The 138042-nt window shown below is 35.6% G+C and overlaps 6 protein-coding genes and 1 long non-coding RNA gene across 7 annotated transcripts in view; 4 read left to right on the top strand and 3 right to left on the bottom strand.

Annotated features, from left to right (window-relative positions):
• Positions 1-23990, top strand: part of LOC125660300 (mucin-2-like) — a gene marked incomplete at its 3' end in the record, with an annotated part of 35530 nt that extends 11540 nt beyond the window's left edge. The window contains exons 3-8 of the mRNA XM_056150692.1: positions 9255-9459; positions 13404-13416; positions 13943-15479; positions 15552-16007; positions 16233-17885; positions 18111-23990. Of these exons, the coding sequence (XP_056006667.1) occupies positions 9255-9459; positions 13404-13416; positions 13943-15479; positions 15552-16007; positions 16233-17885; positions 18111-23990 (9744 nt within the window). The remainder of the gene's footprint in view (positions 1-9254; positions 9460-13403; positions 13417-13942; positions 15480-15551; positions 16008-16232; positions 17886-18110) is intronic.
• A 231-nt stretch (positions 23991-24221) lies between these two features.
• On the top strand, positions 24222-37181 carry LOC130050496 (mucin-2-like; the record flags this gene model as incomplete). Its single annotated transcript, XM_056150691.1, has 3 exons — positions 24222-24974; positions 25194-26704; positions 27521-37181. Coding segments are annotated over 3 exons (11793 nt in total), but the record flags the coding sequence as incomplete, so codon positions are not given.
• Positions 37182-47843: 10662 nt separating this feature from the next.
• Positions 47844-60252, top strand: LOC125660299 (mucin-2-like). Its single transcript, XM_056149983.1, has 7 exons — positions 47844-47906; positions 47994-48180; positions 51472-51664; positions 51881-51898; positions 52527-52630; positions 55127-55194; positions 55316-60252. Exons 2-7 carry the CDS (start codon positions 48016-48018, stop codon positions 58056-58058), a joined length of 3291 nt encoding a protein of 1096 aa, XP_056005958.1. The 5' UTR covers positions 47844-47906; positions 47994-48015; the 3' UTR covers positions 58059-60252.
• Positions 60253-66326: 6074 nt separating this feature from the next.
• On the top strand, positions 66327-78979 carry LOC125660297 (uncharacterized). Its single transcript, XM_056150689.1, has 3 exons — positions 66327-66693; positions 70425-71022; positions 78952-78979. Exons 1-3 carry the CDS (start codon positions 66327-66329, stop codon positions 78977-78979), a joined length of 993 nt encoding a protein of 330 aa, XP_056006664.1.
• A 106-nt stretch (positions 78980-79085) lies between these two features.
• Positions 79086-110219, bottom strand: LOC125678007 (serine-rich adhesin for platelets-like). The gene is made up of 21 exons (XM_056150688.1): positions 109856-110219; positions 106113-106302; positions 104046-104075; positions 102380-102483; positions 99648-99721; positions 97687-98699; positions 96642-97001; positions 95179-95505; positions 93652-93981; positions 92718-93131; positions 92385-92588; positions 91911-91952; positions 91073-91411; positions 88516-88839; positions 85881-86198; positions 85172-85603; positions 84005-84208; positions 82906-82962; positions 82322-82636; positions 80324-80674; positions 79086-79699 (listed from the first exon to the last, which is right to left on the bottom strand). Exons 1-21 carry the CDS (start codon positions 109901-109903, stop codon positions 79545-79547), a joined length of 5631 nt encoding a protein of 1876 aa, XP_056006663.1. The 5' UTR covers positions 109904-110219; the 3' UTR covers positions 79086-79544.
• A 5990-nt stretch (positions 110220-116209) lies between these two features.
• Positions 116210-117603, bottom strand: LOC130050305 (uncharacterized). Its single transcript, XR_008798743.1, has 2 exons — positions 116664-117603; positions 116210-116579 (listed from the first exon to the last, which is right to left on the bottom strand). It is a non-coding gene; the product is annotated as an uncharacterized LOC130050305 (long non-coding RNA).
• A 3770-nt stretch (positions 117604-121373) lies between these two features.
• LOC130050303 (uncharacterized) lies at positions 121374-133305 on the bottom strand. Its single transcript, XM_056149984.1, has 7 exons — positions 132985-133305; positions 132051-132464; positions 131718-131921; positions 131244-131285; positions 129461-129799; positions 126898-127221; positions 121374-123742 (listed from the first exon to the last, which is right to left on the bottom strand). The coding sequence occupies exons 1-7, from the start codon at positions 133181-133183 to the stop codon at positions 123690-123692; spliced, it is 1575 nt and encodes a 524-aa protein (XP_056005959.1). The 5' UTR covers positions 133184-133305; the 3' UTR covers positions 121374-123689.
• Positions 133306-138042: the final 4737 nt, after the last annotated feature.

Below are 138042 nucleotides of genomic sequence, written 5' to 3'. Positions count from 1 at the left end.
CTTCTTGGTGTCCAGGAGTAAAGAAGAAGATTTTTTAAAATTACACTCATTTTGATGGTTTTTGCCCCACCCCTCAGGCCCCAGGGGGGCAGGGACCACGAATTTCACAATTTTTGTTCCCCTCCACCCACAGATGCTATATGCCAAAATTGGTTGAAATTGGTTCAGGGGTTTCAGAGAAGAAGCTGAAAATGTTCAAATGTTAACGCACGACGAACGACGACGGACAAAAACAGATAGCAATAGGTCACCTGAATGATTCAGGTGACATAAAAATCACTTAGCGTGAAATACACGGCGCTATCAAACTTTTACCTGAGCGATCGATAAATGTGTCGTGACGTGAGTTATCGCTCGTAGTTATGACGTCATCTGAGACAACTTTCGATTGTATTGATAGGGTTTTGTAGTGTTTACATAGAAAAGTCCTATACTATGGTACAATGCGCTGCTTTGAACTGCAATGTGAAATCGGGACAGGGATTAAGTATGTTTCTTTTCCCAAAAGGCCCTAAATTTCGAAGAATTTGGACATTGAAACTGAAAAGAGACACTGAGATTTGTGACAAGCCACGAGGATCAGTGAGTTATGGCACGCCAAATTCACAAAAATGAGCTAAACATAGTTTCACAGTTGATAAACTAGGTTTATCGACTGTAAACTATAGTTTACGAACTGTAAACTATAGTTAACGATTCGTTAACTATAGTTTTCATCCGTAAAACTATATTTAACGGTTGTAAACTATAGTTTACAAATGCTAATCCAAGTTTATCTGTCTTTAAATAAACGTTAACAATAGATTTTGCTGATAAATACAGATTCATGTTTGTAAACTTTAATTTACATTCGTTAACTATAGTTCACAATTGTTAATCCTAGTTTCACAAATTGTGATACTATATTTATTAGATAAACTATGACTTGTAATCCGTAGTTTACAATCGTGAAACCGTATTTATCAGATAAACAATGTTTTGCAATCGCTAATGATTGTTTTCATTGTTAATTATAGTTTACGCTTGTGAAACATAGATTATCTGTTAACTATGGTTTACAGATGTGAAATATAGATTAACGTCGTTAACTATAGTTTACGGTCCGTAAACTATAGTTTACAGTCGATAAACCTAGTTTATCAACTGTGAAACTATGTTTAGCTCATTTTTGTGAATTTGGCGTGCCATAGTGAGTGACACTTTAATATTCACGAGGATCAGGTTTCTATCAACCCCGACACATCATCCTGTTTGACGCCAAACAAAGTGCAAAGTGATGATTAACTGGGCATCCTACAAAACAAGTGGAGGGATGTATTTTAATTATAAAAAGTTCAACCCAAAAAGGGGGGATGCAATCCACCCCTCTCTACATCCACCACTGAATGCTTTAATGCGACATTGTATTCAATGGGTTTGCGATTGCACATAAAAATTAATGTCAACCATTACCTAGTTCAAATTGATTTTATTTCTTTTATTAAATGATTCTTCAAAAAGGGGGGGGGGGGTACAAATAACGTTGTGCACAATAAGTTTTTTTCTTTTGTCTTTTGTTGTTCTTTTTTCAAAAAGGCATTTTTCAATTAAATATATATCTAGCTAAACGCATCATAATCTGAATCTGATCAATCTCATACTAGTAAATTCAATTTAAAAAAAATACAAACGTGAGATTCAATCTAGTTAAATACGCTCACAATCGCTACAATAGAGTAAACGGCGAGTATCTATGAAGTCTGATTTTGATTAGCCTAGATTGTGTAAAATACAAAGGTTATCTTTTGATAGAACATTTTTTTCCAATATCATTCCCAATTTTCTATGGACTGGCCCGGTAAATAATTTCTAACTGAGATTCCTGAGATATTTAGCGAACATAGACATATAACTATCGGATGGTTTCGAAATGGGTGCAGGTACAAACATAAAAGGTTGAATCCCTAAACTCAAGTGTATCTATACGGTATTTCACCGTCAATATCCACGGTGTTGCTAAAACTGGCAATTTCTCACGGAAATTAAAACGATGATATACAGGCGTAAACAACTACAACTGTCTCAGATGACGTCATAAGAAAGGGCGATAATTCCTTCATTCGTTTCTATAAACAACGATTTTGGAATAGGTATTTTGCGCATTTATCTGGATTAAAAAAAAAAATAAACACATCAATAAACTTTTCAAAACGGGTTTTAATGAATTATAAACTTTATTTTCAAATTTATTTTTATTACACTTGACCTTTAAATCAAAATGAAGATTAATGGATTAGTGGAATACTCACTTACATGTAACAATAGAACTAAGATGTTTTCTTTCTATAGCAGATCTTTTGTCAGTTAACAAATTTTGTTTCGCTGGACAAATGTCTAAGAATATATTCTGTAACCCATGTGTTGTTACTTTAATGGGTTTTGTTTTAAAGATATCTGTTTTTACCGCACATGCCTATTGTTGAAGATTTTCCCGTATAAATACTTGGGGAAAAAACATCGTAAATTAATCAATCTATTATAATTAGCATTTCGAACAAAAAAATATACTGTACGCTTCCTTACAGTTATATATGTTAGAAACAAATAAAAACAAATAATTCCTTTCAAACTGAAAGCTAAATAGATTTCTATAGATAAAATAAATACAATTTACCGTACAGAATGTAATTCATTCTCATGATCTCTCAATTAAGTCCAAAACAGAGAGGAATATTGTATAGAATTATATAGGGAGGGATACAAGTAATATATTTCAACGATTAAACATTATAGAAAATTTACGAGTCCCCCTGTTTTGTTTTAGGAATGTTATATTTTTTCTTATTACATCCAAACTACGCCAAGTGTCCCTAATTGAATATTATCAAAGGAATAAAAACCATGTGTGTTTTTTATCAAGCTGTATAAGTTATACAAAATCATGCAATTTAATTCGATCAGATTACAAAGAAATCAAGTTAATTTTCTATTTATTTATCTATTTATCCTTTGAGACAGATAATGAAAAATAATCATGATCACGTGACGTCGTAATGTAAACATTACCATGGGGATTACCTTTGACCTTATTGACAATCTTCTTCTCCAATATAATTATGATACTTTTCCCGCGCGTTTGCACACTTCTAATATTGTCACTCTCTCCTTCATAAAATCCCCGTTCCTTGCAATGCATAGACTTGTGCTCCGTTGATTTAAACATACATTTTATTGATAAACTCAAAAGGCATACACATTTATCATGGAAGTAGATAATTCTTTTCCTTTTTATTTCATTTTTGGGGTGGGTGGGTTGTTTTGTTATGCTAATATTTTGTTTTCTTAATATCAGTATTTATATTATTGATATTCATGCCACTTTATTGCACAAATGCATTTCATACCAATATTAAAGCTTCCTATCTATATTGATACATACGTGAGAGAAAAACAATGAGGAATAAAGAGAGAATAAGACGGGTGGAGATAGAAAAAGAGGTACGGTTAAAGAGAAAGAGGGGTGGGTACATATTGCAATCTCATTAAAATCAGACTTCTCAGATCCGCGCCGTATACTCTGCGTAAGTAGCGATTGTGAGCGTATTCTAGGATCTGATTTTAATTAGATTGGTACTTATTGCTAAATGAAATATATTAAAGGTTGGTTGTATCTTGTTTAACGTCCCATTCGAGAATCTTTCACTCATACAGAGACGTCACCATTGCCGGTGAAGGGTTGCAAAATATAGGTCTATGCTCGGCGCTTACGGCCTTTGAGCAGGGAGGGATCTCTATCGTGCCCCACCTGCTGTGACACGGCGCCTCGGTTTTTGTGGTCTCATCCGAAGGACCGCCCCATTTAGTCGCCTCTTACGACAAGCTAGGGCTTTTGAGGACTTATTCTGACCTGGAGCTCCACGGGGCTAAACAGAGTAAAGGAGAGGGGGATATGGAGAGGTAGAAAGTAAACAAAGTTTGCGTTCAAAACTAAAAGCATGTGCATATTTATGGAAAGGTGAAATTGATGAAGAGGTATATTTACATCAGATTTGCCGCCCAAGCTCCGGTCAGTTCAGTATATTCCGTTACGCTATAACTCCAATATCATCATGTGTAGGGGAAAGTAATCCCGAGAATTAACACTGTACAGAGTTTGTATGCCGCCATGTTGTTAAAATGAAAACCAAATAGGATTTGACAAAATTGTTTCCGAAATATTCGAATAAAATATTCAGAGACAAATTGTCGGCATATTATGAAGTATGAGGATTTTTTGGAGACATATAATTACATAGACAGAAATTTGCGTTTATGGAATATTTACAGAAAGTTTAGTTAGTGTCATGTTTTTAAAAAGTTATACAAACACTGATAACAACACTACAAAGAACAGCCGATTTCAAAATCACTTTTCGTTCTCGCTTAAATCATCCAGTTTGTTCACAATTTCACACACAAGGTTTTCCGATAGAGAGACAAACTGGGCCGATGTGAGAGTCGCCTAAAGGCGTCCACCTTTTTACTACAATCACAACATTAAAAATCAATTGTCTTGAAAATATCTCAATAGCCGCCGCCTAATCTCGACTGAGATTCGGCTTGGACTGACGCCTTCACCGAATCTCGGAGCAGTCCTTCATAATATCATGTCTGGAAATTTACTTTCAGCTTCAGCCGGTTCTAGAAATTAATGTGCACTTACGTGACACTGCTGTTTGCTTCAAATAAGTGATTTGACTGTTAAACTAACTCTATATCACTATTAATGATATATTACTTACCGTCTAAATATGTAATTCCATAAAATAAACCATCACTAATTTTCCCGTTCAAATGAAGACTTCTATGGCGCAATATTTTATCTCCCAAAATTGAAGAGTTCCTATAGTTTTTTTTTTAATTAGCGAAATACAAGTAGATGTGTAGAGATACGATGTATCAGTAACTAGATAAAGCAGACTATAGGAACTCTTCAATTCCAGGAGATAAAGTATTGTGCCATGGAAATATTCATTTGAACGGAAAATGTAGTGCCTGTTTTCATTTTGGGATTTTTATACCTAAACGGTAAGTAATACAGCATTAATAGTGATAGAGAGTTAGTTTAACTGTCAAATCATTTATAAGTGCACTTTAATTGCTAGAACTGGCCGAAGCTGAAAGTAAATTTCCAGACATGAATTATAAAGGACTGCTCCGAGATTCGGTGAAGGCGTCAGTCCAAATATTCAGCCAAGCCGAATCTCAACCGAGATTAGCCGCCGCCCTGCTCCGTGTTCTCGGTCGTTGTGGTAATTTTCAATGATTTTACCGTTTTGATCATGGAGCCCGTATACAAAATTTTGCTATCATTACTAGCAAGATACGATCATTTAAAACTTTTATAAAAGTTATGTTCATCCTCAAACATTCGGAACCATCCTTTTACATACATGTCCAAGACCGAGTGTAATGTCGATATCGACGACATCGACAATGTCATGTCGATATCGTTTCGATATCAACCATTTGGAGTTTTTGAATTGACTGAGATTTGTGAAATAATTAATATTGAAAATTTACCACAGACTAACTATCATGTCGATATCGACAATATCGGTTCGATATCGTATCGATATCGATAGTTATATGGATTTTGTTGTTGAAGTCAATCATCATAAATGACGCTGGGTGATTTGTCGATATCGTCGATATCGACAAAACTGTTCCGATATTGTAGCGATATCGATCGTGTTTCGTGAATTTATTAAGAATTCTGCCCGTGGTTCATGCAGATTTTTAGATTTAACTCCAAACAATGTATTCATTGTCCTAAACTTTTAAAAAAAAAAAATCAAATCAACATATTGAAATGTTATAGCAAAAATTTCCACTGTATTTCCCTTACATTGTTTTCATGAAATTAATCAGGCACGTATCCATGAATTTTTATCAAGGGGGGGGGGGGGTCTTCCCCAGTCACAATAAAAATAATACAATTGTGACTGGGGAAGACAACCCCCCTGGATACAAATTCATGGATACGCGCCTAATACAGACTAACTACCAATCCTGATTCGATATCGACATGATATCGTCGATATCGACAGTAATAGAAACTTAATCAATTCAGAATGCTTAAACACATGCACATCTATAAAAAAAAAAAAAAAAACAGTGGCAAGGATGGTCACAAAACCTGGTTCGATATCGACATGATATCGTCGATATCGACAGCAAGGGATACTTTGTTAATGCAAATTACCTAAACATCTGCACAATTAGCAGAATGATGCAGGCAAAGACATGCACAACCATTTGTTTTACAATCATGATTCAATATCGACACGATATCGTCGATATCGACAACAAGGGAATCTCAGTCAGTGTTAAATTTATAAACAGACAAACAACAATGAAGAAATATAGTTGGTAGAATGTCACAACAAAATCTTGAAACGGTAACGAATCGATATCGAAACGATATCGTCGATATCGACAGTAAGGGGAGCTCATTTAGTGCAACATAGCGAAATTTATACACAAGTGTAAAGAAATATAGTAGCTATGACAGTCATAACGAATTGTTTAACAATATTGATTCGATATCGATGATATCGACATAACACCATGTCTTGGACATAACTCTCCTTTTACACCTGGTCTGTCGAGGCAGCGAAAATATCATCCAGCGATTCGGACTCCTCAGGGGAGATTTGCAACGTCCGCTCTGGAACTGAGGGGAACCTCCTCCACATACGTTGCACCGTTTTGTCATAATTATGCGATTTCTTTGAACCTTTGCATTTATATTCTGATTGCGTAGAGAATCCGCTTCATCATAAAGTTTATTTCGAACAGAATTTAGAAATGGTGGATTATGAGGGTAATAAAGAAAGACGAAGTATTTTAGCATTGGAAATTTCCATTGAGCATCTTGACAGTGATGGTGACTGGCCCGTTATTATGCTGCGGGCGGATCCTGTTTCTTACATGTATATATGTATGTGTAGTAATTAGGGCTATACGTACCGTGGATATCGGCCTGGGTAGCTCATTGGTTAGAACACCTGACTAGTAATGCAGGAGTCCCGGGTCCGATTCCCGGTTCTCCTCTCATCTATACTACATATGCGTATAAATTGGACATGGACACCCAGAGATTGTTTTATGATTTTAGGCATAATATGAGCGAGGTCCTCACCAGGAATGAAAAGATAGTAATGAATGAGACTATCATTTCTTATAGATCTGGTAGGAAAATATGTTATATGCCCATTCTGTTTACTACAGGCCGTAGTAGGCCCAGCTCCCGTCTAAGTTGAGCATTTCCCGCACGCAGAGCTGTGAGTTTGATACTACAGGCCGTGGTAGGCCCAGCTCCCGTCTAAGTTGAGCATTTCCCGCACGCAGAGCTGTGAGTTTGATATATTCTATTTACTACAGGCCGTAGTAGGCCCAGCTCCCGTCTAAGTTGAGCATTTCCCGCACACAGAGCTGTGAATTTGATACTACAGGCCGTGGTAGGCCCAGCTCCCGTCTAAGTTGAGCATTTCCCGCACGCAGAGCTGTGAGTTTGATATATTCTATTTACTACAGGCCGTGGTAGGCCCAGCTCCCGTCTAAGTTGAGCATTTCCCGCACGCAGAGCTGTGAGTTTGATACTACAGGCCGTGGTAGGCCCAGCTCCCGTCTAAGTTGAGCATTTCCCGTACGCAGAGCTGTGAGTTTGATACTACAGGCCGTGGTAGGCCCAGCTCCCGTCTAAGTTGAGCATTTCCCGCGAGCAGAGCTGTGAGTTTGATATAGTTGCAATCAGATTTTTTATACCACTTTTAAGTGGGCAGTTAGAGAAGTGAGGTCGAGCGCCTATGGGTTCGTGATGAGCTGTTTTTGCGAACACTTGTCAGAATTATTTCCTTTGTTTCTAGAAAAGTAAATAATTCATTGCGTACATAATGTTTATAAAATTTGATTTGAGGTTGCTTTTGCACTCTCATTGCTTGCTCTTATGGTATCAGTCCAAAACGGAAGTCGTTTTATGCCATCTGAGAATAAGTCCGGGCACCACTCTCCTGTGATCAGCCCGGAGAGTAATTCTGTTTGGCGCCAAAACTATATATATATATATATATATATATATATATATATATATATATATATATATATATATATATACATACATACATACATACATATATATATATATAAAACGACTTCCGTTTTGGACTGATACCATGAGAGCAAGCAATGACACCATGTCTGGTGCTAATCCCATATGTCTCAGAATTAGAGTTTTCTCCGGGCTGATCCCAGGAGAGCGGACATCGTGGCTGATCCCAGCAGACATTAAAACGATATCTACCCCGGGCTGATCCCAGGAGAGCGGACACCGTGGCTGATCCCAGCAGACATTAAAACGACATCTACCCCGGGCTGAACCCAGGAGGGCAGGCAATGACACCATGCCCGGGACTAATCCCGACAGTCATCAAAACAAGCAAACATTCCGGGGCGATCCTCAGAACGATTGTCAAACTTCTCAATCCCGATTTACTATGTCGGCCAGGCTATTCTACACTGCTAAAAGAATGTAGACATTGCACGAAAACTAAACTACCTGTCATCATAAAACAAAGAATATCTATAATATATAACAAGTCTTTGGGGCAAATTCCATCAGGAAAATGCCAAATGAACGAATAGTTAAGAGAAGCCATGTTGTGTAAATTGTTTACTCTTATGTATGTTATGTGTGGTTTGTTAACATGGATCTGTACATACTTATATACCAATCCAATACTGACAGATAATGATAAAACAAGTTAAGCTAACCACTAAGACAATATGATACTCTTTTCTGCAGAGCCACTTTTCTTTTGGTACAATATGTTCTTATACAATTGATAAAAACAGTCAGAGGACCATGCATCATCCAAGATTTTTCGACAGAACACGATATCCTTCATACTAGTACTCAAAGACTAAACAATGCCAACACTCCCTCTAGGCATCACTGCCCCCATCCTCGAATTTCATTAGTCAATCAATTATAGTCTTTATCCCAATTGAATCAATCGTGAATAGAACATACAGAATGAAATAAAAGTAGCAATACTGAAGAAAATAGTTCAATAATTACATGTAGATGTATAAAAAAAAAATATCATGGTGTGTAAATTTTAAGTATAAATGAACCAAACTGGAAACATTGTTGGGATTTGTAAATAATTATTTCCAAAAGCATACACAATAAATTATCCACAATCAAAATAGTTGTATCTTCTTTGTTTTAGGCGGCGTTACGACACAACACACGAACTGAGTCGCCTGGTGCACAGCTAGGTCATCTGTCTTCGGAATATGAAGATTCTTTACAGACAGCAAAACCCACCAAATACAAACGACGGATTATCACGGCCATTATCGTCAGCTGTCTAGTCGTTCTGGGAGCAGCAACGGCAGTTATCGTTATTTTTGTAAACAAATCAAGTAGTACAGGTATTGAATTAGAGAAAGGCATTTCCACACTTTTAATTTTTTTTTATCAGGGATTGAGTACTATATTTCCAGTTGTGACGACCAAAAATACAAATCTGTCGACCGATGACCCTAGGTACAGCTCAGGAAAAAAATACATACTTTAGGCTTTTGTCAGACATCGGAAAATTTAATGAAGTCGGACTGTTCAGAGAACTTACAATTTAGAGTCTCGTTGTTTTCCCTAAATAATCGTTATCAGGTTATGGTAAATCCAGTTTGTATTCCTAATTCAATTACTGTGGACTCATTTTAATTCGTGGGGGGGGGGGGGGGGGGGGGGGGGGGCAATATTCGTGGGTAAGAAAAGTTTTGCTGGTTCGTGGGGATGTAATTTCGTGGGTAAGCAATACGATGTCACTCTACTTAGTTTTTAAAAAATGTTCGAGGACACGTAAATTCGTGTGTATAAGAGTGACCCACGAAATCCACGAACATCAATCCCCCACGAACAATGACGATTCCACAGTATTTCATTTCATTACTTGCGTGGGAAAAGGTTTGATATCAACGTGTCTAAATAAATTTCCTTTGCGCAGTTGTGCAAATACAGTGGACTGATTGACAAATTGTATCTAGACACTCTGAGGTTTGTAAATTCTGTTGCTACATGTATGATGAATAAGTATGATTTAAAGAGCTGATAACGCTATCTGAAAGAGAAGATAATCTGTATATTTTATTTCCTATGCGACAATGAACTATATCCAAACATGTACGAAATTCTGTAATCCTAACCCTGGCGTCCTTTTGTAATCTTGTAGCAAGTGATGATGGATCTCTTAGCTGCAGAACTTTCGCTTTCTGGGAGAATAAATTGGATATACCAGAAACCTACAAATCCACCATTAATATAAAACTTTAATTTGCGATTTGTTCTGTGCTTGATTCAAGCTATCAATTTCACTTCCTTAACTAAAATATTTTGATAAAAGAAAATTTTCCAAAATGTTTCCCCACTTAATATGTATGTATCAATATGTATTCAAACATCTATTAAAACTCCATTCAAACCGAGAGATTAGTTTCTCTAAAATTCGGCTGTTTACGTTACATAGTCGGTTTAGATAGCCGGACAATGAAGTCTTCGTTTGTTAATGCATATTTTTATGTTTCGAATGGAGATACTTCATTTGTCGATGAATGGGAAAATGAGAAAAATCATAAAAGTTCCTCTAGACCTAAAATAAGTTATCAAAGACTGGAAAATAATTCTAGCATCGATTAAATATCTAAATACCGTGTAAAACGTAATCAAACCTCTTCAAAGTATTTATTTTGACCAAGGTAGAATAATTTCATCTAAAACATTTCACTGAATACATAGCTGACATAGGCATTTTTGAGCGTGCATGAAGATGCATAGTGAAAATATTGAAACAAACAAATCTGGACAGATTGGTAACCTAACATGACAACATAAACAGGTAAATGTCTTGATTTTTCAGTTGAAACGGGGCTTTTACTAATGTTTAAAGGTATGCCTCGATACGCACATAGTAGAGAAATATGTCGGGAATTCTTTGGTATTGAAATCTAGAGTCGAAGGTGTAGGTGACTCTCAACACGTAAACCAATTTCCAAAAGTTCCTGTTAATATATTGAGCAATGAAAAGACACTTTTAGTCCTTACTATTTTAATCAATATGAAATATCAAACATGTTATTTTCTCTCTTTCAGAAACATTAAGCAAAATCAGTAAGTATTATTGAAATGACTCCGTTTTCTTGTATCATGAAAAAGTGAATTCTGGGTGACTTCAGTACATTAAACCTATCAGGTGTTTATAGCCACTGCAATATGGCTATGTCTTAATATGACACTGTGTATTACTACACCATATGACGTTTCCTTATAACCATTATTATCCAGAAATGTTATGGATATGGCATTACCAGATTTAATTTATCTACCGGTATTTATTCTCGAGTTTAAATATGTCACTAAATGAAACTGCACTTTTATGGATACACTAACCACTTTATACAGCAGCGTATTTGTTGTCTACCAAAGGGGATTAAACATGGCGTGAATCATCATTTAAAAAAACAACAAAGAAAGCAAAATAAAATAAAAACAATATTATATCAATATAATCTATTTGTTTTGATCTGAATAATTATTTTGCAATGTGCAAATACACATTCAAGACCCAGGTAGATTTTAATGTCATAATATGTGTCCTTGAATTTATCTTATTCACGTAACATAAATCTTTATTGAACGTGTTGCAGTCATAATAACCATTGAATGTATTACATGGAAATGATTAATTAAGTTGTCAGAACTTATTTCCAATCCTTGTGCATATGTAATACTATAACATAAGTCCATACAATAGATTTTCCTATTATTCGGTATTGGATATAATTCTATTTTCTATCTCATGGGCAAGGTGCGAGGGATTGATTGCAATCAAATCGGTGAAAAAAGTCAAACCCAAACTATAAATTACACCCAGACTAAATGCTACACACAATCTGAAAATTACACTGAAAATTACACCCATCACAAATTTACACTCAAACTGAAAATTACACCCAATCACAAAATTACAAGCAAACTGAAAATTCCACCCAACCAGAATTTTACACAAATCGAAAATAACACCTAATGTAAACAGTACACTCAGTCTGAAAATTACACCCAATTTGAACGCATGGATGAGCCTTTTTGTTTTCAGATCCACTCGTAATCCACATATCTTATTTTTAAAGATTAAAATCCTATTCAATGATTACTACACCAATAGTTAATATTTACACAACTATTCGAGTCTTTTCTTGTCAGTGTTTTCTTCTTTACGAAAAGATGGTTAAACAATGCAGTCATTTGTTAATTGTAAAATTGATTTATCATAGCACAAGTATCCGCTGAAGTGGCAATCAACGAACCATTTAAATCCGAACTTAAGAATTTGTCATCACCGAGGAGTCAAGAATTCATCCACAAGTTCACCCACAGCGTAAGAATTGCTCTTGATAGAATACATATATCAATGTTGTCATTTTTCAAAAACTGTTTTACAGTAATTTTGTACAATCCATTCTTAATTTTTTTTTATATATATAATTCTTACCTCTATTTTCTAAACTCTGTTTGGCAGTTCATATCGTTGCCCGTTCATTCATGAGTTTTGGTCCCTATGTAAAGGATTACAGACTCCGTATCTAAATATTACTGTTTGTATATTATTTTACATTTCTTTCTAAAAAGATAAATCACGCATGTATTTCACTCTATACGAAAGATCCAGTGGAATATCATACTTAGCTCAACGGTTGCTTAGAAGCCTGTCTGATGTTAAGGTGGCTCAGTACACCATGAAAGAGTTTCTTAAATTAGCACGAAATGGTTTAATTATAAACGATATGATGATGTGTATTATGTACATATGTTAAAAAGGCAGAAATATTTAATTTTGTTTTTAAAAACCCATTACATGTATTTTAAAAAATTATTTCAGTAAATATCAACTAAAAACTCAGATTTGAACTCGGGATTTGCAGGTCACTAACCCGATACTTTATCCACTAAGCTTCGATTATAGACAAAGAAATCAATCGATACGAATAATGTCAAAGAGCATTTAAATCGGCATCTTGTGACATAGTGTCATATAAAGCCATGGTGTGATGAGCTAGCTAAAGGACACCTGACCAGGGTCAATGTCAACAGTAAAAGAAAATTGGACTAACTGTTTTTATAGTATTTAGTTAAAAGAATGTATGACAGTTACATATATTTTGAAATATTTGACACGTAGGGAAAAGTTTATTCTAATTGCAAAATATGAAAATGCTACATGAGATACTAGTTTTCTGTTTATGGAAACAATTATTTCATTAGATGAAGTCAGAAGTTATTGATCGCAAAAAAATGGAAAACTTTCGTGATTGTACAGTCCTAAATCTTCGGTGAGTAAAGACAAAATTAAGTTAAAGATTATTTTGGCTGGAAATATTGTTTCTCTGTATAGCTTGAAATCTATAAGAAGTTTTAAAATATTTTTTCTTCTTCTAGAAATGGAAGCATTATTGTGACATTTGTTCTCTCTTTCAACACACCTCTAAACCAAAACGCATCGAAAGCTTCGTATTTTCTTGGAAAGCTCAGCAGGGAAAATGGTCCTCTAAAACTGCAAGGATTTCAAATTCAGACAAACAGTTTAAAAATTACAAGTGTTATTATCACTACCACACCAACAGTAAATACATCTCAAACAACAAGCACTGCAACTCAAACAACGACTACAACACCAAAAGCTACCACAACTCCAACAACTACTACAATTCCAACAACTACTACAACTCCAACAACTACTGCAACTCCAACAACTACTACAACTCCAACCACTAATACAACTCCAAAAACTACTACAACTCCAACAACTACTACAACTCCAACAACTACTAAAACACCAACCACAACTCCAACAACTAGTACAATTTCAACCACTACTACAACTCCAACCACTACTACAACTCCAACCACAACTCGAACAACTAGTACAACTCCAACCACTAGTACAACTCCAACAACTACTACAACAACAACCACAACTCGAACAAATAGTACAACTACAACCACTACTACAACTCCAACCACAACTACAACTCCAACAACTACTACAACTCCAACAACTACTACAACTCCAACCACTACTACAACTCCAACAACTACTACAACTCCAACAACTACTACAACTCCAACAACTACTACAACTCCAACCACAACTACAACTCCAACAACTAGTACAACTCCAACAACTACTACAACTACTACAACTCCAACTACTACTACAACTCCAACAACTACTACAACTCCAACATCTAGTACAACTCCAACAACTACTACAACTACTACAACTCCAACAACAACTACAACTCCAACTACTAGTACAACTCCAAACACTACTACAACTCCAACAACTACTACAACACCAACAACTACTACAACTCCAACAACAACTACAACACCAAATACTACTATACCTCAAACAACTACTACAACTCCAACAACAACTACAACTCCAACCACTACTACAACACCAACCACTACTACAACTCCAACAACAACTACAACACCAACCACTACTACAACCCGAACAACTAGTACAACACCAACCACTACTACAACTCCAACCACAACTACAACTCCAACAACTACTACAACACCAACCACTACTACAACTCCAAAAACTACAACTCCAACCACTACTACAACTCCAACAACTACTACAACTCCAACAACAACAACAACTCCAACAACTACTGCAACTTCAACCACTACTACAACTCCCTCGACTACTAGAACTCCAACCACTACTACAAATCCAACCACTACTACAACACCAACAACTACTACAACACCAACCACTACTACAACTCCAACCACTACTACAACTCCAACAACAACTACAACTCCAACAACTACTACAACCCCAACCACTACTACAACTCCAACCACAACTACAACTCCAACCACTGCTACAAATCCAACAACTACTACAACTCCAACAACAACTGCAAATCCGACAACTACTACAACTCCAACCGCTACTACAACTCCAACCACTACTACAACTCCAACCACTACTACAACTCCATCAACTACTACAACTCCAACCACTACTACAACTCCAACCACTACTACAACTCCAACTACAACTCCAACCACTACAATAACCCCAACCACTACTTCAACTCCAACCACTACTACAACTCCAACCACAACTACAACCCCAACAACTACTACAACTCCAACGACTACTACAACTCCAACCACTACTACAACCCCAACAACTACTACAACTCCAACCACAACTACAACTCCAACAACTAGTACAACTCCAACCACTACTATAACTCCAACCACTACTACAACACCAACCACAACTACAACTCCTACCACTACTACAACTCCAACCATTACTACAACTCCAACAAAAACTACAACTCCAACCACTACTACAACTCCAACAACAACTACAACTACAACCACTACTACAACTCCAACCACTAGTACAACTCCAACCACTACTACAACTCCAACAACAACTACAACACCAACCACTACTACAACTCCAACCACTACTACAACCCCAACAACTACTACAACTCCAACCACAACTCTAACTCCAATCACTAGTACAACTCCAACCACTACTACAACTCCAACAACAACTACAACTCCAACAAAAACTAAAACTCCAACCACTAGTACAACTGCAACCACTACTACAACTCCAACAACAACTACAACTCTAACAACTACTACAACCCCAACAACTACTACAACTCCAACAACAACTACAACTCCAACAACTAGTACAACTCCAACCACAACTACAACTCCAACAACAACTACAACTCCAACCACAACTACAACTCCAACAACAGCTACAACACCAACCACTACTACAACCCCAACAACTAGTACAACACCAACCACTACTACAACTCCAACCACAACTACAACTCCAACAACTACTACAACACCAACCACTACTACAACTCCAAAAACTACAACTCCAACCACTACTACAACTCCAACAACTACTACAACTCCAACAACAACAACAACTCCAACAACTACTGCAACTTCAACCACTACTACAACTCCCTCGACTACTAGAACTCCAACCACTACCACAAATCCAACCACTACTACAACACCAACAACTACTACAACACCAACCACTACTACAACTCCAACCACTACTACAACTCCAACAACAACTACAACTCCAACAACTACTACAACCCCAACCACTACTACAACTCCAACCACAACTACAACTCCAACCACTGCTACAAATCCAACAACTACTACAACTCCAACAACAACTGCAAATCCGACAACTACTACAACTCCAACCGCTACTACAACTCCAACCACTACTACAACTCCAACCACTACTACAACTCCATCAACTACTACAACTCCAACCACTACTACAACTCCAACCACTACTACAACTCCAACTACAACTCCAACCACTACAATAACCCCAACCACTACTTCAACTCCAACCACTACTACAACTCCAACCACAACTACAACACCAACAACTACTACAACTCCAACGACTACTACAACTCCAACCACTACTACAACCCCAACAACTACTACAACTCCAACCACAACTACAACTCCAACAACTACTACAACTCCAACCACTACTATAACTCCAACCACTACTACAACTCCAACCACTACTACAACTCCAACAACAACTACAACTCCAACAACTACTACAACCCCAACCACTACTACAACTCCAACCACAACTACAACTCCAACCACTGCTACAAATCCAACAACTACTACAACTCCAACAACAACTGCAACTCCGACAACTACTACAACTCCAACCGCTACTACAACTCCAACTACTACTACAACTCCAACCACTACTACAACTCCAACCACTACTACAACTCCAACGACAACTACAACTCCAACCACTACTGCAACTTCAACCACTACTACAACACCTACCACTACTGCAACTTCAACCACTACTACAACTCCAACCACAACTACAACACCAACCACTACTACAACTCCAACCACTACTACAACTCCAACCACTACTACAATTCCAACCACAACTACAACTCCAACCATTACTACAACCCCAACCACTACTACAACTCCAACCACAACTACAACTCCAACCACTAGTAGAACTCCAACCACTACTACAACTCCAACCACTACTACAACACCAACCACTACTACAACTCCAACCACTACTACAACTCCAACCACTACTACAATTCCAACCACTACTGCAACTCCAACCACTACTACAACACCAACCACTACTACAACTCCAACAACAACTACAACTCCGACCACTACTACAACCCCAACCACTACTACAACTCCAACAACAACTACAACCCCAACAACTACTATAACTCGAACCACAACTACAACTCCAACCACTAGTACAACTCCAACCACTACTACAAATCCAACCACTAGTACAACTCCAATCACTACTACAATTCCAACAACAACTACAACACCAACCACTATTACAATTTCAACCACTACTACAACTCCAACAACTACTACAACTCCAACCATTACTACAACTCCAACCACTACTACAACACCAACCACTACTACAACTCCAACCACTACTACAACACCAACCACTACTACAACTCCAACCACTACTACAACACCAACCACTACTACAACTCCAACCACTACTACAACTCCCTCGACTACTAGAACTTCAACCACTACTACAACTCCAACCACTACTACAACACCAACCACTACTACAACTTCAACCACTACTACAACTCCAACAACTACTACAACTCCAACAACAACTGCAACTCCGACCACTACTACAACTCCAACCGCTACTACAACACCAACCACTACTACAACTCCAACCACTACTACAACTCCCTCGACTACTAGAACTTCAACCACTACTACAAATCCAACCACTACTACAACACCAACCACTACTACAACTCCAACCACTACTACAACTCCAACAACTACTACAACTCCAACAACAACTGCAACTCCGACCACTACTACAACTCCAACCGCTACTACAACTCCAACTACTACTACAACTCCAACCACTACTACAACTCCAACTACAACTACAACTCCAACAACTATAATAACCCCAACCACTACTACAACTCCAACCACAACTACAACACCAACAACTACTACAACTCCAACGACTACTACAACTCCAACCACTACTACAATCCAAACGACTACTAGAACTCCAACCACAACTCCAACTCCAACAAGTACTACAACTCCAACAACAACTCCAACTCCAACAACTAGTACAACTCCAACCACAACTACAACTCCAACAACAACTACAACACCAACCACTACTACAACTCCAACAAGTACTACAACTCCAACAACAACTCCAACACCAACCACTATTACAATTTCAACCACTACTACAACTCCAACAACTACTACGACTCCAACCATTACTACAACTCCAACCACTAATACAACACCAACCACTACTACAACTCCAACCACTACTACAACACCAACCACTACTACAACTCCAACCACTACTACAACTCCCTCGACTACTAGAACTTCAACCACTACTACAAATCCAACCACTACTACAACACCAACCACTACTACAACACCAACCACTACTACAACTCCAACCACTACTACAACTCCAACCACAACTACAACTCCAACCACTACTACAACTCCAAGAACTACTACAACTCCAACAACAACTGCAACTCCGACAACTACTACAACTCTAACCGCTACTACAACTCCAACTACTACTACAACTCCAACCACTACTACAACTCCAACCACTACTACAACACCAACCACTACTACAACTCCAACCACTACTACAACTCCCTCGACTACTAGAACTTCAACCACTACTACAAATCCAACCACTACTACAACACCAACCACTACTACAACACCAACCACTACCACAACTCCAACAACTACTACAACACCAACCACTACTACAACTCCAAAAACTACAACTCCAACCACTACTACAACTCCAACAACTACTACAACTCCAACAACAACAACAACTCCAACAACTACTGCAACTTCAACCACTACTACAACTCCCTCGACTACTAGAACTCCAACCACTACGACAAATCCAACCACTACTACAACACCAACAACTACTACAACACCAACCACTACTACAACTCCAACCACTACTACAACTCCAACAACAACTACAACTCCAACAACTACTACAACCCCAACCACCACTACAACTCCAACCACAACTACAACTCCAACCACTGCTACAAATCCAACAACTACTACAACTCCAACAACAACTGCAAATCCGACAACTACTACAACTCCAACCGCTACTACAACTCCAACCACTACTACAACTCCAACCACTACTACAACTCCATCAACTACTACAACTCCAACCACTACTACAACTCCAACCACTACTACAACTCCAACTACAACTCCAACCACTACAATAACCCCAACCACTACTTCAACTCCAACCACTACTACAACTCCAACCACAACTACAACACCAACAACTACTACAACTCCAACGACTACTACAACTCCAACCACTACTACAACCCCAACAACTACTACAACTCCAACCACAACTACAACTCCAAAAACTAGTACAACTCCAACCAGTACTATAACTCCAACCACTACTACAACTCCAACCACTACTACAACTCCAACAACAACTACAACTCCAACAACTACTACAACCCCAACCACTACTACAACTCCAACCACAACTACAACTCCAACCACTGCTACAAATCCAACAACTACTACAACTCCAACAACAACTGCAAATCCGACAACTACTACAACTCCAACCGCTACTACAACTCCAACCACTACTACAACTCCAACCACTACTACAACTCCATCAACTACTACAACTCCAACCACTACTACAACTCCAACCACTACTACAACTCCAACTACAACTCCAACCACTACAATAACCCCAACCACTACTTCAACTCCAACCACTACTACAACTCCAACCACAACTACAACACCAACAACTACTACAACTCCAACGACTACTACAACTCCAACCACTACTACAACCCCAACAACTACTACAACTCCAACCATAAATACAACTCCAACAACTAGTACAACTCCAACCACTACTATAACTCCAACCACTACTACAACACCAACCACAACTACAACTCCTACCACTACTACAACTCCAACCATTACTACAACTCCAACAAAAACTACAACTCCAACCACTACTACAACTCCAACAACAACTACAACTACAACCACTACTACAACTCCAACCACTAGTACAACTCCAACCACTACTACAACTCCAACAACAACTACAACACCAACCACTACTACAACTCCAACCACTACTACAACTCCAACCACTACTACAACTCCCTCGACTACTAGAACTTCAACCACTACTACAAATCCAACCACTACTACAACACTAACCACTACTACAACTCCAACCACTACTACAACTCCAACTACTACTACAACTCCAACCACTACTACAACTCCAACTACAACTACAACTCCAACCACTATAATAACCCCAACCACTACTACAACTCCAACCACAACTACAACACCAACAACTACTACAACTCCAACGACTACTACAACTCCAACCGCTACTACAACTCCAACTACTACTACAACTCCAACCACTACTACAACTCCAACTACAACTACAACTCCAACCACTATAATAACCCCAACCACTACTACAACTCCAACCACAACTACAACACCAACAACTACTACAACTCCAACGACTACTACAACTCCAACCACTACCACAATCCAAACGACTACTAGAACTCCAACCACAACTACAACTCCAACAAGTACTACAACTCCAACAACAACTCCAACTCCAACAACTAGTACAACTCCAACCACAACTACAACTCCAACAACAACAACAACACCAACCACTACTACAACTCCAACAAGTACTACAACTCCAACAACAACTCCAACACCAACCACTATTACAATTTCAACCACTACTACAACTCCAACAACTACTACGACTCCAACCATTACTACAACTCCAACCACTAATACAACACCAACCACTACTACAACTCCAACAACAACTGCAACTCCGACAACTACTACAACTCCAACCGCTACTACAACTCCAACTACTACTACAACTCCAACCACTACTACAACTCCAACCACTACTACAACACCAACCACTACTACAACTCCAACCACTACTACAACTCCCTCGACTACTAGAACTTCAACCACTACTACAAATCCAACCACTACTACAACACCAACCACTACTACAACACCAACCACTACTACAACTCCAACCACTACTACAACTCCAACCACAAATACAACTCCAACCACTACTACAACTCCAAGAACTACTACAACTCCAACAACAACTGCAACTCCGACAACTACTACAACTCCAACCGCTACTACAACTCCCTCGACTACTAGAACTTCAACCACTACTACAAATCCAACCACTACTACAACACCAACCACTACTACAACACCAACCACTACTACAACTCCAACCACTACTACAACTCCAACCACAACTACAACTCCAACCACTACTACAACTCCAAGAACTACTACAACTCCAACAACAACTGCAACTCCGACAACTACTACAACTCCAACCGCTACTACAATTCCAACCACTACTGCAACTCCAACCACTACTACAACACCAACAACTACAACAACTCCAACAACAACTACAACTCCGACCACTACTACAACACCAACCACTACTACAACTCCAACAACAACTACAACTCCGACCACTACTACAACCCCAACCACTACTACAACTCCAACAACAACTACAACCCCAACAACTACTATAACTCGAACCACAACTACAACTCCAACCACTAGTACAACTCCAACCACTACTACAAATCCAACCACTAGTACAACTCCAATCACTACTACAATTCCAACAACAACTACAACACCAACCACTATTACAATTTCAACCACTACTACAACTCCAACAACTACTACAACTCCAACCATTACTACAACTCCAACCACTACTACAACACCAACCACTACTACAACTCCAACCACTACTACAACACCAACCACTACTACAAATCCAACCACTACTACAACACCAACCACTACCACAACTCAAACCACTACTACAACTCCAACAACTACTACAACTCCAACAACAACTGCAACTCCGACCACTACTACAACTCCAACCGCTACTACAACTCCAACTACTACTACAACTCCAACCACTACTACAACTCCAACTACAACTCCAACCACTATAATAACCCCAACCACTACTACAACTCCAACCACAACTACAACACCAACAACTACTACAACTCCAACGACTACTACAACTCCAACCACTACTACAATCCAAACGACTACTAGAACTCCAACCACAACTACAACTCCAACAAGTACTACAACTCCAACAACAACTGCAACTCCAACAACTAGTATAACTCCAACCACTACTACAACTCCAACCACTACTACAACACCAACCACTACTACAACTCCAACCACTACTACAACTCCAACCACAACTACAACTCCTACCACTACTACAACTCCAACCACTACTACAACTCGTACAACTAGTACAACTCCAACCACAACTACAACTCCAACCACTACTACAACTCCAACGACTACTACAACACCAACCACTACTACAACTCCAACAACTACTACAAATCCAACAACAACTACAACTCCAACAACAACTACAACTCCAACCACTACTACAACTCCAACAACTAGTACAACTCCAACCACTACTACAACTCCAACAACAAGTACAACTCCAACCACTACTACAACCCCAACCACTACTACAACTCCAACCACTACTACAACTCCAACCACTACTACATCACCAACCACTACTACAACTCCAACCACTACTGCAACTCCAACCACTACTACAACACCAACCACTACTACAACTCCAACAACAACTACAACTCCGACCACTACTACAACACCAACCACTACTACAACTCCAACAACAACTACAACTCCTACCACTACTACAACTCCAACCACTACTACAACTCGTACAACTAGTACAACTCCAACCACAACTACAACTCCAACCACTACTACAACTCCAACCACTACTACAACTCCAACCACAACTACAACTCCTACCACTACTACAACTCCAACCACTACTACAACTCGTACAACTAGTACAACTCCAACCACAACTACAACTCCAACCACTACTACAACTCCAACGACTACTACAACACCAACCACTACTACAACTCCAACAACTACTACAAATCCAACAACAACTACAACTCCAACAACAACTACAACTCCAACCACTACTACAACTCCAACAACTAGTACAACTCCAACCACTACTACAACTCCAACAACAAGTACAACTCCAACCACTACTACAACCCCAACCACTACTACAACTCCAACCACTACTACAACTCCAACCACTACTACATCACCAACCACTACTACAACTCCAACCACTACTGCAACTCAAACCACTACTACAACACCAACCACTACTACAACTCCAACAACAACTACAACTCCGACCACTACTACAACACCAACCACTACTACAACTCCAACAACAACTACAACTCCAACAACTAGTACAACTCCAACCACTACTACAACTCCAACAACAAGTACAACTCCAACCACTACTACAACCCCAACCACTACTACAACTCCAACCACTACTACAACTCCAACCACTACTACATCACCAACCACTACTACAACTCCAACCACTACTGCAACTCCAACCACTACTACAACACCAACCACTACTACAACTCCAACCACTACTACAACTCCAACCACTACTACAACACCAACCACTACTACAACTCGTACAACTAGTACAACTCCAACCACAACTACAACTCCAACCACTAGTACAACTCCAACCACTACTACAAATCCAACCACTACTACAACTCCAACAACAACTACAACACCAACCACTATTACAATTTCAACCACTACTACAACTCCAACAATTACTACAACTCCAACCACTACTACAACTCCAACCACTACTACAACACCAACCACTACTACAACACCAACCACTACTACAACTCCAACCACTACTACAACTCCAACAACAACTACAACTCCAACCACTACTACAACCCCAACAACTACTATAACTCTAACCACAACTACAACTCCAACCACTGCTATAACTCCAACAACTACTACAACTCCATCAACAACTGCAACTCCGACAACTACTACAAGTCCAACCGCTACTACAACTCCAACTACTACTACAACTCCAACCACTACTACAACTCCAACCACTACTACAACTCAAACCACTACTACAACTCCAACCACTACTACAACTCCAACCACTACTACAACTCCAACTACAACTACAACACCAACCACTACAATAACCCCAACCACTACTTCATCTCCAACCACTACTACAACTCCAACCACAACTACAACACCAACATCTACTGCACCTCCAACGACTACTACAACTCCAACCACTACTACAACCCCAACAACTACTACAACTCCAACCACAACTACAACTCCAACCACAACTACAACTCCAACCACTACTATAACTCCAACCACTACTACAACACCAACCACAACTACAACTCCAACCACTACTACAACCCCAACAACTACTACAACTCCAACCACTACTACAACTCCAACAACAAGTACAACTCCAACCACTACTACAACCCCAACCACTACTACAACTCCAACCACTACTACAACTCCAACCACTACTACATCACCAACCACTACTACAACTCCAACCACTACTGCAACTCCAACCACTACTACAACACCAACCACTACTACAACTCCAACCACTACTACAACTCCAACCACTACTACAACACCAACCACTACTACAACTCGTACAACTAGTACAACTCCAACCATAACTACAACTCCAACCACTAGTACAACTCCAACCACTACTACAAATCCAACCACTACTACAACTCCAACAACAACTACAACACCAACCACTATTACAATTTCAACCACTACTACAACTCCAACAATTACTACAACTCCAACCACTACTACAACTCCAACCACTACTACAACACCAACCACTACTACAACACCAACCACTACTACAACTCCAACCACTACTACAACTCCAACAACAACTACAACTCCAACCACTACTACAACCCCAACAACTACTATAACTCTAACCACAACTACAACTCCAACCACTGCTATAACTCCAACAACTACTACAACTCCATCAACAACTGCAACTCCGACAACTACTACAAGTCCAACCGCTACTACAACTCCAACTACTACTACAACTCCAACCACTACTACAACTCCAACCACTACTACAACTCAAACCACTACTACAACTCCAACCACTACTACAACTCCAACCACTACTACAACTCCAACTACAACTACAACACCAACCACTACAATAACCCAAACCACTACTTCATCTCCAACCACTACTACAACTCCAACCACAACTACAACACCAACATCTACTGCACCTCCAACGACTACTACAACTCCAACCACTACTACAACCCCAACAACTACTACAACTCCAACCACAACTACAACTCCAACCACAACTACAACTCCAACCACTACTATAACTCCAACCACTACTACAACACTAACCACAACTACAACTCCAACCACTACTACAACCCCAACAACTACTACAACTCCAACCACTACTACAACTCCAACCACTAGTACAACTCCAACCACTACTACAACTCCAACCACAACTACAACTTCAACCACAACTACAACTCCAACCACTAGTACAACTCCAACCACTACTACAACTCCAACAACAACTACAACACCAACCACTACTACAACTCCAACAACTACTACAACTCCAACAACAACTACAACTCCAACCACTACTGCAACTTCAACCACTACTACAACACCAACCACTACTTCAACTCCAACCACTACTACAACTCCAACCACAACTACAACACCAACTACTACTACAACTCCAACCACTACTACAACTCCAACAACAACTACAACTCCAACCACTACTACAATCCCAAACACTACTACAACTCCAACCACAACTACAACTCCAAGCACTAGTAGAACTCCAACCACTACTACAACTCCAACCACTACTACAACACCAACCACTACTACAACTCCAACCACTACTACAACTCCAACCACTACTACAACACCAACCACTACTACAACTCCAACCACTACTGCAACTCCAACCACTACTACAATCCCAAACACTACTACAACTCCAACCACAACTACAACTCCAACCACTAGTAGAACTCCAACCACTACTACAACTCCAACCACTACTACAACACCAACCACTAATACAACTCCAACCACTACTACAACTCCAACCACTACTACAACACCAACCACTACTACAACTCCAACCACTACTGCAACTCCAACCACTACTACAACACCAACCACTACTACAACTCCAACAACAACTACAACTCCGACCACTACTACAACACCAACCACTACTACAACTCCAACAACAACTACAACTCCAACAACTACTACAACCCCAACCACAACTACAACTCCAACCACTAGTACAACTCCAACCACTACTACAAATCCAACCACTAGTACAACTCCAACCACTACTACAATTCCAACAACAACTACAACACCAACCACTATTACAATTTCAACCACTACTACAACTCCAACAACTACTACGACTCCAACCATTACTACAACTCCAACCACTACTACAATTCCAACCACTACTACAACTCCAACCACTACTACAACACCAACCACTACTACAACTCCAACAACAACTACAACTCCAACAACTACTACAACCCCAACCACAACTACAACTCCAACCACTAGTACAACTCCAACCACTACTACAAATCCAAACACTAGTACAACTCCAACCACTACTACAATTCCAACAACAACTACAACACCAACCACTATTACAATTTCAACCACTACTACAACTCCAACAACTACTACGACTCCAACCATTACTACAACTCCAACCACTAATACAACACCAACCACTACTACAACTCCAACCACTACTACAACACCAACCACTGCTACAACTCCAACCACTACTACAACTCCCTCGACTACTAAAACTTCAACCACTACTACAAATCCAACCACTACTACAACACCAACCACTACTACAACACCAACCACTACTACAACCCCAACCACTACTACAACTCCAACCACAACTACAACTCCAACAACTACTACAACTCCAAGAACTACTACAACTCCAACAACAACTGCAACTCCAACTACTACTACAACTCCAACCACTATAATAACCCCAACCACTACTTCAACTCCAACCACTACTACAACTCCAACCACTACTACAATCCCAACGACTACTAGAACTCCAATCACAACTACAACTCCAACAAGTACTACAACTCCAACTCCAACAACTAGTACAACTCCAACCACTACTACAACTCCAACAAAAATTACAACTCCAACAACTAGTACAACTCCAACCACTACTACAACTCCAACCACAACTACAACTCTAACCACAACTACAACTCCAACCACTAGTACAACTCCAACCACTACTGCAACTCCAACAACAACTACAACTCCAACCACAACTACAACACCAACAACTACTACACCTCCAACGACTACTACAACTCCAACCACTACTACAACCCCAACCACTACTACAACTCCAACCACAACTACAACTCCAACCACTAGTACAACTCCAACCACTACTATAACTCCAACCACTACTACAACACCAACCACTAGTACAACTCCAACCACTACTACAACTCCAACCACAACTACAACTTCAACCACAACTACAACTCCAACAACAACTACAACAACAACCACTACTACAACTCCAACAAAAACTACAACTCCAACCACTACTACAACTCCAACTATAACTACAACTCCAACCACTACTACAACCCCAACAACTACTACAACTCCAACCACTATTACAACTCCAACCACTAGTACAACTCCAACCACTACTACAACTCCAACAACAACTACAACACCAACCACTACTACAACTCCAACAACTACTACAACTCCAACAACAACTACAACTCCAACCACTTCTGCAACTTCAACCACTACTACAACACCAACCACTACTTCAACTCCAACCACTACTATAACTCCAACCACAATTACAACACCAACCACTACAACAACTCCAACCACTACTACAACTCCAACCACTACTACAACTCCAACCACTACTACAACACCAACCACTACTACAACTCCAACCACTACTACAACTCCAACCACTACTACAACTCCAACCACTACTACAACTCCAACAACAACTGCAACTCCGACAACTACTACAACTCCAACCGCTACTACAACTCCAACTACTACTACAACTCCAACCACTACTACAACTCCAACCACTACTACAACTCCAACAACAACTGCAACTCCGACAACTACTACAACTCCAACCGCTACTACAACTCCAACTACAACTACAACTCCAACCACTATAATAACCCCAACCACTACTACAACTCCAACCACTACTACAATCCCAACAACTACTAGAACTCCAACCACAACTACAACTCCAACAAGTACTACAACTCCAACAACAACTCCAACTCCAACAACTAGTACAACTCCAACCACAACTACAACTCCAACAACAACTACAACACCAACCACTACTACAACTCCAACAAGTACTACAACTCCAACAACAACTCCAACTCCAACCACTACTGCAACTTCAACAACAACTACAACTCCAACAACTACTACAACACCAACAACTACTACAACTCCAACCACTACTACAACTCCAACCACTACTACAACTCCAACCACAACTGCAACTCCAACAACTAGTACAACTCCAACCACTACTACAACTCCAACCACTACTACAACAGCAACCACTGCTACAACTCCAACCACTACTACAACTCCAACCACAACTACAACTCCTACCACTACTACAACTCCAACCACTACTACAACTCGTACAACTAGTACAACTCCAACCACAACTACAACTCCAACCACTACTACAACTCCAACAACTACTACAACACCAACCACTACTACAACTCCAACAACTACTACAAATCCAACAACAACTACAACTCCAACAACAACTACAACTCCAACCACTACTACAACTCCAACAACAAGTACAACTCCAACCACTACTACAACTCCAACAACAAGTACAACTCCAACCACTACTACAACCCCAACCACTACTACAACTCCAACCACTACTACAACTCCAACCACTACTACATCACCAACCACTACTACAACTCCAACCACTACTGCAACTCCAACCACTACTACAACACCAACCACTACTACAACTCCAAAAACAACTACAACTCATACCACTACTACAAGACCAACCACTACTACAACTCCAACAACAACTACAACTCCAACAACTACTACAACCCCAACAACTACTACAACTCCAACCACAACTACAACTCCAACCACAACTACAACACCAACAACTACTGAACCTCCAACAACTACTACAACTCCAACCACTATTACAACCCCAACAACTACTACAACTCCAACCACAACTACAACTCCAACAACTACTACAACTCCAACCACTACTATAACTCCAACCACTACTACAACACCAACCACAACTACAACTCCTACCACTACTACAACTCCAACCACTACTACAACTCCAACAAAAACTACAACTCCAACCACTACTACAACACCAACTACAACTACAACTCCAACCACTACTACAACTCCAACAACAACTACAACACCAACCACTACTACAACTCCAACAACTACTACAACTCCAACAACAACTACAACTCCAACCACTACTGCAACTTCAACCACTACTACAACACCAACCACTACTTCAACTCCAACCACTACTGCAACTCCAACCACAACTACAACACCAACTACTACTACAACTCCAACCACTACTACAACTCCAACCACTACTACAACTCCAACCACTACTACAATCCCAACAACTACTACAACTCCAACCACAACTACAACTCCAACCACTAGTAGAACTCCAACCACTACTACAACTCCAACCACTAGTACAATTCCAACCACTACTACAAATCCAACCACTAGTACAACTCCAACCACTACTACAATTCCAAAAAAAACTACAACACCAACCACTATTACAATTTCAACAACTACTACAACTCCAACAACTACTACGACTCCAACCATTACTACAACTCCAACCACTAATACAACACCAACCACTACTACAACTCCAACCACTACTACAACACCAACCACTACTACAACTCCAACCACTACTACAACTCCCTCGACTACTAGAACTTCAACCACTACTACAAATCCAACCACTACTACAACACCAACCACTACTACAACACCAACCACTTCTACAACTCCAACCACTACTACAACTCCAACAACAACTACAACTCCAACCACTACTACAACCCCAACCACTACTACAACTCCAACCACAACTACAACTCCAACCACTACTACAACTCCAAGAACTACTACAACTCCAACAACAACTGCAACTCCGACAACTACTACAACTCCAACCGCTACTACAACTCCAACTACTACTACAACTCCAACCACTACTACAACTCCAACCACTACTACAACTCCAACGACAACTACAACTCCAACCACTACTGCAACTTCAACCACTACTACAACTCCAACCACAACTACAACACCAACCACTACTACAACTCCAACCACTACTACAACTCCAACCACTACTACAACTCCAACCACAACTACAACTCCAACCATTACTACAACCCCAACCACTACTACAACTCCAACCACAACTACAACTCCAACCACTAGTAGAACTCCAACCACTACTACAACTCCAACCACTACTACAACACCAACCACTACTACAACTCCAACCACTACTACAACTCCAACCACTACTACAACACCAACCACTACTACAATTCCAACCACTACTGCAACTCCAACCACTACTACAACACCAACCACTACTACAACTCCAACAACAACTACAACTCCGACCACTACTACAACACCAACCACTACTACAACTCCAACAACAACTACAACTCCGACCACTACTACAACCCCAACCACTAATACAACTCCAACAACAACTACAACCCCAACAACTACTATAACTCGAACCACAACTACAACTCCAACCACTAGTACAACTCCAACCACTACTACAAATCCAACCACTAGTACAACTCCAATCACTACTACAATTCCAACAACAACTACAACACCAACCACTATTACAATTTCAACCACTACTACAACTCCAACAACTACTACAACTCCAACCATTACTACAACTCCAACCACTACTACAACACCAACCACTACTACAACTCCAACCACTACTACAACACCAACCACTACTACAACTCCAACCACTACTACAACTCCAACAACTACTACAACCCCAACAACTACTACAACTCCAACCACAACTACAACTCCAACCACTAGTACAACTCCAACCACTATTACAAATCCAACCACTAGTACAACTCCAACCACTTCTACAATTCCAACAACAACTACAACACCAACCACTATTACAATTTCAACCACTACTACAACTCCAACCACTACTTCGACTCCAACCATTACTACAACTCCAACCACTAATACAACACCAACCACTACTACAACTCCAACCACTACAACACCAACCACTACTACAACTCCAACCACTACTACAACTCCCTCGACTACTAGAACTTCAACCACTACTACAACACCAACCACTACTACAACACCAACCACTACTACAACACCAACCACTACTACAACTCCAACCACTACTACAACTCCAACAACAACTACAACTCCAACAACTACTACAACCCCAACCACTACTACAACTCCAACCACTACTACAACTCCAACAACAACTACAACACCAACAACTACTACAACTCCAACGACTACTACAACTCCAACCACTACTACAATCCCAACGACTACTAGAACTCCAACCACAACTACAACTCCAACAAGTACTACAACTCCAACAACAACTCCAACTCCAACCACTAGTACAACTCCAACCACAACTACAACTCCAAAAACAACTACAACACCAACCATTACTACAACTCCAACAAGTACTACAACTCCAACCACAACTACAACTCCAACCACTAGTACAACTCCAACCACTACTACAACTCCAACAACAACTACAACACCAACCACTACTACAACTCCAACAACTACTACAACTCCAACAACAACTACAACTCCAACCACTACTGCAACTTCAACCACTACTAAAACTCCAACTACTACTACAACTCCAACAACAACTACAACACCAACCACTATTACAATTTCAACCACTACTACAACTCCAACCACTACTACAACACCAACCACTACTACAACTCCAACCACTACTACAACACCAACCACTACTACAACTCCAACCACTACTACAACTCCCTCGACTACTAGAACTTCAACCACTACTACAACACCAACCACTACTACAACACCAACCACTACTACAACACCAACCACTACTACAACACCAACCACTACTACAACTCCAACCACTACTACAACTCCAACAACAACTACAACTCCAACAACTACTACAACACCAACCACTACTACAACTCCAACCACTACTACAACTCCAACAACAACTACAACACCAACAACTACTACAACTCCAACGACTACTACAACTCCAACCACTACTACAATCCCAACGACTACTAGAACTCCAACCACAACTACAACTCCAACAAGTACTACAACTCCAACAACAACTCCAACTCCAACCACTAGTACAACTCCAACCACAACTACAACTCCAACAACAACTACAACACCAACCATTACTACAACTCCAACAAGTACTACAACTCCAACCACAACTACAACTCCAACCACTAGTACAACTCCAACCACTACTACAACTCCAACAACAACTACAACACCAACCACTACTACAACTCCAACAACTACTACAACTCCAACAACAACTACAACTCCAACCACTACTGCAACTTCAACCACTACTAAAACTCCAACTACTACTACAACTCCAACAACAACTACAACACCAACCACTATTACAATTTCAACCACTAATACAACTCCAACAACTACTACAACTCTAACCACTACTACAACACCAACCACTACTACAACTCCTATCACTACTACAACTCCAACCACTACTACAATTCCAACAACAACTACAACTCCAACCACTACTACAACTCCAACAACTACTACAACTCCAACCACAACTACAACTCCAACAACTAGTACAACTCCAACCACTACTACAACTCCAACAACTAGTAGAACACCAACCACTACTACAACTCCAACAACAACTACAACTCCAACAACTACTACAACTCCAACCACTACTATAACTACAACTACTACTACAACTCCAACAACTACTACAACTACTACAACTCCAACAAGAACTACAAATCCAACAACTACTACAACTTCAACCACAACTACAACTCCAACAACTAGTACAATTCCAACAACTACTACAACTCCAGCAACTATTACAACTCCAACCACTACTACAACTCCAAAAACAACTACAACTCCAACCACTACTACAACTCCAACCACTACTACAACACCGACCACTACTACAACTCCAACCACTACTACAACTCCAACGACTACTACAACTCCAACCACTACTACAATCCCAACGACTACTAGAACTCCAACCACAACTACAACTCCAAATAGTACTACAACTCCAACAACAACTCCAACTCCAACCACTAGTACAAATCCAACCACAACTACAACTCCAACCACAACTACAACTCCAACCACTAGTACAACTCCAACCACTACTACAACTCCAACAACAACTACAACACCAACCACTACTACAACTCCAACAAGTACTACAACTCCAACCACAACTACAACTCCAACCACTAGTACAACTCCAACCACTACTACAACTCCAACAACAACTACAACACCAACCACTACTACAACTCCAACAACTACTACAACTCCAACAACAACTACAACTCCAACCACTACTGCAACTTCAACCACTACTAAAACTCCAACTACTACTACAACTCCAACAACAACTACAACACCAACCACTATTACAATTTCAACCACTACTACAACTCCAACAACTACTACAACTCTAACCACTACTACAACTCCAACCACAACTACAACTCCGACAACTACTACAACACCAACCACTACTACAACTCCTATCACTACTACAACTCCAACCACTACTACAATTCCAACAACAACTACAACTCCAACCACTACTACAACTCCAACAACTACTACAACTCCAACCACAACTACAACTCCAACAACTAGTACAACTCCAACCACTACTACAACTCCAACAACTACTAGAACACCAACCACTACTACAACTCCAACAACAACTACAACTCCAACAACTACTACAACTCCAACCACTACTATAACTACAACTACTACTACAACTCCAACAACTACTACAACTACTACAACTCCAACAAGAACTACAAATCCAACAACTACTACAACTTCAACCACAACTACAACTCCAACAACTAGTACAATTCCAACAACTACTACAACTCCAGCAACTACTACAACTCCAACCACTACTACAACTCCAAAAACAACTACAACTCCAACCACTACTACAACTCCAACCACTACTACAACACCGACCACTACTACAACTCCAACCACTACTACAACTCCAACAACAACTACAACTCCAACAACTACTACAACTCCAACCACTACTACAACTCCAACAGCTACTAAAACTCCAACCACTACTAGAACACAAATTATTACTACAACTCCAACCACTACTACAATTCCAACAACTACTACAACTCCAACAACAACTACAACACCAACCACTACTACAACACTAACCACTACTACAACTCCAACAACTACTGCAACTCCAACAATGACTACAACGCCAAACACTACTATAACACCAATCACTACTACAACCCCAACCACTACTACATCTCGGAGAAGTAGTGCAACTCCAACAACTACTACAACACCAACAACTGCTGCAACTCCAACAATGACTACAACGCCAACCACTACTGCACCTCCTACAACTGATAAAACACCAAGAACTACTACAATTCCAACCAGTAATACATCTCCAACAACTACTTCAACTCCTACTACTACTGCAATTCCAACAACTATTACAACTCCAATAACTACTACAACTCCAACAACTACTATAACTCCAACCACTACAGCAAGTCCCACAACTACTACAACTCCAACCACTACTAGAACTCCTACAACGACAACAACTCCAACCACTACTACAACTCCAACAACTACTGGAACACCAACCACTACTACAACTCCAACAACAACTACAACTCCAACAACTACTACAACTCCAACCACTACTATAACTACAACTACTACTACAACTCCAACAACTACTACAACTACTACAACTCCAACAAGAACTACAAATCCAACAACTACTACAACTTCAACCACAACTACAACTCCAACAACTAGTACAATTCCAACAACTACTACAACTCCAGCAACTACTACAACTCCAACCACTACTACAACTCCAAAAACAACTACAACTCCAACCACTACTACAACTCCAACCACTACTACAACACCGACCACTACTACAACTCCAACCACTACTACAACTCCAACAACAACTACAACTCCAACAACTACTACAACTCCAACCACTACTACAACTCCAACAGCTACTAAAACTCCAACCACTACTAGAACACAAATTATTACTACAACTCCAACCACTACTACAATTCCAACAACTACTACAACTCCAACAACAACTACAACACCAACCACTACTACAACACTAACCACTACTACAACTCCAACAACTACTGCAACTCCAACAATGACTACAACGCCAAACACTACTATAACACCAATCACTACTACAACCCCAACCACTACTACATCTCGGAGAAGTAGTGCAACTCCAACAACTACTACAACACCAACAACTGCTGCAACTCCAACAATGACTACAACGCCAACCACTACTGCACCTCCTACAACTGATAAAACACCAAGAACTACTACAATTCCAACCAGTAATACATCTCCAACAACTACTTCAACTCCTACTACTACTGCAATTCCAACAACTATTACAACTCCAATAACTACTACAACTCCAACAACTACTATGACTCCAACCACTACAGCAAGTCCCACAACTACTACAACTCCAACCACTACTAGAACTCCTACAACGACAACAACTCCTACCACTACTACAACTCTAACAACTACTAGAAGTCCAACAACTACTACAACTCTGACATCTACAGCTACATCAACAACGACTACAACTGCAACCACTACTACAATTCCAACAACTACTGCACCTCCTACAACTACTAAAACACAAACACTAACAACTTCACAAGATCCTACAGTTCCAAATGGTTTAACAAATGCAAGCACAACTACATCATTAACGTCAGTTGAAACTCAAACTACTTCTACAACACCAACTAAAACTACAAACCCAACAACTATTACAACTTCAACAACAACTCCTACAACTTCAGGCCTAACTACCCTTCAAAGCACTACCACAATTCAAAACACACATACAACATCATCCACAACTTCAACTCAATACACTGCTACTACGCCAACTAGTACTTCAAATCCAACATTTACTACAACTCCCACAACTCCTACAATTCCAAGCAAAATGACAAATCCAATTACAACAACAAATCCAAGCATGACAACAGCTCAAACAACATCAACAACTCCAACCATGACTACAGCTCAAGAACATCAACAACTCCAACCATGACTACATCTCAAACAACATCAACAACTCCAACCATGACTACAGCTCAAACAACATCAACAACTCCAACCATGACTACAACTTTAAACAAGATCCAAACTCTGACCTCGACTGAACCATCAATCAATAGTACAACTCCAGCAACTACTACAATTCCAAGCAGTGCTTCAACTCCAACATCTACTACAACTGAAATAACTACAAAGATTTCACCTTTAACCACTGCTTCTACTCAAACCACTATAAAGTCTCCAATAACAGCTTCTACAACAATTCCCAGTACAATACTAACATTAACCACCACTAAAACTCCAACCACTTCTAGTACTCCAATTCCTACTACAACCAAAACCACTACAACAACACCAACTACTCCTACAACCAAAACCACTACAACAACACCAACTACTCCTACAACTTCAGAAGCTTCTTCAGTTTCAAGCACTACAATAATTGATGCTGACTAATATCTGAATTTGAACTGCAAACTTTATCCCTCCATCCTATACTTTATCACTTTACAACTGTAAAAAGAAATTAACAAGAAGAATCATCTTTTCATTGCAACAGCCTTTTATCACAACTGGGCGTGGACAAGGGAAATTATTTCTATAATCTACATCATGTCTGAAACAAGTTTGATATAAATGTCATTCTAATTAGATCAGAAGTATTTATATTATTGTATATGGTGTAGCAGCAACTGAAATTCAACTGTCTCCCTATTGTATTTGATAGAAAACCTCTTTATTTGATACAATTTTTTTTACCCCAACTTCGGAATATTTGGAATATGAACTTATCTGTATTTGTGTGATTCCAATGTCATTGATATCAGTTATCCTTATCTTGTGTGCATATAGGGGCAACTGTAAATAAGCTGCCGTTTGTAATGATTGAGTTTTTTAATTTACAGTTTTTAAAATTTGTATGTTACTAAATGCAACAAGATACACGATTAGCAGCATTATCCCTTAATATAATGCATTTCATAAGAAATATTAGCATTTAGTCTTCAATCAAAAACTACACATAACTTCTTTCAATGTGTTTGTAATATTGATGTTCCCAGGAAATTGTAGATTGCACCTGTATCAAAAATGTGTACTACGTCGGAAACGCGTGCTGGTTCTTTGCTGTCTTATCGGTAACAAACTATCTCAAAATGTTCACAACTCTGGTTTGGCTGGTATTTTCAAAGCTGTGCATCTGATGGGATGTTTTAATTGAAGCAACACTTAAACATCGTGCTTTCCTCTTTTTGTTCAGGTCATTGACATTGTGCCAAATAATGTAGTTGTGATATGACACTTAGTGTGTGGGGGTGGGGTGGATGGGTGCGTGAGTTTGTGCATGTGTGTGTGTTACATAAGCTATTTTTATTTCATCTTTCTTCATATCTTTATATACTTTTTTTTACTAATTGTGTGTCTTTTGCCGTTCTTTCTCTTTCCTTTTATATCGTGTATACATATTTAGATACTAATTTTAGATGTTAATTTTATGTTTGTGTATATGTTTTAATGCAGGATCACAATGGAAACTAGCTACATGTATATGCTAATTTGTGTCATCCTGGATAAATAAAAGCTATCATTATCATTATCAATTGGTCTTTAGCTGTATTCAAATCATGTCGTTGTATTCAAATAGTGTCAGCAAACTGTCGATCGGCATAAAATACTGGCGAATCACATGTGTACTAAATAAAGATATAATTTAATCACTATAGTGTAAGATGATCACTTGTAATGTGAATGTGAATATCCTTATTGATGTGCATGTACATTATGTAAACATATATTCAAAATGATAATCATTTTATATATTATTATGCTTGATATATTATACCAAGCATGTGTGATACAATGGTGTACATTGGTGCACATATTCGATTTCGTTATGGCGGTAATAATAATATCTTGTCGAAAATAAATTTACATGTGTAATCGTCTGTTTATTTGTTCTTTGATTGGCTTCTAGTACAAGCTTTATGCTACATTTCTTATCGGATTTTTATCACATTTACAAGAATGTTACCTCTTATACAGAAGTTAGTTACAATTTGTTTTCAAGGTTGGTGGTGGAAGTTCAAGGTCACTGAAAGGGAGATTATGAAAGGTTTGTATACTAGATACACCTCAGTAAGCTAAGGAATCGCTTTCAATATTGTTGCACGTCAATGAAGTTTAGTTTTAACATGGAAATCATTGGTTTTGCATTTGGGGTGAAAAATCTATATATGTATACTTGACCAAAAGTTTAAAGGTTGAGGATATCAGAAAGTTTACATTTGATGTATATTTAACATTTATCACCAGCGTAAATCGTAACATAGCTTACCTGTGAATAGAATAGAATAGAATATGATTTATTTCCCATTTAGGGCCCTCTCGGGCATACAGCATACATGATTGTTAACATTTCAATGTGCAACGACGATAAAAAGAAAAGAACAAAACAAGAGTAAAATATGCGCTATTAGTATGAGCAATGTTCATACATGAGACATTTTGAACATGATAACATGATAATACTTATTTGTATTATATGTAAGTACCACCGTGTATCCTAATGCAAAACAGTCAGAAATACACATAGGGAATATATATATATATATATATATATATATATATATATATATATATATATATACATGTACATAACATCTCTACATGTAATAATAGTAAAGGTAGTATAAGTACATATGATTAACTCCACTGTAATGCAAAAGATACCACGGGACGGTGCATTGGTACTAGATCAACATGTCATGTTTATAATGAGTGCATATGTGCAATATGGTTTCATATGGTTCACACATGTAAAAGGAATGAATTGTATATACTTTAGAACCTGCATTCAATAAATTTTGAAATTGTTGACATTGCCTGCACTACCACTTTGATGTTTCATACATGTATAACTTTCACGTGCTATGTACATTTACGTGATGTGAGTATTGGCCAGCGGAGGTATATATTGTGTGCTGAATTATAAAGTCATTGACATAAAGGTCATGGACATTTAGTACACTTGTGAATTCATAGGGGATAGGACCATACTTTTGTTTCAAATATTGTGTATACTATCACACAGTTTTCATTTTATGAAATTCAAGCAGTTTATCCAGAATTTTTTCTCGGAAAGTTATGGTTTATAAACATGTATTTCTGCGTATATAAAGTGAAAGTAGGATAACAAAATGATTGCCATTTCGCATCTGAAATCATTTTTATCGAGTTGATTTCTGACTTGGGTTTCTATATAGAATTCGTCTGGGCAATAATGTCAAACAATTCAAATATAGATTCAAAAAATACAGTCAACATGTATTTTCTGATAATTGATTTTTTTTTATCAGTATGAGTGAAATATGCATGAAGAGTGAAACAAAATTCAGTCTCTCTGAGGATTTCGAACGATATGTCATCTGGTCCCTTGGGAATTGTATTAACTTCTTGCAATTGTTGTTAGTTAAGATCATGACAATTCTACGGACGTCGTCCATAGTCGTGTACTAACACTTGCATTCCGGACGTTTATAACCGATTAACCGATTCACGTTCCATCAATTAAAACAAACACCCGCCTAGATCGATATGGAGACAGATCTATGATAAACCCTACATTTATAATGAAAGGACGATTAAATGAGGGTTTTTTTTAAAGTAAGCCCAAGAGGATGCTGTTTGTTTTATTGCTTTCTCTATGTGTATTTCAAACTACATATAATCATATTGATGTGCGTTAATATATGTATTCAATTAAGGATTTTTGTTGTCAGAGATGTGGGTAGTGTATATACAAGTACATGTATAGCTCTTTAGGGATAATATTATATACAGTGTAGTTATGTCATGTCCAACTCTAAATAAAGATCATTTGATTTGATTTGATTTGGAATGCTATTTTAACCCAGACACACGGTGATTGTGACAGAGTAACGACTGATTGTATAAAGGTTGTACATCGATTAATCACAAAGTTTATTACTTATTTCTAAAATCGATTGCAATATGAAGTCTCTAATGAAATCAATTCCTTGTTTCACTTCCCTAAATTTGGAATTTCCTGAGGTATTCACATAACATCCACGATATGCTGACATTGTACACACTGAAAGGCCCTTATCTTAGTTCACTCGGAAGGAAATCTAATGTTTAGAAACCTTCCCAATGTGATTTGTCAAGTAAACAAACAAACTTTAAGGTGTGTTCTGAACTATCTTCTTGCCTATTGAGATGTTTATAAAGCCCTTAGTCAATCAGACAGGTGTCAACAGAATTATCTAGTCTATTTCAAGCAATATCAATAAACAGTAAATTGCTAGTATTGAGATGTGGAGTATTTCGGTTTCCTTTAATTGATCTAATGGAGTTAGAACTCCATTTAAGATGCCAACAGAGTGATGATATTACTTTGATAACATTACTTTCATAACGGCTTGGTATTTCCATGGGCATGTCCATTGCTGGAGAACGGAGGATAATTACATTTATATCTTTCACGTGTGAAGGTAGATAACTCACGTCACATATTTCTCTTGCATACAGGATTATTCAATAGACAACATGTATGTAATCATGATATCCAGACCTTATTAGCACATTAAAGGTATTAATAGAATTGGCTACATGAACATGACCTGGCCTCAGGCATCTTAAATTATACACTAAAAATTGTAATAGATACATGTATACAGCACAACCAACCGTGAGACATTTGACGTACTGTCTGTACAATTGAATAGTTGACCTTGACACAAAATGTTGAAAATTTTGCAGCAGAATGATGGGATAGTTCGAACCAAGTTTGTTTCTGATACCGTTTCGGAAACTACCATGACGTCACAGTGACGTAATTCGCAGCTATGTAGGAAAACGATCGGCTGTTTATCTCTGAGCTGTAGTAGAATAGAAATAAAGTTTTTGTTTTCGTGTATGTTGCAGGATGACCTCTTTGGTCTCGAAATGATGTTTGAAATATAAAAGCCTCGGCTTTTATATTTCAAAATAACATTTCTCGAACTCGGAGGTTATCCTGCAATATCCACGAAAGCAAGAACACGCTACAAGAACATGCTACCAGCATGCCCCAAGATGCTAGCTCTATACCATATATTGCGTTATCATTCACATGTGTAGCGGCCATCAAGACCAAAATACATTTGCCTTCACATGATTTTATTTTATTTTTTAACAAGACCATTTCATAAATTGCCACAAAGTTGATTTTCATGAAACTGTTTTCATGTTGAACAATCTCACGTTAAGCAATAACTGACGACAAAATCGAATCTCTGATGTTTTATTCCCAACTGAATTAGTACTAGTATAAAGTATTACAAACGTATCGAACGGTGTTAATTACACAATTACAATGATGCATTGTCATTTCCAATAAATTATTTCTTTTCGGGAATGAGGGAGTTGAAATAATTAATGTATATTCTGATACAAAACGGCATTCAAATGAAATTGTCGAATGGCCAATTTTTTCAGAATATTATTTTAGGCATGCTTAAATTTTTTATTTTCCCCTGCAGACTCTGAGTGGGGTTGTTTATAATATATTCAGAAATATTGAGATTTTAATTATAAGTTAACCATTCAAATAAGATAAAAGGGATTAAAGTCATTAACTTACAACCAAATACAGTCTCCATTGAGACAAAGGTTGTTGGTTTTGTTTCTAAATATACGATGTGGGCCAAGTGTGTAAATACTGTACGTCACAAAATCAATACAATACATGGAGACTGAGTTTACTTTTTATTTTTAAAAAATAAATCAGTTACTCAGAAATCACCTACCTTTTAGTATAAGATTTTGTGAAATCAAGCTACCGATAATGCGGGTTTCCCGAATGCATATTTCACCTTAAAACAAACATACCTAATCTATGTAAACTAGAAATTGTCTGTTCTCAGGAGGTGTGATTTTGCACCTTGATAAATATTGTCGGGTGTGTTATCACTCCGCAGAAGGGGATAACCCCCGTCTACCGTTCCTACTCCCTTTTCGGCGCTTCCAATTCTTTCCCACACATATTAAAGGAGCAAACTACCTCGTTGAAACCCTGATCTTGTAGCCTAAACAAAATTAATGACCTTACAGGTGACGATGAAATTTTATCGTTATACCTTTCACAAATCTCCAGTATCTGTCACCTCACAATTTCTGGAGAGAAATACCGTTACAGAACCACCCCGAACCACACTGACCATATGGAGCTACACGTTTCTGGAATGCGTATAGATGATTGATATATATTACATACGGGGCTTGGTTTGTTTGAAGTGGGCAACAGTAATAATGACAAACCACGGAAGACAGGAGGAAATACAAGCCTGAAAATAATTCCCTGTTGTCATTTTCACTTGCAATACGCGCCGTCAGTCTGATTAAAACCAGCCCCCCTTCTCTTAAACCAGCCCCCTTCTCCTATATCGTCGTTAAGACGACGATATGAGAAGGGGGGGGGGGGGGGCTGGTTTTAATCCGACTGTACTTGCCGTTTAATTGTAGTATCTACTAATTTCTTTAATCACCACGTCCTCGATTGTAAGATTTATCCCATGCTGATAACGCAATGTCTTGAAGAAGAAAAACTGTTGTTACTTTTTCTTAATAATGGATAAAGGGGTTCATACTTTTAGAATGCACATGTACCCATGTACAACTGAAGTCATGCCAGTCAATATACTCTATAAAACCCATCTCGAATAACGATTTTAAAAAGCCTCATAAACCTGCATGTATTTCCGGTTTGTACATCCAGCTAATGTTGTCATATTGAAACTAAAATTATAAATTCCAGACTTTGTTACATGTACCGTAATGTGGAGTAGTCAATAATGAACAATAAGTCCATATAATACTTTCCTTTTTAGCTCACCTGAACCGAAGGTTCAAGTGAGCTTTTCTGATCACATTTTATCCGTCGTCCGTCTGTCCGTCTCTCTGTCTGTAAACTCTTCTTCTCCAGAACCACTGGGCCAATTTCAACCAAACTTGGCCAAAAGCATCCTTGGGTGAAGGGCTTTCAAGTTTGTTCAAATGAAGGGCCATGTAAAAAAGGGGAGATAATCACAAAAATGCAAAAATAGGGTGTGGTCATTTAAAAATCTTCTTCTCAAGAACCACTGGGCCAGAAGAGCTGAAATTTACATGAAAGCTTTCTGACGTAATGCAGATTCAAGTTTGTTCAAATCATGGGCCCCGGAGGTAGGATGGGGCCACAATAGGGGATCAAAGTTTTACATACAAATATATAGGAAGAATCTTTAAAAATCTTCTTCTCAAGAACCACTCAGCCAGAAAAGCTGATTTTTACATGAAAATTTTCTAACATAGTGCAGATTCAAGTTTGTTCAAATCTTGGCCCCCGGAGGTAGGATGGGGCCACAAGGGGGATCAAAGTTTTACATACAAATATATAGGGAAAAACTTTAAAAATCTTCTTCTCAAGAACCACTAAGGCAGGAAAGCTGAGATTTACATGACAGCTTCCTGATATAATGCAGATTCAAGTTTGTTCAAATCATGGGCCCCGGGGGTTGGATGGGGCCACAATAGGGGATCAAAGTTTTACATACAAATATATAGGAAAATCTTTTCAAGAACCACTAAGCCAGAAAAGCTGATTTTTACATGAAAACTTTCTGACATAGTGCAGATTCAAGTTTGTTCAAATCATGGCCCCCGGGGGTAGGATGGGGCCACGAGGGGGATCAAAGTTTTACATACAAATATATAGTTAAAATCTTCTCAATAACCACTGAGTCAGAAAAGCTGAGATTTACAAGAAAATTTTCTGACATAGTGCAGATTCAAGTTTGTTCAAATCATGCCCCCCCCCCCCCCCCGGGGGGGGGGGGGGTAGGATGGGGCCACAAGTGGAGGGGGTCAACGTTTTACATCCAAATATAGGGAAAATCTTTAAAAATCTTCTTCTCAACAACCATTGGGCCAAAGAAGTTGACATTCACATGAAAGCTTTCTGACGTAGTGTAGTTTCAAGTTTGCAAAAATCGTGGCCTCCAGGGGTAGTTGGGGCCATAATAGGGACTAAGGTTTTACATGCAAATATATATGGAAAGTCTTCAGATATGGGCCAAGGTGACTCAGGTGAGCGATGTGGCCCATGGGCCTCTTGTTTAAGTTAATGAAGTATATTTTAGTTCATCTTCACTAGCCAAGGGTGACGATCCACGGTGTTTGCGTCACCCTTGGCTAGCGAAGATTATTTCAATTGATTTAATTCAAAATATTTGGCGGCATAAGAATGTCTCATCTACGCTAATGTACATCTTTCATGCTTTTGTTTTCTCACTCTGTATCAGCTCTTTCAAACGACTGTGAGGTTTATGAATAACCTTGATAATAGTGCATGAAAGGTGAAGATATCGAACAGTGATCAATCTCATAACTCCTATAAGCAATACAAAATAGAGAGTTGGGCACACACGGGCCCCTGGACACACTAGAGGTGGGATCAGGTGACTAGGAGGAGTAAATATCCCCTGTCGACCGGTCACACCCGCCGTGATCCCTATATCCTGATCAGTTAAACAGAGTTATCCGTAGTCAAAATCAGTCAGACAGCATTTGACCCAATGATAGGTTGTATTGGCAAACTAGATCATTATACCAACCATAGAATTTGCGAAATGCTTACTTCAATCGAGACTGTTGAAACCCCTGTACCATTAACTTGTTTGTCAGTAGCTTGCCTCGATTTAAAACCTGATTATACGCAGAACAAGCACTTGTGTATCGAATCAGTTGAGAAATATAAATACCATATGCAGGTGATAGTGGAATGTTGTATATCTTTAGACTACGTCTAGGAAAATGGAGCAAATAAAACAACCAGAAGTAGAAACAAAAGACAGGAAGAACGAGACGGCGACACAGAATTATCCCATACCATAAAAACACTTCTTTCAAAGGAGCGACTGAACCCTAATGCACCGGATATATATACCGAAATAGACGACATGGATATTAAACTAATGAATTGAATCAAGTAATGCAAAAATAATAATGAATTTTATCGAAATGAAGCCTATTTTTGATTGTGGAACTTGTCCAAAACCGAGGAAGAAATTACTTTAAATGAAGAGTTTAGTTTTTACCGATTCTTATGCCTTTCTTTTCATACCATGTTTGACTACATATTACTCCGTTTACCTGATTAAGACGGAGGGCTCACGGTGGGTATGACTGGTCAAAAGGGGATGCTTACTCCTCCCGAACAGCTAATTCCACTTCTGGTGTTAACAGTAGTCCATGTTTGCCCTGTTGGTCAATTTTGTATTCATTATAGTATTTTCATGCATATGATCACTATTATCCTCAGTCCTCACTTTTTTGTACCACTCTTCCGAGCACTTTAACTGAATCTTTGCATATCTTTGAGAAGGTATGGCATACATTGAGAATGCAGAGGGGGATACGTAAAATTATAAATAATAGTTATTATATAACATACATTGTTCAAGAGAATGCAGAGGTGGATAGGTAAAATTATAATATTTTGACATTGAAAACTTTGTCAAGTATCTTTTTAGTGAATATATGCAGATTGAGTAGAAAGTAATCTGGCAAAATTTAAAACCACCTGCTAGATTCGAGCTCACAATCTAGAGATCGACAGTCTTACACATTAAACACTGTGCTAACTAACTACTGAATTAGAATTATTATGGGTTTAATTATAGGGATGATAGACTTTAATTCCCTTACAAATACATGTATGTGTCAATACGTGTATGCCATCCACTTATATCGATAAGAAAACAAATTCAACAGTCATTGTGAATTTAGATATCATGAAGGATCCCGATCCTTTGTTAAATAAAAATTCAGCTTCTGTTTAAGTAACGACATTAATGGTTTCTTGTGAGGGCGGGAGTGTTGTTTTCTTTCCTTTTTCTTCCACATGAAAGGTAAAGATAACGAACAGTCATCAATCTCATAACTCCTAAAACCAATACAAAATAGATAGTTGGGCAAACACGGACCCCTGGATATACCAGAGGTGGGATCAGGTATCTAGGAGGAGTAAGCATCCCCTGTCGGCCGGTCACATCCGCCGTGATCCCTATATCCTTCCAATAAAAAGATACACACTAGTGATCATCTGGAACAAAATATGATATCTGGAAACATCAACTGTAATAGTATATCAATACAGCATGTCTTATGCGTATTGAAATATACACAAATATCCAGGTATTTAATTAAAGATGATTAAATCTGAGTTTAGTAGCATTGTTAATTATTTTGTAGAGACGCTGAGGGAAATAGTTTTCCTCTCTCTGGGAGGCCATGGCTTTGCTATTTCCCTTATTCTCGGTCTTTAGCTGTATGCAATTGACTTCTTATCAAAATGCCGTAACGAATTGAAGATGGTATATCGGTATATTTATTAATCGATATAATTTTGCTTGGAACTTGACTGATATCAAAATATGCTTGCTGATGATATATCCATATAATATCAAATATTAAACATGCTGTGTGAAATATTGCGGTTTAAAAATCTTCTGTTTTAATATTTTAATATTTACATATACAAAACACAAATGACGTTGATAAACAATACGCAATAACACATTGATAGAAAGCAGTAGTTGCCTTTATGAACATTTAAAACGTTCAGAGATTAGATGAAATAAATTACATGCTTGATTTTCTCCCTTCGTCGAAAATAAATACAAAGCAAGTGGAAATTTTTAAATTTCAAAGTACCGAGATAATATCTTCACTGCGCAGGTGCATACAAAAGTTTTCAACATCGATTCGATAGCCTACCAAGGACACACATTTACTACAAATCTGTCAAGAAAAGGTAAGTTTCTTATTTGTAAATCTGTTAAATGTTCTTACTAGTGATGGTGTCTCCAATTACCATGAATTTGAATATTTTTTTTATTAGCAAAATTGACATAAAAAAGCCTATGGATGGAGGGAAGTACAATAGATTTGGCCGGGACACCTCCACCTCGGTAAATACAAATGTGGATTTCGAGGATGTTACAGAGAACATTGACTGCAAAAGCGACTGTATGAACAAGGTTACCAGCGAGGAATTTCGCAAGCAGTATACCGATTGTCCCCTGAAGGTAAGTGAACATAATATATTTATTCGTATTTGCTTGTAATATTCAACTACATTTTGGTTAGAGAAAGACACATAATAAACACTGCTCTTTTAAATTTCAAAGAAATATATATATATATATATATATATATATATATATATATATATATATATATATAAAAGTGAAGACAAGGAACAGTTTTAGCATAAAATGCTTCTCAGATCAACAACGTTAATCTGTTGAAGCACAATATTAAAACCAGTTTATTTTTTTCACAGAGTATACTTTGTGAACCGGTGGTATATACATGTATAGACCTTTCAATATTCATTCTATTCTTCTTCGATGATAACTTCTGGATTACAACATTAATATTTTCCATTGCATATTACTTTGATTTTGTGTTCTAGATATATTCTGAATTTTTTTAAATTGTACTTGAAATAAGCACAGTTTAATAATAATGATTATTGTCTAAAACAAGTCGGAATTTGATTTAGTTAAATCAGTATGAACTTGGTATAAATGATTATTTCTTCCTTAAACTTTGCCTTGGTCCCGATTCACTAGCATATTCATGTAACCGGTTGTTAATCAATTCGTGAATGGAACTTCCTTTGTCAAAGTTATGAGTTTTGTTGCTAAGCTTAATATTTCCTGTTAAAGATAATGGAGTGCATACCCACATATCCAAATACAGGTTAAGAATTCATATTTCCCTGTTCAAATGTTCTCATTTATTTTTGTTTTTAAAACATGGACAGAAAACTATTTTTGATTGATATAATTTCACAAGATCGACGTTTCATAGATATGATATTAATCACTGTTCGTTATCGCATGTCAAACTTTCATATGACAAACTTTCACATGACAAACGCTGGGAGTTACTTATATTTCCTATCTATAATTAGTATTAAACAGAATATCCTGATGGGATTTTCGTCATCATTACGGTACATTGTAGAATGCACATATTTGATCTGTATCAAAACTTTCCGCCCAACCTTAGAAGTTAGTATGATATTTTAAATCAAAATGAGAATGGGTGATTGCGTTAGATATTGGATTAGATATATCCAATTATCTAACAAATAAAAGGCATCTAAAAATAACAAATTATAGAAAAACTTTATCTAAATGAATCTCGCAGGAAATACATGTTATATTTAAACAATTATATTTCTGTTGACGAAAGCATGATTCAAAATATGAAACAAAAAACACCTGGTCTTGTGTATGGTGTGTTTATAGAGGTCAGTCGAGATAAACGGTATCAAAGGAATGTTTTCCGATAAAAGAAACCAAAAGCAAAAGAAAAAACGATTTCATTATACGTGGGTTTCTTAGTAACTTGTAAGGATGAGTAACATTTTTTCATGGATGTTTCATAATTCTGTCCACATACCATCGAATATCTTCGTGACGCACTTAAAGAAATATAAGTATCGAAGAAATCGTGCGGGATTATCCGATGATATACTTTTGTTTATCACTATAAACTTAGTTAGAACAGATTAAAAGATAATGTTAAATTTACGACTGGCACAATCTATCAAAGATTGTACAATATTTTATTGTGTTCTCAAAGGTATTGGGAATGTCTAAATTGCTAATATCTAAACGGAAAGTGGTCTAAATATCTGTTACACTAATAAATAGACTGATATGACATAATATGAGAATAACTTCAAAATTCAAATTTTCAAAATCTCGTTTTTCTCCGTTCCTATTGTAAATACAATGATTTTCATTAGCAGACATTAATGCATTTTTTTTTTTAAATTGCCGCCACATACAATTTCCTTTGGGTCAAATGCTGTCTGACTCATACTGATTGTGAGGCCGTTCTTGGAACACTGATTTTGACTACGGATAATTCCATTTATCTGATCAAGATATAGGGCTCACGGCGGGTGTCACCGATCTACAAGGGATGATTACTCTTCCTAGGCACCTAATCCTAACTCTGGTATATCCAGGGGTTCGTGTTTGCCAAATTCTCTATTTTGTATTGCTTATAAGAGTTATGAGATTGATCACTGTTCGTTATCTTGGACTTTCATATATATATGAAAGAGTGAAGTAACGAACAGTGATCAATTTCATGAATACCATAAAAAATGCAAAAAGTAGAAGTAGGGCAATCACAATCCCCTAGAGATACCAGTGGTGGGATTAGGTACCTGGGAAGAATAAGCACCCCACTTGACAGATCACAAACGTCGTGAGCCCTATATCTCAATCAAGTCGATGGATTACTGCATAGTCAAAATCAGTATGGAAAGAACGGCCTAACAATTAGCATGAAACACATCAGACAGCTGTCGACCCAGTAATACCTCGTATTTGCAAACTAGATCATTATAACTACCAAATAAATTGCGAAATGCTGACTTTGAACAATACTTTGAAACCCCTGTTACATCAACTTGTTTGTCAGTAGCCTGCCGCAATTTAAAAGCTGATCATACGTATAACAAGCTCTTGCGTATTGAATCAGTTGAGAGATGTAAACACCATATGCAGGTGATAATGGAATAGTGTTACATAGATGAAGAAAGTTGACGATGAAGAAACTGAAATCATCCCGTTTGTCATAATTTGTCATGTATTTGTATAATTTGTCATGTATTTGTCATGTATTTCTTAGCATTGATATATCATAATACAGAGGATATAACTCCGAATTATTCATATTTACTAAATCTTTTCTCTTATATTGTTTTTGAGATTGACATTGCTTTCATTTGCGACAATGAATAAATGTTTGTTGCAAACTAGTTCGATCCGGTTTATTACCATCTGTTCGCGTAATTAATACCAAATCTGGAGTGTCGTCAAAGGGTGCAAAAGATTGCAATAAGGGTGTGATATTTTATTACTTAGATATAATTTGTATTCTTAAAAAATACATAAAAATATCAATATACACAATGAAACCCGGGTTATGGATTTTTTCTGCAATGCGTAAATTGCTACTTTCAACAGCGACGAAAGCAATCTAATGTTTAATTGACAGAGGTAACTTACGACGGAATCCTTTTGACAAATTGGGAAAGTTAACAATACGTGTTTTATTTTTGCCATTTATGTCCGTGTCTTTTCTCTCCACATACGATATGCTCGTCGCAGCTCAGCAATCGGTCAATCTTGTGCCATTTCATGTTTATCAAGATATAGATATGCTGAAATGTAAGATATTCCATGCTGACCAGTCAGAAGTAACAGATTAAAGTGCATGCTGGTGATTACATATACTGGCAGCATGCTTCAGCTTCCTACACATCAACTGTTTTCTGTTTGTTATAGGCGACTATACATCATGACATGAGGCATGCTTCTCGTTTTTCTATGGAAATCGAAGGTTTTATACACACAACAGCGAAACCCACCAAATACAAACGACAGATCATCACAGCCATTATCATCAGCTGTTTAGTCATTCTGGGAGCAATTACAGCAATTATTGTTATTTTTGTGAACAATTCAAGCAATACAACAGGTACTGAATTTCAAAACAGGAACAAATCATCCAATTTCTACTAACTGAAAGATTTCCTTTAGCTAGTGCAATCATATTTAGTTTACGGATGGGTGTGTACCGTTATCAGATTCTGAGATTGTCCCTTTACTGATATAATTCACAATCACAAGAAAATCTCTCTATACTATATCATAAATGTAATAAAATATGAAATATTTATCATTTGTTTTCCAGATACATTCAGTCAAATAAGTAAGTATGTTAAAACAACGAATAACGATTCCACGCAAGTCAAACTCATCATATTTGTCAACGTTCATTTCCAATCCAATGACTTAAAAGATTGATTCCTTGGATTTATCCTATTTGTTATGATTGAATACCATATGTATTAATTTACATATGTACTTAGGGCTGTCAAAACTGTGATACAGTTTCAATTTCTATAAATTTCATGGGATATATTTAGACCTCCCGTGATGAACTTAGAATGAGAAAGTGATTATAAGGAGCAGTGATTAATCTCATAAATACCATATACGGACCCCTGGACACATCAGAGGAATCTAAGAAAAGTAAACATTCCCCGTTGACCGGTCGCACAAGCTGTGAACCCTATATCTTGATCAGGTAAACGGAGTAATCCGTTGTCAAAATCAGTATGTATTGAACGGTGTAGCAATTGTTATGAAACACGTCAGACAGCATTCGACCTAACGACAGACTGTATTTGCAAATAAGATCGTTACAGCGGTCTAAGAATTTGCGAAATGCTGACTTCAAACGTGATCGTTGAAATCCCTGTTACAAAAACTAATTTGTCAGTAGCTTGCCATCTATGAATTGTGTTTTTTTTCAGAAATGTTTGGTTTTATTTCAGCAAAGATTGATGCTCAGTTAAAAATAAATCAATCGTTCAATCAGCAGTTCAACAACTTATCATCTAGGGAAAGTAGAAATTTCATAGATACATTTTCCACTAGGGTAAGATATCATTTTACAAAATTATTACCATTTTAGCTCTCTTTAATGGAAATTCTTAATTATTGATATATTCAAGGCTTCAAACACCCAAAATGCGGTATTGGCTATGTCCACTGGCCCAGTGATACTTGTACCCGGGCGGATAGTTGTAGTTCAAATAATAACCATGCACTATTTCTTTCGAAATCGTCTTGTTCACTCTTGGATATCAAACAACCAATCTGGGTACGGAGTAACAATAAGATAAGCTTTTACCGAAATTCATGGTGTCTGAGTCGGGGGCCTTGGTGCTAGTGCAGAGCTCCAAAGTGGATATAATGAAAATGCGCGATTCTTTTTAAAAAAATCGTCTTCTTAGCTCTTGAACAAAAACAATCAAATCGAGTAGTTAGTTATTGAAAGAGAAGCTTGTATTGATATGCAATGTATAGTCTTTGAGTCAGGAGTTCTAACTTTAGTGAACAGCTTTATAGCTTATAAATTATAGTGTTGTTTCTATTAAAATCTTTTAACTTCTGGATATTGAACAACCAAACTTACTTCATATTGATAAGGAGCGAAATCTCTACCAACATTATGTAAAACTTATACGGTATCAATTTTGAAGCACCAGATGCGCATTTCGACAAATCATGTCTCTTCAGAGATGCTCAACCGAAATGTTTGAAATCCGAAATAGCAATGAAGTTTTAGAGCTATTATAGGGAAAACAGTGTGCCAAAAAAGTGGAGTCAAATTCATCTAAGGATAAGACCTATGCGTGAGGGAGATAATCCTTAATTTTGAAATGAATTTCTAAATTTTAAAACAGCAATTAATATATATATCCGTATTTTCAAGCTAGTAACGAAGTACTTAGCTACTGGGCTGTAGAGACCCTCGGGGACGAACAGTCCACCAGCAGAGGCCTCGACCCAGGGGTCATAATGTAAAACTTATACGGTACCAATTTTGATGCACCAGATGCGCATTTCGACAAATCATGTCTCTTCAGTGATGTTCAACCGAAATGTTTGAAATCCGAAATACCAATGAAGTTTTAGAGTTATTCTAGTGGAAAACGGTGTGCCAAAAAAGTGGAGTAGAAACTTGTGGCCTCTGGTAATGGGTTCTGGTGCCTCTGTTGCACATATAGTAAACGTGTGCTTCTCAAAACATCAACTTGACTACTGGACACCAAACGACCATTTTGAGTACATGATAAAATGAAGAAAGCAGCCTCAATGTAAATCAGGAATTGTATAAAATTCATGGCTCCTTGGATTTGGGAGTATGGTGGCAGAGCGGGACTCTTATGTGGTTCTTATAATGAAAATGCATTGTTTCTGTTAACATTGATATCTTGATTAAACAATATAGCTTGTCAATACATGTAGTAATATTGAGGAGAGAAACATGTACCAGCCATTTCCCCATTGATTTTGATATTAAGGTGGGGATCAATGATTTGTGGGTCTCCATGATTTCTATGAAGGGTATAACTTTTTAAAATTGTAATCGTTATATTTTCTCATCTTTAAATCTTTAGAGCTGTGTAGCGTCAACATACAAGACAAAATATTTTACATTGTAATCAACATTTACTGTCTCCAAGCAAATAATCATGAAAGGTACCACAAAATGTTATAGAGACACCAAAATCATCAATGACTCTTAAAATGACAATATTCAGCTAAGGAGTATACATTTTCAAACAATGAAAATTAAGTAATCACCTTTATAAAAATCTTGTTCTTTTTCTTGTTTTCCTAATGGTTATAGATTACTATAAACTTAGATGTGTATTATGACAAAACAGGAAATAACGTGTAGGTAGACAATGCATGTTACTGTAATAATGAAGAAAGAAGCCCCTACCATTTATGTTCCCAGAGTCAGGGACTTTGATCAGGCTCTACAAATTTGATGAAGGGCATAATTTTCTTTCAAAAGTGATACACCAGTTACCACAAACACGCATAGTTTACCGCCAGACGAGTAATGCCTATTATTTCAAAATATCCAGCTGCAAAAGCCATACCTTGTACTCTGTAAATGATGAATTTAAAAACAACGATTACTGTAATGAATACATGTATCAGTAGATGATATAAGATAGCAATTTAGAAATTGTTTTAATTCTTTATAGTTTGATATTACTATTTGATAAATATCGTTACATTTTGACTAACTTGATCAATTCCTCAAGTTCTCCAATTCTCCTCGCTAACAATTCCAATGTTCTCTCTTTCTCCATTTGTTTACAAAATCATATCGTCTGCTTCCAAGCCGAAAAAGTCCGAGGTACTCCGAATGAAAACTACAGAGGTGTTCCAGGAACGTACGTTAAAGGGTGAAATAAAGGGTGCCGATATAGGGTGTGTGATAAAGGGCGCGTGCCTGTGTTCATATCAGGGATGCTGAAATCCTGTATTATATAACAAATATATGATAACCAAATTTAATGTTCATGTTGCTCTTCAATCATCCATTGATTACATGTGTATTGACGTTTAGATGCAGAGTCAACTTCGACGTCATAAAGATATGGAAAACCTGATAAACTGCACAGTGACAAATCTTCAGTAAATATGTTTTTCTTTCAAGCACTAAAATAGAAATATAGTAAGCAACCAATTCCCTATTCGTAGGAAAATCCACGGTTAATACGTTTACTGTGTTTTCAATATGATTTTTTTTTTACAGGAAAGGAAGCATTATCGTGATATTTACATTATATGTGGACACCTCAGCTCAACAATCAACGAAGACATTTGACACGACCTTAATTCAAAATAATTTGAAATCTGAACGGGGAACACTGGAAGTTGGAAACTTTACTGTAGTAGAAAACAGTGTGCTAGTAGTTAAAATCACAATGTATAACCAAAATGGCCTAATCATCCAGAAAACTACAACGAATGGATCAGTGAATGGAATAACAACAATACAAAGACCAAGTATTGGGACATCAAATCCCATATCATCTACAACAATCAAACAAAGTTACTCATTTAAACCAAGTGGTCAAACACCAACTAAAATCATCACAATTCCAAACACTACAACTCCAACAACAAGAAATAAAACAATGCTAACAACTAAAGGAACCAATATGACAGTTCGAACTTCTACTACAACTGCTACAACTACTACAACTTCAAATACTACTACAACTACTACAACTCCAATCGCTACTACACCTCCAACGAAAACCACAACCCCAACCACTACTACAACTCCAACAACTACTACAAATCCAACAACTACTACAAATCCAACATTGACTATAGCTCTAACAACTCCAACAACAACCACTACTACAACACCAACAACTACTACAACAACGCCAAGAACAACAAATAATCCACCACCTACTACAACTCCAAGCACTGCTGTTACTCCAACAACTACTACAACACCAACCACTACTACAACACCATTCACTACTGCAACCCCAACTATTGCTGCAATTCCAAAAACGACTACAACATCAATCACTAGCACAACTCCAACAAATACGACAACTCCAACAACTATTGTAGCTCCAACAACGACTACAACTCCAACAACTACTGCAACACCAACCACTACTACAAGTATTACTATAACTTCAACCACTACTACAACTCCTACAACTCCAACAACTATTACATCACTAACAACTACTACAACTACAACAACAACTACTACTAAACCAATAACTACTACAAAACCAGCAACTACTAGAGCACTAACCACTACTACAACACCAACAACAACAAAAACTCCAACCACTACTACAACTCCAACACCTACTACAACTCCAACCACTACTACAACACCAACCACTACTACAACTCCAACAACAACAAAAACTCCAACACCTACTACAACTCCAACTTCTACTACAACACCAGCCACTACTACAACACCAACAACAACAAAAACTCCAACACCTACTACAACTCCAACCACTACTACAACTCCAACCACTACTACAACTCCAACATCTACTACAACATCAACAACTACTGAAACTCCAACCACTACTACAACACCAACACCTACTACAACACCAACAACTACAACTCCAACACCTACTACAAGTACAACCACTACTACAACACCAACCACTACTACAACTCCAACCACTACTACAACACCAACCACTACTACAACACCTACTACAACTCCAACCACTACTACAACACCAACCACTACTACAACACCAACCACTACTACAACACCAACAACTACTACAACACCAACAACAACAGAAACTCCAACCATTACTACAACACCAACCACTACTACAACACCTACTACAACACCAACAACTACTACAACACCAACAACAACAGAAACTCCAACACCTACTACAACACCAACCACTACTACAACTCCAACCACTACTACAACACCAACAACAACTACAACTCCAACCTCTACTACAACCCCAACAACTACTACAACTCCAACCACTACTACAACTCCAACCACTACTACAACTCCAACAACAACAAAAACTCCAACACCTACTACAACTCCAAGCACTACTACAACTCCAACAACTACTACAAATCGAACAACTACTACAACTCCAAGCACTACTACAACTCCAACAACTACTACAACTCCAACACCTACTACAACACCAACAACTACTGAAACTCCAACCACTACTACAACACCAACCTCTACTACAGCACCAACCACTACTACAACTCCAACAACAACTACAACTCCAACCACTACTACAACACCAACCACTACTACAACTCCAACCACTACTACAACACCAACAACAACTACAACTCCAACCTCTACTACAACCCCAACAACTACTACAACTCCAACCACTACTACAATTCCAACCACTACTACAACTCCAACAACAACAAAAACTCCAACACCTACTACAACTCCAAGCACTACTACAACTCCAACAACTACTACAAATCGAACAACTACTACAACTCCAAGCACTACTACAACTCCAACAACTACTACAACTCCAACACCTACTACAACACCAACAACTACTGAAACTCCAACCACTACTACAACACCAACCTCTACTACAGCACCAACCACTACTACAACTCCAACAACAACTACAACTCCAACCACTACTACAACACCAACCACTACTACAACTCCAACAACTACTGCAACAACTCCAAAAACTAGTATGACATCAACCACTAGTACAACTGCAACACCTATTACAAATACAACCACTGCTACAACACCAACCACTACTACAACACCAACAACTACAATTCCAACACCTACTACAACTCTAAGCACTACTGCAACTCCAAGAATTGCTACAACACCAACCACTACCACAACACTAACAACTACTACAACTCCCACAACTCCAACCACTGCCACAACTCCAACCACTTCTAAGCCAAGCACCACTACAACTCCAATAACTGCTACAAATCCAACCACTACTTGAACTCCGATAAAAATTACAACTAAGAACAGTACTACAACTTTAACCACTACTACAATCCTATAACCATTACTAGAACTCTAAACATTACCACAACTCCTACCACTACTTCAACTCCACCTATTACCATAACGCCTACGAGTACTACATAACTCACTTCTACAATTCCTATCATTAAATCCAATTAAACACATCACTAGAATTGGCGCACTTTCTATAATAAGAAAAGCTTCTTCGATTTCAAATACTACTAAAACTTCCAAGAACTAAAAATAGTATCAAAAATCCAAACAATTACAGAAATCAAACTACTACTACAACCACTACTAAAATTCAAACAACTAATTCAAATCTACCCACTTATACACCTCAGCCACTAATGCAACTAAAAATATTGCTATCATTTCAACATATCCTACAACAGCAAAAATACTAATTTGTTTTAAAAATTACTACTACAGCACCAACCATTAACACAACTCTAATGATTACTACAATTGCAACCACTACCACAACTCAAACCAGCACTAGATTTCCAAACATAACTACAACTCGTATCATTTCTACAATTCCAACCACTCCTACAACTGAAATCATCTTTTAGAACATAACTACAATTCTCAATACTTCTAAACCTAGAACCACTACTATATCTCTAAACACTAATACTAATCCCACTATTACAACTGTAAAAATTACGAAATTTCTAAGTAGTACTACAACTTCAAGCATTAGTAAAACACCACAAAAACCTACAATTAAGACATCTTTAAAAACAGTGCAGCATTTCTACAACTCAGATAAATACAACTACTAAAACTTTAAATATTTTTACAACTCCAATAAGTACTGCAATTTTCAAACCATTTTCAAACCATACTTCTGCCCCAACTATCTCTACATTCCCCCAAAATACAACACTAAACTTTACAACTCAAACCACTACATCTTCAACCACTTAAACAACATCTACTACACCTGCAACCGTTAATACAACTCCAACCTCTATTGTAACTGCCACCACTACTACAATTTAAAATAGAATTACAACTTTAATTACAACTCAAACTTTAAATACGTCCACAACTCCTTTCACTAATACATGGACAACCCCAGCCGCTACTCTAACTCCATTCATACTTCATTTCCAGCCACTACTACATCACAAAACACGATTACCACTACTACAACTCCAAGACGCACTATTAAAACTCCAATCCGTCATTCAACTCATACCTCTGATACAAATAAAAGTATAAAACAAATCTATCGCCTCCTATAATTACAAAAGCTACTACAATTTAAAAACATTACTGCAATGTCAAGCCCTTCTACAAATCAAACTACATATACTACTACAACTCAAACCATACCTTCAACCACTCAACATACAGTGCTGCAACTCCAACTAATATGACAACTCCAACTAATATTACAACTCCAACCGTGACTAATTCCAAACACTACTACATTTCAATCCTCTTCCACAACTTCATCCAATAGTCAAACTATAAAACATTAAGTAAATACCACACTTAAAACCATTACTACAACTCCAAATATAACTTTAATACTTACCCTAACACCTCCTACCACGCTCACCACTATTACAACTCCCACTGGTACAACACCACCAATAGCTATGAAATCTTCACCCGTTACTTCAGCTCAAACCACGGATACAAACACAAACACTCTTACAATTCTAAATACTGCCACAACCCCTAACCCTAATACAACTAGCACAACTGCTACTACGTCAACCACTATTACGACTCCGACGACAATTACAGTTTAAACTATTTCTACAATTCCAATGATTACTTCAGCTCAAAGCAATGATACAACTTCAAACATTTCTACAATTCCAAACATTACCACAATTAAAATCATTACAGCTTCAGCCACTACTAAAGTGTGTAGCTCCAACCAGTACCACAACGTCAACCACTACTAAAATTCAAACAATATTATAACTCCAACCATTGCTATAGCGTCAACCATTTCTACCACTCCAACCAACATCACTAGCAACCAAAGCAGAAATGGAATATGAAATTGTGCCATGCGTTTCTATTTGTTCAGTATGTCAATATTATCAAAAGAATAGAATTATATGCTTTTTATCATGCAATATAAACTATACACTTGGTGTAAATTATACAATTTAACTCGATTGGATTAAAAATCAAGCTAATTTTTTATTTATCTATTTATTCAATATACGGGCAGGATAATACCCCCTTTCAAACATTTATGATCACGTGGCGTTGCAACCTGTTAGAAAGTAAACAATTATAAATATAAATGTTGGCTGAACAAATTCAGCGATAAAACACGCTCATACGGGGAACGGTATATGAAAAACCACAAACATGTGAAGACTCGTGTTTAGAATAAAATCCTTTTTAATACGATTACATATAGTGAACGAATTCTTCTTCAATGATGTTTCTAATAATACTTTTTATGCGCGCTTGTGCGCATTCACCATATACGTCAATCCTTCATAAATTTGCATTAGAAAATCACCCGTTTTAACCTTGTGTTGAAAAGATCAGCACTTTGTTAATAGCAATCAATTTGTCGAAATTGTCAAATATGACCATTTCACGTAGTTTATCTTACTGAAAAAATTTTGGTCTGGTCTCCAACATCGAAAAAATGTTTTTTAATACAGTACGTAACTACGTATACCTGTAAAGATAATTACTGGCATTCATGGTCAGCAAGAATAATTACAGTATATAACATGAATAATTACAGTATATAACAAGAATAATTACAGTATATAACATGAATAATTACAGTATATAACATGAATAATTACAGTTTATGACAAGAATAATTACTAAATAACAAGAATAATTACAGTATATAACATGAATAATTACCGTATATAACAAGAATAATTACAGTATATAACAAGAATAAATACAGTATATAACATGCATAATTACAGTATATCACAAGAATATTTACAGTATGTAATATGAATAATTAGTAAATAGCAAGAATAATTACAGTATATAACATGAATAATTACAGTATATAACAAGAATCATTACAGTATATAACATGAATAATTACAGTATATAACAGAAATAATTACAATATATAACATGAACAATTAGTATATAACATGAATAATTACAGTATATAACATGAATAATTACAGTATATAACATGAATAATTACAGTATATAACAAGAATAATTACAGTATATAACATGAATAACTACCGTATATAACATGGATAATTACAGTATATAACAAGAATAATTACGGTATATAACAAGAATAATTACCGTATATAACAAGAATTACCGTATATAAAATAAATAATTACCGTATACAACATGAATAATTACGGTATATAACAAGGTTAATTACAGTATATAACATGAATAATTACAATATATAGCAAGGATAATTACCGTATATAACATGAATAATTACAGTATATAACAAGAATAATAACCGTATATAACATGGAAAATTACAGTATATAACATGAATAATTACAGTATATAACAATAATAATTACAGTATATAACATGGATAATTACCGTATATAACAAGAATAATTACAGTATATAACAAGAATAATTACAGTATATAACATGATAATTAAAATATATAACATGAATAATGACAGTATATAATATGAATAATGACAGTATACAACATGAATAATTACAGTATCTAACATGAATATTTACAGTTTATAACATGAATAATTAAAATATATAACATGAATAATTAATATATAACAAGAATAATTACAGTATATAACATGAATAATTACAGTATATAGCAAGAATAATTACAGAATATAACAAGAATAATTACAGTATATAACAAGAATAATTACAGTATATAACATGAATAATTATAATATATAACATGAATAATGACAGTATATAACATGAATAATTACAGTATATAACATGAATAATTACAGTATATAACAGGGATAATTACAGTATATAACTTGAATAACTACCGTATATAACATGAATAATTACAGTATATAACAAAAATAATTACAGTATAAAACAAGAATAATTACAGTATATAACATGATAATTACAATATATAACATGAATAATGACAGTATATAACATGAATAATTACAGTATATAACATGAATAATGACAGTATATAACATGGATAATTACCGTATATAACATGAATAATGACAGTATATAACATGGATAATTACCGTATATAACATGAATAACTACTGTATATAACATGAATAATTACAGTATCTAACATGAATAATGACAGTATATAACATGAATAATTATAATATATAACATGAATAATGACAGTATATAACATGAATAATTACAGTATATAACATGAATAATGACAGTATATAACATGGATAATGACCGTAGATAACATGAATAACTACTGTATATAACATGAATAATTACAGTATCTAACATGAATAATTACAGTATCTAACATGAATAATTACAGTTTATAACATGAATAATTAAAGTATATAACATGAATAATTAATATATAACAAGAATAATTACAGTATATAACATGAATTATTACAGTATATAGCAAGAATAATTACAGTATATAACAAGAATAATTGCAGTATATAACAAGAATAATTACAGTATATAACATGAATAATTACAATATATAACATGAATAATTAGTAAATAACAAGAATAATTGCAGTATATAACATGAATAATTACAGTTTATGACAAGAATAATTACGGTATATAACAAGAATAATTACAGTATATAACATGAATAATTCAGTATATAACAAGAATAAATACAGTTTATAACAAGGATAAATAGTTTATAACTTGAATAATTACAGTATATAACATGAATAATTACAGTATATAACATGAATAATTACCGTATATAACAAGAATAATTACAGTATATAATATGAATAATTGCCGTATATCACAAGAATAATTACAGTATATAACATGAACAATTACAGTATATAACATCGATAATTACAGCGTATAACAAGGATAATTACCGTATATAACATGATTAACAACCGTATATAACAAGAATAATTACAGTATATAACATGAATAATTACCATATATCACAAGAATAATTAGAGTATCTAACGTGAATAATTACAGTATATAACAAGGATAATTACCGTATATAACAAGGATAATTACCGTATATAACATCAATAATTACAGTATATAACATCAATAATTACAGTATATAACAAGAATAATTACAGTATATAACATGAATAATTACAGTATATAACAAGGATCATTATCGTATATAACATGAATAACTACCGTATATAACATGAGTAATTACAGTATATAACATGAATAATTACAGTATATAACATGAATAATTACAGTATATAACATGAATAATTACCGTATATAACATGAATAATTACAGTAGATAACAAGATTAATTAGTATATAACAAGAATAATTACCGTATATAACATGAATAATTACAGTATATAACATCAATAATTACAGTATATAACATGAATAATTACAGTATATAACAAGGATAATTATCGTATATAACATGAATAACTACCGTATATAACATGAGTAATTACAGTATATAGCATGAATAATTAATATATAACAAGAATAATCACAGTATATAACATGAATAATTACAGTACATAATATGAATAATTACAATATATAACAAGAATAATTAGTATATAACTAGAATAATTACAGTATATATCATGAAAAACATGAAGATAACTGTCTGATAAATTATTTGTAAAACAAAATTGTGTTCCTGATGAGAGCAATATTTGAGGAATTTGCATCTATCTACAAAATGCCACTCTGCATTGTGAATTGCAACAACAGCAACAACGGTAAAGATAATAATGATAATATACTACTCAAAATTTGATAAGGATCACTAAGTTATATGTGTGTAATTTACCATTAACATAACAAAAGACATAAATTTGACTCAGAAACGTGTTTACTCAGGTTATGAATGAAAATTCATGAACGGCATGAACTTTTATCAATACGGAATGCTTGAAATCTGATAACAACACCAAAAGGCATTTCATTACAAAATGTTAACAGCAAACCAGAGAAAGAATTACACAGTTTTTGGGGATAGTCCATCATTACACTTAGTCGATGGAGTGTTAATACCATGTATGGCCTCCCCTTGCATCAATGAGAGCTTGACAACGTCGAACCATGTTGTCAATAAGCACCCGGATGTTTCCAATGGGAAGGTTGTTCCACTCTTCCACAAGGGCGTTTCCGAGCTCTGCCAAAGTCGTGGGTTGTGCTCTACGGCGTGAAAGGGCAACCTGCAGCATGTTCCATACATGCTCAATCGGGTTTAAGTCCGGCGAGCGCACTGGCCAGTCCATACGGACAATTGTCTCCTGCTGAAGGTACTGCTCCACCACCCTGGCGCGATGAGGACGGGCATTATCATCCATCAGGATGAACTCAGGGCCAACAGCACCAGCGTAGGGTCTGACGTAAACATCGAGGATCTCATCTCAGTACCGCACCCCCGTCATTGTTCCTCTCTCCAGAACATGAAGATCTGTTCTTACATCTCTGCTGATTCCACCCCAGACCATGATGGAACCACCACCATAACCATAACGGTCATGTTCAATGATGTTGGCATCATGGAAACGTTCACGTTGTCGTCGCTACACTCGGTGCCTCCTGTCTGTAAAGTCCAAAGAATATCTGGACTCATCGGTGAACAGAACTTGAACCCAATCGTTCTGTGTCCAAGTGACATGATCTTCAGCCCAGTCCAATCGCTCCCGCCGGTGTCAAACAGTCAGAGAGACTCGAACTCATGCCCTTCTCGAGTTGAGACCTGCATTGTGAAGCCGATTCCGTATCGTCTGAGTGGACACATTCACCCCCGAGGCGTTCAGGAGGTCGTTACGTAGACTGGTTGCTGTCCAGAAGGGATGGCGTCGTGCCTGAAGAGCCACAAAATGGTCTTGGCGTTGGGTTGTTGACCTCTGACGACCACCCCCATGTCGGTGTGTTGCTGCACCAAAAGTTTGCTGTCGGTTCCCGACCCTGTTTACAACGCTCTGGCTGACGTTTAGTGCATTTGCAACGTCACGTTGTGAATAGCCAGCGTCAAGCATTCCAATACATCTGTCCAGTTGTTCTGTCGTCAGGTCACGCCTTACACGGTGAGGGGGCATTGTGTTGATAAACGTAGTGTAAACACTCAAGTGAGTTTGAAATTTTAGAAAGAATCAGACACCGATGCCTGAGTGAAAATCGTGCAATGGTAGCAAAAGCATAAACTGTGATGAGAAACGCATTTCCCATGGCATGAAATGCACGTGCAAGTTTGTTGAAGACGTTTTTGATTTCACTTGGACACAATATTGCCAGTTATGCAGTTATTCATTTTTTAAACAGAAAAATATCTATGATCCTTATCAAATTTTGAGTAGTATACTTTATTCATTGCGGTTAGTGTGAGCACTATTCTTTCCCGGGGCCTTCTTAAACACAACATGTATATACAACATTAACAAGACGTCAAATTACACAACGAATATTGATACACAATTGGTGCAGTAAATACAAAACTACTGATTTTCAAATATAAGTGCAGGTGCTGATGATAATTTTTCTGTCACTTTTCAAAACGGGTAAAGACCGTGAACATCTTATGTGTAGTGGTAATTACAACCCCACAAATGAAGTCTGGGGATAGTGAAATCACCTGACCGTCGTCCTTATGTATACATCATTTTTCCGGAGTATATTTTGAAGGGACTGACTCACGATTTTACCCAAAATTTTGTTTTTCACTTTTAATGATCAAAATCTACTGTCTAATGTGTTTGAAAGATTTTACATGAAAATTAAGGCTATACATCATCACAGACGCTCAATTTAGAGAGTTTATTATTTGTTTTGTAAACAAAGATTCCGGTATGCTATTGTTTACGAAATTTTCAAAAGAAATGGATATCGATCTAAGTATCAATACAATTTATTTTCCTTACAAAATAAATCATATTATTATAAGCAATGAAAAACTCAATCGCTCTTGAATCCAATAAAACTCCTGGAAAATTACTCTATGTTTGAGCATTGTGTCGTCATACTTTGACTTTCATTACGTCACGTTTCGTACAACGGTTGTAAACATACTTCACAAATCAGCTGGGCGTAAAGACTATTTATTAGAAAATAGATTTGAATTTTGAAGTTTAAATTAAAAAAACCCAGCTTTATTGGTAAAATGCAGCCCCGGCAATCTTCTCATTCTGCTGAACCTCGGCCTTTGAAGGAAAAAAGGAAATTTACAGGGAAATCACGTTTGCCAGGAAAAAAGCTGAAAGTTCAATCTACACCGACCGCTGTAGCCAATGCAGGTGTAAACATCGAGGAGGTGGCCTCATCAGTATCTGAATTAATTTTACCCGAGTTAAAGCAGGCGATCCAAACCATTATTACTCAGAGACAAGACAGCGTCCTTTCATCCTCAAGGAACGAACCAGAAACATCAGAAAAATCTGGACCTTCAAGCAGCGTATCGACCGCAAGTCCCGATGTAGAACAACGGATATATGTTTTAATCAATCCAAAACAGCCTGTTCCAAATGAAGGTACTAGTATAGTTCCTTTAAGCGTGGAATCAAACAATTTAGAGCCATGTTTAGAAATGAAAAATGCAATTTTAAGCGTGGACGATGAATTAGGTGCGCACGTACCTCAAGTTACAAAACAGAATATCTTTAAAGGTGAATTTATTGAATTGTACAGTTTACTAGATAGGCATCTAGTCAACAATCAAGAAAACAAAATTGTCTGAAGTAATGGTCAGTTATCTGTCAAACCAGTTAGTCAAAACAAAATACTCGACATTTAAGCATGGTTAGATGCATTTTTTATTTTCATGAGCATATACTTAGTTGCTCATTCTGATCAATCCCAGCAAATGCTTAAATATATGGCAAATGTAAAAGCCGCAGCTGGTCGGTCAACGGGATTTGGTTGGAGGGAATATGACAGACAATTTCGTCTTAAGAAGGCAAGAAATGTTTGTATTCCCTGGAACAAAATCGACCAAAGTTTGTGGCTATTGTACGTAAATTCTTCAAATGTACCTAGACAACAGACATCCCAACAAAAGGGATGTTTTGATTTCAATAACAAAGGTTTTTGTGTTCGTCCTTACTGTCAATATAGTCATATTTGTTTGAAGTGTTCTGGTAAGCACCCTGCTACAAAATGTCAAGTAACAAATCAAAATTCAAACAGATCTATTGTGTCTAATAACCAGGACAAGTCCTCTCCTAGCCTTTTTCGTCGCTCATGGAAAAAACCACAGTCAGCAAACTTTCAGAAATACTGGAACAACACCAATTAATGTACATACATGTAATATGGAGACTTACCTTTCTATTTATCATAAAACTTCAGACGCTAATGAATTAAGGGAAGGCTTTACATATGGCTTTAAAATAAAATATTTAGGCTCTCGTTTTGCATCAACATGTACCAATTTAATATCAACTTGGCAACATCCAGTGGAAGTTAAGCAAAAAATAGACAAGGAAGTCGCTTTAGATCGAGTTGCAGGTCCTTTTGATCAACTTCCCCTACAAAATTTTAGAATATCACCTATAGGTATTGTGGTTAAAAAAGATGGGGGTTGGCGTTTAATACATCATTTATCATTTCCAGAAGGAAATAGTGTAAACGATTTTATCGATACGGAATATTGTACGGTTCATTACACACCGTTTGACGAGGTATTAGAAATGATTGCAGCATTAGGTAAAAACTCCCTTCTTGCAAAAATGGATGTCAAATCAGCATTTCGTTTATTACCAATACATCCCTCTGATCATGAGTTATTAGGTTTTAAATTTGATAACAAGTTTTATTACGATATGTGCTTACCTATGGGCTGTTCTGCAAGTTGTGCCCTTTGGGAAAAATTTGCCCATTTTTTACAGTGTGTAACAATCACAAAAACAGGCCTAAAAACAATAAACCATTACTTAGATGATTTTATTTTCGCTGCTAAAGAATTCGAGGGCTGTAAATTAATAATGTCAAACTTTCAGAATACTTGTCGTGAATTTGGAATTTCGCTGGCGGAGAAAAAAACCGTTGGTCCTAAAAGTTCATTGGTTTATCTTGGTATAGAAATAGACACAGGGAAAATGGTTATAAGTATAACAGAAGAAAAAACCCATTGCACTTAAGGAATCTATTGAAACAATTTTGGCTAAATCCAAAATAACATTAAAAGATCTACAGTCCTTAGTTGGTTCCTTGAATTTTTGCGCCAAAGCCATTCCCTCAGCCCATGCCTTTAATCGCCGTTTCTGCGATGCCATGTGTGGTATTAGACATTCGTCTCATTTTATAAGGGTCAATGCTGGTATGAAGAGCGACCTACGGGTTTGGTTAAATTTCCTCGAGCAATTCAACGATAGTTTCAATTTTTTGGAAGTTAATTGGTTTTCAAATTTTGAACTTCATTTATATACAGATAGTGCGGGTAATGCTCATCTTGGCTGTGGCGTTTATTTACAAGGCCATTGGGCATATTTTCAGTGGCCTACACAATGGCAGGATTCAGATATAATATCTGATATTACTTTCTTAGAATTAGTTCCAATAGTTTTGGCAGTTCTGTTATTCAAAAACCATTTCCAAAATAAGATAATGTTTCATACCGACAACATTGCTTTAGTATCGATTCTGAATAAAAAGACATCAAAATCTAAAAGAGTTATGGAATTAGTGCGCCCTCTAGTGCTCCATTCAATGGTTAATAATATGTATTTTAAAGCAAAGCATATTTGTGGTTGCAATAATTCAATCGCTGATTCTATTTCTCGAAAACAGTGGGAAAGATTCCGGTCTCTTGCACCAGAAGCGGACCAAAATCCTATACCGATCCCAGAAGATTTCACGAAGATGATATTAGAGCTGAAATAGAGCATTTAACACTTGAATCTATTGCCCCAAACACAAAACTACTGTATTCCAATAGTTTAAAGTTATTTTCTAGTTTCAGGAAGGACTACGGTTTAGAGGAAATTTGGGGACCTCCCCTCTGTAGCAATATTCCATTATCACCTGCATATGGTGTTTATATATCTCAACTAATTCGATATGCAAGAGCTTGTTCTGGGTATAGTCAGTTTTTAAATCGAGGTAATCTACTGACAAACAAGTTGATGGTACAGGGATTTCAACAGTCTCGATTGAAGTCAGCATTTCGCAAATTCTATGGTCGTTATAACGATCTAGTTCGTCAATACGACCTCGCATTGGGTCAAATGCTGTCTGACGTGTTTCATACCGATTGTTAAGCCGTTCTTGGCAGACTGATTTTGACTGCAGTTAACTCCGTTTACCTGATCAGGATATGGGGCTCACGGCGGGTGTGACCGGTCAACAGGGGATGCTTACTCCTTCTAGGCACCTGATCCCACCTCTGGTGTGTCCAGGGGTCCGTGTTTGCCCAACTATCTATTTTGTATTGCTTGTAGGAGTTATGAGATTGATCACTGTTCGTTATCTTCACCTTGCATATTCATTGCTCACTTATCACTTCGCAATTTAGCGTACAGCACTATATCATCTTATTTAGCTGGTATAAGTTTTAAGTGCAAACTGATAGGTACCAACGACTATACACAATGTTTCATGATTAGAAAACTACTAGAGGGTATAAAACGTTCCCGCAAAACAATTGACCGTCGTTTGCCTATTACTGAAAATATTTTGAAAAACCGCATGTCAAGTTCAAGTTTAGTGTGTTCCTCTAATTTTGAAACATATTTATTTTGCTCGGCGTTTTCCTTAGCATATCATGCCTTTTTGAGAGTCGGTGAATTTACATGCAGTAATACACGCGACATTCGCCATGTTATTGGTATTAACCACATACAAATTTTATTTGACCAGTCACTGAATAAGAAATTATTAAAGATAACAGTTCCATATTCCAAAACTGACCAATCAGGAAAAGGATCGTTAATTCAGTTGAACGAGTCAGATATTACAGTTATTTGCCCTCTTTTTCATTTACAAAGATATTTGTCTGTCAGACCAAAAATTAATGGTCAGCTTTTTGTTCATGTAGACGACAGTCCACTTACCCGTTATCAATTTACATCAGTCCTTAATAAAGGAATAAATAATTTAGGTCTTTCAAATTCACGTTACATTTCCCACTCTTTCCGAATTGGAGCTGCATCGGACAGTTTTTCAAAAGGGCATTCTGAATCCGAAATAATGAAAAAAGGTAGATGGATTTCAAATGCTTATAAAACTTATATTAGGACTTAGTAGAATATATTTTATCCCATAGGTCAAGAAAAAAGTATATGGATAGGTGGTTCATCCATTATCAAGCGGGCATTCCAACGAGCAAGGCTCTCAACTGAAAAATCACATCTGGGACTTAGACGTCTAAATTATCACATCCTTTGGCAGGGCAAGGGTGGTCTAACTTGGAAAAAATTGTTCCTTCGCATTCAGTTACTAAGGAGGTATGAATCATTTCCTGAAATTTTAATAATTCACTGTGGGGGTAATGATATTGGTAATGTGCCTTTACTCGAACTTCGATTGAGGATGAAAGAAACATTTCAAAGGATTCGGTCTGAGCTTCCAAACACCCTCCTTGGTTGGTCTCACATTCTTCCAAGATTTTCATGGCGTTACAGCAAAAATGTTAGATCTCAAAAGATTGCAGTCAAAAGAATTAACAGTTTTATGAGCAAATTGTTCGTTGTGAACAATGGTTTCTATATCAGCTATCCCGAGATATCTTGGGATTCTAGCGGATTGTTTGTTAACGATGGAGTTCATCTATCTGAACTTGGCAATGACCTACTATTATACAATTTACAAAGTAAGCTGCAACAAGTCTGCTCTTTCAATGGCGAACGTAGGACACGGTCGATGTATGTGTCGCTCATCCTCCACTTTTATTGGCGGTGGTTGTTCTCACATTTGATTGAACAATCATGTGGCGATATTTCGCGACGGTTTTGGCTTTTATAGATTTGATAGCATTATCATACTGAGTATCTGTTCCCAGTATCAGTATAATATTGTCTATCTTTCTCAATCATAAAGCCAATAATGATAATGATAATGCATAATGTCATAATGTTTAATGATATAATGCAACGATGTATAATGATATAATGCATATTGTATTCATAATGCATAATGTTGGAATGCATCATGTATGCATAATGAATAATGTATAATGATGGAATGAATGATATCTTTGAGGGCTCTACATTGGACAGTGGTTGAAGTCGTTCCAAACAATGTTTTGACTATTGAGCCCTCAAATGTATATAATTTAGGGCTAGCCATTTATCATCCGGCAGCCCTACGGCCGTGACCTCGTTCGCCAACAACAAAATAAATCTTATTTAACTTTACATTTGCCTTCATTGTCTATAATAATATATCTTTCACATTTCAAGCATTTTGGGGGTGAAATGTGTCATCTGAAAGTAAAAATTTGTGACTATGCAAAATTAAGATGCATTATATTACAAAAGCAATATTTCACTTGTTTGTTTGTTTACATAAAAAGACTCGAGTCTTTGTTTACATAACACATATTTAAGGCTAAAATATTGCTTTCATCCTTGTATTCAGAAGGTCAAAAATTTGGCTGTCAACATTAAACGAGTTATATTTCTGATGTTTAACATAAAAAATGAAAAATATTTTTATCAAAAATCGTGAACCAGTCCCTGAGGAACTGATTTGATTAAAGCTTTATGTAAATCTTATGAAAGGTGAAGATAACAAACAGTGCTAGAAGTTGTGCACCTGCTATTTTGACTGATATGTTTTGAACATTCAAAGACGTTAGGTACTATTTTTTCATTTTGAGGGGGTGTTGTCATTGTCCATAGTACATGTATATCTTTAAAATCATTTAACATATTTGATTCAATCTTTGAGTATATATTATGTATATATAAGGAAGTTATTCATTTTACAGGTGCTTTACTGACTTGTCTGTCTGCCAATCTGTCCGTGTTTTAATCTTGCGTAATGTAAACAAGTTAAAGTTGATACAATTAAAATAATCTGTATACAAAGAGTTTTTTCCGGACTCCATACTTTCGATTGTTATATTCATACCAGTTTTGTTCAGGTTCTGATACCCTAATTTAGCATTTCTTTTATGAGTACCCAATAACAAACATTTTGGTTTTTTCTTCACTAAAGGTATTCAATGTATAACAACCATATTTCATATCGAGTACATGGATGGTGGAATTGTTGTAATCATGGTATCATTTTGAAGGGTTCATCAAATAAAGATAATCCACCGTAGGAAGTTTGGAAATTTTATTTACTGCTTAATTTATTTCAACTAGCAATTAACATTGAAGTCTATGGGAAGCATGTTTAAATTAATTTATTTTTCAAAGGAATATTGTCCGTCTTCTGAAACAAACGTACTAATTTTTGGCCGGTTACAACACCCGACACCGGTAATAAACTTAATCTTTACTATCCATGGGTTTTGGGTCAACTGTGTCTTTGTGGACGAATATTCTTGGCTAGCGAAGATTGGGGGGGGGGGGGGGGGGGGGGGGGGGGGGGGGGGGGCTACATAGTCCGCTTGCATAAACATGTATTATGGTGGTAAATAGAATAATTATATAGTAAATCAAATAAAGTTATATTATAGCTTTTGAACTTATTATACCCCCCGAACGAAGTTCAGGGGGGTATATAGGAATCACTCTGTCTGTCTGTCCGTCCGTCCGTCTGTCTGTGCAGATTCGTGTCCGGGCCGAAACTTTTTTGTTCTTTGACTTAGGCATACCATATTTGGCACACAGGTGGATCACCATGAGACGATGTGTCGAGTACCTTCATGACCTCTATATGACCTTGACCTCAAGGTCAAAATTAAAGGTTGTTTGTTTTTTGTTTTTACAACGGATTCATGTCCGGGCCATAACTTCTTTGTTCTTTGACATAGGCATACCATATTTGACACATTAGTGTATCACCATGAGACAATGTGTCATGTACCTTCATGACCTCTATATGACCTTGGCCTCAAGGTCAAAATTAAAAGTTTTTACAATGGATTCGTGTCGGGGCCATGACTTCTTTGTTCTTTGACATAGGCATACCATATTTGACACATGGGTGTATCACCATGAGACGATGTGTTATGTACCTTCATGACCTCTATATGACCTTGACCTCAAGGTCAAAATTAAAGGTTTTTACAATGGATTCGTGTCAGGGCCATGACTTCTTTGTTCTTTGACATAGGCATACCATATTTGACACATGACTGTATCACCATGAGACGATGTGTCGGGTACCTTCATGACCTCTACATGACCTTGAACTTTGACCTCAAAGTCAAAAGTGACTATAGGGTTTTGACATAGTCATACCATAAGACATGGGTGTATCACCATGAGACTATGTGTCATGTACATTCATAACCTCTTTATGACCTTGACCTTTGATCTCAAGGTCAAAATTATAGGTTTATGCCATGGATTTGTGTTCGGACTATATCTTCCTTTTCTTCTACAAAGGCATACCATATTTTTACACTCAGGAAAGAGGTAATTTATACCTATTAACAACACCCTTTGGGAGATTGGGGTAAGCGGGGGGTATTCTTAATGAGCATTGCTCACAGTACCTCTTGTTTTATTTTTGATTGAGAGGGAGATCGATAGCTACATGTACATGTAGGCTAGACACGTAACATCGTTTTAGAAGGGGTGGGGGGGGGGGGGGGGGCAGTCCTAACCTTGATCAGACGAAACATTCAACATATAAAGAAAGAAAAATGGGGAAATAAAATATATCAAAATGAAAGGGAATGGGTAAATAATCAGAAAGAAATACAAATAACAACAATACCATGGTATTGTTAATAAATCTGTTTACAAGATCAGGAAATATAAATAGAAGTAAGTAAAATGCAAATCGTCAAATCATTTTTGTCTATAGCGGATACCGGTAACTAGAAAGAGTAACATCACAATTTCTTCACAGAGGTGGGAGAGGACTACCAATACCCTACCACAAAAATTTCAGTCCCCTGGGTAGGGGTCTTCGATGATTCCGAACCCGATGTTTATTCACTAAGTGTAATGCGTTGTGCATAAAACTTGGAGGGGCAGATCTCCGTAACTAGAGAGAGTAACATCACCATTTCTTCACAGTGGTGGGAGAGGACCACTGATACCCTACCACAAAAATTTCAGTTCCAGGGGTAGGGGTCTTCGATAATTCCGAACCCGATGTTTATTCACTAAGTGTAATGCATCATTTAAAAATATCGGAAGGGCGGATCTCCATAACTAGAATGAGTAACATCAACATTTCTTCACAGTGGTGGGAGAGGACCACTAACACCCTACCACAAAATTTTCATTCCCCCGGGTAGGGGTATTCGATGATTCCGAACCCGATGTTTATTCACTAAATGTAATGCGTTATGCATAAAAATTGGAGGAGCGGATCTCCGTAACTAAAAAGAGTAACATCACCATTTCTTCACAGTGGTGGGAGAAGACCACTAATACCCTACTACAAAAATTTCAGTCCCTGGGGTAGGGGTCTTCGATGATTCCGAACCCGATGTTTATTCACTAAGTGTAATGCGTTATGCATAAAACTTGGAGGGGCGGATCTCCGTAACTAGAGAGAGTAGTATCACCATTACTTCACAGCGGTGGAACAGGACCACTAATATTTTACTATAAAAATTTCAGTTCCCGGAATAGGGGTCTTCAATGATTACGAACCCGATGTTTATTCACTAAGTGTAATGCGTTATGCATAAAACTTGGAGGGGCGGATCTCCGTAACTAAAAAGAGTAACATCACCATTTTTTCACAGTGGTGGACGAGGACCACTAACACCCTACCACAAAAATTTCAGTCCCCTGAGTAGTGGTCTTCGATGATTCCGAACCCGATGTTTATTCGCTAAGTGTAATGCGTTACATCTATGCATAAAAATTGGAGGGGCGGATCTCCGTAACTAGAGAGAGTAACATCACCATTTCTTCACAGTGGTGGGAGAGGACCACTAATACCCTACCACCAAAATTTCAATCCCCAGGGTAGGGGTCTTCGATGATTCCGAACCCGATGTTTATTCACTAAGTGTAATGCGTTATGCATAAAACTTGGAGGGGCGGATCTCCGTAACTAGAGAGAGTAGCATCACCATTTCTTCACAGTGGTGGAACAGGACCACTAATATTCTACCATAAAAATTTCAGTCCCCGGAATAGGGGTCTTCGATGATTACGAACCCGATGTTTATTCACTAAGTGTAATGCGTTATGCATAAAACTTGGAGGGGCGGATCTCCGTAACTAGAGAGAGTAGCATCACCATTTCTTCACAGTGGTGGGAGAAGACCACTAATACCCTACTACAAAAATTTCAGTCCCTGGGGTAGGGGTCTTCGATGATTCCGAACCCGATGTTTATTCACTAAGTGTAATGCGTTATGCATAAAACTTGGAGGGGCGGATTTCCGTAAATAAAAAGAGTAACATCACCATTTCTTCACAGTGGTGGGAGAAGACCACTAATACCCTACTACAAAAATTTCAGTCCCCGGAGTAGGGGTCTTCGATAATTCCTAACCCGATGTTCATTCACTAAGTGTAATGCATTATTTAAAAATGTCGGAGGAGCGGATCTCCAAAACTAAAGAGAGTAACATCACCATTTCTTCACAAAGGTGGAAAAGGACCACTAACACCCTACCATAAAAATTTCAGTCCCTGGGGTAGGGGTCTTCGATGATTCAGAACCCGATGTTTATTCAATAAGTGTAATGCGTTATGCATAAAAATTGGAGGGGCGGATCTCCGTAACTAGAGAGATTACCATCGCCATTTCTTCACAGTGTTTGGGGTTGGTAACTGGCACCCCATCCTTATAATTCCAGTGTGGTGTTGTTTTATGCATATAGAAATTTGAATTGTGAACTGCGTTCTAGAATGCAGTTCGTTATTGAATTGCGAATAGTGAACTGCGAACTGCGTTCCAAAATCTAATTGCCCACTTTCTCTTTATGAAAATATGAAATAAAATTAATTATTCACCACACACATTTTTAGAAAATTAGATTTTTCATATTTTAAAAAGGGCAGATAACTCTTCAAAAAAGTCTCAAGTGCAATGAGACGGATTCTAATCATGTACCAGTTATGTGAATTTCATCTACCTCACTTTCATCATTATTTAACAATAAACATTTATGTTGATTTAAATCCTTCAAAATTGTTCATTATCCTTTTGCTATAGTCGTACATTGAATACCTTAATAACACGTGGTTCTGAAAGCGCCGTTTCTCTATTTCGAGATTAGGGTTAAGATCATAATCCAACACTTCTATATTACTATTGTTAATATGAAGGCCATATGAAGGCAACATATCATTTTTGTATCCTTTACATGCAAAGGTGGTATATCATTTACATACAATGTAAGTAATAGTCGACTTAAAAGGGATCCCATCTGTTAGTGAAAGACACAAGGGTGTATCTTTGTAATGTGATGCAGGTCATAAAGAAGATTAGACTTGCTCAAGTCACTATATTTAATAATCGGTGCTCTCTTTAACACGTTTTAATAATGCCAAACATATGTTGGTGATTTTTTTTATTGTTTGATTTTTTATTTGACATTCACATTATATACATACATGTAATTTAACTACACAATAATACCACCAATATTCATGTGCAAAAGACATTTTCGTAAATATAAAGAGAGAGAAAGAAAGAAAGAAAGAACACATAAAACAAAGCGGGACATGGAACACAATCTTAAGGTAAAAAAAACTTTTTAATACACTAATACAACCAATTTATCATAAATAGTTTGCCAGTATCTCTCAAACTTCCTATACCTTCAGTTTTTCAACAACAAAAGTTTTTCAACTGTAATTCTATCAGTGATATTTTTTTTGGATGCATCTATACTTCATTTACATATACTTGAGAATTTACTGATATAAATATACTGCTTTATCATCAAAATTATCAAATTTTCCACCTTGTGTATATTCTTATTAGCAAATTTTCCAAAAAGAATTGCTTGTCTATGAAAACTAATATGCCTGTCCAGTTTTTCGCAAAGCCATTCTTCAATTCCATACCAGATCTCTTTCCCACATGGACATTCTACAAATATGTGATCAATAGTTTCAAAATCCCTCTTGCAAAATGTGCAAATTGGGGAATCAACAATTCTAAGTTGATGTAAATAATAGTTACATACAAATAGTGTGTGCAAGATTTGAAACTGTATCCATTGCAATTTAGATTCTTGAGTTGTTTTAAAAGGAAGTTCAAATGAATTTGTCCATTCTAGCTCTGAAAAACCTTCTGTTTCTTCCCATTTTGATATAGATTTCATTTTGGTTGCTTTATGGCTTATCAATTGCTTATACATATCTTTACAACCTTTTTTATCTTTGAAATATGTTGAAATAGTAGAGGGAATAGGCAAAAGTGGTTTTGTAGTTCTTGCATTGTCTTGTATAAGAACTTGTCTTTGTTGGATTGCATTCTTTAGTCCTGAATATTCTACAAAAATCATTTTAACTTTCAAAACCATTTTATGTTGGTGATATTTAAGTAATGTAGAGAGCAGATATTTAGATTTCTGAAACTACAGTAAAATTTGGACGAAATATAGAAACAACATAGAGACTTGAGCAAGTCTAGTACATTTATGTAGAAGATACTCAGCGTGGATTATAAGAAAGTACACGTACATGTGAAGAGCACAAACCGGGACCTGATATACATGCTATACGTCATAAAGGTTATGAGAAATATACACTAGCGGCTTCCTTTATGTTAACAATTAGGAACTTTAGATGTTTTCAAATGATATGTTACACTACTAAATAGCCAAAAAGCGAAGGTTTTATAGTGTTATTAAATTGTTTGCTTATATTCAAATGATTTTTCTGTAGATATTCATCACAAATAAAAGGGATTTACTTTTTTATTATTAATCTGTAAACAACAAAATGTAAAACACCTCCATTATACTATCTTGGCGTGTAAAACGTTGCAATATTTTACAAATTTTGATCTATATGCAGAAATCTTGATTTATATTCAACAATCTTTACAAAAGCTGGATTTATATTCGATAATTCTTACATCGATATGAGAAAATCTTGATGTGTATTCGATAATTTGGATATTTATATGTAACATTTTGATGCATATTCCGTAATCTTTATATTTATGAACGAAAATTTGATTTATATATGTGATAAATCATTATTTATATTCTATAATTTTGTTCCTTGTATTTTATAAATTTTTATTTATATCCGACAATCTTCTTCAATTTATCGAACATAAATAATAAGATTATCGAATATAAATCAAGATTTACCGTATGTAAATCAAAATTTTCGCGTATAAATATCAGGATTATCGAATATACTAGCAAATTAAACGTTTGTACATCAATATCAAGATTGTCGAATATAAATAAAGTTTTATCGAATATGAATAACGAAATTATGGAATACAAGTCAAAACTTATCGGATATGAATATCAAGATTATCGAATATAAATCATGATTTATCGAATATGAATAAAAATATATATCAAAATTTTCATATAAGAATTTAAAGATTATCGAATATACATCAACATTTTCGTATAGATTCCCGAATATCAATCAGGATTTTTGCATATATATGAGTAACAAGATAATCGAATAAAAATCAAGATTGATCGAATATCAAGATTTTCGCATATGATCAAGATTATCGAATATAAATCAAGATTTGTATAATATTGCAATGTTTTACAGGCCATATTCGGACGTTGTACGTAACTGATAGCTCTTCCTGATAGAACTGTTATACATGTACATACTCTCTTTTCAGCAATTGGCAAAGAGCGACTACATCTTTCCCGCAAATTTGTAATAAAAAGAGAAAGAAAATAAGTTTCGCATGATTTATTCATATACATAGTCAATGTCCGAACCGATTTTTCATCTTCACTTTACAGATGACATTACATCTGTATTTCGAGGATTTTCTTGTTGTGTGCATAAAATATTAACGCCATTACATCTATATATGCATAACAATCTGATAAAGTATGAAATAGTTTCTACAAAAAAAACATCTTTTAAACAGATTAACATTGAAAAATATAATATAATCTTGGTAAAGCTCATCCATGTTACGCAATAACGAACACTAAATTCATAAAAATATTTGTATAGTGTAGCATGCATTCTCTCTGTATCACATTATTCATAAAATGTTTCTGGGGATTACATGTGTCGCATACAGGTACCAACAACTCCAGCCAGCCAGTCAGAAAGAGTTCGCACTCCAAAGAAAGTAATTCCTTAGTGCCTACCTCGCTGTGTGGGCGACACAAAAATCACAGCTAACAATGAGAACAATCAGTATCACAGGTGCTACTGTTTGGGTTAAAGCATAATGCACCACACTGACTAACTCTGGTGATGCTAGTAGCACAATTCAAATATCGAGTGCATTCACCTGGATAAGGATGAAGCCCATCAACTAAACATGGATTAACTGCAAAGAAAATTTAAATGCTTTACAAAACATTGTTCATTTTATCATTTCATGGTGCATCTACTTCAGAAAATTGTTTTTGAATGATATATTTTGGTGTTCGCAGATATATTTCAGAACAGTGACTACAGAATACAGGGTAATTTAGATGCGTCGTAATATACGTACATATACAGTGAAGCTTCGTTAATCCAGACATTTTCCCCTAGCAAAACTGTCCGGATAAATAAAGCATCCGGACAAATGAATCGCATATTTTAGATTTTCATAATAGTAATCATTATTTAACTTGCTTTATCAAATAAATCATAATGTTAACATTTACATGTATTTAATGGACTGATATTTTTCATTTACAATATTTCTCACATTTGCGTCTCCTTCACGTAGGCGTGTTTAATAATCAGTTTGTGAAACGTGAACCATATTTAAAAGTTTGGTGTATTTGCCTTATGTATAGCTTAATCACCAGTTGCTGAAAAATAATTCAATATAGAAAATGAATTAAAAAATTCTTTTTCTTCTTACATGTATACAATTTTGTGTAATTTTTAAGACAAGTTAACAAACCTTACTCATGCAAAACATCGGACTGTTATGCAAATTTTCATAAACTGAGCTTACCAGGAAGTGGGTTGATCATCACTGCATTGGAAGCAGGAAAAGTGTCCGAGCTCTGAAGTGTATGTGGATTATCAGCAACACAACGAATATAGTGTCCCTGGAGATCGGTTGATGTGAAATCAATTGAAAACTCAACATCTAGCGTGTTGGAACAGTTCTCTTCATGGAACTTTGGCTTATCATCTCTAAGCGAGGGGGTATATAATGTATAATTTCCTGATGTCCCGTTTCTTATTTCAAGCGACAATGTTCCGGCAGGGTTTCCAACATCCCCCGAACAAGTGTGAATCTTTTCGTTTTTTCCAATTTCCCACGTGTAACCAATTGCTAACGTAGGTGTTGCTGGTTTGACTGAATAAAAGTTCATACAGTTTATTTACTTAAAGTTAAGGCTTATGATATATAACCAGAAATAATAACAAAATTAATTATTAGTGGCATCTAATTATTGTAAATGTACAATATCCCAATTGAGATTAGCTTCAGATCTGTAGCTCTCTGGGGAAATAATGCGACAGACCATAGACCTACATCTCCTTCCCTTATAAAAAGTATCTTCGATTTACGGCGCAGAAGAAATGCGCACAGTTGATACTTTATACCGTTGTGTTCTTCCATCGCCGTCTCAAAGTTGTGTTATAAATATTTTAACACATTTCCCCACTACGGCTGTGCCCACATATACCTTCCAATTTTCATTAAAGCCCCATGCGTCCCAAAAACTCAAAGCTTTAACTTTCGTTTGTTGATGTACATGTAGCCAAGCTCGGTAGCCACTCAAATCAACCCCGATTCATTTCCACACTCGTACTCTAATATTCCCATGACAAATTTATTTAAATATCTTAGATGAAATAAATCCAGTTGATTTTTTAAAAAAAAAAATAGTTGTTTAAATACATAGGTTTCATTAGACAGGTCCCTATCCCCGCCACTATTTTTATACTTCGCTATTCGCTATCGAACACCTGTGATTTTTCGTATATATTAATATTATCCTATCAGAAGTATATATTCGGTCTTCATTTATTATAAACATGTAAAATGAAAAATATATCATTTCCATCGATGTAAAATAAGTTCATGAGTATTGGAAAGTAATCCTGCTATTCTGTGAAAGCCTAATCTGGTACCCGCCCACAAAACAGAGTGACGGGGAAAGGGACCAGATTAATGAAAACCGTGAATTAAATTCAATATTCGAAATTATTCAAACAAGAATTTTTAAATAATATGGAATAATATCATTCAAAATATCTAACTAATATATCTGTGGGGATATTTGTTTACATTATGACCCCTGGGTCGAGGCCTCTGCTGGTGGACTGTTAGTCCCCGAGGGTCTCTACAGCCCAGAAGCTAAGTACTTCATTACTAGCTTGAAAATACGGGTGTATATTTATTTGCTGTTATAAAATTTAAAAATTCATTTCAAAATTAAGGATTATCTCCCTCACGCATAGCTCTTATCCTTAGATGAATTTGGCTCCACTTTTTTTGGTACACTGTTTTTCCCTATAATAGCTCGAAAACTTCATTGTTATTTCGGATTTCAAACATTTCGGTTGAGCATCACTGAAGAGACATTATTTGTCGAAATGCGCATCTGGTGCATCAAAATTGGTACCATATAAGTTTTACATAGACATTATCGTTTTAAAAAGTACGTTGTATTGTTTAAAAGGGATGGATCTGTAGCTCTCTAGTCTATCCCCATATTTTTCCCAGAGTGCTACATATTTGCAGCTAATCCAAGATATGGAATAGTAAATCACCTTTGATTTTGAAATTGTACTTAATAGTAATAACTGTAGGTCTTTCGCGTGTTCCTCAAAGTATTCGTAAACATATTGGATATGTAATTTTAAAAAAAATCAATATATATATATATATATATATATATATATATATATATATATATATATATATATTCATAACGAATCTCGAAAGATGAAATATCTCTTAAGTAAACAGAGTCACAAAGCTTTAGAATATTACCTTTCAAATCAAAAGACGGTTTTTCAGAGCAGGTCCTCCCGTCATCAGTCTCCACCGTGAATGTATATTCTGATCTGTCAGAACATGACGCGTTCTTGATTGTGAAAACGGAAGATGTGCCCAACGTCCAGGTATACTTGTCGGCATATTCACTGATACTGAAGACAGTGGTACTGTTTGGATACACCACTAATAAAGCTTGACCTTTTTTCGCAACAGTTATTTGTGTATATGACGCAGACATGTTCATAGAACATGACAGTCTAGCAGTTTCCCCTTGGTATGCCGAATCTGACGTGCAGGATTGTAAAGGACCTGTAAATACGGACTCTGTATATCATATTTGTATCAACTTACATATTCTATAATATTAGAATGCAATTATAACCTTTGGCATCTCATTATTTCGAAAAGTCATAAATATCTGAAAACGTCAGTTTTTAAAACAAAACCAATTTCACTGGCATCAATTACTTCCGACAAACTGATTTTTGAAATATAAAATGTCTGCTATAATCTTGTCATCCACCCATGATAATAACTATTGATTGTAAATATAGAAAACTGTTTTATGGATAGCTTACAAAGCAATGCTGGAGTACTAGATGGAGGGATAGTTGTTGTCACTAATTCTGTCGATCCTGGAAAAGAATTTGAAATGTACAACCAAAGTAATGTAACCATTTGTAGCTAATTTCTTTCCCTTAAATGCAAAAATATATCAGGCATACACCGTTACGTTTGCTTCGTCCATGCGTGGCTCTATAGAATGACTTTGCACTCACGGGATTCATTGTTACGCTATAATGCCACGTTTAATCATAATAATTATAACGGAGAAAATTCACATTCTATGATCCACATATCTCTCCAGATGTAGTTTACCATGACTTTGAAATGGTTGAAAATACTTATGTTGTCAATGAGTTACTCAGCGAGGATTTTTTGTCCCTTTGTAAATTAGTTTCGCGAATTGATTTGCGTCTAACGAGTTACATTTTATCGGGAAAAATAAATCTGAACTGGTCGCTATGTAATGATACACGTTCAAGTGTTTAATCAAATTATCTTTATGATGTTTTGACGATGTTTTATTGAAGTTATGAGATTAACCACTGTTCGTTATCTTCACCATTCATACACTATATATACCAAGTTTGACCCCGTATTGAAGTCAGTCTCTAACACGGGAATCATAAAATTTCCCATTTTTGGCACTTTTTGTCCTACATCGGAGGCCCTAGGGGTTCAGGAGACCTGAAATTCACATGTTATACTCCCTTATCCCAATGATGTTTCATATCAAATTTGAAAAGAAATGGAATGGTAGTTATCAAGAAGAAGTTTAAAATGTTAAATTGTTAACGGACGATGACGTACGACAACAAATTGCAATAAGTCACCTGAGTTTACTCAAGTGACCTAAAAGCCCTTTATATTAAATCATTCATGCTAAATCAAGAAAAATGACAGTGTTGTCAAATTAGGTACATGTACTCGCATAACATGAGGACTGTACAGCAATTGCATCTCAAATATTGATTCACAAAGAAATGTTCAAGGAACAACATTTCTTTAATAATATCTAAATACAAGTCCTATATCATGATACATACAATTGTAATTTGATAAATGTCTCACATACTTGACATTTTAGAACTGAAAATCGACAAATACATTTACCTTCTGTCGTAGTCGTCATCTCCGATTCGCACTTCACATTATAGCACCAATCACAAATCCTTTTTTCATGGTCAAAACACAAGTAAAAAATACAACGTTGGCCTGCTGGTATGTAATTATAACATCTCACATAAGTGTGGCATCCATCCATTTTTTCGTGCGGTCGGAATGCATCAGTCCCATTCGTATCATCACATATACTCTCTAAAACAATGGAACCAGGTTAATCATTAAATAGGTTTCCATCATATTATAGCAAAATATACATTATGTAAATATAAAACCTCAGAGTTGTTTCTGTTAAATATTACATGATATATTACTATCTTATCATTAGACTATATATACTATCCTATCATTGGGTCAAATGCTGTCTGACGTGTTTCATACCGATTGTTAGGCCGTTCTTGGCACACTGATTTTGACTGCAGATTACTCCGTTTGCCTGATCAAGATATAGGGATCACGGCGGGCGTGACAGGTCGACAGCGAATGCTTACTCCTCTTGGACACTTGATCCCATTTCTGGTATATCCAAGGGACCGTGTTTGCCCAACTCTCTATTTTGTATTCCTTATACCAGTTATGAGATTGATCACTGTTCGTTATCTTCACCTTTCATACTACTTAATTTGAGACGAGTAAGTTTGAATTCAGTGAAGATTTTTGCATACAAAATAAGCACAAATTTCAATATGGCATGCAGAGGCTTTAAGTTCTGTAAACTTGGTTAAAATCAATTAGTCTACACAGATTCAGAGTAGCAATATTAAAAACAATTATTCCATTTGAAGTTTCGGGTGTTAAAGTAATTCCACCCTCCTGTGACGTCAGAAGATTTTACAAAATCAATGATTTTAGATTTGTGCATGATATTACCATAAATGTTGTTGGAGTCTTTTTCAATGTTATTGTAAAAAATCTTGTTAAACATAAAATATTTCAAAGTCTAAGTTATATATGAATAATCAATATGTTTAAAAATATTGAAATCAAGGGCAATAAATTCATTAGTTTTAACTCTAATGAATTGAAATAAATACACATTTCAAACTTTCATCAGATGATAATGCGAGTATGGAGTTACCTTAAAAACGAATGATTTAAAACAACCTACAGATAAACTCGTATATTATGAAGTAATTTACAATAATACATTTTACTTACTTGGAATAACGTATATTTCATCTTCAACTACGGTTTCCTTTATTTCACCATTATCTGTTTTAACACTGCAGTGAATCTTCGCCATATTCCAGTCCCTCGTAACTTGCAATAAGAACTTTATCATTCTCGTCCTTGTACAGTTGATATCAGTTGTTTCGTCATCTTCTACAATTAGTATGCTTAGTCCAGTTGCAAGACTGACTCTAAATTTAAGAGGCGATGTTTCGGGAGTTTTCATGGCATCTGTAACTGCTTTTTTATCATATGAATAGTTAACATTGGTGTCGGGGTTAGTAATTGTTATTGATAAATATCCCTCGCTCACTGGATAGCCTACATCTCCCGTACAGGTGTGTACTTTGGCGCTGTCGTAACTGTTTTCTTTTATGTCTGGATCGAGGCGCAATGTCGATAACTGCTTTTTGGGCGGATCTGTAGAGAGTAATCAAACTTTTAGTGCTACTTTTTAGACTATTGACTTCCGCACAACCATGCCTTGGTCACCTTTTATTGTTCTCCATCAATACGGTGTACATATACATGTACCTATATATTTCGTATTAATGTATTTTCGTTTAGAATATAAGAGAACTCATACATGTAGTAGCACAAAACACTCCAAAATAAAAACACCACTAAGATAAGCTTAGATATATTCAGTATTATATTTTAATAGCTATATTTCTTTCTAGTGAAATGACACCAATACCTTTTGGTTGAATGTGAAGTTGCGCCGGTGCACTGGTCTCTGCATCATCAGATTTTACAACGGTGCAGGTATAGTATCCCTCATCCCAACAACTTAATGCTGCTATGGACATCGTCAAAGAGTTGTTTGTGTAACTGACCGTTACTCCATCTACACTGAAGGTAAGGGTGTTTGTTAGAGAGATACTGGCGACCGTCGCGTTATTGTCAGCTCTTCTTATAACAATCGCTTTTACAGCATTCACATTCCTTGCAAAGCATTTGGCAGACACCATGCTGTTGATGTTAGCTTCAATTTTGTAGATATCAAAGGCGACATCTGTAAAAAGGTAATGAAAGTTAGGCTTATCATGCATAGTATTACATAAACACGTTTAATACATTTAACTTTAATAAAATGTTCATTAAAGGTCGAAATATCAAAAGCAGATTTTTAGTTTTTATAAAATTGTGAAATAGAGTGAGTGCAGAGACGCTTGTAAAAGGGAGATTGGGTATACTTTATTTACACCATTTTGTGCAGAATGATATGTCCTTTGAAAAAACGAAAGACTGATTCCAAAACAAAGTTATCAAACTATTTCGTTTTGTAACGGTTACTTTAAGCACAATGTACTAATAGTCTAGTTGCATCATTTTTCAGATTTATAAAAGGCTTGCAGTTTTCATGTTTACAAATCAATTGATTATTTGGTTGGTTGGTTGTATATTGTTTAATGTCTCTCTCGGGAATTTTTCACTTATATGGAGACGGCACCAATGCCGGTGAAGGAATTATTTGGAATCTTTTATATTGACAAAGACAGTGTGGTATCCAAATATATATATCTTTATGGATGACCTCTTTAAAGAACTATGGTCACTCAACCACATTTCTGATTAATTTGTAGAAGATCCTTGATATAAATACAATACGTATACTGTAAAATATATTTTGGATTATAGCTCTAAAAATATACAAATATAAAATGTATTGTAGACTTAAAAATATTGATGAAACATCTGAAGGACTTTTATGTAACTTTAAAGGATGTATTTCACAATATTCAGAAACACTATTTGCTACTGGCAATACAAAGCATTTTCATTTTTTCAAAGAGATGGTAATTAATCTTAGAGAGTATTATCATTGAATATCATAATCCCACCGTCCAAGGGGGGCTGCCCCCCAGTTGAAGATCAAGAGGATACTTTCATGGACTAGCTATTAAAAATTGTGTATCCTTTTGCATGTGGGGGCCTTTCAATTAATCCCAACATTACTATCGTTACATGGTACATTTTTGCAACATATAATTATAAACCTATAAGTATTTCTTTAAATGTGTGTGTTTAATACTTAATTTTCGACGTTGCACCATACACGTAAATCTTAGAAGACAAGTAAATATATGTATAATACTTGTGTGTCTGATGTATAGTGCTTGTGTATACTATATGTATAATACTTGTATATCTATGTCTGATGTATAGTGCTTGTGTATACTATATGTATACTACTTGTATATCTATGTCTGATGTATAGTGTTTGTGTATAATATATGTATAATAGTTGTATGTCTGATGTATAGTGCTTGTGTATACTATATGTATGATACTTGTATATCTATGTCTGATGTATAGTGCTTGTGTATAATATATGTATAGTACTTGTATATCTATGTCTGGTGTATAGTGCTTGTGTATAATATATGTATGATACTTGTATGTCTGTCTATTGTATAGTGTTTGTGTATAGAATATGTATAATACTTGTATATCTATGTCTGATGTATAGTGCTTGTGTATAATATATGTATAGTACTTGTATATCCATGTCTGGTGTATAGTGCTTGTGTATAATATATGTATAATACTTGTATATCTATGTCTGATGTATAGTGCTTGTGTATAATATATGTATAATACTTGTATATCTATGTCTGATGTATAGTGTTTGTGTATAATATATGTATAATACTTGTATATCTATGTCTGATGTATAGTGCTTGTGTATAATATATGTATAATACTTGTATGTCTATGTCTGATGTATAGTGCTTGTGTATAATATATGGATATTGCTTGTATATCTATGTCTGGTGTATAGTGCTTGTGTATAATATATGTATAATACTTGTATATCTATGTCTGATGTATAGTGCTTTTGTATATGTATAATACTTGTGTGTCTATGTGTGATGTATAGTGCTTGTGTATAATATATGTATACTACTTGTATGTCTGTCTGATGTATAGTGCTTGTGTATAATATATGTATAATACTTGTATATCTATGTCTGATGTATAGTGTTTGTGTATAATATATGTATAATACTTGTATATCTATGTCTGATGTATAGTGTTTGTGTATAATATATGTATAATACTTGTGTGTCTGATGTATAGTGTTTGTGTATAATATATGTATAATACTTGTATGTCTATGTCTGGTGTATAATGCTTGTGTATAATATATGCAAATCCCTATAATTCAGTGACACATAAAACACGCAAGTGTATCAAATTAGAGATGCAATACGTACAAGTCTATGTGCTGAATTTTTTTCTTATGTAAATCTGTTTATTGTATATCAGTTGTTTTAATAATAATTAAAAGATAATTTAAAAAAAAAAACTTCCATGCGAAACTATACCTGCGCTTCCAACAGTAATTGACTTAAATTTATTTGCAAATGGCCATTGCATAATTGAACATTTAAGATCGGTATTATTGAAACTTCCATCAGCTATCATAAGATTTGATGGTTTCCAAACGACATTCACAAGACAGTGTGGGTCGTTTCTTCCAGTGATAACTGTTGATCCTTCAATTTCGGTCAAACTGCTCTCTGATTGTCTTTTGTAGTACGCTTTAATGTCTGCGTGAGACTCATCTAGAGTAGCTGTACAGTTGAATTCAATCTGTGAACCCTCTTCGTAAATTGGACTCGTGTTTATACTGAATGCTGTCAGATTGCCTGAAAATTAATTTTTATAGTACTGTAAAATTATTAGATTTCATGGATTTCCAGATTACTCCTATCTCAGGAATTCCAAACCACAACGAAATACACAAATATGATAATTCAATGTACCGAAACCATACCCACGAAATTACATCCCAACGAAAGGGTAAAATCTGGGAATCCACGTAAATTAGTCCCCGCAAAATCAAGTGATTTCACGCTAAATAATGGACTTGATTTTAACATATCGCTGTACTTATTGTGATATAGGATTTACAATAATAGTAATTAGTAAATGGACAAACTATAATAAAGCATATGTGCTTTAAAGTTTTACGATATATGCACTCCACAAAGACTAGAGTCAATTTAAAAAAAAATGATCAAACAAATAGTTTAACAAAATGAACTGAACTGAACTTAATATAATAAAGTAATTGTGTTTCTGCTGAAATGTGTAGTCAGAATGGTTATTTTTGTTCAATCCCAGAAAGCTTGTGACAAATGTAAAGTAACTGAGTAGGTTTTATGTATTATTTTACGTCATATCAAAAAACAATTCACCAATGTAGAGACGTCACCAGTCGTAACGAAAGTGTCACAATTTTTTACCTGTCTATGATGATTACGACCAACCCAGGGAGGGTTCTTGATGCAAAGTGAGCGACCTACCTGCACTAAGCGACCGCGGCCGGTAACTAAGAAAGTATTCTATCACATAAAACATTATGGTCACTAGTAATACTAGTTTTAAAAGAAATGCGGTACATTCCTTTATAAAATTATGGTACAAATCACTCGCCTTTAGAAGTTCATTTATCTATAACTAGTTTTGTTCAATTCAAATGAAAGCTCGCAATTATACTTCATATCTGGGAAGGAAACTTTAATTAGTTGCAATTTCTGACAGCGGAAGGTCAGTGGTAGAGCATTCTCTTCGTGGTCGGGAGCCCTGTTCGTGTCATGACCGCGCCAAGCCTTAGATGTAAACAAAAATATAGTGACTAGTTCTTTGCCAAACACTCGGAAGTGGAAGTGAGTGACACGGATCTTTGGGATATGGCCGTAAAAATGAAGGTCCCGTGTCGCGGAAGGCGTTGGCACGCTAAAGATCACTAATTGATACGGCCCTGAGCACTAAGCATAGGTCTAAATTTGTTGAATTTCGCCTACAACTGGTGACATAATACAGAAACAGAAACAAGCATACCCCCCGAAACAAACATTCCCCCGAAAGATAAAACACATAGAACATGAAATGATTTATTCTAGCATCTGGACGAAACGGTCAATAGTTTTGATTTTCTAAACGTGGACCAAATGGTCAACTGTTCTGATTTACTATGAATTTGGTACTTACTGTTTGATCTGAAACTGATATCATAAATGTTCAGTGACTGGATAAGGTTAACAATGTGTTACAATTGGTGTGATTTTAGAGGTGTTTTTTTTTTTTTTAGATATCTTGATTTTGTGTTAAATGTATTGCCAAAACTGGAATATGTGAGTTGCAAATATTGTTAACAGGTACACTTATAGTACTCATAATTGAATACTAACTACATAATGCCTATTAGCAAACCATTTTATACCATATATCAAAGTCTCTTATATCGATGTTTCATGAATGATAACTGTAGTTTTATTTGTTAGTTGGTTGGTTGTATATTGTTTATCGTCTCACTGAAGACTTTTGCACTCCTATAGAGACGTCACATTGCCTGTGAGGGACTGTACGATTCTGTAACCTCGGCGCGTACGGCCTTTGAGCAGGGAGGGGTCTTTATCGGGCCACTCCTACTGTGACACGGGACCTCTTCATTCGCGGTCTCATTTGAAGGACCTTCCCATTAAGTCGCCCCTTATGACATACAAGGGGTTCTGAGGACCTATTCTAACCCGGATCCCCACGAGAGTGGTTTTATATGAATATTGCTGTCTTGTGATAAATGCTGAAAATGACTGTCACTGACACACATGTAACTACATGTGTGTTCTAGTATATCGTCTAAACTTTGTACATTTACAGTGATTGAGAACGAATTGTTATCTATATTTAGAAATGTAATGCAACCTTGACCGATTCCTGTGCCTTACAGAGTATAAGTTATATAATAGACATGCTTCCAGTATTCAATAATTAATTCAATTATTTACTGCCATCGTTGTACATGTAAATGCTGGTTAATTACTGCTAATTGACCTGATCAATTTGATAACTCAAAATGATAAAGAAACAACTTACTAATAACATTTAGTCTAAATGTTTCAACAGAAAGGGCAAATGATGAATCTGTTCCCATGCCGGTGATACTATATCGTCCTTTACCACTGCAATTTACTGAATGGAACGTCATTGATAAAATCATAGGCGATGAAGCAAAGTTGGTGGATATGTCCATGTCAGGACGAGACTGAGATTGCACCGTGCCGTCTGGAAGAATTCCCGCTATTTTTTCCTCACTCCCTTGACTTGACTCTGGGAGGAATGTGATGTTTAGACTGACGAATGTGTTATCTAGGACAACACATTTTACGATGGCTGATGTCCCCTCCGAGTGGGTGGAATCATTACAGGACACATCTATAATACCCGCAATGTTATAAATGTCTTGTATATCAAACGTTTTGCACTGATATTGTTGAAAACATAATGCATGATACACATAGGATATATAGCAAAAAAGCGTTATATTCACACACATCTTTCATCAAAGTAATGTAGAAATACACAAATTCTGAAAATCAGATTTAACGTCAAATTAGGCCCTATTCATACCCAGCAGACACAGGACTCAAAAGGACGTTGGTCAATATTTGGTTGCGATGATATATGACCATATTTGAAAGCCGAATTCATAATGCTTTCTTGTGATTATATATATATATATATATATATATATATATATATATATATATATATATATATATATTGTCCTTTAATGAACATTTAGTTCTTGCAACATTTCACAGAAATAGTTCTACAATTTGATGGGGATCTACAACATCATGGATAATATGAAATAAAACATTGAAGCCATTTCTATTTGATATAAATGTAGGTAAAATAAATTCCCACTCACAGCGTGTTCCTGGGGGTAGGGTTGTCATTATTGTTGTAGGCCCTAAATGGATACAATGAGGTCTTATGCATACAAGTTTACTGTTAAACATCTACTATTTAACATAATTATTTGAAATAATGATGCGTTTTCCTTGATATCTACAGTAAATTGGAATATATCAATATCATTATGTGTTTAGAATATTATTGTCAATGATTTTGAATTTACGTCCCACTTCAAATGATATGATTGTTTTTAAATTTTATGACTGCTATTCCACCTTAAAGTTATATTTATGATTACCAACAAATAGATAAGAACGTTATCAACACAAAGTAAGATTTCTTTTCATATTGTAGATCATGTGCTAGCTTAATATTAAACATTTAAAAGAAATTACACATGAAATAAACTATAAAATTGAATCGAAGTCAAATTAAATGTGCTATCATTACTAATAGTGTTAATTAGGAGTAAAAAAAACATTTTTACCAGGTGTTGTTACTTCCTCGCAAGTAAAACTTCCGTCACAAGTTACACAATATTTGTTTGTAAAGTCCATGCATTGGCCAGTAGGACATTGATTTCCCACGGCATACATTTTCCCTCCGATTTTCGAACAATCGACAAAACTATTGCAGTCATTGTTCGGATGTTTTCTGATAGATTGGTGCTCATATCCGTCACAAAAGTTACCTAAAATAAATTCTTCGTTACAATTCAAACAACAGAAAGAAAGACCAATAAGCCTTGTACAAACTAATCTGTCATCAATGAGATTGAAATTCTTCCTAGATTGTTATGAAATTATAGAAAATGTCTTACCAGAAATCACTGTTATGCGTGACTCCACAGAAGAGTGCACTGTCTCGTCGTCCTTCAGCACACATTTCACAGTCCCGTTATTGAACTCCATCGTCAAGTCCAGCAAAAATGTTATCGTTTCCGGGTTGTTACACGACACATTCGTTTTCCAATCAGACACAAGAAGGAACTGGGCAGTCGTTCCTGTGATGTTGATGTAAGTTATATTGTTCGTAGGATCCAGCATTTTTTCGGTCTCTGCTATTCTGTTTGAGTATCTAAAACCAGTCACAGTGTTCGGTTTGAATATTTGAACTTCCAAGTAGTTATTTCTCTCTTCCATTCCGGTGTGCTCCGTGGAACAAATATGATTGAGGCCTGCTCTAGCAAAAGGTTCGAAGATGTCGGGATGTAATTTCAATTCTGGTTTAGCTCCTTGTAATATGACAATAACATTCAGTAAGGATATGACCAAGTAATTCAGAAGTGATAATAGTTGATGGATAGAATTTGATAACACAGTGTTTAAGTACATGTAAACATGTATAATTAAGTACATCACAATTATTTTAAAATACTATTTACAGAACAAGATTACTAGGGAAATTATATGGATCAAACTAAATACTGTAAATGTATTACATTTGGCTGTGTATTCTATTTAGCGCCTTTGGCGGAACGCAGCTTCCGCTAAATCAAATACATCGCTAAATGCCATCCGTAAATCTAGATGTTTAAAGTAATTCAGGAATGCGCTAAATCAAATCTAAACTAACTTGTTGAAAAAACGATTTCCGCCAAATATAATACGTTTACAGTACGTTGAAGTGCCTGACTACGCATAGATACAGCGAAACTGAATTGACAATTTCGCGTTTGAAATATATCAAAAATTCACAAATTTCTGAATACAAATACATAATGTAGGCAAATAAGTAAACGTTAAATTAATTACCTTCCACAATAAACGTCATATTGGGAGCGGTTATTATAGAATTGTTCTTTGTCGACATTTTGCAACCAAACATTCCTTGATCTTCGCACTCCACACTGGATATTCTCAAGATCAGTCGTTCATCGCCACTAAACGATTGTGTTGTTACAGAGTATCTCGCATTAGTTATAAGCATCGAGGCCGTTCCTGAACTATTCATAACAGCAATTTCGGCACCATCTTTAGATAAAATGATTTCCTGAAATATTGATGACGCACTGCGGGCTATGCATTCTATTTCTTGGAAACTTTTTTTCAGGTTTGATTTGATATATTCAAAAAATGCAACACCTGAAATAAAGTAATGTATATTGTTATTTTATACACACACTCATGTACATATCGTTATTTTATTTTTGAAATGTATATATTATTTTCATCTTTTTGAAACAGGTGCTCTCCCGTGGGGATCCGGGTTAGAATAGATCCTCAGTACCCCTTGCTTGTCGTAAGAGGCGACTAAATGGGGTGGTCCTTCGCCTGAGACCATAAAAACCGAGGTCCCGTTTCACAGTAGGTGTGGAACGATAAAGATCCCTCCCTGCTCAAAGGCCATAAGCGCCGAGCATAGGCCTAAATTTTGCAGCCCTTCACCGGCATTAGTGACGTCTCCATATGAGTGAAATATTCTTGAGAGGAACGTTAAACAATATTCAATCAATCAATACAACAGTTATGTGGGTCGTTTCTACGATGGTATGTTTGTTCATTCGTTCATTAATAAGACCTTTCTTGATTAGTTTGTTCAGCCCTGCATTCAAAATTTAAGACAAATCTCTTTTCGAATGCCTTAAAACTCGCAGAAAGTATTACTTATATGACGTCCTTGATTCATATTGGTTTTCAAAGTCAGGTATGAGAGGTGAGGGTCACTGAAATGGATATTGGGAATTGTTTCAAAAAGAGTATCAAAATGCCAGACAGGCACCTAATATGCAAACTTTAGTTCCTAGTGGTGTTAATGAAAGGTGAAGATAACGAACAGTGATCAATATTGTACTCGATACATTAAGGCACTGAAATGGAAATTTCGAAAATCTTTGTATACAATACTAAATCATAAGCTGTAATTCTTATTCAGATTTATCAAACTTTCAGAAAAGAAAAAGTACATGTATTTCATGTTGGATCTCAAGAAGGAAAGTAAGTTCCCTGTAGTTTTTGTTATGTGCTATGTACATATTTGATTTCAAATAGACGTGCTGAATGCTATCGTACGCAAACATCTTGATTCCTACAAGTGTTCAAGTTTAAATCAAAGTTACTAGATGAAAATCCCCTGTGTTTCTCATTTCGAAAACTCCTGTGGGTCTTTTATATTATGATACGCCATGTTGTGATAGGATACCCCGCTTTTTCATATATCTTCCGAAATACGTGCAAAGTGCATTTTCTCATATTTTACTAGGGAACAAATGCTTCATCTAACGTTACTAGAAATTGGGACATTTGATCGTATTAGTTCACTCCATTGTTTATTATACATACCAGCAGATGATACATTCAGCGTCTTTTCAGCAATCTTAGTCTTATTCAGCACAGTGTTTCGTACAACACAGCGGACTATGACGCCGTTTTGATTGGAAGTCAGCGGAAGAGGGGGACCACCAACCCAGTTGAAATCAATGGAACAGTCGGTGTTAAGTCCAGTCCCAAAATCTGGACCGGGAATTGTGAAAAGAGTGTTGGAATTTTTGATTAATTCAGCATGAAAGTAACTATAATCTGGATCCACTTTCGTTGTACAATTGAAGGTCATCAGATCACCTTCGTTGTAATGTACCTTAGAGTCGATGCTTACTTCTGACATAGGAGCTGGAAGTACAAACAATTCTGAATATTGAAAGTTGTGTTTTAGGTATTATATAAAGCTAAAATAGAGTCCCCTCATCCGCAATGGAATCAATCTCAGAATAAACATTATCATGTTATATGATTAATCACAATAGGCTTGTAATTTTGATAAGCAAAAAAGCAAATTTTACCCATAACCTTGACCTTAGGGGTCTGACATTCGTTCAATTTGCTATACTTTTAACAGTCTAAAAATGTTTTAGGCATACCAGATGCCATTACTGGATGATCACACTAGTGTGTGCTTGTGTGAAAAACGAAAAAGTGAATATAACAAACCGTGATCAATCTCATACATGTAACTCCTACAATGAATACAAAATCAAGAGTTGGGCAAACACGGACCTCTGGATATACCAGAGGTGGGATCGGGTGACAAGGAGAAGTAAGCATCCCATGTCGATCAGTCATACCCTCTGTGAACCCTATATTTTGTAATCCGTAGTCAAAATCAGTGTGTAAAGAACGGCCTAATAATTAGTTTGGAACAGGTCACACTGCATTTGACCCAATGACAGGTTGTATTGGAAACTTAGATCCTTATGAAGACCATACGATTTGTGAAATGCTGACTTTCAACTAGACTGCTGACACTCCTACAGCATCCACGTGTTTGTCAGTAGCTTGCCTCGATTCAAAAACTTATCATACACACAAGCTCTTTCATATCCAATCAGATGAGAGACATAAACACCATATGCAGGTGATAATGGAATATTGCTGCATAAATACGTGGAGTTGACGATGGAGAAGCTTAAATCATCCCGTTGAGTTATTAGTTTGTCGTTATCATCTATGTTCAATAAAACAATCGATTTTCGATTGACCTATGTCACATACGTCGAATATATATGCGCCATATCTAATTGTTTAGCATTCATTAACCAGCAATTTATCGAGGGTAATATTTAATACACAGTACATCGTTTCCATTAGGAACAATGATTAAAAATAAAATAGTTAAAATTAACAAAAAATGAGGGGATAACATTTTCTTCTATAAAGCCCGTCTTACCCACTACAATCTATTATCATGGCAGTGGAATGAAGATATCAAGTTTGGGTATGTTTCCCTTCTGTATTTGAGAGTCACTTACCTGTCACGGAAATTGCATTGAACTCGACCACCTTAGTCGGAAAAGTGTCGTTCATAATCACAGAGCAATACACTTTATAACTGTTGTCCCTGGAGCAGATTTCGGTTGTTGGTTCCGTTAGATTCAGAGTCACCATCACATCAACTGTATCACCATTCATGCGGATACTAGCATTAAATCTGTCCAGGGACGATGGGTTTTCAAAAGATTGGTTGTAATCTAATTTCCCGATGACGTGTGACACCCCGGCCGAATCGACTGATACGTTGATTTGAAGCCATTCTCCGTGCGGAGTGACTATGCACGCTTTTGATGTCGTGAGTTCTCCAACAGTAGCAACTATACTGGAAACATGGATATCTGAAATTGATTTAATTCAATTCGATTTAATTCAATTTCAAAGCTTTAATGATTGTTTTATTCATTGGAATTTGCAAAGAGCGATGGTGACGGTTTTCTGTCCCTTTATTAAGTTACTATTCGAGATAGAATTACATGTATTATAATTCCTATATGAAACTTAGGGATGCCACCTTGTTTCATCACTGTAAATCTTCGTTCGTATTCTGTTGTCACAAGTCAGTAATGATGCCACGAAAATGAAGTAATCATAGAGTGAATTCGTGATTAAAAAACGTTTACTAACATAATGTGTAAATTCGTGATATGTATGAAATATCTGACAATGGTATCTAATCAGTTATTTACCAGATGGGAAAATACGAAAATGTTGAACATTTGTTGCATTTTCGAGTAAATGTTTTTTGTTTTGTTTTCTTTTTTTTTTTAATTCCTGACTTTATATAGAAAATGCATTTACAAACAATGTTATCGTCTCCGAAATACATGTATTTTCGACAGTCATCTATTTACATATATTCCATTAAATTTATCAAACGTTTCAATCATTTTCATTTTCTGATATTTTATGGGGCCAGATATTAAAAAGGTTCTCAATATACATGTAGTTCTACTCTTCTTTGTTACTTCATGGGTAATGTATCCACAGTATGATGACCTGACGTATATCTCCTGAATACCTTACCTGCTGTATATTTCACTGGTTCAGCTGTTGCTGTGGTTTCTGGTGCTGTTGTCGACGTGGAACTGTCGGTTGTGGATACTGTTACTGGTGATGTCGTCGATGTGGAACTGTCGGTTGTGGTTTCTGTTACTGGTGCTGTAGTCGATGTGGAACTGTGGGTTGTGGATACTGTTACTGGTGATGTCGTCGATGTGGAACTGTCGGTTGTGGTTTCTGTTACTGGTGATGTAGTCGATGTGGAACTGTCGGTTGTGGATACTGTTACTGGTGATGCCGTCGATGTGGAACTGTCGGATGTGGATACTGTTGCTGGTGCTGTAGTCGATGTGGAACTGTCGGTTGTGGATACTGTTACTGGTGATGTCGTCGATGTGGAACTGTCGGTTGTGGATACTGTTACTGGTGATGTCGATGTGGAACTGTCGATTGTGGTTATTGTTACTGGTGCTGTAGTCGATGTGGAACTGTCGGTTGTGGATACTGTTACTGGTGCTGTAGTCGATATGGAACTGTCGGTTGTGGATACTGTTACTGGTGATGTCGTCGATGTGGAACTGTCGGTTGTGGATACTGTTACTGGTGATGTCGTCGATGTGGAACTGTCGGTTGTGGATACTGTTACTGGTGATGTCGATGTGGAACTGTCGGTTGTGGTTACTGTTACTGGTGCTGTAGTCGATGTGGAACTGTCGGTTGTGGATACTGTTACTGGTGCTGTAGTCGATGTGGAACTGTCGGATGTGGTTCCTGTGGAACTGTCGGTTGTGGTTTCTGTTGCTGGTGCTGTAGTTGATGTTGTTGTTGAACTAGTTGTTATGGGATCTATTACATAAGTCTCAACATTTACCGTGATAGTCAAACTCGTTGTTATGACCACAAAATTAGACAACTGTGCATGACTGGAATTTATTGGTGTTAGGGAGCTGTTGATATCTTTTTGGACCGTTTCCTCGATGATTATAGTAGTAGTGAACTCGTAGTACACCTTGTATTGAACCACTATGCTTCCGTTCCTGTGAAAATGATTGAAAATGATTGTAACTAGGTCTCATAGTCCGGTGTCCAGTGATATTATCTAATTATATTATTTGATATATACAATTTTGAATTAGAGTCACTCCATCCTCTAGATAGTGGCGTCTCACTATTATGGGTTCAAAGTAGTTTATTTGATAAATAATCAAAGACAATATATGTATTTGCCACATTTTTATAAGATGTTAGACATTCATAAACAAAAGTATATGTCAATATCAATAAGTGCATATTTACGTTAAACAGCATCATAAAAGTGCATAGAAACTAATAAAAATGATAAAATTTTAATTTTAACAATTTAAAAAAACTGCATTTTATAAATGTATATAAATTAATGGTGGATATCGGAGAAATCATTGTAAAATAGACCTACAACAGAGAAAATCCCGGTCTGGGAATTTGCCCTTGGAATCTTTAATCAGAATGTGTAGACTTTTTCAGCATCATAGTTTACCCTTTTTTATTGTACCCAGTGAGTAAAGAATTTACAAAAATATGTTTCTTCCATGCACACATTTAATCTGCAAACGCCTATGACGTTACATAATGGCGGAGTTACCTTAAGCTAATATTCCCCAAATTCATGCCATATAACCTAGACGAGAGCAGTTTATGCCGTATTATACCTTATCAAAACAAATTCTGATGCTGTTTTATTCAAACTGATATCATAAAACTGAAACCTGCTCACTTTTGATCTCAGTTTTACGTTTTTTTTTTTTTAATATAGCCATCTTATAAACGTGGAAACTAAATTCAATGAAAGCTCTTTCAATCATACAAGTACGGATTCTGAATTTGTTATGAAGTAACACCGTTATCACAACGTATTGAAAATCTGTATCATGACGTCATCCGCAGCCGACCCCATAGCAAACCCATTCATGATATACATGTACAAACTGGTTTATAATCATACTCACCTGAAATTAGTCACGTCACAATGTTGGTATTTATCTCCGTATTCCGAAGAGTTTTTCTGCAGCGCATCTTTAATCTTAAAATAGATAAAAAGTTCTGTTTTTACTACTGGATTCAAACAGTACCATAGTATTCAAAATTCAGAGAGGATATACGTGTATATTCTATGATAAGCCGAACCCAATGCAGCATATGACCCGAATGTTGTCAAAGCAGTATAACTATATAAGATGGAAAAAATCATTCAAAAGATAAAAACAAGATACCCATGGGTCATATCTCTCACCTGAGCAAATACAAGGTCAAACCTTCGTTCAATGTTCATAGAGGGGGAAATACTTAAATATCCACTACATCAAAATACTATTGCTAGCAATTAACATATACACTTTTGTGGTTCTTGAAAAGATTTCATGCAAAACCTTTAATCCCTTTTGTAGTCCCGTGTAAACATCAGGAACAATGTTGACGACCAACCTTACGCGGTCACTATATAAATATATATAAATACCCTAGCAGTTCTTCAGAGGAAGAGATACTGTCTATTCACATGTAAATTCAACAGTCATCAATATCATAACTCCTATAAAGAATACAAAAATAATAGTAGGACAAACAAGGGCCCCTGAACATACCAGAGACTTATATCTTATTACGTTCTTGTTTCCCGGTAGTCATGTTGTGAAAATGCTTGTGATACCTGAGATTGTTTGTTTCTTTATATGTATAGTTTTATATATGTACATGTATATTGTTTTACGTCCCGTCGAGAAAGTTTTACTCATATTGAGAAGTCACCAGATGTATTTGAAGTACCACAAATTTAGACCTATGCTTAGCGCTCAAGGCCGTAGAAGTGAGGGTTCTTTAACGTGTCAACGCCTGCCGAGACACGGGACCTATGTTTTTAAAGTCATATCCAAAAGACTTGTGATTCTCGCTTCTAAATGCCGAGCGTTTGTTGAAGGAGCAATTAATCACTACCTATAATAATGCCTTAAGTTTGACGGGGCTATATGGCACCTGAAAAGAAATATTTCAAACCTATTCACTATGTATTCATGTGCAAAACCTTCATCCCCAATCATGGCCTCATTAGGACTCAAAAAGTCGACAAACTTGAATCTTCTTTGAATTAGGAAATTTTTTTTAAAAATCGGCCTTTCTGATTAGCTGGGTTTTTCAAACACGTGTATACCACCCTATATTTACATGTTCCTGACTCTATCCCTACACGTACACCCCACCCTATGTTTACATGTTCCTGAATCTATCCCGACACGTGCACCCCACCCTATATTTACATGTTCCTGACTCTATCCTCACACGTGCATCCCACCCTATGTTTGCATGTTCCTGAATCTATCCCTACACGTGCACCCCCCTATGTTTACATGTTCCTGGCTCTATCCCTACACGTGCACCTCACCCTATATTTACATGTTCCTGACTCTATCCCGACACGTGCACCCCGCCCTATATTTACATGTTCCTGACTCTATCCTCACACGTGCACCCCACCCTATGTTTACATGTTCCTGACTCTATCCCTACACGTGCACCCCACCCTATGTTTACATGTTCCTGAATCTATCCTGACACGTGCACTCCACCCTATGTTTACATGTTCCTGACTCTATCCCGACACGTGCACTCCATTCTATGTTTACATGTTCCTGACTCTATCCCAACACGTGCACTCCATCCTATGTTTACATTTTCCTGACTCTATCCCTTCGGAAGGAACCTGTCTCTTCAAACTTGAATGCCTTTACTCAATGATGTTTTAGGTATGATTGTACTGATTTTTTGTTTAAATTAAAACTCAAACTGTGAAAGGTTTACGGCCGACAGACTAACGATAGACAAACATTTTCACAATGATTCCTGTGGGAACCTGGGTTAGAATAGGTCCTCAGTTCCCATTGCTTGTCATTGAAGGCGACTAAATGGTTCGGACGAGACAGCAAAAACTGAGACCCCGTGTCACAACAGGTGTGACACGATAAAGATCCCTCCCTGCTCAAAGGTCGCAAGCGCCGAGCATAGGCCTAAATTTGTAGCCCTTCACCAGCAATGGTGACGTTTCCATAGGAGTGAAAGATTCTAGTGAGTGACGTTAAACAATATGCAATCAATTTCACAAGATCGGTAATTGTATAGGTAAAAAACTAAAAACGAAAAAGAATTTTTTAAATTTTATAGATAGATAGATTGATAGAAAGTGTGTGTAAGTGTACGTGTGTGCGAAACCAAAATAATATGCTTATCGCATGGCTTCATGGGAACAATCAAACTATCATCCCGAGGTAGGATTAGACCTGGAAAACTGTTGCCCAAGACCGATGATTAGTTCACCTTTCTTCTAAGTCACGAGACAGAGAAAAAAAGTGCGACTGAGATCAAAAGTGAGTTTTTATGGCCCCAGAGATTGAAATTAACGTTGTTAATATTGATTAAATCATGAAAACACCACAATTGAAAAAAGGAACATTGGGAACTTTATCCTGCTTTGGTTCAAAATCGTGCATTTTCATTGGACAAGAAGTATTTGGTGGGGTTCAGAATTCGGATGCCCACCGAGAGACCAACATGTCCATACCTACTTTTAACGAACAATTTCACAACAGAAATGGTAAATGTGTTTGACAAACCATAAATCATTTATACAAACAGCGAAAAGATGATACTGAAGGGAAGATAAAGACAAACATTCATCGTTTTTAATACATACTGCGCCACAGAATTCTGTACTCAAATTCTTGAATTCTGGAGAAGACGAATTGGCGAGTTCTTCATAGAATACTTGGTCTAGACTCATTTCACCGAACACTACATCTGTAAAGTAACATAATTTGCTATATGATATAACTTAAATGACTCGTTTTCTTTTCATACAAATATCTTTATACATACCTGTTTATAGACATAAAACAATTTTAAAAGATTTGAATCTGATTTTTGTGTTATTGGCAATCCTTTTGGAGATGGATGTACAATTTCTAAATGGAAAGGAAGTCATAAAAAACAAAAAGGAAAACAATTGATCATCATGCTTTGGAACAGAGTATTAAACTGGACTTTTGTACTTATTTTGTACTTGATTTATTCGCATAAACTTGATTCATTTATTGATGTCAACACGACAGAATTATAGCAACAGAAATCAATCCTTACATTAAAGCAATGTATACTCATATCTTCCAACAATGTAGACATAAAAATGTTTCATTGTACAGTAAAACACGCTAATAGCGAACTGCAGTGTACAAACAATTTTGATTCATTGTAAACGTAATTCGGTATATTCAATAAGTTTATAACTCTTGAAATCTTAAAATTACAGTAAATGAAAATCACCTCGCTGAATTCATTATAATAGTGTTTGCTGTACCCGCATTTTTGTAATTTATAATATACAAAATAGTTTTGGTTGGGGTGCACTCAAAATATGTAAAAATTCATCTTATAAAAATTCAGTCTAGGAGTTTGTACATAAATTGCGATATTTTCTCTTGAAATTAAAGATGGAATATGAAAAGGGGTGTCATATTCTTTCAAGTTTCATTACATGTAGTAGGTACATGTACTTTATGCAGTAGTTTTCACATTACATATACATACGATTTCAGCTACATGTAGTTCGACAGCAATCAGTGAATCAGAGATATTCTTACACGATTTTCAATGGTTTCTAATGAGTAACATTTAATGGTGCAAAAATATAACCCAAAACATTCCTAAAGATGGCCCTATAACCAAAAAATAGCTTTAGATTTACAGTTCAATTTCAACCTAAGCTCGATGCCCCAAAGCTAAACACATCTAAACTGCGATTCTGAAATTGTCGTTTTAAATTGTGAGTTGAAAGGTCCAATGCTTAGAGAATTGAAAACTTTAGTCAATAAAATGATTAAAGCTTTAAAGGCTTGAATTGAAAACACCGACTGAAAGCAAACTATTGTGTTCTAAACGACATGTAACTCATAGCAAAATTAGCATTTCCTCAGAAATTCATTTCACCTTCACACCTAAAAAGTATTTGCATGGCAGAAGATGAATGAGATGTTTGCTGAGATAAACTACCAATAGACAGACATGTCCCCCTGTACCATAGTTTCATTTCAAAAGGGAAAATAACTCGGAAAAAGAGTCCAAACTTCTGCAAACCGAGGAAATTCTGTGTGATAACTGCTGGCCGGTTTAAACAATTTTTACCGAAACACTACGTTATCACTAAAATAACAATATATCAACATCTAAAGAAGGGCATTGAATATGCAATACAACAATAATTTGCTGTTTGCTTCATGATTATACATGTAGCAATATCATTGAAAATAGATCAACGTTTTGTATCCATAACCTGATTTTTTCTGCGCATTCATACAAATACTTACAATATTTTATAGAGGCGTCCTCTTCATCTCCTTTTGAAAATTAAGAAGAAAAGTATCATAAATGTATCCATATGTCAAATGATGAATGGTAAAACTGAATGTTATTTATATATGACGTCATAAAGTTAGTACTTTTTTTAGGTTTTTGAATGTTTTGTATACATGTAACAAATACTTATTAGCTGGGCGTCTTCGTCAAGAAGACTGAATTTCAACAGTCTTGATTAAAGTCAGCATTTAGCAAATTCTATGGTCGTCATAACGATCTAGTTTGACAATACTGCTTGTCATTGAGTCAAATGCTGTCTGACGTGTTTCATACCAATTGTTAGACCGTTCTTTACACTCTGATTTTGACTATGGATTACCCCGTTTACCTTGATCACGATATAGGACTCGCGGTGGCCAGATAGGTTAATGCATGTTTCCGTTTCACTTCTTTTATCATCAAAAGTGAAAACCAATCTTGTAACAAGAGACTCATGGGCCACCCCGCTTCCCCGAGTCACCTTGACCCATATCTAAAGAATTTATTGGGACCCCAACCTACTCCCGGAGGGGGGGGGGCATAATTTTTACAAACTTGAATCTGTACTATATCTGACAGGAAGCTTTCGTGTAAATGTATACTTCTCTGGCCTAATAGTGTTTCAGAAGAAGATTTCTAAAGACTTTCTTTTTATATATTTGTATGTAAAACTGTGATCCCCTATTGTGGTCCTAACCTACCCCATGGGGTCATGATTTTAACAAACTTGAATTTGCACTATGTTAGGAAGCTTTGGTGTAAATTTGTACTTTTCTGGACCAGTGGAAGCTTTCGTTTAAATGTATACTTTTCTGGCCTAATAGTTCTTGAGATACAGATTTTCAAAGATTTTCCCATACATTTGTATGTGAAACTGTGATCCCTTATTGTGGCCCCATCCTACTCCGAGGGTCATGATTTTAATAAACCTGAATTTGCACTATATCAAGCAGCTTTCATGGAAATTTAAGCTCTTCTGGTCCAGTGGTTCTTGAGAATATTTTTAATGACCCCACCCTATTTTTGCATTTTTTTTTATCATCTCTCCTTTGAAGGGAACATGGCCCTTCATTTGGATAAACTTGAAAGCCAAGTTTTGTTGAAATTGGCACAGTGGCTCTAGATAAGAAATCGAAAATGTAAAATGATTTACAGACAGACTCACTTTAGCTTTCAGCTTAGGTGAGCTAATAACAGTTGATTGACAGGTTTGTTATGTTTGCAGTTTTATTTTCATAATCATAGAGTAAAGAAGAAAAAAAAACTATTAAAATTCTCTGTTTCCCAGTATACTTGCACATGGGGCTAGAACTACAGCGTACTAATATTTTGATATGGGATTATTTTCTAATTGATTCCTACGCATTATTTACTTTCCTGGTGGACTACTTTTGAGACGATAACAGTTCTAATTGAAAACGAAGCATGCGTAGTGCCCTCTGGAGAAGTGGCGACATGTGTACATACTTGTAACATATACATCAGAATTATTAAAGATATATTTGAGCAGTGGAGGTGTGAAGAGGAGTTAACATAAAATCACTTTTTTAAAATACGACTAGATATAGTACACGGAATCCTCTTTCTACGTGGTGTTTCTAATAATACTTTCCCTTGCCATCAATCATTCATAAATATACATTAGAAAGTCATCGTTTTGACCTTGCATTGAATAGACCAGATTATCGTTAATACCAAATTCATCAATACTTTGTCGAAATAGCCATGTATTATTCATTATTTCATATAGTTTAACATACTGACAAAATTTGTATGTGTTTTCCATCATCGAAAAAAACCCTAATCAATACGGTACATATACCTTTAATTTTGTACTAAAAGGTGATAAATCGTTATATTTCTATCGTCATATCACACAAAATGATGTGAAGCCAGTAATTAATATAACATTGGAAAAGAGCTTAACAAAACAACACAAATTCAAATCTCAATAATGAATTTTACGTTTCTGAGGAGCCAAATTGGCGAAAACAATATCCTTTCTGGTAAATATTAATTAGTACGTATGCTATAATTACCCTTTTGTGTCAAAAACCAGGCAAGGACAGCTGCAATGCCTCCGATTAAAAGAACTCCCAAAATGATGCCCACAATGGTTCTTTTGCCCCTTTTCTTATCTCTAAGGTATACTGACTCCCTGTCGTATCCATTGTCACGAAACTCCCGAGCATTCTGAGGGGGCATTTTGGTGTCATGCTGAAGCGTGGGCTTAAAATACAAATGTTTGAAAATATAACAAAAATACATGATATCTAAAGATAAACTAAGAGTATTTACAGCAATTATCGATTCCTTACTCCAAAACAAGAGTACTTACAGCAATTATCGATTCCTTACTCCGAAACGAGAGTACTTACAGCAATTATCGATTCCTTACTCCGAAACACAATGCTGTATGTCGGATTCAACAGGGATAAAAGTCCGGCCTTCATAAGTACGTGTAAACGTTTGAGCGATTGCTGAAGTCTAGTGGTTATGGCGTTCGTTCGCAACCGGGAGGCCCGTGTTCGAACCTGGCGCCTTACCTTGATCAAGCAAACGCACTTAATATGGGTAAGTGAAAGTCAAGGAACTTTCGGACTTGACCTATCTTCTGTCATGGAAGGCGTTGGCAGGACAATAAACCCTCACTGCTACAGCCCTTGTATAAGTCAGTTTGTAGTATTTCACCTAACGTTGGTGACTTACTACATGAGTGAAAAATTCTCGAACGGAATGTAAAACAATACACAGAGAAGGCACGGACATGTCCCTAACAATGAGTTTCTAGAAGTTTTTTTTTCTACTACGTCCCCTAGTGGCCTTGACCTTTGACCAAAAAATCAATAGAGTTTTGTTTTTTTAATTTCTTCCTAACAAAGCTATATCTAAAGTATCATATCAATCGAGCAAAAAAAATTATATCCGTAGAGTGTTCAAAAGCTTTTTCTATGAAATCCCGTGGTGACCCTTCACCTTTGCCCTCTTGACCCCAAAATCAATACGATATACAATGGTACATGTGAAGTATCAAATCAACTGAACAAACACTGTGGCCTATAGAGTGTCTACAAGCTCAATGTTACACAAAGACACAAACGGTTCTGTTACTATATCCTCTTGTAATTGAATTACGAGGGGATAACACAAGTAAATTTCAAAAGCTACAGTCATCTTCACAAGTCAAGGGTTATTGATTCGTTAAAAATGTAACGAATCAATAACCCTTGACTTGTGAAGATGTAACTACAGTATATATAAATGATAGACGAAAGAAGATTTATATACATGTATGTTTACAAATGTATATTTATGTTTATCAGCTTCTATTACCCAAACTCTGCTCACCGTAGCTCGTTTTTGCTGTCATAAAAAATCTGAACAAAGAATGATTGAGATTGAAAATTTGTCATTTATTACAATACCAAATGACGAAAGAAATCTTCAACATAAGATTTTGGGGGAAATCAGATAATACATTCTACATGAAAGTACCTGCAAAGCTAAATTACTCAAAGTCTGATTTCTCCCAAAGAAGACAAAATAACTTAAATAATGCTACGCTATAAGATGACAAATAAAAATTCATCAAAACAAACCCAGAGCAAAAAGATGGCGAACAAATATATATTTTCTCCTCTTCATAATTCAAAAGCTTTATACATGCAGATTATCATGAAATATATAATACTAGTAAAACCGGTTCCATTGCAATCTGTGAGAAGTATCGCCCAAACATTTGCATACTCGATCATGTTAAGTGACACGCTGTTCTTGGAACAACAGTAGGACAAAGTCATATTTCACTTAACATTCTACTCATCATGCTCATATAGCTAAAATGTATTTGTTCAAACCTTCATTAAATCAGATTGCTGTAATAATACATAGACGTTTCGTCATCTTACAAGTTCATGTTCAATCATTTTTGGCTTTGTATTATATTGATGAATATATAGAGAAATATTGCTCCATATTTCAAAATCGATTCTCTATACTTCCATTGAAAAAGTCAATAAATAACTAACTAGTGCATTTTATGATTATCGTAGTAAATTGGATGAAATATATCATCTAAAATAGATTCTGATTATGATAGAGCATTTGGACAACAACTTATTACAACTTATTACTTACACATATATGTGCGTGTGTGTTTATGAAATATGTATTAGAATATACGCATACCAGTACATCATACTGCAGAAATTGTTTTAATTAGTGTTGATGCTGGGGGGAGGGGGGGGGCTTAACATGAGGTTATTTATATTGGTCATACCTTACAGGGTAGTGAAAAACTAAAGAAAACGAAGCTATGAGTTAAATACAGAATAGTAAATCATTTGATTAGGGTTAAATGACATTTTAATCAGTTAAAATCGTATATTAAAATATTCGTCAATTTTCTGCATTTAAAGAAATCCTGTTTCATACATACATGACGTGAATTTCATTAGAACACATATTTGTATGTGTATGTCATATAAATCGGCACTTGTGTTTATTTTTCGCATTGTGTAATGTATGGTCTTTGATTTAAATTCATCATTTGATCATTCAACATTGTTATTTTAGGGTACGAATTATCTTTCTGTTTCAGACGGAAATTTTGTATTCTGTGATACCAGGACACCATGCATATAACGCAGGTTTATTTTACGTGCACATCGTACTAAAACTAATAGTTTTATACAAAAAGGTTTTAAACTTGTAAAGAGAAGAAATACCGATCAGGTATTTATGTGCACCCATTCGTTCTCATTTTGTTGTTTAGAGATCAACGAACCTGGCAACACTTTGAATGGCCGTGGTTTATCTAAAAATGTGCTAAATTCATCACATCTTTGTTTTCCTATTCCCTGTGTATATTTTGCTATTTCATGCTTTGATAAACATTAATGTAGCTCCACCTTCATGTGATTTATCAACATTAATGGTTGAAAGTGACAAACTGTATTAATTTCCCCTGAATATAGTTTAATTCAATTGATAACCAAAGAAAATGTGTATGTTGCCACCTTTGAGACTTGCAAAACTGGGGTATAGGTCAACATCAGAAAATCGCACATTTCGTAAAACAGAATAATAAAAAATAGATAAAAACTGTTTAAAATGATTTTTTTTAATGCCAACGATTTAGAAAAACTGCCAATATATATAGATATGCATAAATTAAAAGGTAGAGGAAATACCAGCATGGGAGTTATTGCCCTTGACACCTTTTTTTTCCATTGAACATAATTGATTATCTATGGAAAATATAACCCTTTTCACAATTAATAGTCTGCCTTTTTTCTATCCAGGGAATAAAATTCCTCTGAAAGATATGCATTGCATTTGTATTATGCGCAAAGTTTGATTTAATAAAGATTTTTGCAAAAACCTATGACATCACACGAGGATAGATCTACCTTAAATTCGATATTCTAAGGACTGATACCCGGATAAACGATTTCTACGCCGCGATGTTCATGTTTAAATGAACAATGCATTTTCTGACAATTTTTCCAAGGTAATTCTGTCCAGTAGGCGTTTTCGGGGTACCCGAGGAAATATTTTAAGGTTTCTAAGAAACAAACAATTGACTCCAGTAAACTGTATTAGGTCGGCGGTGACGCTGGCAGATTTAATCATATCCATTGAAATACACGTATTGTTATCTTGTTACGTAACTCTAAATATTCGTGCAAATTATCACTGCACCATAAAATCTTTAAACAAAAACCTTTCAGCTTGTCTAAGGGTACGATGTACATAAAACTACCTTAATCAAGAAACATACCCGGTGATCACCCAATCCTGATTTTCCAATAAATCCCGTCGAATACATTCTTTCGGATTTTCGATACTCGTCTCGGACGGAAGAGTCTGGAAACTTCAACGGATCACAGAGTACGTTTTAAGGGCTTACAATCTTGTTAGAGTTTAAGATATCTTCATTTTCTAGATCGGGTTGTCGCTGTCTTGGTCTTTGGACATATTTAGAATCTCTACCGGTGTATTCAGGTTTGGGTTTACTCGAATACATATACATTGAGTCCCTTATATGGTTTATTGTTTAAAAAAGAGGACCGCTACGTTAATTCCATTCATGTCATTTCAAAGTTAACAATACACCACGCTTTACATCGAAGAATTAAAATGCTCAGTTATTAGTGCATCAGCCCAGTCCCTTTAAAATCATGTCAGTATATTCTTCCTGGTTGAAGGTTCATTCTGTAAATTCTTCTGGCATTGATTCCTATATTCGTCATGCTTCTATGACTTCAAACGCAGACAGCAGGGGATGGGGCTACTACCTCATGTATTCTTATAATCATCCAAGATAACTATAACCGTTTTACATTACATAAAGATCATCACGGACATGCTCAGATTTATACTTTTTACATCCTATTACCTTTTGTTATAATTTTGACATGAAATTTCTATATATGTTTTAACAGAAATAGTGGTGGAAACATTTTTTTTAAATTTTAAACCATATTTTATTCATTGGCAAGTGAATGGGATTGGGCAGCAGGCATAGCCTATTTCAGCCCTCTCCCGAAACATTATGGTATGGACGTAAATTGGTTTATTGCGAAAACAAATTAGCATTACCAATCTTTCTATTAAAACTGTTGTTTTCATGAAGTGATGGCTGGTTAGGGCATTCTTTAATGTCATCCAAAAGTCATGACGCTTGCGTTAGAATCTGTACCTGTATAATTCTGAGCCTTGGGTCTGATCAAAGATAATTCTCACGGTATTTTATTTCAGTCAAATCAGTTACACGTGGTGTTTAAAACATTACAACATACTGATATCGAATTAGATTTGATCATATGTTTACATATTAACTATTCAATAATTAGTCTTGTATTATTTTCAACAAGGCTAAAATCACGTATACATTATTATGAGCTTTGCTCATAGTCCGTGAAAGAGGAAGCATAAATAAAAAAAATTAAATACTCTAGGATTAAAATCAATGGATTTACATTTTATAGAAGCATGGGGTGTTTGTAGTACTTCTTATTCTCCTCGGAATACAATTGATAATCTTAGGAGTACTGGTATTGCGCTAATGAATTCATGCCCTGTGTTTCTAAATGAATTCGTACAGATTTACAAATATCCAACACTTCCTAGTTTCAGTTTCTGTTTTACAGTAACGAAGGGCGTAACACATGAGCACGCATTTGGAAAAAATTACAACCTTACCAAGGGGGTAATATAAACATTCAATCATGCATACTCTTGCAAAGTAATTATTTATAATGTGTTATTTTTCTGTGTTCGTACCCGGAACTCAATACCTTAGATTTCATAGTCAGTTTACCCTCTTAAGTATTCAAATATCAGTGCGCCGCTCCTATAAATTATAGTGAAGTAACCGTCGGCTTTCTAAATATCTGATAAAAGTGAAAACCGACAACAGAATTGGAAATATTGAAGAGAGGAAATAACATGTCTAGAATTATAAATCTCCATGCCACCTTAAATTTATTGGAGAAAAAACAAATACAGATGAGACATAGATTCGGTTTCTCTAATATTTCATTTCTTCTTCTTCTAGATATTACACAATGGATTACTAGATTATTGATAGTTTATTTTTTAAAAAAATGCATATGACGTATTCAAACATTCTCATGATTTAAATTATTATATCAGTTACGCTATAATCTTCCTGGTCAATATTTCATTTCTGCTTGCATGCATAATTAGTCGTAACATTTCTTTTATCTCGTTGAAAATAGAATATTTCTCTTTTATATTATTTCATCACGTCACAGTCTTGTGCTTTGAATGATATGAATAGCATCCATTATTTGAAAATAATATTCCAAATACAAAAATTTGCTTTAAAGATGTATGTAATCATTGCAATGACTTGTGAAAACAGGTCTTGCTAAGCTCGAGTGACCTACCACAATCATGCCAAAAATGTGTATTAAGAACAAGTAGATCTGATTAGGACATTCGCTCTTTAGCTCCTTCGCGTTTAAATATGAAAGAGCGAAAAAAAGTGAGGGCGATTCGATGGAACGAAAGCGCTAATGAAGTCGACGAAGAAAACGGGAGAAGTTGCAAAGGTTAAGAAGCGAAATTAACTAATATTTAATCGCAACATCACTCCTCCTCCGCTTTTATGACTTCGCTCTCACGCTCCCTTTGCCCTCAAACGTTCGTCCCTTCTATTCTTTGCATGAGGAAGTTTGGATATACGTATGCATATAAGGGGCTTCATTTGACTGTGAAGTTCTTTCATTCGGGCTACACTAATACTGAACACAATTATTACCATTCTATATAACAATTTTGAACAAGAGGCCCAAGGGCCACATCGCTCACCTGAGTTACCATGACCCATATTTCAAGGTTTTCCGTATATATTTTAAGACTTTGATCCCCATTGTGGCCCGGAACAACCTGAATCTGCACTACATGTATGTCAGGAAGCTTTCATGCAAATATAAAATTCTTTGGCCCGATGGTTCTCGAGAAGAAGATTTTAAAAGATTTTCCCTATATATTTGTATGTAAAACTTTGATTTGAACAAACTTGAAACTGCACTATGTCATAAAGGTTCCATGTATATTTCAACTTTTTTGGCACAGTAGTTCTTGAGAAGAAGATTTTTAAAAATTTATCATATATTTACACATATGAAATACGGTTTCCCTTATTGTGGCAAAACCTGACACCCCGGGGGCCATGATTTCAACAAACTTGAATTTGAACTATGTCATAAAGCTTCAAACTTGAATCTGAACTATGTCAGGAAACTTCGATGTAAATTTGAACTCTTCTGGCTCAATGGTTCTTGAGAAGAAGATTTTTCCTATATAAATACATATAAAATGTGGTTTCCCCTAGTGTGGCATCACCCGACCCCCAGGGGCCATGATATGAACAAACTTGAATTTGCATTATGTCAGGAAGCTTCCATGTAAATTTGAACTCATCTGGCTCAATGGTTCTTGAGAAGAAGATTTTTAAAGATTTTTCCTATATATATATACATATGAAATATGGTTTCCCCTATTGTGGCCCCACCCGACCCCTGGGGGTTATGATATGAACAAACTTGAATCTGCATTATGTCAGAAAGCTTCCATGTAAATTTGAACTCTTCTGGCTCAATGGTTCTTGAGAAGAAGATTTTTTAAAGATTTTTCCTATATAAACACATATAAAATATGATTTCACTTAGTGTGGCCCCACCCGACCCCTGGGGGCTATGATATGAACAAATCTGAATCTGCACTATGTCATAAAGCTTTCATGTAAATTTGAACTCTTCTGGCTCAATGGTTTTTTGGAAGAAGATTTTTAAAGATTTTTCCTATATACACACATATAAAATATGGTTTCCCCTAGTGTGGCTCCACCCGACCCCCGGGGGCCATGATATGAACAAACTTGAATCTGCATTATGTCAGGAAGCTTCCATGTAAATTTGAACTCTTCTGGCTCAATGGTTCTTGAGAAGAAGATTTTAAAAGATTTTTCCTATATAAATACATATAAAATATGGTTTCCCCTATTGTGGCGCCATCCGACCTTTGGGGGCCATAATATGAACAAACTTGAATCCCCATTATGTCAGCAAACTTCCACGTAAATTTCAACTATACTGGTACAGTGCTTCATGAGAAGAAGATTTTTAAATGACCCCACCCTATTTTTACACTTTTGTGATTATCTCCCCTTTGAAGAGAACCTGGCCCTTAATTTGAACAATTCCCTTCAACTAAGGATGATTTGCATTAAGTTTGAATGAAATTGGCTTACTGGTTCTGGAGAAGAAGATTTTTTAAAAATTTCAGTGTATTTTTACTGATTTGCTATTATCTCCCCTTGGATAAGGGGGTTGGCCCTCATGTGAACAATTTTGAATCCCCTTCACTGAAGGATGATTTGTGCCAACATTGGTTAAAATTGGCCCAGTGGTTTTGGAGAAGAAGTTGAAAATGTAAATGTTTAACAGACGGACGGACAGACAGACATACAGACAGACGACGGACAAAAAGCGATCAGAAAAGCTCACTTGAGCTTTCAGCTCAATTGAGCTAATAAAATACAAACTTATTTGCTGGTAGATAAATTTGAAATTTAATTTATCCAATACATTACCGATTCGCCATATGTACATGTGAATGTTCAATACAAGACACGACTGATTAATTATTCTAAAAACAAACGAATATAAAAATTGAGATTCGCAGATCCTCGTCTGAATACACTCTGAATACACTCTAATATGTAAAGTTGTTATAAAAACTACCACATTCCCATTGGCATCATGATACACCTTTATTTTCGTATTTCAAGCACACCTACCGACTTCTTCGATACCCATTGCAAAGAAGGGAAAAAAGAGAACGAAGGGGAAAAGGTACGAGTTTACAAAGGAGCGATGATAGTTTGCCCAGACGCCTGCGCATTTTCATTTCTTTGCCTTCACAACTTCGTATTTTCGTCTTTACCGCGAATAAACGAAAGAGCGAACATTGATGTTAAAGACGAATATATATCTATTGATGATAGAAATATATATATATATATATATATATATATATATATATATATATATATATATATATAATCCAAATAGAAAGAGTTGATATCACACAGTCAAAATAATTCAATAAAAAAAGCAGGAAAATATACAGTTCCAAAATATATTTAAATCACTTTTAACATCCATCCTCAGGTGAATACAAATTAATAATGATTATTAATTTGTATTCACCTGAGGATGGATGTTAAAATCCAGAAAGCGCTAGTGATTTAAATATATTTTGGAACTGTATATTTTCCTGCTTTTTTTATTGAATTACACACACACACACACACACACACACACACACACACACACACACACACACACACACACACACACACACACACACACACACACACACATATATATATATATATATATATATATATATATATATCTAAATTGTTGTTTTTTTTAAATCACAGTGTCCGGTATAAAATTTTAAAAGAAATAGAATAAACAGTACACAAAGTTAAATATTTAACGCTAAACAGTACACAAAGTTAAATATTTAACTTTGTGTACTGTTTATTCTATTTCTTTTAATATATATATATATATATATATATATATATATATATATATATATATATATATATATAAAGTTAAATCTATAATGTGTAACTAAGCAATAATGTCATACTTCTTGAAAATGAAACCTGTTGAGTTATTTTCGGCGTTCTAGTTTTTCTTTATCATTCTATTACTTGTGTGGATATTTACTTATATTTTGGATTTTAAAAAATATATATAGAGAGAGAGTATTTTGATTATAGAGTATAAAAATATTTGTTTTTCGATTTCCGTCATTTTTTTCTTCAAACACCGATACACAACACAGCCAAACTTTGAATGAGTTCTGGAATGGGGGCATATACAGCTGAAGTTTGACGGTGACCAACAGAAATTTAAAAGGATAATGAAACCTTAAAATCGTCCACGTGCAGAATTCATTATGGGGGAAATTATAGTTCAATCACCATACTAGTATACTGATAAAACTTCTACAAATTCATACAATGTTAATCTTTTGCATGTTTCCGAGCACAAGTGATCTGCGTCACGTTGTTGGTATTATTTGAACTTTGCTTCAGTATTTCAAATTTTCTAAGACCTGTTTTTCGTTTATTGTCTCCAAGCCGGATGAGAAACTGTTCGACTTAAAAAAAATGTGATCTGTGTGTCGGTGAATGTGCAATATCATGACAGCTGTCATAAATTTAGAATTGATTAACTTGGGCAAATGCTTTTGCGTACAATGTACCTCAGCTACTACGCACCAGTTGCACTTGGGTACATCTGAACAAGAAGTGATACAATAAGCCTTTGTTACGAATGCTTAGTAAACGTTATGGATAGTTAAAATTTTATCAACCCGTAGGACAAGCATATCATATACATGTAATCTTAAACACGAGGATTATTATCATTTTTAATTTCAAAACATTCTTTGCTGGTCGTCATATTGTATTATCTAAGACTGCATTAAACCATAAGTTCAGCTTTCCCAAAACATAAACTGATATTGGGAATTATACGATACACTTCCTCGTGAATTCTTGAGATGAAACGCATGTATAAGCGTTTAACAATTTATTGTTTGGCAGATAATGACCACAGTGATCAGAAACAACATTTACAACCAACAACGGTGGGGCCACCGATCAACAGGACTCATCCCCAACAGCAACATGTGTGTGTCGTCCGAATGGGCAAGTAGCCTGCTGGGTAATAATCACAATCAAGCTACCGACACAATCAACATACATTGTCTTCAATACTGTATTTAACTTGTAACCTTATTGAAATTGTCAATATCAAATAAAAATTCATCAATTAAAATCCACATATCAACTGTCAACATCACAATATAACATCCAATTTGAAGGTGACGATTTCGTCCCGAACCACTAAGTATGCCGACAGCAAGCGATATCTGAAACGAAAAATCTAAACAGCAGAAAAACCAACTTAATCAAAAAGAAGGGTGTGTTGGGTGGTATTTCTAAAAAACAATATATAAAAAATACCGACCTTCTCGAATGCTGCAGAATAGGAAAAGAGAAGGGACAAACTTCTTACAGTGTCAACTCTCCGGGACAATAATGATATTGGAGTTGTAGCGTAATGGAATATACTGAGCTGACCGGAGGTTGGGGAAGGGATGGTGCAGTAAATTTAGAATGATGTCTCTCCAGAACACAATTCCGAATTAAACATAACTGGCATTGATGCCTAAATTAACAACATGATCTGCCTTAGATTAAACAACATAATCATCAAATGACACAATAACTCTCATCTACTTCAATAAAATATTACCCATAGAAGTAAAGGGGGGCTTAGATAACAACACATATTTACAGACAAGCTGAAATATGTGGAATTATTCATCATTTCAAACACATAATCTTACAATAAGCCTTATATCAAAATATTGGGCTTTTTAAATTTATTTATTTTGATTATACTTTAACTATTCCTACCATTACTTATCACAATGCTATTTAAAGCCATTTGCACATTTCATTTAACTATTAACTCTCAAAGAGGAAGTAGCATGAAAAATTTAAATGGCTGGTTTTTCAAGTGAGGAGGCATTGAAATAATCAATACAGAGACTTTAAACAAGCCGGGGAGGCATGCATTGAATAAATAATTGATTTTCAGACCAAGGTCTTCGAATGTATTATATTAAACAAAAGATATAAATAAAATTTTAATGATCCGTATATTAACTATATATCCGTAATAAGTTTAGTTCAGTTCAGTTCATTGTTTATCAAAGTACATGTTATAATATATACGCACAATACTTATAGACATGTGTATACAGATTATATTGGATAGATGACCTATACATTTATAGACATATGTATACAGATTATATTGGACAGGTGACCTATACATTTATAGACATGTGTATACAGATTATATTGGACAGGTGACCTATACATTTATAGACGTGTGTAGAGATTATATTGGACAGGTGACCTATACATTTATAGACATGACTATACAGATATATTGGACAGGTGACCTATACATTTATAGACATGTGTATACAGATTATATTGGACAGGTGACCTATACATTTATAGACATGTATATACAGATTATATTGGACAGGTGACCTATACATTTATATATAGACATGTGTATACAGATTATATTGGACAGGTGACCTATACATTTATAGACATGTATATACAGATTATATTGGACAGGTGACCTATACATTTATATATAGACATGTGTATACAGATTATATCGGACAGGTGACCTATACATTTATAGACTTGTGTATACAGATTACATTGGACAGGTGACCTATACATTTATAGACATGTGTATACAGATTATATTGGACAGATGACCTATACATTTATAGACATGTGTATACAGATTATATTGGACAGATGACCTATACATTTATAGACATGTGTATACAGATTATATTCGACAGGTGACCTATACATTTATACACATGTCTATACAGATTATATTGGACAGGTGACCTATACATTTATAGACATGTGTATACAGATTATATTGGATAGATGACCTATACATTTATAGACATGTGTATACAGATTATATTGGACAGGTGACCTATACATTTATAGACATGTGTATACAGATTATATTGGACAGGTGACCTATACATTTATAGACATGTGTATACAGATTATATTGGATAGATGACCTATACATTTATAGACATGTGTATACAGATTATATTGGATATATGACCTATACATTTATAGACATGTGTATACAGATTATATTGGACAGGTGACCTATACATTTATAGACATGTGTATACAGATTATATTGGACAGGTGACCTATACATTTATAGACATGTGTATACAGATTATATTGGATAGATGACCTATACATTTATAGACATGTGTATACAGATTATATTGGACAGGTGACCTATACATTTATAGACATGTGTATACAGATTATATTGGACAGGTGACCTATACATTTATAGACATGTATATACAGATTATATTGGACAGGTGACCTATACATTTATATATAGACATGTGTATACAGATTATATTGGATAGGTAACCTATACATTTATAGACATGTGTATACAGATTATGTTGGACAGGTGACCTATACATTTATACACATGTGTATACAGATTATATTGGATAGGTGACCTATACATTTATAGACATGTGTATACAGATTATATTGGACAGATGACCTATACATTTATAGACATGTGTATACAGATTATATTGGACAGGTGACCTATACATTTATACACATGTCTATACAGATTATATTGGACAGGTGACCTATACATTTATAGACATGTGTATACAGATTATATTGGATAGATGACCTATACATTTATAGACATGTGTATACAGATTATATTGGACAGGTGACCTATACATTTATAGACATGTGTATACAGATTATATTGGATAGGTGACCTATACATTTATACACATGTGTATACAGATTATATTGGATAGGCGACCTATACATTTATACACATGTGTATAAAGATTATATTGGACAGGTGACCTATACATTTATAGACATGTGTATACAGATTATATTGGATAGGTGACCAATACATTTATAGACATGTGTATACAGATTATATTGGACAGATGACCTATACATTTATATATAGACATGTGTATACAGATTATATTGGACAGGTGACCTATACATTTATAGACATGTGTATACAGATTATATTGGACAGGTGACCTATACATTTATACACATGTTTATACAGATTATATTGGATAGGTGACCTATACATTTATAGACGTGTATACAGATTATATTGGACAGATGACCTATACATTTATAGACATGTGTATACAGATTATATTGGACAGGTGACCTATACATTTATACACATGTCTATACAGATTATATTGGACAGGTGACCTATACATTTATAGACATGTGTATACAGATTATATTGGATAGATGACCTATACATTTATAGACATGTGTATACAGATTATATTGGACAGGTGACCTATACATTTATAGACATGTGTATACAGATTATATTGGACAGGTGACCTATACATTTATAGACATGTGTATACAGATTATATTGGATAGATTACCTATACATTTATAGACATGTGTATACAGATTATATTGGATAGATGACCTATACATTTATAGACATGTGTATACAGATTATATTGGACAGGTGACCTATACATTTATAGACATGTGTATACAGATTATATTGGACAGGTGACCTATACATTTATAGACATCTATACAGATTATATTGGACAGGTGACCTTTACATTTATATATAGACATGTATATACAGATTATATTGGATAGGTGACCTATACATTTATACACATGTGTATAAAGATTATATTGGACAGGTGACCTATACATTTATAGACATGTGTATACAGATTATATTGGATAGGTGACCAATACATTTATAGACATGTGTATACAGATTATCTTGGACAGATGACCTATACATTTATATATAGACATGTGTATACAGATTATATTGGACAGGTGACCTACACATTTATAGACATGTGTATACAGATTATATTGGACAGGTGACCTATACATTTATAGACATGTGTATACAGATTATATTGGACAGGTGACCTATACATTTATAGACATGTGTATACAGATTATATTGGATAGATGCCCTATACATTTATAGACATGTGTATACAGATTATATTGGATAGGTGACCTATACATTTATACACATGTGTATACAGATTATATTGGATAGGTAACCTATACATTTATAGACATGTGTATACAGATTATATTGGATAGATGACCTATACATTTATAGACATGTGTATACAGATTATATTGGACAGGTGACCTATACATTTATAGACATGTGTATACAGATTATATTGGATAGATTACCTATACATTTATAGACATGTGTATACAGATTATATTGGATAGATGACCTATACATTTATAGACATGTGTATACAGATTATATTGGACAGGTGACCTATACATTTATAGACATGTGTATACAGATTATATTGGATAGATTACCTATACATTTATAGACATGTGTATACAGATTATATTGGACAGGTGACCTATACATTTATAGACATGTGTATACAGATTATATTGGATAGATGACCTATACATTTATAGACATGTGTATACAGATTATATTGGACAGGTGACCTATACATTTATAGACATGTGTATACAGATTATATTGGATAGATGACCTATACATTTATAGACATGTGTATACAGATTATATTGGACAGGTGACCTATACATTTATAGACATGTGTATACAGATTATATTGGATAGATGACCAATACATTTATAGACATGTGTATACAGATTATATTGGATAGATGACCTATACATTTATAGACATGTGTATACAGATTATATTGGACAGGTGACCTATACATTTATAGACATGTGTATACAGATTATATTGGACAGGTGACCTATACATTTATAGACATGTGTATACAGATTATATTGGACAGGTGACCTATACATTTATAGACATGTGTATACAGATTATATTGGACAGGTGACCTATACATTTATACACATGTGTATACAGATTATATTGGACAGGTGACCTATACATTTATAGACATGTGTATACAGATTATATTGGACAGGTGACCTATACATTTATACACATGTGTATACAGATTATATTGGATAGATGACCTATAAGATAAGATGAGATAAGATAAGATATTCTTTATTTCCTCCAAGGTAATGGAGAGTTATAAGTAATTGACAACTAGAACATTATATAATTAGATATGAACAGGAACAAACAAACATAATTATATATGTACAAAGTTACATTTTACGACAATCAAAGATAAAGAGATTTTTCAATTTGAAAACGTAATTTGAAACAATTTGAATTACTTTTTTCCATTTATCACGAGACAAATTTCCAAAGCTAGTACCATTAATACATCCCAGAAGAGAAAGATATTGTGTTTCAATACTTTGGCTCTCAAAATTAACATATTCTTCAAGGTCTAACAGATCCAATATATTCTCTAGTAAATGTTCTCTTTCTGATAAAACATTGAAGCAACTAAGCATTACATGCATGTTATAATTTAAAACATTTTTACCACACAAAGTACATTTTTTTGAAACTATTTTCATAGAGGCAAGTTGCAAGAGACAATTAATAGACCGTCGTTGACCAGGATTTTCATTAAGGATACACCAGATATGACTTGGTCTTAATTTACAATGAATTTTCATAAACAACGACATATGTTGACATTGTGATATTGCATTATGCCATTTTCTATCTTCTACTAGAAATACATTTTTAAAAACTAATTTTGAAAACGATTGTTTATCAAAAACAATATCAGCATGGTCAGAAAAGACATTAGACATTTCGTATTTTGTCAGAGTATCAGTAATAAATTTTGTCACGAGAAACTTTTCAGCAACACAAACATTGGATATAAATCTATATACTTTATTGTGAGTAGAGTTTTGATCTGCTCTATGCAGTCTACCGAATAATAATAAACGACATTTATCAATATATCCTTCCATAGTCCATAAACCTAGATTTGCAATACACGAAAGAGATGGAGAATATTTTGAAAAACCTTGTATTATTCTAGAAAAATGTCTTTGGATATATTCAATTTTGTTCAGATCTTCTTTAGATAATGCTGTCCATAGCTCACAAGAATAGAATGCCGACGGTAACACAATCCTTTTCCAAATTTTAGCTGAAACTATAGGATGAATCTGAAAACTGTTCACACCAATTGTATAAAAGGAATGTATTTTAGTTCTTGCAGCCTTGCACGCTCGATCTGTCAATTTGTCACATTTCATGTTTGCTTGAAGCAAACAACCTGCATATATGACACTATCACAATATGGTATATGATCATTAAATAATTTCATTTCATGATTTACAAATGAAAGAGGAAACTTATTAAAAACTATAAAAACACTTTTACATGGGTTGTAATGAAGTCTCCATTTGTATACATAACGCTCAACAATAACCAACAGACTTTGAAGAGAGCGAAGGCGAATTACTCAGCAAAACAGTATCATCTGCTAACAGTATACTTGGTATATGTATATCACCCAACAATAACCCATAGTTGAGTTTACAAATTTCATTTAAGAGATCGTCTACATATACAAGGAACATAAAAGCACTAAGAACTCTTCCTTGACCAACACCTTGTGAAACATTGTATAATGACGAATTCATCCCAGCAAAGGATACAAAACATTTATTGCCATTGTACCAGTATTTCAGGATTTTCCATATTCTACGATCAATTCCAAGAGTATGCAGTTTAAATAAATGGACATTATGCCATATTCTATCAAAAGCCTTTTCGTTATCTAAAAAAGCACAGAAGACTGGCGAACCCCTTCATACATAATAGCCAATGGTTTCTTTCAAGACATAACAGGCTGGTATAGCACCATGCTCATTTCTGAAACCGAATTGTAACGGATGTGGAAATAAGATGCGCTTTTCAGTTAATTCATTTTCAATGCGACATAGAATAACCTTTTCAAATAGTTTGCTTATTGCAGAAGTCAATGTAATACCTCTGTAGTTTGTAGGGTTACATTTATCTTTATTTTTGCCTTTGTAGATAGAGATTACTTTACCAACCTTAAACATTTCAGGAACATATGTACATTGCAATATGTGGTTGAAAAGAATACATAAATGATCTACGAGTTTGTTTCCGCCGTATATGATGTGTTCATTTGTAAGAAAGTCTGGACCCGCTTCTTGTCCCTTTGATATTGCTGTAATATGTTGCCGTATTTCCTCAGTCGATAATGGATCCTGTACAAGAGTAAATTGGGAGAAGCTTCTGGACTCACTATCTAGATGATTTACTTATTCATCAATATGTTCTTTGAATGAATCATCAAATTTGTTTGGAGTGTGTTTCTCCGCGGCAAGATCAGAATAATATTTTCTCCAGAGGTTGCACATGTCTATAACATTATCGGCTGTATTATCCATGTACTTTAGATGTTTAGGGAGTGTAGAGGACGCTCGTTTTGAATTTCTCCACGCTGTTCTGTAAAAGGTAAATAAATAGTCCCTGTGTATAATATATGTATAATACTTGTGTGTCTGATGTCTGATGTATAGTGCTTGTGTATAACATATGTATAATACTTGTATATCTATGTCTGATGTATAGTGTTTGTGTATAATATATGTATAATACTTGTGCGTCTGATGTATAGTGTTTGTGTATAATATATGTATAATACTTGTATGTCTATGTCTGATGTATAGTGCTTGTGTATAATATATGTATAATACTTCTGTTTCTGATGTATAGTGTTTGTGTATAATATATGTATAATACTTGTATATCTATGTCTGATGTATAGTGTTTGTGTATGATATATGTATAATACTTGTGTGTCTGATGTATAGTGCTTGTGTATAATATATGTATAATACTTGTATATCTATGTCTGATGTATAGTGTTTGTGTATAATATATGTATAATACTTGTATATCTATGTCTGATGTATAGTGCTTGTGTATAATATATGTATAATACTTGTATATCTATGTCTGATGTATAGTGCTTGTGTATAATATATGTATAATACTTGTATATCTATGTCTGATGTATAGTGCTTGTGTATAATATATGTATAATACTTGTATATCTATGTCTGATGTATAGTGTTTGTGTATAATATATGTATAATACTTGTATATCTATGTCTGATGTATAGTGCTTGTGTATAATATATGTATAATACTTGTATATCTATGTCTGATGTATAGTGTTTGTGTATAATATATGTATACTACTTGTATGTCTATGTCTGATGTATAGTGTTTGTGTATAATATATGTATAATAATTGTATATCTATGTCTGAAGTATAGTGCTTGTGAATAATATATGTATAATACTTGTATGTCTATGTCTGATGTATAGTGTTTGTGTATGATATATGTATAATACTTGTGTGTCTGATGTATAGTGCTTGTGTATAATATATGTATAATACTTGTATATCTATGTCTGATGTATAGTGTTTGTGTATAATATATATATAATACTTGTATATCTATGTCTGATGTATAGTGCTTGTGTATAATATATGTATAATACTTGTATATCTATGTCTGATATATAGTGCTTGTGTATAATATATGTATAATACTTGTATATCTATGTCTGATGTATAGTGCTTGTGTATAATATATGTATAATACTTGTATATCTATGTCTGATGTATAGTGCTTGTGTATAATATATGTATAATACTTGTATATCTATGTCTGATGTATAGTGCTTGTGTATAATATATGTATAATACTTGTATATCTATGTCTGATGTATAGTGCTTGTGTATAATATATGCATAATACTTGTGTGTCTGATGTATAGTGCTTGTGTATAATATATGTATAATACTTGTGTGTCTGATGTATAGTGTTTGTGTATAATATATGTATACTACTTGTATATCTATGTCTGATGTATAGTGTTTGTGTATAATATATGTATAATACTTATATGTCTATGTCTGATGTATAGTGCTTGTGTATAATATATGTATAATACTTGTATATCTATGTCTGATGTATAGTGCTTGTGTATAATATATGTATAATACTTGTATGTCTATGTCTGATGTATAGTGCTTGTGTATAATATATGTATAATACTTGTGTGTCTGATGTATAGAGCTTGTGTATAATATATGTATAATACTTGTATATCTATGTCTGATGTATAGAGCTTGTGTATAATATATGTATAATACTTGTATATCTATGTCTGGTGTATAGTGTTTGTGTATAATATATGTATAATACTTGTTTGTCTGATGTATAGTGCTTCTGTATAATATATGTATAATACTTGTATATCTATGTCTGATGTATAGTGCTTGTGTATAATATATGCATAATACTTGTGTGTCTGATGTATAGTGCTTGTGTATAATATATGTATAATACTTTTGTGTCTGATGTATAGTGCTTGTGTATAATATATGTATAATACTTGTATGTCTATGTCTGATGTATAGTGCTTGTGTATAATATATGTATAATACTTGTATATCTATGTCTGATGTATAGTGTTTGTGTATCATATAATGTATAATACTTGTATATCTATGTCTGATGTATAGTGCTTGTGTATAATATATGTATAATACTTGTGTGTCTGATGTATAGTGTTTGTGTATAATATATGTATAATACTTGTATATCTATGTCTGATGTATAGTGCTAGTGTATAAGATATGTATAATACTTGTATATCTATGTCTGATGTATAGTGTTTGTGTATAATATATGTATAATACTTGTATATCTATGTCTGATGTATAGTGCTTGTGTATAATATATGTATAATACTTGTGTGTCTGATGTATAGTGTTTGTGTATAATATATGTATAATACTTGTATATCTATGTCTGATGTATAGTGCTTGTGTATAATATATGTATAATACTTGTATATCTATGTTTGATGTATAGTGTTTGTGTATAATATATGTATAATACTTGTATATCTATGTCTGATGTATAGTGCTTGTGTATAATATATGTATAATACTTGTATATCTATATCTGATGTATAGAGCTTGTGTATAATATATGTATAATACTTGTGTGTCTATGTCTGATGTATAGTGTTTGTGTATAATATATGTATAATAATTGTATATCTATGTCTGATGTATAGTGCTTGTGTATAATATATGTATAATACTTGTGTGTCTGATGTATAGTGCTTGTGTATAATATATGTATAATACTTGTATATCTATGTCTGATGTATAGTGATTGTGTATAATATATGTATACTACTTGTATATCTATGTCTGATGTATAGTGCTTGTGTATAATATATGTATAATACTTGTGTGTCTGATGTATAGTGCTTGTGTATAATATATGTATGATACTTGTATATCTATGTCTGATGTATAGTGCTTGTGTATAATATATGTATAATACTTGTATGTCTATGTCTGGTGTATTATGTTTGTGTATAATATATGCAAATCCCTATAATTCAGTGACACATAAAACACGCAAGTGTATCAAATTAGAGATGCAATACGTACAACTCTATGTGCTGAATTTTTTTCTTATGTAAATATGTTTATTGTATATCAGTTGTTTTAATAATAATTAAAAGATAAAAATTTTTTTTTTAAAAACTTCCATGCGAAACTATACCTGCGCTTCGAACAGTAATTGACTTAAATTTATTTGCAAATGGCCATTGCATAATTGAACATTTAAGATCGGTATTATTGAAACTTCCATCAGCTATCATAAGATTTGATGGTTTCCAAACGACATTCACAAGACAGTGTGGGTCGTTTCTTCCAGTGATAACTATTGATCCTTCAATGTTGGTAAAACTGCTCTCTGATTGTTTTTTGTAGTACGCTTTAATGTCTGCGTGAGACTCATCTATAGTAGCTGTACAGTTGAATTCAATCTGTGAACCCTCTTCGTAAATTGGACTCGTGTTTATACTGAATGCTGTCAGATTGCCTGAAAATTAATTTTTATAGTACTGTAAAATTATTAGATTTCATGGATTTCCAGATTACTCCTATCTCAGGAATTCCAAACCACAACGAAATACACAAATATGATAATTCAATGTACCGAAACCATACCCACGAAATTACATCCCAACGAAAGGGTAAAATCTGGGAATCCACGTAAATTAGTCCCCGCAAAATCAAGTGATTTCACGCTAAATAATGGACTTGATTTTAACATATCGCTGTACTTATTGTGATATAGGATTTACAATAATAGTAATTAGTAAATGGACAAACTATAATAAAGCATATGTGCTTTAAAGTTTTACGATATATGCACTCCACAAAGACTAGAGTCAATTTAAAAAAAAATGATCAAACAAATAGTTTAACAAAATAAACTGAACTGAACTTTTAAAAATATATAATAAAGTAATTGTGTTTCTGCTGAAATGTGTAGTCAGAATGGTTATTTTTGTTCAATCCCAGAAAGCTTGTGACAAATGTAAAGTAACTGAGTAAGTTTTATGTATTATTTTACGTCATATCAAAAAACAATTCACCAATGTAGAGACGTCACCAGCCGTAACGAAAGTGTCACAATTTCTTACCTGTCTATGATGATTACGACCAACCCAGGGAGGTTTCTTGATGCAAAATGAGCGCCCTACCTGCACTAAGCGACCGCGGCCGGTAACTAAGAAAGTATTCTATCACATGAAACATTATGGTCACTAGTAATACTAGTTTAAAAAGAAATGCGGTACATTCCTTTATAAAATTATGGTACAAATCACTCGCCTTTAGAAGTTCATTTATCTATAACTAGTTTTGTTCAATTCAAATGAAAGCTCGCAATTATACTTAATATCTGGGAAGGAAACTTTAATTAGTTGCAATTTCTGACAGCGGTAGGTCAGTGGTAGAGCATTCTCTTCGTGGTCGGGAGCCCTGTTCGTGTCATGACCGCGCCAAGCCTTAGACGTAAACAAAAATATAGTGACTAGTTCTTTGCCAAACACTCGGAAGTGGAGGTGAGTGACACGGATCTTTGGGATATGGCCGTAAAAATGAAGGTCCCGTGTCGCGGAAGGCGTTGGCACGCTAAAGATCACTAATTGATACGGCCCTGAGCACTAAGCATAGGTCTAAATTTGTTGTATTTCGCCTACAACTGGTGACATAATACAGAAACAGAAACAAGCATACCCCCCGAAACAAACATTCCCCCGAAACATAAAACACATAGAACATTAAATGATTTGTTCTCGCATCTGGACGAAACGGTCAATAGTTTTGATTTTCTAAACGTGGACCAAATGGTCAACTGTTCTGATTTACTATGAATTTCGTACTTACTGTTTGATCTGAAACTGATATCATAAATGTTCAGTGACTGGATAAGGTTAACAATGTGTTACAATTGGTGTGATTTTAGAGGTGTTTTTTTTTTTTTAGATATCTTGATTTTGTGTTAAATGTATTGCCAAAACTGGAATATGTGAGTTGCAAATATTGTTAACAGGTACACTTATAGTACTCATAATTGAATACTAACTACATAATGCCTATTAGCAAACCATTTTATACCATATATCAAAGTCTCTTATATCGATGTTTCATGAATGATAACTGTAGTTTTATTTGTTAGTTGGTTGGTTGTATATTGTTTATCGTCTCACTGAAGACTTTTGCACTCCTATAGAGACGTCACATTGCCTGTGAGGGACTGTACGATTCTGTAACCTCGGTGAGTACGGCCTTTGAGCAGGGAGGGGTCTTTATCGGGCCACTCCTACTGTGACACGGGACCTCTTCATTCGCGGTCTCATTTGAAGGACCTTCCCATTAAGTCGCCACTTACGACATACAAGGGGTTCTGAGGACCTATTCTAACCCGGATCCCCACGAGAGTGGTTTTATATGAATATTGCTGTCTTGTGATAAATGCTGAAAATGACTGTCACTGACACACATGTAACTACATGTGTGTTCTAGTATATCGTCTAAACTTTGTACATTTACAGTGATTGAGAACGAATTGTTATCTATATTTAGAAATGTAATGCAACCTTGACCGATTCTTGTGCCTTACAGAGTATAAGTTATATAATAGACATGCTTCCAGTATTCAATAATTAATTCAATTATTTACTGCCATCGTTGTACATGTAAATGCTGGTTAATTACTGTTAATTGACCTGATCAATCTGATGACTCAAAATGATAAAGAAACAACTTACTAATAACATTTAGTCTAAATGTTTCAACAGAAAGGGCAACTGATGAATCTGTTCCCATGCCGGTGATACTATATCGTCCTTTACCACTGCAATTTACTGAATGGAACGTCATTGATAAAATCATAGGCGATGAAGCAAAGTTGGTGGATATGTCCATGTCAGGACGGGACTGAGATTGCACCGTGCCGTCTGGAAGAATTCCCGCTATTTTTTCCTCACTTCCTTGACTTGACTCTGGGAGGAATGTGATGTTTAGGCTGACGAATGTGTTATCTAGGACAACACATTTTACGATGGCTGATGTCCCCTCCGAGTGGGTGGAATCATTACACGACACATCTATAATACCCGTAATGTTATAAATGTCTTGTATATCAAACGTTTTGCACTGATATTGTTGAAAACATAATGCATGATACACATAGGATATATAGCAAAAAAGCGTTATATTCACATACATCTTTCATCAAAGTAATGGAGAAATACACAAATTCTGAAAATCAGATTTAACGTCAAATTAGGCCCTATTCATACCCAGCAGACACAGGACTCAAAAGGACGTTCGTCAATATTTGGTTGCGATGATATATGACCATATTTGAAAGCCGAATTCATAATGCTTTCTTGTGATTATACATACATACATACATACATATATATATATATATATATATATATATATATATATATATATGTATATAAGATAAGATAAGATAAGATATTCTTTATTTCCTCCAAGGTAATGGAAAGTTATAAGTAATTGACAACTAGAACATTATATAATTAGATATGAACAGGAACAAACAAACATAATTATATATGTACAAAGTTACATTTTACGACAATCAAAGATAAAGAGATTTTTCAATTTGAAAACGTAATTTGAAACAATTTGAATTACTTTTTTCCATTTATCACGAGACAAATTTCCAAAGCTTGTACCATTAATACATCCCAGAAGAGAAAGATATTGTGTTTCAATACTTTGGCTCTCAAAGTTAAGATATTCTTCAAGGTCTAACAGATCCAATATATTCTCTAGTAAATGTTCTCTTTCTGATAAAACATTGAAGCAACTAAGCATTACATGCATGTTATAATTTAAATCATTTTTACCACACAAAGTACATTCTTTTGAAACTATTTTCATAGAAGCAAGTTGCAAGAGACAATTAATAGACCGTCGTTGACCAGGATTTTCATTAAGGATACACCAGATATGACTTGGTCTTAATTTACAATGAATTTTCATAAACAACGACATATGTTGACATTGTGATATTGCATTATGCCATTTTCTATCTTCTACTAGAAATACATTTTTAAAAACTAATTTCGTATTTTGTCAGAGTATCAATAATAATTTTTGTCACAAGAAACTTTTCAGCAACACAAACATTGGAGATAAATCTATATACTTTATTGTGAGTAGAGTTTTGATCTGCTCTATGCAGTCTACCGAATAATAATAAACGACATTTATCAATATAACCTTCCATAGTCCATAAACCTAGATTTGCAATGCACGAAAGAAATGGAGAATATTTTGAAAAACCTTGTATTATTCTAGAAAAATGTCTTTGGATATATTCAATTTTGTTCAGATCTTCTTTAGATAATGCTGTCCATAGCTCACAAGAACAAGAACAATTAGTTCTTGCAACATTTCACAGAAATAGTTCTACAATTTGATGGGGATCTACAACATCATGGATAATATGAAATAAAACATTGAAGCCATTTCTATTTGATATAAATGTATGTAAAACAAATTCCCACTCACAGCGTGTTCCTGGGGGTAGGGTTGTCATTATTGTTGTAGGCCCTGAATGGTTACAATAAAGTCTTATGCATACAAGTTTACTGTTAAACATCTACTATTTAACATAATTATTTGAAATAATGATGCGTTTTCCTTGATATCTACAGTAAATTGGAATATATCAATATCATTATGTGTTTAGAATATTATTGTCAATGATTTTGAATTTACGTCCCACTTCAAATGATATGATTGCCTTTAAATTTTATGACTGCTATTCCACCTTAAAGTTATATTTTATGATTACCAACAAATAGATAAGAACGTTATCAACACAGAGTAAGATTTCTTTTCATATTGTAGATCATGTGCTAACTTAATATTAAACATTTAAAAGAAATTACACATGAAATAAACTATAAAATTGAATCGAAGTCAAATTAAATGTGCTATCATTACTAATAGTGTTAATTAGGAGTAAAAAAACATTTTTACCAGGTGTTGTTACTTCCTCGCAAGTAAAACTTCCGTCACAAGGTACACAATATTTCTTTGTAAAGTCCATGCATTGGCCAGTAGGACATTGATTTCCCACGGCATACATTTTCCCTTCGATTTCCGAACAATCGACAAAACTATTGCAGTCATTGTTCGGATGTTTTCTGATAGATTGGTGCTCATATCCGTCACAAAAGTTACCTAAAATAAATTCTTCGTTACAATTCAAACAACAGAAAGAAAGACCAACAAGCCTTGTACAAACTAATCTGTCATGAATGAGATTGAAATTCTTCCTAGATTGTTATGAAATTATAGAAAATGTCTTACCAGGAATCACTGTTATGCGTGACTCCACAGAAGAGTGCACTGTCTCGTCGTCCTTCAGCACACATTTCACAGTCCCGTTATTGAACTCCATCGTCAAGTCCAGCAAAAATGTTATCGTTTCCGGGTTGTTACACGACACATTCGTTTTCCAATCAGACACAAGAAGGAACTGGGCAGTCGTTCCTGTGATGTTGATGTTAGTTATATTGTTCGTAGGATCCAGCATTTTTTCGGTCTCTGCTATTCTGTTTGAGTATCTAAAACCAGTCACAGCGTTCAGTTTGAATATTTGAACTTCCAAGTAGTTATTTCTCTCTTCCATTCCGGTGTGCTCCGTGGAAAATATATGATTGAGGCCTGCTCTAGCAAAAGGTTCGAAGATGTCGGGATGTAATTTCAATTCTGGTTTAGCTCCTTGCAATATGACAATAACATTCAGTAAGGATATGACCAAGTAATTCAGAAGTGATAATAGTTGATGGATAGAATTTAATAACACAGTGTTTAAGTACATGTAAACATGTATAATTAAGTACATCACAATGATTTTAAAATACTATTTACAGAACAAGATTACTAGGGAAATTATATGGATCAAACTAAATACTGTAAATGTATTACATTTGGCTGTGTATTCTATTTAGCGCCTTTGGCGGAACGTAGCTTCCGCTAAATCAAGTACATCGCTAAATGCCATCCGTAAATCTAGATGTTTAAAGTAATTCAGGAATGCGCTAAATCAAATCTACGCTAACTTGTTGAAAAAACAATTTCCGCCAAATATAATACGTTCACAGTACGTTGAAGTGCCTGACTACGCATAGATACAGCGAAACTGAATTGACAATTTCGCGTTTGAAATATATCAAAAATTCACAAATTGCTGAATACAAATACATAATGTAGGCAAATAAGTAAACGTTAAATTAATTACCTTCCACAATAAACGTCATATTGGGAGCGGTTATTATAGAATTGTTCTTTGTCGACATTTTGCAACCACACATTCCTTGATCTTCGCACTCCACACTGGATATTCTCAAGATCAGTCGTTCATCCCCACTAAACGATTGTGTTGTTACAGAGTATCTCGCATTAGTTATAAGCATTGAGGCCGTTCCTGAACTATTCATAACAGCAATTTCGGCACCATCTTTAGATAAAATGATTTCCTGAAATATTGATGACGCACTCCGGGCTATGCATTCTATTTCTTGGAAACTTTTTGTCAGGTTTGATTTGATATATTCAAAAAATGCAACACCTGAAATAAAGTAATGTATATTGTTATTTTATACACACACTCATGTACATATCGTTATTTTATTTTTGAAATGTATATATTATTTTCATCTTTTTGAAACAGGTGCTCTCCCGTGGGGATCCGGGTTAGAATAAATCCTCAGTACCCCTTGCTTGTCGTAAGAGGCGACTAAATGGGATGGTCCTTCGCCTGAGACCATAAAAACCGAGGTCCCGTTTCACAGTACGTGTGGAACGATAAAGATCCCTCCCTGCTCAAAGGCCATAAGCGCCGAGCATAGGCCTAAATTTTGCAGCCCTTCACCGGCATTAGTGACGTCTCCATATGAGTGAAATATTCTTGAGAGGAACGTTAAACAATATTCAATCAATCAATACAACAGTTATGTGGGTCGTTTCTACGATGGTATGTTTGTTCATTCGTTCATTAATAAGACCTTTCTTGATTAGTTTGTTCAGCCCTGCATTCAAAATTTAAGACAAATCTCTTTTCGAATGCCTTAAAACTCGCAGAAAGTATTACTTATATGACGTCCTTGATTCATATTGGTTTTCAAAGTCAAGTATGAGAGGTGAGGGTCACTGAAATGGATATTGGGAATTGTTTCAAAAAGAGCATCAAAATGCCAGACAGGCACCAAATATGCAAACTTTAGTTCCTAGTGGTGTTAATGAAAGGTGAAGATAACGAACAGTGATCAATATTGTACTCGATACATTAAGGCACTGAAATGGAAATTTCGAAAATCTTTGTATACAATACTAAATCATAAGCTGCAATTCTTATTCAGGTTTATCAAACTTTCAGAAATGAAAAACTACATGTATTTCATGTTGGATCACAAGAAGGAAAGTAAGTTCCCTGTAGTTTTTGTTATGTGCTATGTACATATTTGATTTCAAATAGACGTGCTGAATGCTATCGTACGCAAACATCTTGATTCCTACAAGTGTTCAAGTTTAAATCAAAGTTACTAGATGAAAATCCCCTGTGTTTCTCATTTCGAAAACTCCTGTGGGTCTTTTATATTATGATACGCCATGTTGTGATAGGATACCCCGCTTTTTCATATATCTTCCGAAATACGTGCAAAGTGCATTTTCTCATATTTTACTAGGGAACAAATGCTTCATCTAACGTTACAAGAAATTGGGACATTTGATCGTATTAGTTCACTCCATTGTTTATTATACATACCAGCAGATGATACATTCAACGTCTTTTCAGCAATCTTAGTCTTATTCAGCACAGTGTTTCATACAACACAGCGGACTATGACGCCGTTTTGATTGGAAGTCAGCGGAAGAGGGGGACCACCAACCCAGTTGAAATCAATGGAACAGTCGGTGTTAGGTCCAGTCCCAAAATCTGGACCGGGAATTGTGAAAAGAGTGTTGGAATCTTTGATTAATTCAGCATGAAAGTAACTATAATCTGGATCCACTTTCGTTGTACAATTGAAGGTCATGAGATCATCTTCGTTGTAATGTACCTTAGAGTCGATGCTTACTTCTGACATAGGAGCTGGAAGTACAAACAATTCTGAATATTGAAAGTTGTGTTTTAGGTATTATATAAAACTAAAATAGAGTCCCCTCATCCGCAATGGAATCAATCTCAGAATAAACATTATCATGTTATATGATTAATCACAATAGGCTTGTAATTTTGATAAGCAAAAAAGCAAAATTTACCCATAACCTTGACCTTAGGGGTCTGACATTCGTTCAATTTGCTATGCTTTTAACAGTCTAAAAATGTTTTAGGCATACCAGGTGCCATTATTGGATGATCACACCAGTGTGTGCTTGTGTGAAAAACAAAAAAGTGAATATAACAAACCGTGATCAATCTCATACATGTAACTCCTACAATGAATACAAAATCAAGAGTTGGGCAAACACGGACCTCTGGATATACCAGAGGTGGGATCGGGTGACAAGGAGAAGTAAGCATCCCATGTCGATCAGTCATACCCTCTGTGAACCCTATATTTTGTAATCCGTAGTCAAAATCAGTGTGTAAAGAACGGCCTAATAATTGGTTTGGAACAGGTCACACTGCATTTGACCCAATGACAGGTTGTATTGGAAAACTAGATCCTTATGAAGACCACACGATTTGTGAAATGCTGACTTTCAACTAGACTGCTGACACTCCTACAGCATCAACTTGTTTGTCAGTAGCTTGCCTCGATTCAAAAACTTATCATACACACAAGCTCTTTCATATCCAATCAGATGAGAGACATAAACACCATATGCAGGTGATAATGGAATATTGCTTCATAAATACGTGGAGTTGACGATGGAGAAGCTTAAATTATCCCGTTGAGTTATTAGTTTGTCGTTATCATCTATGTTCAATAAAACAGTCGATTTTCGATTGACCTATGTCAGATACGTCGACTATATGCGCCATATCTAATTGTTTAGCATTCATTAACCAGCAATTTATCGAGGGTAATATTTAATACATAGTACATCGTTTCCATTAGGAACAATGATTAAAAATAAAACAGTTAAAGTTAACAAAAAATGAGGGGATAACATTTTCTTCTATAAAGCCCGACTTGCCCACTACAATCTATTAACATGGCAATGGAATGAAGATATCAAGTTTGGGTATGTTTCCCTTCTGTATTTGAGAGTCACTTACCTGTCACGGAAATTGCATTGAACTTGACCACCTTAGTCGGAAAAGTGTCGTTCATAATCACAGAGCAATACACTTTATAACTGTTGTCCCAGGAGCAGATTTCGGTTGTTGGTTCCGTTAGATTCAGAGTCACCATCACATCCACTGTATCACCATTCATGCGGATACTAGCATTAAATCTGTCCAGGGACGATGGGTTTTCAAAAGATTGGTTGTAATCTAATTTCCCGATGACGTGTGACACCCCGCCCGAATCGACTGATACGTTGATTTGAAGCCATTCTCCGTGCGGAGTGACTACGCACGCTTGTAATGTCGTGAGTTCTCCAACAGTTGCAACTATACTGGAAACATGGACATCTGAAATTGATTTAATTCAATTCGATTTAATTCAATTTCAAGGCTTTAATGATTGTTTTATTCATTGGAATTTGCAAAGAGCGATGATGACTGTTTTCTGTCCCTTTCTTAAGTTACTATTCGAGATAGAATTACATATATTATAATTCCTATATGAAACTTAAGGATGCCACCTTGTTTCATCACAGTAAACATTCGTTCGTATTCTGTTGTCACAAGTCAGTAATGATGCCACGAAAATGAAATAAACATAGAGTAAATTCGTGATTAGAAAACGTTTACATTTCAAAATTAAGGATATCTCCCTCATGCATAGCTCTGATCCTTGGACGAATTTGGCTCCAGTTGTTTTTTTTTTAGGGGGGGGGTGGCACTCTAGTGATCCTTTTAGCTCTTACAAGTTTTTTGTCATTTAGAATTTCCAAAATTTCGGCTTGAGCATCACTGAAGAGACATTATTTGTCGAAATGCGCATCTGGTGCATCAAAATTGGTACCGTATAAGTTTTACATTACTAACATAATGTGTAAATTCATGATATATATGAAATATCTGACAATAGTATGATGACCTGACGTATATCTGCTAAATACCTTACCTGCTGTATATTTCACTGGTTCAGTTGTAGCTGACGATGACACATTCAGCGTCTTTTCAGTTGTCTTAGTCGTATTCAGTACAGTGTTTCTTACAACACAGCGGATTATGACGCCGGTTTGATTGGAAGTCAGCGGCGGAAGAAATTGACCACCAACCCAGTTGAAATCAATGGAACAGTCGGAGTTAGTTCCAGTCCCAAAGTCTCCACCGGAATTGTTGTAAAAAATGTTGGAATCTTTGATTAATTGAACATCAAAGTAACTATAATTTGGATCCCCTTTCGTTGTACAATTGAAGGTCATCAGATCACCTTCGTTGTAATGTACCTTAGAGTCGATGCTTACTTCTGACATAGGAGCTGGAAGTACAAACAATTCTGAATATTGAAAGTTGTGTTTTAGGTATTATATAAAGCTAAAATAGAGTCCTTTCATCCGCAATGGAATCAATCTCAGAATAAACATTATCATGTTATATGATTAATCACAATAGGCTTGTAATTTTGATAAGCAAAAAAGCAAAATTTACCCATAACCTTGACCTTAGGGGTCTGACATTCGTTCAATTTGCTATACTTTTAACAGTCTAAAAATGTTTTAAGCATACCAGGTGACATTACTGGATGATCACACCAGTGTGTGCTTGTGTGAAAAACGAAAAAGTGAATATAACAAACCGTGATCAATCTCATACATGTAACTCCTACAATGAATACAAAATCAAGAGTTGGGCAAACACGGACCTCTGGGATCGGGTGACAAGGAGAAGTAAGCATCCCATGTCGATCGGTCATACCCGTCGTGAACCCTATATTTTGTAATCCGTAGTCAAAATCAGTGTTTAAAGAACGGCCTAATAATTGGTTTGGAACAGGTCACACTGCATTTGACCCAATGACAGGTTGTATTGGAAACCTAGATCCTTATGAAGACCACACGATTTGTGAAATGCTGACTTTCAGCTAGACTGCTGATACTCCTACAGCATCAACTTGTTTGTCAGTAGCTTGCCTCGATTCAAAAACTTATCATACACACAAGCTCTTTCATATCCAATCAGATGAAAGACATAAACACCATATGCAGGTGATAATGGAATATTGCTGCATAA

Source organism: Ostrea edulis, chromosome 9, assembly GCF_947568905.1.
Source record: "Ostrea edulis chromosome 9, xbOstEdul1.1, whole genome shotgun sequence".
NCBI classification, from domain to species: domain Eukaryota; kingdom Metazoa; phylum Mollusca; class Bivalvia; order Ostreida; family Ostreidae; genus Ostrea; species Ostrea edulis.
This window is presented reverse-complemented; position numbering and strand designations above follow the sequence as displayed.

Excerpts from the sequence above, each read along its gene's own strand:
- LOC125678007 (XM_056150688.1), bottom strand. The coding sequence starts at position 109,903 with ATGTATTCGACGGGATTTATTGGAAAATCAGGATTGGGTGATCACCGG. Across the intron at positions 98,700-99,647 it reads TGTGACGTGACTAATTTCAG|GAACGGAAGCATAGTGGTTC; the intron begins GTGAGTATGATT and ends TCATTTTCACAG. Across the intron at positions 91,953-92,384 it reads CGAGGAAGTAACAACACCTG|GGCCTACAACAATAATGACA; the intron begins GTAAAAATGTTT and ends GTATCCATTTAG.
- LOC125660297 (XM_056150689.1), top strand. The coding sequence starts at position 66,327 with ATGCAGCCCCGGCAATCTTCTCATTCTGCTGAACCTCGGCCTTTGAAG. Across the intron at positions 66,694-70,424 it reads ACAGCCTGTTCCAAATGAAG|GTCAAGAAAAAAGTATATGG; the intron begins GTACTAGTATAG and ends TTTATCCCATAG. Across the intron at positions 71,023-78,951 it reads GAACGTAGGACACGGTCGAT|GCCATATTCGGACGTTGTAC; the intron begins GTATGTGTCGCT and ends AATGTTTTACAG.
- LOC125660299 (XM_056149983.1), top strand. The coding sequence starts at position 48,016 with ATGGATGGAGGGAAGTACAATAGATTTGGCCGGGACACCTCCACCTCG. Across the intron at positions 52,631-55,126 it reads TAGATACATTTTCCACTAGG|ATGCAGAGTCAACTTCGACG; the intron begins GTAAGATATCAT and ends ATTGACGTTTAG. Across the intron at positions 55,195-55,315 it reads TGCACAGTGACAAATCTTCA|GAAAGGAAGCATTATCGTGA; the intron begins GTAAATATGTTT and ends TTTTTTTTACAG.
- LOC130050303 (XM_056149984.1), bottom strand. The coding sequence starts at position 133,183 with ATGAATAGTTCAGGAACGGCCTCAATGCTTATAACTAATGCGAGATAC. Across the intron at positions 132,465-132,984 it reads TATGACGTTTATTGTGGAAG|GAGCTAAACCAGAATTGAAA; the intron begins GTAATTAATTTA and ends TCATATTGCAAG. Across the intron at positions 131,286-131,717 it reads CGAGGAAGTAACAACACCTG|GGCCTACAACAATAATGACA; the intron begins GTAAAAATGTTT and ends GTAACCATTCAG.